Genomic DNA, 135,511 nt, shown 5'->3' on the forward strand with positions numbered 1-135,511 from the left:
CCTCGGGGCATAGTCATGGTTTTGAGATCTGCTGACTCTGTACACAATTCACCATAATGTATTATCAAACACTGCTAAATTATTTGTTGCTTTAATTTGCATTTTTATAACTTAAGATGGGTTCTTTGTATGTTTTTATGTTTTTGTGTATAATTAATGTTTTGATTATTTAATGTACAATTATAATTATATGTTACTAGATTTCGCGGTTCTCGGGTTGGGTGGTTCTCATTATCATTCTCTAATTACCAAACACCCGTTACCCATATACCCGCCCTGACCTTTTAAACTACTATGATATAGGCCTGCGTCTCTTAGTGATCAATATTATACAAATATTGACTGCTATGAGGGCATTGTTAAAATTATATGCCCAAGGTGATCTCAAAACCATGACTATGCCCCGAGGCGTAGCCGAGGGGCATAGTCATGGTTTTGAGATCTCCGCGGGCCTATAATTTTAACCATGCCCTGAATAAAAAGCAGTCAATATTTGTTTTATATACCAAATCTTAAGATTCTTGTCATCTGTTTGGTTAAAAGCATCGATTTGGGGAAATTAAATTAATAGTTTCAATGCGAACGGTTACGCTGGGAAAAACGCGCAGTTTGATCGTGACGCACGTGACCGGTCCATAATTCATTTCCATGGACCGGTCCATAACTCATTTTGCGTGCATAGTTAATTCAATGACTGCACTTTCAACCAATCAGATGACAGGAATCTATATATGAGGTATATAAAATGGGCTATAGGCCTTACCTGGTTCTGGTCCGATGAGATGCACCTGTAAATTAGTCACATGCACACTGTAATGCTTTGCGATACCCGCACTGCGCCCGTCGGTACTCCGCGCACACGCCCGTTGATACTCCGCGTACGCGCTCTGCGGGCACGCGATAGCTCCGCGCGCACGCGATAGCGCGCGGACAGACGGACAAACTCTCTATAATTAGTATTAAGATAAGGTGGTACATCGTTTTCAGGTCTCTTGGCCTTGTGATGTACCTGCCTTCATAATTTGCAATAATTTAATTTACCTCTGTTGTTACATTGTATGCTTTATGAGATTGATGAAAAAATTGATTGATTGAAGATTGATTGATTATCATGACTTTACTTTCAAAATGAGACTTTTTCGTCCTGAAGATTGGGCGCGTTGCATGAACTTCGACATGAGGTAAAATCAGCATATTTCAATCTCTGCGTATGGACATCGCGTATAAATTTAGTCAATTTTCAACACATCGCTGCACCTTTATTATAATGATTTGTTACAAACAAAAAGGATCATGATAATAATTAGACTTTCCTTCGTATGTTCTTTATCCTTGACTGTCTTTAACATATTGTGAAATGGACAAATTTTGTGCATTTTCAAAGATGTATCTACGTTGATTTCGCATGTGGAAAATTTTCGAAAGTGGCTAAATACGTGACCTCGCTTCGATACAGGAGAGTGGTTTTGAATAGATCAACGTACGTCCGATACCTACGTTTGGAAATCGCAATCTCTCTAATAACTTGATGTTAACGTATCCTGCCCGGTGTATATTTACTGCAAAATCTGGGGAATATTGTATTTTACCGGTGGTCTGCTATGTCAAAATAGCTGGTACAACATACAGGCGTAACGTACGGGCAGCCACTGCACCTCATTTGAAGCAAACATTAATAAAAGAAAATGAGTTTGATTTTTTAAATAAAATATACTTTCAGATGCACATCGTACACTACGATCGAGAAAAATTTGATAATTTCGACGACGCAGTAAAGGTAAAAAATGGTGTAACTGTGCTGGGGATATTTTTACAGGTGAGTAATAAATAAAAGAAAGTAAAATAAATAAATAAATAAAGTAAAATAAATGAACTAGTTAAAGCCATAATGTGTGATTTGCTTTACAGCGACGCCCTCAATTTTACTCGGATTTCTACTTTTTGCATAATTATAATGCCCAGTGGTGTACTAAAATACCACGTAAAAGACTAAGCCTGAAGTGCTTTAATATGAGTAAAATTTAACTTTTTATATTAAAACCGGGTCGACCCGGTTTTATTCAGAGTTCATCGATCGATTGCATGCTAACATCTCCCGTGGATGTCAGCTTATGTGTACACACGTCGAGCGCGATGCTCCGTCCAGTATTACATGTTACGATCGGCGAGCGTAGTACACGCATAGTAGGCGCTGGAATGAAATCGCAATTTTCTTCGTTATAGTTTCTTCTTATACCTCATTTGTTTGGCTCGAAATTAAAAGGGGATAATGTGATCAGTGAAAACAAACATTTAAATAGGAATCTATTCTTTATGCAAATCACACATTATTGCTTTAATTCACTAATCATTGACAGCTACTAATCAATTAATAATAATGAATTAATTAAATAATTAACAATAATTAATTCAAGGCTTAACCCGCTTATGGTCCCATCAATAGGCACATTTCTTCCATCGAGATTGAGATTTTGGTATTAGTGGGAAGCTCTCATGTTTTCTCATTGAAATTTATGGTTGAAATTAATTAATAATTAATGAATTAATAATTATTAATTAAATGGTGTACAGCTATTTATTCATTTTGAGTTGAAATACCGTAGAACCCCGTCTACAAGCATATATGGTGTTTTTATGAAAGCTAAATTAATTCGAAGCAAGCGTAAATATACCAAAACAATAGATTGGTCTTAAAATAATACTTGTTTGTATATGCTTGAATCCGTAATTTATTTGCTCAAACTCCATAATGGCGCCTGGATTAATGTAGCTTTCATCAGAAGCACTCTATATGCTTGTAGACGGGGTTTTACGGTACATGTCCTTCATTAACATACAGGTAGCTGCTGAAGACAATCCCGGGTTTGAAGCACTCCTACAAGGTGTAGCGGCTGTGCCATATCGAGGTATGAATTCATCAATCAAGGGTATATAATAGAGCCACCCTCTAATATAAGGTTATTTTACGACTAAAATGTAATATAATATTCCCGGATAATATCATGAAAATGGTAGCAAAACTGATTTCGGGCACTTTTTGGCTGAATTATTCATCCCTTGAAAGCTTTCATGTTTTTGAACTAAATCTATTTCCTGTCTGTGTATTTATGGCACTTCACACGTGGTGTAACTTACGTGAGCATAGGAAAGTGGTTCTTGAAGCCCCCCCCCCTCCTTTGGCTTCTAACGGTAATGCATTTTGGCCTTGGTTATAGCCAGTGGTGACAGAGTGCCCCCTGACCAAAATAAACGAGAAAAGTGCCCCTCTGACAAAATATGAAAGAGAAAATTGGAAGGGAAAAAAGAAAATGGAAAATAATAGGAAAAGAAAATGGGAAAGGAGCCCGTTTTCCAATAACATTCACCCCGATAGTATATACCAAAATAGTGCAAAATACCTAATTGTTGCGTGCTACGCCCAATACAGCCCTTTTTGGTACAGTGTCTTACTGAAAAAAAAATTGTGCAAGTTAAAAGCGCACTCTCTGGCAATTAGAAAATACCGTTGTGACATGATGCTTACATCAACGTCAAGGGCATAGTCTTAGCTCTCAAATACCGTTTGTTCTGTTCAATTTGCTTGTTTTAATCTCGAGATATGTTTAGTTAAAGACGAAAGGGTAAAATCACAATTGTGCCACTTTTTACTAGGGAAGAGGGCTTTACATGTAACAGTAATAGCATCAAGTTTGTCCAGAGTTCCTTCGTGAAATAAAAAGAATGCATCAATTACACAATACAAATTTTTTTGACTGTTTTATCATGATACAGGAATGATGGTTCTCTTTTCCTATAACAGTTTAAAAGATAAATAAATATTTCACATTCTGCTGTAAAAATTGAATACATGTGCATGTCAATGATTTTCATGGTAAATACTGTTCGTTTAGTCACTTTAAGACATGATAAAAGACAAACAAATATTGCACACTTATAGGGTAATGAACGTGTATTACTCATTGGGAGAGAAATATTAGACAAAATAGTAGCACGCGCAAAGCTTGATGTTGATGCGTCTAATACATGAGCCCCGAAGGGGTAGTGCATTAGACGCATCAACATCAGCTATCATTGATTTACATGTTCAGCTCTCTTCCCTAGTAAAAGTGGCACAATTGTGATTTGACCCTTTCGTTGTTAAATAAACATATCTCGAAATTGGAACAAGCAAATTGAACGGAACAAACGGCATTTGAGAGCTAAGAGTGCGCCCGTGACGTTGATGTTAGCATCATGTCACAACGGTATAGAGGGTATTCATTACTACGTCATTGATGTGATTGCTCATGCATAAAATTCTTCCACATAGGTTGTTTAGCTTAATCGGGAGAGTGACCTCTTGAAATGATCATCACAGTTATCTTTGAGTTATTACAGTGAGGCAAAGTGAACAATGCTATAACTTGGAGGACAAACAAACCAACACCGCCAAATTCGACTGACATGTGTACAACGTGGGAAGCTATGGGGAAATTGAACACTTGTTGTCTGATCATGCATGTGTTTATGGTTCGGGTAGCGGTTACTTAGCAACTCTCGTTCCGCTTGGGTTTATTGCATACACTCTATTTTCTAATTGCCAAAGAGGGCGCTTTTCACTTGCACAATTTTTTTGAGACAGGCTGTATATCGCACCGATAATACCGGGTCAAAATGATGCAACTGGGAAATGTTTTTCGTAGATTTTTGCCTCGAAATTCATATTGTGCCCCCTCTGAACAATAAAGCTGCCTACCCCTTGGTATAATTCGGCCCTAATAAGTAACTTCATATATATGTTATCATGGTTATAGAACCATGTTTTTGATTGATATCGGGTTTATTTAAGGGAACACGCATGACTTCGAGGAGGTATTTCCCATCTCCGGTATGCTTCCAACCGACGAAGAACGCACACAATTCTTCTTCTATGAAGGCTCACTAACAACTCCTGTATGTAATGAAGGGATCCAGTGGATTGTTTACAAAATGCCAGTACCAATATCGGAAAAACAGGTAAGTAAACCTGTTTTGAATACGTTATCTTCATATTACATGCAAAGAAAAAAAAATTAAAATTAAAAAAACTGACACCGGTACCTGATGTAATTTCAACCAAGTATTTCACTGTTTCGTAGTGAATGTAGATGACGGTGTGCTGCCATTCATACTACAGTTGATTCATAAAAATAAGGCATAATTCTAGCCAAATTTGGACACCATCCGGCTATTGTCCCTATATTAATGAGTCGCTATTAGCGACGGTCATACTGTTATGGTTGAGCGAGCAACGTATGACCACTACACAGGTCAATGTTCACAAATATTGGTCATAATGCCCATATTTGGCATTTGGGAAATACACAAATATTATACACAGAAATATATACGCTAGAAATGACCATAGACAGAAAACAGCCAGCTCCTCTTTTGATGTTTACTGAGGTATGACGAGTGTTGCCTTCAGCACGTAAGATTGGGAAAGCTATTTAGCATAACAAAGGGTTAGTTTCCATTATACTGTGGAGCAAGGAAAGTGGTTATTTGCATTATAAATACACTATTAAATCACGGCGAGATGCAAATTGGGTGATGATGTGATAGCTCATTAAAGTTTGTCACTCGGTTGTAATGTTGATAATTGCCTCAAAAAAGGCGAGAAATGAGCAATTAAAATTTAGGGTCTTTAAGAGCTAAAATTAATGTTCAAAATCAAGGGTCTTTTAGTGCTCTGTTTTGGTAAAATTCAAGGACCTTTCGGAGCTACGCGGTCCAAAAACGGGTCTTGCGGGGAGCATACCCGTATGTTATTTATATTGAGTGTCCCCGAGAAGCAAACAAACAAACAAACAAACAAACAAACATGTATTGTGATGGTTGCTCTGTTTCTCACTCCATTAATGACACCCTATTATGCCAACGAACACAAATGTGCATTTAAAATATTTTCCAATGTCAAAAGAAACAGCAAAGAAAGCAAGCAGGCTGACAATTGCTATGAAACAGCATCTTTACTTTTTAATACCGATTTTTTATCATGTATCATGTGTTGTTGAAACCTGCCCCGGGAATGAGTCTCACAACATGCTAAAGTGAGATAGATATCACGGTGTTTTATTGTCCATCTTTCGCGGGGTTTCCCCTGATTTCCGATTGTCTCCATGTACACTGCCATGAATCACAATGTCTAATATTCTAGATACTAAATTAAGACAAACGCTGATGCGGCATTAACGGGGGCAGTTCAAATGTGCCCGGGTATATATATTGTTCTAGATGGGTGGATAAAACTTTAGTTATTAGACGTTCCTATTTTTACACGTGTTTTTGCCATGAGTTCGTAGCATTAAAGTATGCAAACTAAGTCTTTACCTGAAAAGGGAAGTACCAAGCTTACACCTATAGCGGGAAAGCCCTGGATAGCAATTACGCCAAGCTCCAGGTTACCTGTTTGATTTAATTCATCTGTTGTGTTGAGCTTGGTCTCCGATCTCGGCTTCGCTCCTCATCTGCTCTTACCATGCTCATCATCACTCGCCTTTGGGTTCCTCGCTCTTAGAGACTGAGGTCAGTGAGGTGGAGTCGGTGACTGGGTTTAAGCGCATCCCCAAAGACTCATCTTTATCCAGCTAAATATTGCTGTTTTTGTATAATATGTTTTGTTTTATTTGCTGCTTTTTATATTTGCTTGATTGATTTTGTATGTTTCCTTGTAACGTGCGCTCTGTGCTTTATAATAACAGTGCCAATCGGCATCAGAGTGCACTGAGCATCAAAACCAAAGAACAAGTCGCCATGTAATGCCCCACCAAAATGCCGAATTTGAGTTAACATACATGGTGAAGCCGTTCCAGACACATACCAACCTTTTTGTTTCTATGTCGGATACATCCTTTTAGCACGTTATAGACATACTACTAAAGAACAACAAGGAACCACTGAAGAAAATGAAGAAAAATTGTGTGGCGTAATGGCATCACAATCCTATCAGCTAACATAATACTTAACGGCAGTTGTCATGGTTGTTGTAAAATGCAAACTACAAAGTGTATCAACTGATAATGATAATACATCCGTCACTGTCTGTGGTTATAGAGGATTCTATATGACTTCGGATTCAGTGTCGTTAAGAAGTCAGGTTCATTTTCTATTTACATAAATGCGTGTGGCATACTTTTAAAAATCTACTAGTGTATATGGACAATGAAAGTTTCAATCTTGCTCACTTTTTTTTAAAGTTTGCTATCACTCAGAAAGCTATTGTTAGGCTCACTCGACCGAATTCGGTGTCAAAATGAGCTAAAATTAGCAAAACTGTGAATTGTACGTTTTCAACCGTAGATAAGTTGATCTCAATTAAATGACCCTTGACCTCACGATGTAATCGTTAATACACTACGGTATGTCATAAGGTATTTCCCATATCACATCTACATGTATATATCCCCTAAAGTAAACCGGCTGTTAATGAGATTGAAATGTTCACATAAAAACATTCATTTATTCAATTTCAAACCTGCATCAAAATGTTTCTTCCACAGATCGACGTATTTCGCTCCGTATACGAATATGCAGAGGGGGAAAGAAATCGCAACTTGGTGGATAATTTTCGTCCAACCCAGCCACTAAATGATAGAATTGTCTATTCAGCTAAGGCTTCGCTATTGACACACCCGTCAATGCTATCTCTTGCAACTTTTGCTGTAATGATATATCTATTTGTTCAGAGGAACCACTGAAGTAAACAGCTACACGGGTAGCCAAAGGATGATCTAACATCCACTAGGGTAAACTATGGGGTTAAACAATAATGTTAGACAGCTCGATAATAACATGACAAGGACTGGGCCGCATGGCCGGCAGGACCGAGGCCGGCTACTCCCATACGGCGACTAAACACTAGAAGAGCATGGGATCCCGATATAAGGGCCCACAAGGCAAGAAAGCAAGAGTAACCTTAATGTAATATTAACCGACAGTAACCTTAATGTAAAGTTGACCAACAGTAACCTTAATGTAATTTGACACCACCGAATATATATTTTTAATAATTTTCCATTGTATTATGTCACGAATTAAAAAAGAAAATCAAATTTATTTATATCATCAAGACATTCTTCGTATTCAGAATGCAATTTGCATGGTGTGTCTGATGTGCTCTCTTGACCCACAAAAATACTGCGCAAACGTTGGTATCCGATACCTTAAAAATAAAAATAAAAAGATGTAATTCTATCAGAGCTCTGTAATTCTATAAACATTCCAAATTTACAAATAATGTCGGTTGTGGATGACTATTTAACCATCTTCTGTTTTAGATTATAAAACAAAGCCCGATCCACTCAAAAAAGTAACCAATTGTATTTGAAACACGTCAGACCTAATTCTCTGACGACAAATATAAAATTAGCAAAACAATAATAATGAAATGTCACGCAAAGAAAAATGCAAAAGCAACTGGAAATGCACTTACTTATAAACTGCAATATATTTATTTTAACTCTTTTTTTTAAAGACTTCATCATTATACAGCTCATAATTTTGGTTACATGTCGATAGTCCGAAAGGTCATTAGTCCGAAACCCCAATACAAATATTGTTAATAATAATCCTTGCCCTAACCTTCACTTAAGTCCGAATCCTAACCCTAATCCTGACCATAGTATACAAATATTGACTGCTATGAGGGGCATGGTTAAAATTATAGGCCCAAGGTGATCTCAAAACCATGACTATGCCCCGAGGCGTAACCATGCCCCGAATAAAAAGCAGTCAATATTTGTTTTATATACCAAATCTTAAGATTCTTGTCATCTGTTTGGTTAAAAGCATCGATTTTGGGAAGAAATATTAATAGTTTCAATGCGAACGGCACACAGATTACAATCTGCGCTTTTTGCGTAATTATAGCGCGTGAAAACATTAACGCGTGCGTAATATCATTTACGCCGGGAAAAACGCGCAGTTTGATCGTGACGCACGTGACCGGTCCATAGTTCATTTCCATGGACGGGTCCATAGTTCATTTTGCGGGCATAGTTAATTCAATGACTGCACTTTCAACCAATCAGATGACAGGAATCTTTATATGAGGTATATAATCTTAACTATGACTCTAACCCTTGCCTTACCCCATACCTAGTAACGCTAATCCTAACCCAAAATACCGTAAACCATGACTTGAACCACTTTAGGACTAATGGCCATTTGGACTAGTGGGCGGTTTTTATATATAATCTTAACTTGGCTCACATACAATATTTCAGGTTTAATTTGCTCTTCAGATTGCTGTACAATACTGTTCCCTTCTCTTCGACCAACCATTGTTTTTTATTGAAGGTGAGGGCAATTAAATACACCCAAACTGAACGTGAGGTTTTATGAACAAATTAACCTGTGTCATTAACCCTGGATAGTGTATGCTGCAGACACAGACATGGGATTCAATCCGGGGACAAGGGACGTGCCCCCCCCGCCTTTTGGAAAAAGTACCCGTTTTATTAACATTTCAGCCACTTTTTGACAAGTATATGTGAGTATTGATAAACTACCTGATATCAGCAATAGATGTAAGCATTGATAAACTACCTGATATCAGTAGTAGATACAAGCATTGATAAACTACCTGATATCAGCAGTAGGTGTGAACGTTGATAAACTACATCAGCAGTAGATGTGAGCATTGATAAACTACCTGATATCAGCAGTAGATGTGACCATTGATAAACTACCTAATATCAGTCGTATATACGTGCATTGATAAACTACCTGATATCAGCAGTAGATGTGACCATTGATAAACTACCTAATATCAGTAGTATATACGTGCATTGATAAACTATCTGATATCTGCAGTAGATGTGAGCATTGATAAACTACCTAGTATAAGCAGTAGATGTGAGCATTGATAAACTACCTGATAACAGTAGTAGATACAAGCAAACTACCTGATATTTGCAGTAGATGTGAGCATTGATAAACTACTGATATCAGCAGATGTGAGCATTTACAAACTACCTGTTGCAGTGGATGTGAGCATTGAAAAAACTACCTGATATCAGCAGTAGGTGTGAACATTGATAAACTACTGATATCAGCAGTAGATGCGACCATTGTATAACTACCTAATATCAGTAGTATATACGAGCATTGATAAACTATCTAATCTGATATCAGCAGTAGATACGAGCATTGATAAACTACCTGATATTAGCAGTAGATATGAGCATTGATAAACTACCTGATATCAGCAGATGTGAATATTGATAAACCACCGGATGAAAACAGTAGATGTGAGTATTTATAAACTACCTGATGTTACAGTAGATGTGAGCATCGATAAACTACCTGATATCAGCAGTAGGTGTAAACATTGATAAACTACTGATATCAACAGTATGTGTGAGCATTAATAAACTACCTGATACCAGCAGTAGATGTGAGCATTGATAAACAACCTAATATCAGTAGTAGATACAAGCATTGATAAACTACCTGATATCAGCAGTAGATGTGAGCACAGATAAACTACCTGATATCAGTAGTAGATACGCCGACTGATAAAATACCTGATTTCAGCAGTAGATGTGAGCACTGATAAACTACCGTACCTGTTATCATTAGTAGATGTGAGCATTGATAAGCTACCTGATATCAGCAGTAGATGTGGGTATTGATAAACTATCTGATATCAGCAGTAGATGCGAGCATTAATAAACTACCTGATATTGCAGTAGATGTGAGCATTGAAAAAACTACCTGATATCAGCGGTAGGTGTAAACATTCAAAACTACTGATATCAACAGTAGATGTGAGCATTGATAAACTACCTGATACCAGCAGTAGATGTGAGCATTGATAAACTACCTAATATCAGTAGTAGATACGAGCATTGATAAACTACCTGATATCAGCAGTAGATGTGAGCATTGATAAACTATCTGATATCAGTAGTAGTAGATACGAGCATTGATAAACTACCTGATATCAGCAGTAGATGTAAGCATTGATAAACTACTCATAATAGTCATATCAGCAGATGTGAGCATTTATAAACTACCTGTTGCAGTAGATGTGAGCATTAATAAACTACCTGATATTAGCAGTAGATGTAAGCATTGATAAACTACCTGATATCAGTAGATGTGCGCATTGATATCAGTAGCACACACAGCATTGATAAACTAACTGATATCAGTAGTAGATATGAGCATTGATAAACTAACTGATATCAGTAGTAGATATGAGCATTGATAAACTACCTGATATTAGCAGTAGATATGAGCATTGATAAACTACCTGATATCAGTAGTAGATATGAGCATTGATAAACTACCTGATATTAGCAGTAGATATGAGCATTGATAAACTAACTGATATCAGTAGTAGATATGAGCATTGATAAACTACCTGATATTAGCAGTAGATATGAGCATTGATAAACTAACTGATATCAGTAGTAGATATGAGCATTGATAAACTACCTGATATTAGCAGTAGATACGAGCATTGATAAACTACCTGATATTAGCAGTAGATATGAGCATTGATAAACTACCTGATATCAGCAGATGTGAATATTGATAAACCACCGGATGCAAACAGTAGATGTAAGTATTTATAAACAGCAGTAGATGTGAGCATCGATAAACTACCTACCTGATATAAGCAGTAGATGTGAGCACTGATGAACTACCTGATATCAGAAATAAACACTGATAAAATTCCTGATATCAGCAGATGTGGCCATTGATAAACTACTGATATCAGCCGATGTGACCATTTACGAACTACCTGTCGCAGTAGATGCGAGCATTAATAAACTACCCGATATTAGCAGTAGATGTAAGTATTGATAAACTACCTGATATCAGTAGATGTGTGCATTGATATCAGTAGTACGCACGGCATTGATAAACTAACTGATATCAATAGTAGATATGAGCATTGATAAACTACCTGATATCAGCAGTAGATGTAAGCATTGATAAACTACCTGATATCAGTAGATGTGTGCATTGATATCAGTAGTACACACGGCATTGATAAACTAACTGATATCAATAGTAGATATGAGGATTGATAAACTACCTGATATCAGCAGTAGATGTAAGCATTGATAAACTACCTGATATCAGTAGATGTGTGCATTGATATCAGTAGTACACACGGCATTGATAAACTAACTGATATCAATAGTAGATATGAGCATTGATAAACTACCTGATATCAGCAGTAGATGTAAGCATTGATAAACTACCTGATTTTTTTAGAAAAGTTGGGGGATGAGGCTGTGGATCACGAAATGCCTTTTTAATCAGACGAGGCGCTAAATCAACATGCCATACAAATACTCGAAAAACAAAGTTGGATATGCCAACCAAACAAGTTTCAACAGGATGCATTTAGGGATAATAATATTAAAACAAATCCATCGCCCAAGTTTATAAAATCGCTCATAATTGACAATTTATAATTCATCATTGATGCAGTCCAACTCGATCTGCAAGGCAACTACCATTTGGAGGGTGGTCCCCTATCGTCCATCTTTCAAGCAACTCAGTTACATTTTCACTGGGGGAGCCTAGATGACCAAGGATCTGAGCATAGAGTAGATGAGAAGCAATACTCGGCCGAGGTTAGTACATTAATCGACTATACTGCGCACGAAAAGTTTCCGAACACTTAAAACGAAAGCTATGTCTTAAAGACACTAACACTAAGTTAGTCGATAGATGGAGAATTTTGCCCTGCGTACTTTGACACCTTATTCGACACGATGCCATTTTATCCACAAAGCTATACTCATTTGAATGACAAAAGGTCGAGTTTTAAAAGTGACACATTTAGATATTTCCTTCTTCAAGGCGATTTCTGCTTCCTTTTGTTACGGGTTCAATCATGCAGATGAACACTCACTCCGCTGTGCTCAATCTGCTGCGAGGGAAAAGTCAATGCAAATTTGTGTCACTTTTGAAAAGCTCCCTGTTTTATTCAAATTACTGTAAGGAAAATAAAGTTGTATCGTACCAAATGAGATATCAAAATACGCAGAATGAATTTCTTCATCAATATCGACTACTTGAATATGTAATTTAGTTTGAGTGTCCTTACCATGCCTTAAGGGATCTGGAATGATCGTTTTGAGCGTTTGACAGTATTTTTTGTGGGACATGAGAGCACATCAGACATATCGAATTGCATTCTGAATACGAAGAATGTCTTTCTGATATCAAATAATTTTCATTTTTGAAATTCACGATATAATACAAATTTTACCACAAATATTATTATTAAAATTTGATTTTTTTCACATTTTTGATATATAACAGTCCTCGAAGTAAATTTGATAAATCTAATGATTCTTAAAGTGTATGTAGCTGGGAGGAAAAGCCGACGATCAATTGAAAATTTTGACCTTTCATATTGAAGATATGGATTTTTTTCCAAAAAGACCTAATCTTCAATACAAAAAGGTTACAATTTTCAATTGACCGTCGGCTTTTCATCCCACCTACATACACTTTAAGTATAAATCATCAGATTTATAAAGTTGCCATAAAATGTGTATTACATTGCGAATTTCAAAAAATCTAAATTATTTGATATCAGAAGGACATTCTTCGTATTCAGAATGCAATTCGATATGTCTGATGTGCTCCAATGCCCCACAATAAATACTGTCCAAACGTTCATACCCCATTCCTTGACAAAATGACAAAAATACTGTTCAACATGTTCAAACGTCGCTATCCGATCCCTTTTAAGGACATCTCGAAAACATTTCACTTTCGTCATCAGTTACTATGATAATGATATCATATTTTAACATTAAAAACTCTTTACTATTCACATGTAAATATTAATGCTGATCATACCATATTGATGACTTCCCTATATTGCACAATGTTTACAAAAAGAACAGCGTCGTTTGCATCACATACTGTCGTATCTCAAACGGCTGCCTTTGGTGATTTTTATTATCATTGTTGTATTTTTTATTGTTATCTTATATTTCAGCATGCTTCTTTCTTTTACGAATAGACATGAGGTGTATAAATTTATGATAACACCTCAAAATTAATATATGAAGTTAATTTACAGTGTATCTCATCACAATTTGATGACAATAAGAAAAATCACACAAGGCAGCCTTCAGCCAATGTAGCGTTTCTATGGTAATATTGTCTTCAATTTCCGTTCGTTCTTAAGGGATAGTGTAATATTTGAGGAAAATTTGATATATGGCCTATGTTGCCAATATATATATACTATACCCTTATAAGAGCATCGGCACAGCTATTTTGTGTTCCTTTGATTTAGAGAGGTGGTGAGCACATGGCACTGTATATAGTGCAAGTTCTAATCGCTATTGCTGTTCCAGCTCGAATGGGGCACGATTTAATAGAGAGATTGCGATGTTCCATACGCAGCACGTGGACCGTACGTTTTAACGTACGTTAATACGGTGTTAAATATTGCTAGTCTCGGTTCGAAACTGGATTGTGCTCATTCGTCACCAAGGAGAACTTGACGCCTGGAACAAAGACTATAAGCTACTATGTTACCTGATATAGGTCACTAGAGGGCATAGTGATTGAAAAAATAACGGTGAGCTCAGGTTACCGAGTCTCTGCCTAATTCAAATAGCACGCTTTTGATTTTGACTAAAAACCAAGGTTAACATGCTTGTATTTTTGTGCTCCCCAAATATTATAGTTGTCTAAAAACATATATTTTGGTAGATTAAGGATCACTTGGTCCTAGGTTATAGAATAGTTTGCCAAGTGTAATTAAAGAAGCTAAACGGGTAAATGAATTCAAAAATAGCATTATAAGGTATTTAAAATCTAATTAATACCTCTCATAATCTCATAATTTCTTGTTTTTGCCGACTCTGTACACAATTCACCATAATGTATTATCAAACACTGCTAAATTATTTGTTGCTTTAATTTGCATTTTTATAACTTAAGATGGGTTCTTTGTATGTTTTTATGTTTTTGTGTATAATTAATGTTTTGATTATTTAATGTACAGTTATAATTATATGTTACTAGATTTCGCGGTTCTCGGGTTGGGTGGTTCTCATTATCATTCTCTAATTACCAAACACCCGTTACCCATATACCCGCCCTGACCTTTTAAACTACTATGATATAGGCCTGCGTCTCTTTGTGATCAATATTATACAAATATTGACTGCTATGAGGGGCATTGTTAAAATTACATGCCCAAGGTGATCTCAAAACCATGACTATGCCCCGAGGCGTAGCCGAGGGGCATAGTCATGGTTTTGAGATCACCGCGGGCCTATAATTTTAACCATGCCCCGAATAAAAAGCAGTCAATATGTGTTTTATATACCAAATCTTCAGATTCTTGTCATCTGTTTGGTTAAAAGCATCGACTTGGGGAAATTAAATTAATAGTTTCAATGCGAACGGCACACAGATTACAATCTGCGATTTCTGCGTAATTATAGCGCGTGAAAACATTAAAGCGTGCGTAATATCATGTTACGCTGGGAAAAACGCGCAGTTTGATCGTGACGCACGTGACCGGTCCATAATCCATTTCCATGGACCGGTCCATAGTTCATTTTGCGTGCATAGTTAATTCAATGACTGCACTTTCAACCAATCAGATGACAGGAATCTATATATGAGGTATATAAAATGGGCTATAGGCCTTACCTGGTTCTGGTCCGATGAGATGCACCTGTAAATTAGTCACATGCACACTGTAATGCTTTGCGATACCCGCACTGCGCCCGTCGGTACTCCTCGCACACGCCCGTTGATACTCCGCGTACGCGCTCTGCGGGCACGCGATAGCTCCGCGCGCACGCGATAGCTCGCGGACAGACGGACAAACTCTCTATAATTAGTATTAAGATAAGGTGGTACATCGTTTTCAGGTCTCTTGGCCTTGTGATGTACCTGCCTTCATCAATACTTGTTAATTTGCAATAATTTAATTTACCTCTGTTGTTACATTGTATGCTTTATGAGATTGATGAAAAAATGAAAGATTGATTGATTGAAGATTGATTGATTATCATGACTTTGCTTTCAAAATGAGACTTTTTCGTCCTGAAGATTGGGCGCGTTGCATGAACTTCGACATGAGGTAAAATCAGCATATTTCAATATCTGCGTATGGACATCGCGTATAAATTTAGTCAATTTTTAACACATCGCTGCACCTTTATTATAATGATTTGTTACAAACAAAAGGATCATGATAATAATTAGACTTTCCTTCGTATGTTCGTTATCCTTGACTGTCTTTAACATATTGTGAAATGGACAAATTTTGTGCATTTTCAAAGATGTATCTACGTTGATTTCGCATGTGGAAAATTTTCGAAAGTGGCTAAATACGTGACCTCGCTTCGATACAGGAGAGTGGTTTTGAATAGATTAACGTACGTCCGATACCTACGTTTGGAAATCGCAATCTCTCTATATAATATCTTGATGTTAACGTATCCTGCCCGGTGTATATTTACTGCAAAATCTGGGGAATATTGTATTTTTACCGGTGGTCTGCTATGTCAAAATAGCTGGTACAACATACGGGCGTAACGTACGGGCAGCCACTGCACCCTCATTTGAAGCAAACATTAATAAAAGAAAAATGAGTTTGATTTTTTTAAATAAAATATACTTTCAGATGCACATCGTACACTACGATCGAGAAAAATTTGATAATTTCGACGACGCAGTAAAGGTAAAAAATGGTGTAACTGTGCTGGGGATATTTTTACAGGTGAGTAATAAATAAAAGAAAGTAAAATAAATAAATAAATAAAGTAAAATAAATGAACTAGTTAAAGCCATAATGTGTGATTTGCTTTACAGCGACGCCCTCAATTTTACTCGGATTTCTACTTTTTGCATAATTATAATGCCCAGTGGTGTACTAAAATACCACGTAAAAGACTAAGCCTGAAGTGCTTTAATATGAGTAAAATTTAACTTTTTATATTAAAACCGGGTCGACCCGGTTTTATTCAGAGTTCATCGATCGATTGCATGCTAACATCTCCCGTGGATGTCAGCTTATGTGTACACACGTCGAGCGCGATGCTCCGTCCAGTATTACATGTTACGATCGGCGAGCGTAGTACACGCATTGTAGGCGCTGGAATAAAATCGCAATTTTCTTCGTTATAGTTTCTTCTTATATATACCTCATTTGTTTGGCTCGAAATTAAAAGGGTATAATGTGATCAGTGAAAACAAACATTTAAATAGGAATCTATTCTTTATGCAAATCGCACATTATTGCTTTAATTCACTAATCATTGACAGCTACTAATCAATTAATAATAATGAATTAATTAAATAATTAACAATAATTAATTCAAGGCTTAACCCGCTTATGGTCCCATCAATAGGCACATTTCTTCCATCGAGATTGAGATTTTGGTATTAGTGGGAAGCTCTCATTTTTTCTCATTGAAATTTATGGTTGAAATCAATTAATAATTAATGAATTAATAATTATTAATTAAATGGTGTACAGCTATTTATTCATTTTGAGTTGAGATACCGTAGAACCGCGTCTACAAGCATATGGTCGAATCCAACGAAAAGTGTACATGGCATGTTCAGGGCCATAACTTGAAAGTATCAATCAATTGGCATTCGTTTTTTGTATTGTGTTTATTCGCCTTGATCATACGCTTCGCGCCATATATAATAAGACCCCCCTTCTGTGAAAAACTTAGACACATAGACCCCAAAACATGCTATTTTTACCAATTTTTTGAAAATATTTCTTAAAGTATTTTTAAAAACATCTAAACCAGTTATGAAAAGAAGTCATTGGATTGAATCTAAATCGATTTCCTGAAAGGTGTGTATTCAAAGATTGCCTGTTCAATTTTTCACATATTTGTACATAATTATGAATTTTTGTGATAATTTTTTTGAGTGGTATTTTTTACATTACCTACGAATACAATTTTTCATAGCACTAGATATATCTTTAAAATATGGAAATCACTAATAAATGCGCAATTGATACAAGCTTTGATATGTCCAATACTGAAATGCATTGCATTCGGACATCTTTATTATTGTGTTTAGCTGCCAGAAATTCTAAATGGCACAAAGGTAGGTTTGGTAAAAATATGCATTACCTCCGAATACATGTTAAAAGCTGTGCCATTTCCACAAAGTGAGAGAATAGGAAACAATAGTTCAGCAATAGGTGCTGGGTAATACACTCTTTATTTCTACCAAGTTTCAATAACCTGCGTTTAAATATTTCTGAGATGTCAACAATAAAAGCAAGTATTCGTAGGTAAATTTCGGTAACCGAATGTTACCTACGAATACACTTTGACATCATGACAGTATTGTGAAACACCGCCATTCATGCCAATGCCCATATTGGTACATAACGAAGGCCTGTATGTTTGCTATCAAATCATATGTCAATGAAAGTTGCGAATTCACATACATGCCCACCATGCAAAACTGAATACGGCTTAATTGGTGAAAAATATGTACTGAAATAGACGACGGTCTGCTCATTTGAAAGAAAAATCAGATTCAAAGAAGATTAGAAGGGGATAAATACTTGGATTTGTCAACTGTCATGTGTGCTTCATTTTAAATGTTTACCGACCTTCTGGTTTCTGAGTAATTTGTGTCCAAATTGATTTATTCGAAGGTAACTTTTGACGTTTTCGCTAAGGTTACCTACGAATACCATGGAAAAACGACTGTTCTCATTGTCTCATGATCTAGACAACACATTGATGGACCCTGGTATAAAGCTAATTGTAGTTGCCCTCAAACGAAAGGCCACAAGACGTAACTGACTCCAAGATGGACTTCACAAGTCTGCAATAACGGTTTTAAGCGATTTGTGTGCAATTAAGCAAATTAAAGTCACTTTAGTGCCTTTGTTTCTTACTTCAATCCTCTTTCAACCGCTGTGAACCGACATTATTAATACAATGATAGGGTCTAAAGTAACAATAACCGCACATAAAGAAAATAATACATTCAAAGTGCTTTATAAAATGAAGTTTTGATTGCGATATCCACCAAAAGTCTAATTCTTACCTACAAATACTGAAATGTTACTTACGAATACAGCATAATACATGACATGTGTAATGAAGTGTCCCTACCAATGGAAATTAATTGTCAAAACTTTAAGCGGTACCCCAGGACACTATTATTACCCATATACGGATTCATTCAACAATTATTTATTAAGTAAAATTGCTGATTAACTACTTGTATATCAAAATGAAGTGGTCAAAATCTTGCTAAAAGCATTTAAAAAAATTGATCTAAGGTAATAGCATTTATTCATTTGGACGTACCATCTGAAAGAGATCCAAAAACTACAATTTTATTAATTCATTACCATAATAGCAAAATTTAAACCTATAAACTCAATATAGATATTGTTAAATCGCTCATGTTACCTACGAATACCCGGGTTTCTTCACCTTTTCATTGTATAAAGCGTTAGGTGTATGCGTATAATTCCTAATATTCTTGAAAACATATATCATACTCGTTCTTATACAATGTGTAAATTGATTTATACTCATTTGATAAATAAAATACAGAAACTGACCTAAACTTAATTTTCAAAAATAAACTAGCATAATTGACTAAGATCATATTGATGGCGTTATAAAAATAAAAACAAATATTTTCTGGTTGGGTTAGCATTTTCCTGACACCCTGTGGTCTACATTACACGAAAAAAGCGTTAATGGGAATATTCCATTCGTTTTAGGTTGATTAGTATTGCGATAGTGAAAGCATCCTAGTGGTATTCGTAGGTAACATTGGGTTTTGATATCACATTTACTATCACACGTCCTGGATTTATTTTTCAAGATTAGTAATAGCACTTTTGGTTCCTATAAGGCCAATATGTCATCAATCAATGGGCAAAAGGAAAAAATTGTGGAGACATCTTTATTTCGGATTTTTATTTTTGGCCCGTGGACACTTTTGGTTGGATTCGACCATATATGGTGTTTTTTATGAAAGCTAAATTAATTCGAAGCAAGCGTAAATATACCAAAACAATAGATTGGTCTTAAAATAATACTTGTTTGTATATGCTTGAATCCGTAATTTATTTGCTCAAACTCTATAATGGCGCCTGGATTAATGTAGCTTTCATCAGAACCACTCTATATGCTTGTAGACGGGGTTTACGGTACATGTCCTTCATTAACATACAGGTAGCTGCTGAAGACAATCCCGGGTTTGAAGCACTCCTACAAGGTGTAGCGGCTGTGCCATATCGAGGTATGAATTCATCAATCAAGGGTATATAATAGAGCCACCCTCTAATATAAGGTTATTTTACGACTAAAATGTAATATAATATTCCCGGATAATATCATGAAAATGGTAGCAAAACTGATTTCGGGCACTTTTTGGCTGAATTATTCATCCCTTGAAAGCTTTCATGTTTTTGAACTAAATCTATTTCCTGTCTGTGTATTTATGGCACTTCACACGTGGTGTAACTTACGTGAGCATAGGAAAGTGGTTCTTGAAGCCCCCCCCCCCCTCCTTTGGCTTCTAACGGTAATGCATTTTGGCCTTGGTTATAGCCAGTGGTGACAGAGTGCCCCCTGACCAAAATAAACGAGAAAAGTGCCCCTCTGACAAAATATGAAAGAGAAAATTGGGAGGGAAAAAAGAAAATGGAAAATAATAGGAAAAGAAAATGGGAAAGGAGCCCGTTTTCCAATAACATTCACCCCGATAGTATATACCAAAATAGTGCAAAATACCTAATTGTTGCGTGCTACGCCCAATACAGCCCTTTTTGGTACAGTGTCTTACTGAAAAAAAATTGTGCAAGTTAAAAGCGCACTCTCTGGCAATTAGAAAATACCGTTGTGACATGATGCTTACATCAACGTCAAGGGCATAGTCTTAGCTCTCAAATACCGTTTGTTCTGTTCAATTTGCTTGTTTTAATCTCGAGATATGTTTAGTTAAAGACGAAAGGGTAAAATCACAATTGTGCCACTTTTACTAGGGAAGAGGGCTTTACATGTAACAGTAATAGCATCAAGTTTGTCCAGAGTTCCTTCGTGAAATAAAAAGAATGCATCAATTACACAATACAAATTTTTTGACTGTTTTATCATGATACAGGAATGATGGTTCTCTTTTCCTACAACAGTTTAAAAGATAAATAAATATTTCACATTCTGCTGTAAAAATTGAATACATGTGCATGTCAATGATTTTCATGGTAAATACTGTTCTTTTAGTCACTTTAAGACATGATAAAAGACAAACAAATATTGCACACTTATAGGGTAATGAACGTGTATTACTCATTGGGAGAGAAATATTAGACAAAATAGTGCACGCGCGCTGATGTTGATGCGTCTAATACATGAGCCCCGAAGGGGGTAGTGCATTAGACGCATCAACATCAGCTATCATTGATTTACATGTTCAGCTCTCTTCCCTAGTAAAAGTGGCACAATTGTGATTTGACCCTTTCGTTGTTAAATAAACATATCTCGAAATTGGAACAAGCAAATTGAACGGAACAAACGGCATTTGAGAGCTAAGAGTGCGCCCGTGACGTTGATGTTAGCATCATGTCACAACGGTATTTTCTAATTGCCAAAGAGGGCGCTTTTCACTTGCACAATTTTTTTTGAGACAGGCTGTATATCGCACCGATAATACCGGGTCAAAATGATGCAACTGGGAAATGTTTTTCGTAGATTTTTGCCTCGAAATTCATATTGTGCCCCCTCTGAACAATAAAGCTGCCTACCCCTTGGTATAATTCGGCCCTAATAAGTCACTTCATATATATGTTATCATGGTTATAGAACCATGTTTTTGATTGATATCGGGTTTTTTTAAGGGAACACGCATGACTTCGAGGAGGTATTTCCCATCTCCGGTATGCTTCCAACCGACGAAGAACGCACACAATTCTTCTTCTATGAAGGCTCACTAACAACTCCTGTATGTAATGAAGGGATCCAGTGGATTGTTTACAAAATGCCAGTACCAATATCGGAAAAACAGGTAAGTAAACCTGTTTTGAATACGTTATCGTCATATTACATGCAAAGAAAAAAAATTAAAATTAAAAAAACTGACACCGGTACCTGATGTAATTTCAACCAAGTATTTCACTGTTTCGTAGTGAATGTAGATGACGGCGTGCTGCCATTCATACTACAGTTGATTCATAAAAATAAGGGATAATTCTAGCCAAATTTGGACACCATCCGGCTATTTTCCCTATATTAATGAGTCGCTATTAGCGACGGTCATACTGTTATGGTTGAGCGAGCAACGTATGACCACTACACAGGTCAATGTTCACAAATATTGGTCATAATGCCCATATTTTGGCATTTGGGAAATACACAAATATTATACACAGAAATATATACGCTAGAAATGACCATAGACAGAAAACAGCCAGCTCCTCTTTTGATGTTTACTGAGGTATGACGAGTGTTGCCTTCAGCACGTAAGATTGGGAAAGCTATTTAGCATAACAAAGGGTTAGTTTCCATTATACTGTGGAGCAAGGAAAGTGGTTATTTGCATTATAAATACACTATTAAATCACGGCGAGATGCAAATTGGGTGATGATGTGATAGCTCATTAAAGCATGGAAGAAAGAGATAAGAAGGAACCACAACGAACGCATTCACTTTGTCCACTCCCTTTACCGACATTTAATTGACATTGTTATTCATGAGGATTTACTTTGATCAATACCCCGCGTTAAATAGGTGATTGGTATTGTATTCCATGTATTTGCATGTCTTCTGAAGCGTGTGTGAAGGATGATTTGAACTAATGACCTTCCGTGCAAGCACCCTATAGGATTTTCTCTGGTGACGTGATCATCGGTCATTGATGGCCTACATCTTTTCTTCCATTTTGCCCAATTTTTCCGAACTTTGATGACTTTTTTCTCAGAGTTGGCAGTCTTTGGCACTGAAACGAGTTAGCTAGTTACGATTATACACATATAAACTATTAAATTAAACAGGTTTTATGTACCGGACTCAACCGGAACATTGTGCATTATTTAAGAACATTTTACATCTATTTTTCATCGAAAAAGTCACCAAAATCTTACCTTATTTGCTAAAGATGAAACTCAGCAAAAAAACGGCCGATTTTGTTTACCTTTTCGATGTTTTATAGGACATTTTCTACACAACACGATCAAGAAAACAGTTTGACTGTAGATCCCAAAACAAAGCTACTATGCATGTTCAGAGCATCAGTGAAATTCCATAATCTTACTTCTGGTTAGCGTTTGTTTGTTCGTGGATGGGTTTGTTATAAATTTTTTCCAGTAATGATTTTGCCAAGCATCGATCGCGGTAAATGGATCATACATGAAAGTAAGTACCATTGATAGCTTTTCTTTTCATGCGTCAATAGATAAGCTGATTAAAACTTGGCCGATCGAAGTCGTTGTGGTTCCTTCTCATCTCTTTCTTCCATGATTAAAGTTTGTCACTCGGTTGTAATGTTGATAATTGCCTCAAAAAAGGCGAGAAATGAGCAATTAAAATTTAGGGGTCTTTAAGAGCTAAAAATTAATGTTCAAAATCAAGGGTCTTTTAGTGCTCTGTTTTGGTAAAATTCAAGGACCTTTCGGAGCTATGCGGTCCAAAAACGGGTCTTGCGGGGAGCATACCAGTATGTTATTTATATTGAGTGTCCCCGAGAAGCAAACAAACAAACAAACAAACAAACAAACAAACATGTATTGTGATGGTTACTCTGTTTCTCACTCCATTAATGACACCCTATTATGCCAACGAACACAAATGTGCATTTAAAATATTTTCCAATGTCAAAAGAAACAGCAAAGAAAGCAAGCAGGCTGACAATTGCTATGAAACAGCATCTTTACTTTTTAATACCGATTTTTTATCATGTATCATGTGTTGTTGAAACCTTATAGCAGATGCCCCGGGAATGAGTCTCACAACATGCTAAACTGAGATAGATATCACGGTGTTTTATTGTCCATCTTTCGCGGGGTTTCCCCTGATTTCCGATTGTCTCCATGTACACTGCCATGAATCACAATGTCTAATATTCTAGATACTAAATTAAGACAAACGCTGATGCGGCATTAACGGGGGCAGTTCAAATGTGCCCGGGTATATATTGTTCTAGATGGGTGGATAAAACTTTAGTTATTCGACGTTCCTATTTTTATACGTTCTTTTGCCATGAGTCCGTAGCATTAAAGTATGCCAACTAAGTCTTTACCTGAAAAGGGGAAGTACCAAGCTTACACCTATAGCGGGAAAGCCCCTGGATAGCAATTACGCCAAGCTCCAGGTTACCTGTTTGATTTAATTCATCTGTTGTGTTGAGCTTGGTCTCCGATCTCGGCTTCGCTCCTCATCTGCTATACCATGCTCATCATCACTCGCCTTTGGGTTCCTCGCTCTTAGAGGGCAGAGAGGTGGAGTCAGTAGCTGGGTTTAAGCGCATCCCCAAGACTCATCTTTATCCAGCTTAATATTGCTGTTTTTGTATAATATGTTTTGTTTTATTTGCTGCTTTTTATATTTGCTTGATTGATTTTGTATGTTTCCTTGTAACGTGCGCTCTGTGCTTTATAATAACAGTGCCAATCGGCATCAGAGTGCACTGAGCATCAAAACCAAAGAACAAGTCGCCATGTAATGCCCCACCAAAATGCCGAATTTGAGTTAACATACATAGTGAAGCCGTTCCAGATAAGACACATACCAACCTTTTTGTTTCTATGTCGGATACATCCTTTTAGTACGTTATAGACATAATACTAAAGAACAACAAGGAACCACTTGAAAATGAAGAAAAATTGTGTGGCGTAATGGCATCACAATCCTATCAGCTAACATAATACTTAACGGCAGTTGTCATGGTTGTTGTAAAATGCAAACTACAAAGTGTATCAACTGATAATGATAATACATCCGTCACTGTCTGTGGTTATAGAGGATTCTATAATGACTTCGGATTCAGTGTCGTTAAGAAGTCAGGTTCATTTTCTATTTACAGAAATGCGTGTGGCATACTTTTAAAAATCTACTTGTATATGGACAATGGAAGTTTCAATCTTGCTCACTTTTTTTTAAAGTTTGCTATCACTCAGAAAGCTATTGTTAGGCTCACTCGACCGAATTCGGTGTCAAAATGAGCTAAAATTAGCAAAACTGTGAATTGTACGTTTTCAGCCGTAGATAAGTTGATCTCAATTAAATGACCCTTGACCTCACGATGTAATCGTTAATACACTACGGTATGTCATAAGGTATTTCCCATATCACATATACATGTATATATCCCCTAAAGTAAACCGGCTGTTAATGAGATTGAAATGTTCACATAAAAACATTCATTTATTCAATTTCAAACCTGCATCAAAATGTCACACACGTATACACAACCCGTATCCAATCCAATGAACTTTAACCTAAAATGCTGCACACCCTCTATAGTACAATTTCTAAGTGTTTCCCAATTGATTGTTTCTTCCACAGATCGACGTATTTCGCTCCGTATACGAATATGCAGAGGGGGACAGAAATCGCAACTTGGTGGATAATTTTCGTCCAACCCAGCCACTAAATGATAGAATTGTCTATTCAGCTAAGGCTTCGCTATTGACACACCCGTCAATGCTATCTCTTGCAACTTTTGCTGTAATGATATATCTATTTGTTCAGAGGAACCACTGAAGTAAACAGCTACACGTCACGGGTAGCCAAAATATCATCTAACATCCACTGGGCTGGGGTAAACTATGGGGCAAGATTAATTTTAATGTAACATTAACCGACAGTAACCTTAATGTAAAGTTGACCAATAGTAACCTTAATGTAATTTGACACCACCGAATATACCCATAAATATATATTTTTAATAATTTTCCATAAAATTTGTATTATGTCACCAATTTAAAAAAACAAATCAAAATTATTTGATATCATTACGACATTCCTGAATATGAGGAATGTCGTAATGATATCAAATAATTTTGATTTGTTTTTTTAAATTGGTGACATTTTGGTTACTTTTGAGTAGATCAGTCTTTGTTTATAATCTAAAACAGATGGATATTGAGTATACTCATCCAGGTAAACAAACGATTTCCCCTTAATTTTCTGAAATGTTGGGCCCTACATTATTTGGAAACTTGGAACAATGGAACGTTAGAAAATTGCATCTTTTTAATTTCTTTTATTATTAAGGAATCAGATAGCAACTAAATTCTGGTAAAATGATTGGTGTTTCGTTTATAGACTTGCGCAAAGCATTCGACACCGTCAATCACGACATATTGCTCAGTAAACTTAAAAATTTGGGTGCTTCTGCCACTGCACATGAGTGGTTCAGTTCATATTTATCGTGCCGCACCCAGAGAGTGTGTTTTAAAGATACTATGTCAAACTCACGCCCTGTTTCAACAGGTGTCCCCCAGGGCAGTATACTAGGTCCATTGTTTTTCCTTATATTTATCAACAGTATGAACAAAGTGATTTCCCATGGTCAAATATCTATGTATGCTGACGACACAACACTCTCCGTCAGTGGTAAAGACCCCCAAGATATATCTGCTAAATTGTCTTCTGATCTTGATTCAATAATGAATTGGTTGAATGTTAATAAATTGTTTTTGAACTCTGATAAGACAAATGTTATGTTGATTGGAACTGCGAGTAAGTTAAGGAATGTTAATGAGAAAGATTTTTCTGTATTTGTTAATGGTAAACAGCTTGAAAGAGTAAGAAAGGCAAAATGCCTAGGTGTTGTTATTGATGATCAGTTAAAATGGCATGATCAAGTTAATAGTATTATTCAAAAGGTTTTCTGTAAGATTGGGCTATTAAGACGCCTGAAACCTTTCCTTGAAATTGATACATTAAATGTTATTTTTAAATCGTTTGTTCAGCCTATATTTGATTATTGCAATATCTCGTGGTATGGTCGTTTTAAAGATTTACAGTTCCAAACTTAATGTTCTTCATAAACGCTGTGCAAGAGTGATTTTGAGCGTGAGCAACTTAACTTCATCTGATTTCATGTTTAGAATTCTTGGTTGGGAACGACTTCACATTCGTAATGATTATTTTAAAGCACTAATGGTTTATAAATCTCTTAATGGCCTGGCGCCACATTATCTTGCAAAAATGTTTAACCATGTATGTACAACTCACAATGTTAACACACGACAGGCTGCTGCTGGTCAGTTGGCTTTGCCACCTTCAATACATGGATATGACTTACAATGTTTTAAATCATCGTTCAGTTACAGTGGTGTAAAATTATGGAACAAAATTGAAAATGATATTAGAAACTCAATCAATGTGCAAACTTTTAAACGGTACTACAAAAAAATATATTTTCACCAGTTTTAATTAAATAGTGTATAATGTAAATAACATCTTGAAATATATATGTTACTGAGTTATTATGGGTTTTATATGATGTTTTTTTTTATGGATCAATGTTCATTTAATAATGGCATGTGAGTTTTAATAATTATTGCAAACTGTACAAATGTATTTTCTTCAGATTTATATTCTTTTAATGTATCTTTTAATAACGGCTTGAGTTGTAAATTGTATAATTATATTCTTTGTAATTCTTTATAATTATATTCCTTTTATGTATTTTGCAGGGCCCCGTGCTAGACCAGCTTCGGCTGAATCGGGCTACCCTGGGTAAACATGTTGTAAATAAGTAAATAAATAAATAAATAAATCAGATAGCAACGTTTGCGCAGTATTTTTGTGGGAAAAGAAAGCACAGCAGACATCAAATTGCATGGATGAGTATACTCAATATCCATCTGTTTTAGATTATAAACAAAGACTGATCTACTCAAAAGTAATCAAATTGTATTTGAAGTATGCAAGTTCTAATTCTCTGACGACAAAGATAAAATTATAACAATAATATGTAATTTCATGCAAGGCAAAATACAAAAGCATCTGGAAATGTATTTACTTACAAACTATAATTTATTTATTTTAACTATACAGCTTATATACTGCGCCAAGAAAGTATCCTTACACTTGGAAAAATAATCATAATTTCAAACCTGAACCATATTGGAATAAATTTGTTTTTGTAATAGATGCACTAACTAATCTTGCACATTATGACACCACATTGACTCCAATGTGACCTCCAGAAGTAAAGTTACAAGCAATTGAATAGACGAAGGTCCCGTCTTAACTGTGACAAATTGGCCTATACAAGGCGCAAAAAGATTCCAACAAGCGCAATAAAGAGATTATACACAGTTTCTTCAATGAAACTTTATTTAAAGCAGTATTTATTTCAGTTTTTTACTTCTTTGTACTTTTCATAACTTGCATGCCCGCAATGTTATTTGTCAGCTCTTTTGTTTCAGTTTTCTTTTGTTCCTTTTGTTTTAAACCGGGGTTTTAAATTAAAGGCGCACACAAATTAGCCAATTACCACTCTCAAACCAAATGTCTAGTCCGTGGAGTTTTGAATAGGCCGGTGTGTCACTTTTAAAACTGGACCTTCGTCTAATCAAATGCTTGTAACTTTGCTTCTGGAAAATTTACCCCAATATGGTATAGTTTTGAAATTGTGATTAATTTTTCAAGTGTAAGGATACTTTCTTGGCGCAGTATATTATACATGTCGATAGTCCGACGTGTTATTAGTCTGGAAACCAAATACAAATATTGTGAATCCTAATCCTTACCCCAACCTTCACCTAAGCCCAAATCCTAACCCTAATAAAACTTCGGACTCTAACCCTTGCATAACCCTATGATCCCTAATCCTAATCCAAAATACCGTAAACCATAACTTGAACCACTTTTAGTTTGATGGGGATTTTTCATAATTAATCTTAATACTTCCTTGCATTAATTTGGTTCACACAGAATTTTTCAGGTTCAATTTGCACTTCAGATTGCTGTACCAATACTACTGTTTATTTCTCTTCGACCAACCTTGGTTTTAGATAGGGGGTGGGGGATACACCCAAACTGAAATATTTGAACCCATTAATCTGGACCATTAATCCTGGATAGTGTATGCATGCGCGTATTTCGGGGGGCTTTGGGGCGCCAGCCCCCCGGGGGCAATGTAGGGGGCGACAAAACCGAAGGGGCGGCAAAGAAGGCACGGGCAAAAACGAAGGGGGCGGCAAAAAGGAATTAGTAAATAAAAAAGGGCGGAAAAATTTGATAAAGCATAAAAATTTTAGAAAAAATGGTACTATACAGCCTGTCTCAAAAAAAATTGTGCAAGTGAAAAGCGCCCTCTGTGGCAATTAGAAAATACCTTTGTGACATAATGCTTATATCGACGTCAAGGACATAGTCTTAGCTCTCAAATGCCGTTTAGTCTGTTAAATTTGCTTGTTTTAATCTCGAGATATGCTTACTTAACAACGAAAGGGTAAAATCACAATTGTGCCACTTTTACTAGGGAAGGGGCTGTACAAAGTCATGTAAATCAATGATAGCAATCATAGCATCAAGTTTATCAAGAGAAATCAAAAGAATGCATCAATTACACAAGAATACAAAATTGTTTTTAATGTTTTATCATGATAAAGGTGTAATGATTCTCTTTTTCCATCTACGACAAATTAAACGATAAATAAATATTTCACATTCTGCTGTAAAATTAAATACATGTGCATGTCAATGATTTTACCATGGTAAATACTGTTCTTTATGTCATTCAATACATGTTAAAAGACAAACAAATATTACACACTTATGGGTTAATGAACTTTGACAAGGTCATGAAATTTGAGACAAAATAATGCACGCGCGCTGGTGTTTTTGCGTCTAATGCACGAGCCCCGAAGGGGGGAGTGCATTAGACGCATCAACACATCAGCTATCATTGATTTACATGTATATGTCAGCCCTATTCTCTAGTAAAAGTGGCACAATTGTGATTTCACCCTTTCGTTCTTAACTAAACATATCTCGAGATTAAAAAGAGCAAATTGAACAGAACAAACGGTATTTGAGAGCTAAGACTGTGCCCCTGACGTTGATGTAAGCATCATGTCACAACGGTATATTCTAATCGCCAAAGAGGGCGCTTTTCACTTGCACAATTTTTTTTGAGACAGGCTGTACATGAAAATGTGCTGCTTTTAGGGCGCTAGCGCCTGAAACCCCCTTTTTTTTTTTTTTTTTGGCTCTTCACTTTTTCAAACGACAGAGAAAAAAATTGGGTCAACCTTTTCGTGCTGTTGAGGAAGGTGCGGCAAAATTGAATTTTCTTCAGCCCCCCGGGGTTGGGGCGGCCACGGTACGCCACTGGTATGCTGCACACTCCCTGGCAGGCACAAAACGTGTTCGTAATAAGTCAGAATTGGGGAGTGTACAGCATTCACTATCCAGGAATAATGGTCCAGATAAATGGGTTCATAAAACATCAAGCAGCAATAAGTATGAACATTGATAAACTACCTGATATCAGTAGTAGATGAGCACATTGATACACTACCTGATATCAGTAGTAGATGTGCACATTGATAAACTACCTGATATCAGTTGTAGATGTGCACATTGATAAACTACCTGATATCAGCAGTATAGATACGAGCATTGTTAAACTACCTTAAATCAACAGAAGATGTGAACTTTGATAAACTACCATATATCAATAGTAGATGTGAGCATTTATAAACTCCCTGATGTTGCAGTAGATGTGCACATTGATAAACTACCTGATATCAGTAGTAGATGTGAACATTGATAAACTACCTGATATCAGTAGTAGATGTGCATACTGATAAACTACCTGACATCAATAGTAGATGTGCACATTGATAAACTACCTGATATCAGTAGTAGATGTGAACATTGATAAACTACCTGATATCAGTAGTAGATGTGCACATTGATAAACTACCTGACATCAATAGTAGATGTGCACATTGATAAACTACCTGATATCAGTAGATGTGCACATTGATAAACTACCTGACATCAATAGTAGATGTGAACATTGATAAACTACCTGACATCAATAGTAGATGTGCACATTGATAAACTACCTGACATCAATAGTAGATGTGCACATTGATAAACTACCTGATATCAGTAGTAGATGTGCACATTGATAAACTACCTGATATCAGTAGTAGATGTGCACATTGATAAACTACTTGACATCAATAGTAGATGTGCACATTGATAAACTACCTGATATCAGTAGTAGATGTGCACATTGATAAACTACCTGATAACAGTAGTAGATGTGAACATTGATAAACTACCTGATATCAGTAGTAGATGTGAACATTGATAAACTACCTGATATCAGTAGTAGATGTGCACATTGATAAACTACCTGACATCAATAGTAGATGTGCACATTGATAAACTACCTGATATCAGTAGTAGATGTGCACATTGATAAACTACCTGATATCAGTAGTAGATGTGAACATTGATAAACTACCTGACATCAATAGTAGATGTGCACATTGATAAACTACCTGATATCAGTAGTAGATGTGAACATTGATAAACTACCTGATATCAGTAGATGTGCATATTGATAAACTACCTGATATCAGTAGTAGATGTGAACATTGATAAACTACCTGATATCAGTAGTAGATGTGCACATTGATAAACTACCTGACATCAATAGTAGATGTGCACATTGATAAACTACCTGATATCAGTAGATGTGCACATTGATAAACTACCTGACATCAATAGATGTGAACATTGATAAACTACCTGACATCAATAGTAGATGTGCACATTGATAAACTACATGACATCAATAGTAGATGTGCACATTGATAAACTACCTGATAACAGTAGTAGATGTGAACATTGATAAACTACCTGATATCAGTAGTAGATGTGAACATTGATAAACTACCTGATATTAGTAGTAGATGTGCACATTGATAAACTACCTGACATCAATAGTAGATGTGCACATTGATAAACTACCTGATATCAGTAGTAGATGTGCACATTGATAAACTACCTGATATCAGTAGTAGATGTGAACATTGATAAACTACCTGACATCAATAGTAGATGTGCACATTGATAAACTACCTGATATCAGTAGTAGATGTGAACATTGATAAACTACCTGACATCAATAGTAGATGTGCACATTGATAAACTACCTGATATCAGTAGTAGATGTGAACATTGATAAACTACCTGATATCAGTAGTAGATGTGCACATTGATAAACTACCCGACATCAATAGTAGATGTGCACATTGATAAACTACCTGATATCAGTAGTAGATGTGCACATTGATAAACTACCTGATAACAGTAGTAGATGTGCACATTGATAAACTACCTGATATCAGTAGATGTGCACATTGATAAACTACCTGATATCAGTAGATGTGAACACTGATAAACTACCTGATATCAATAGTAGATGTGCACATTGATAAACTACCTGATATCAGTAGATGTGCACATTGATAAACTACCTGATATCAGTAGCTGTGAACATTGATAAACTACCTTATATCAGTAGATGTGCACATTGATAAACTACCTGATATCAGTAGATATGAACATTGATAAACCACCTTGATATCAGTAGATGTGCACATTGATAAACTACCTGATATCAGTAGATGTGAACATTGATAAACTACCTTGATATCAGTAGATGTGCACATTGATAAACTACCTGATATCAGTAGATGTGCACATTGATAAACTACCTTATATCAGTAGATGTGCACATTGATAAACTACCTGATATCACTAGTAGATGTGAACATTGATAAACTACCTGATATCAATAGTAGATGTGAACATTGATAAACTACCTGATAACAGTAGATGTGAACATTGATAAACTACCTGATATCAGTAGTAGATGTGCACATTGATAAACTACCTGATATCAGTAGATGTGCACATTGATAAACTACCTGATATCAGTAGTAGATGTGAACATTGATAAACTACCTGATATCAGTAGTAGATGTGAACATTGATAAACTACCTGACATCAGTAGTAGATGTGCACATTGATAAACTACCCGATATCAGTAGATGTGCACATTGAAAAACTACCTGATATCAGTAGTAGATGTGCACACTACCTGATATCAGTAGTAGATGTGCACATTGATAAACTACCTGATATCAGTAGATGTGAACATTGATCAACTACCTGATATCAGTAGTAGATGTGCACATTGATACACTACCTGATATCAGTAGTAGATGTGCACATTGATAAACTACCTGATATCAGTAGTAGATGTGAACATTGATAAACTACCCGATATCAGTAGATGTGCACATTGAAAAACTACCTGATATCAGTAGTAGATGTGCACACTACCTGATATCAGTAGTAGATGTGCATACTGATAAACTACCTGACATCAATAGTAGATGTGCACATTGATAAACTACCTGATATCAGTAGTAGATGTGAACATTGATAAACTACCTGATATCAGTAGTAGATGTGCACATTGATAAACTACCTGACATCAATAGTAGATGTGCACATTGATAAACTACCTGATATCAGTAGATGTGCACATTGATAAACTACCTGACATCAATAGTAGATGTGAACATTGATAAACTACCTGACATCAATAGTAGATGTGCACATTGATAAACTACCTGACATCAATAGTAGATGTGCACATTGATAAACTACCTGATATCAGTAGTAGATGTGCACATTGATAAACTACCTGATATCAGTAGTAGATGTGCACATTGATAAACTACCTGACATCAATAGTAGATGTGCACATTGATAAACTACCTGATATCAGTAGTAGATGTGCACATTGATAAACTACCTGATAACAGTAGTAGATGTGAACATTGATAAACTACCTGATATCAGTAGTAGATGTGAACATTGATAAACTACCTGATATCAGTAGTAGATGTGCACATTGATAAACTACCTGACATCAATAGTAGATGTGCACATTGATAAACTACCTGATATCAGTAGTAGATGTGCACATTGATAAACTACCTGATATCAGTAGTAGATGTGAACATTGATAAACTACCTGACATCAATAGTAGATGTGCACATTGATAAACTACCTGATATCAGTAGTAGATGTGAACATTGATAAACTACCTGATATCAGTAGATGTGCATATTGATAAACTACCTGATATCAGTAGTAGATGTGAACATTGATAAACTACCTGATATCAGTAGTAGATGTGCACATTGATAAACTACCTGACATCAATAGTAGATGTGCACATTGATAAACTACCTGATATCAGTAGATGTGCACATTGATAAACTACCTGACATCAATAGATGTGAACATTGATAAACTACCTGATATCAGTAGATGTGCACATTGATAAACTACCTGACATCAATAGTAGATGTGCACATTGATAAACTACCTGACATCAATAGTAGATGTGCACATTGATAAACTACCTGATAACAGTAGTAGATGTGAACATTGATAAACTACCTGATATCAGTAGTAGATGTGAACATTGATAAACTACCTGATATTAGTAGTAGATGTGCACATTGATAAACTACCTGACATCAATAGTAGATGTGCACATTGATAAACTACCTGATATCAGTAGTAGATGTGCACATTGATAAACTACCTGATATCAGTAGTAGATGTGAACATTGATAAACTACCTGACATCAATAGTAGATGTGCACATTGATAAACTACCTGATATCAGTAGTAGATGTGAACATTGATAAACTACCTGACATCAATAGTAGATGTGCACATTGATAAACTACCTGATATCAGTAGTAGATGTGAACATTGATAAACTACCTGATATCAGTAGTAGATGTGCACATTGATAAACTACCCGACATCAATAGTAGATGTGCACATTGATAAACTACCTGATATCAGTAGTAGATGTGCACATTGATAAACTACCTGATAACAGTAGTAGATGTGCACATTGATAAACTACCTGATATCAGTAGATGTGCACATTGATAAACTACCTGATATCAGTAGATGTGAACACTGATAAACTACCTGATATCAATAGTAGATGTGCACATTGATAAACTACCTGATATCAGTAGATGTGCACATTGATAAACTACCTGATATCAGTAGCTGTGAACATTGATAAACTACCTTATATCAGTAGATGTGCACATTGATAAACTACCTGACATCAATAGATGTGAACATTGATAAACTACCTGACATCAATAGTAGATGTGCACATTGATAAACTACATGACATCAATAGTAGATGTGCACATTGATAAACTACCTGATAACAGTAGTAGATGTGAACATTGATAAACTACCTGATATCAGTAGTAGATGTGAACATTGATAAACTACCTGATATTAGTAGTAGATGTGCACATTGATAAACTACCTGACATCAATAGTAGATGTGCACATTGATAAACTACCTGATATCAGTAGTAGATGTGCACATTGATAAACTACCTGATATCAGTAGTAGATGTGAACATTGATAAACTACCTGACATCAATAGTAGATGTGCACATTGATAAACTACCTGATATCAGTAGTAGATGTGAACATTGATAAACTACCTGACATCAATAGTAGATGTGCACATTGATAAACTACCTGATATCAGTAGTAGATGTGAACATTGATAAACTACCTGATATCAGTAGTAGATGTGCACATTGATAAACTACCCGACATCAATAGTAGATGTGCACATTGATAAACTACCTGATATCAGTAGTAGATGTGCACATTGATAAACTACCTGATAACAGTAGTAGATGTGCACATTGATAAACTACCTGATATCAGTAGATGTGCACATTGATAAACTACCTGATATCAGTAGATGTGAACACTGATAAACTACCTGATATCAATAGTAGATGTGCACATTGATAAACTACCTGATATCAGTAGATGTGCACATTGATAAACTACCTGATATCAGTAGCTGTGAACATTGATAAACTACCTTATATCAGTAGATGTGCACATTGATAAACTACCTGATATCAGTAGATATGAACATTGATAAACCACCTTGATATCAGTAGATGTGCACATTGATAAACTACCTGATATCAGTAGATGTGAACATTGATAAACTACCTTGATATCAGTAGATGTGCACATTGATAAACTACCTGATATCAGTAGATGTGCACATTGATAAACTACCTTATATCAGTAGATGTGCACATTGATAAACTACCTGATATCACTAGTAGATGTGAACATTGATAAACTACCTGATATCAATAGTAGATGTGAACATTGATAAACTACCTGATAACAGTAGATGTGAACATTGATAAACTACCTGATATCAGTAGTAGATGTGCACATTGATAAACTACCTGATATCAGTAGATGTGCACATTGATAAACTACCTGATATCAGTAGTAGATGTGAACATTGATAAACTACCTGATATCAGTAGTAGATGTGAACATTGATAAACTACCTGACATCAGTAGTAGATGTGCACATTGATAAACTACCCGATATCAGTAGATGTGCACATTGAAAAACTACCTGATATCAGTAGTAGATGTGCACACTACCTGATATCAGTAGTAGATGTGCACATTGATAAACTACCTGATATCAGTAGATGTGAACATTGATCAACTACCTGATATCAGTAGTAGATGTGCACATTGATACACTACCTGATATCAGTAGTAGATGTGCACATTGATAAACTACCTGATATCAGTAGTAGATGTGAACATTGATAAACTACCCGATATCAGTAGATGTGCACATTGAAAAACTACCTGATATCAGTAGTAGATGTGCACACTACCTGATATCAGTAGTAGATGTGCATACTGATAAACTACCTGACATCAATAGTAGATGTGCACATTGATAAACTACCTGATATCAGTAGTAGATGTGAACATTGATAAACTACCTGATATCAGTAGTAGATGTGCACATTGATAAACTACCTGACATCAATAGTAGATGTGCACATTGATAAACTACCTGATATCAGTAGATGTGCACATTGATAAACTACCTGACATCAATAGTAGATGTGAACATTGATAAACTACCTGACATCAATAGTAGATGTGCACATTGATAAACTACCTGACATCAATAGTAGATGTGCACATTGATAAACTACCTGATATCAGTAGTAGATGTGCACATTGATAAACTACCTGATATCAGTAGTAGATGTGCACATTGATAAACTACCTGACATCAATAGTAGATGTGCACATTGATAAACTACCTGATATCAGTAGTAGATGTGCACATTGATAAACTACCTGATAACAGTAGTAGATGTGAACATTGATAAACTACCTGATATCAGTAGTAGATGTGAACATTGATAAACTACCTGATATCAGTAGTAGATGTGCACATTGATAAACTACCTGACATCAATAGTAGATGTGCACATTGATAAACTACCTGATATCAGTAGTAGATGTGCACATTGATAAACTACCTGATATCAGTAGTAGATGTGAACATTGATAAACTACCTGACATCAATAGTAGATGTGCACATTGATAAACTACCTGATATCAGTAGTAGATGTGAACATTGATAAACTACCTGATATCAGTAGATGTGCATATTGATAAACTACCTGATATCAGTAGTAGATGTGAACATTGATAAACTACCTGATATCAGTAGTAGATGTGCACATTGATAAACTACCTGACATCAATAGTAGATGTGCACATTGATAAACTACCTGATATCAGTAGATGTGCACATTGATAAACTACCTGACATCAATAGATGTGAACATTGATAAACTACCTGATATCAGTAGATGTGCACATTGATAAACTACCTGACATCAATAGTAGATGTGCACATTGATAAACTACCTGACATCAATAGTAGATGTGCACATTGATAAACTACCTGATAACAGTAGTAGATGTGAACATTGATAAACTACCTGATATCAGTAGTAGATGTGAACATTGATAAACTACCTGATATTAGTAGTAGATGTGCACATTGATAAACTACCTGACATCAATAGTAGATGTGCACATTGATAAACTACCTGATATCAGTAGTAGATGTGCACATTGATAAACTACCTGATATCAGTAGTAGATGTGAACATTGATAAACTACCTGACATCAATAGTAGATGTGCACATTGATAAACTACCTGATATCAGTAGTAGATGTGAACATTGATAAACTACCTGACATCAATAGTAGATGTGCACATTGATAAACTACCTGATATCAGTAGTAGATGTGAACATTGATAAACTACCTGATATCAGTAGTAGATGTGCACATTGATAAACTACCCGACATCAATAGTAGATGTGCACATTGATAAACTACCTGATATCAGTAGTAGATGTGCACATTGATAAACTACCTGATAACAGTAGTAGATGTGCACATTGATAAACTACCTGATATCAGTAGATGTGCACATTGATAAACTACCTGATATCAGTAGATGTGAACACTGATAAACTACCTGATATCAATAGTAGATGTGCACATTGATAAACTACCTGATATCAGTAGATGTGCACATTGATAAACTACCTGATATCAGTAGCTGTGAACATTGATAAACTACCTTATATCAGTAGATGTGCACATTGATAAACTACCTGATATGAGTAGATATGAACATTGATAAACCACCTTGATATCAGTAGATGTGCACATTGATAAACTACCTGATATCAGTAGTAGATGTGAACATTGATAAACTACCTTGATATCAGTAGATGTGCACATTGATAAACTACCTGATATCAGTAGATGTGCACATTGATAAACTACCTTATATCAGTAGATGTGCACATTGATAAACTACCTGATATCACTAGTAGATGTGAACATTGATAAACTACCTGATATCAATAGTAGATGTGAACATTGATAAACTACCTGATAACAGTAGATGTGAACATTGATAAACTACCTGATATCAGTAGTAGATGTGCACATTGATAAACTACCTGATATCAGTAGATGTGCACATTGATAAACTACCTGATATCAGTAGTAGATGTGAACATTGATAAACTACCTGATATCAGTAGTAGATGTGAACATTGATAAACTACCTGACATCAGTAGTAGATGTGCACATTGATAAACTACCCGATATCAGTAGATGTGCACATTGAAAAACTACCTGATATCAGTAGTAGATGTGCACACTACCTGATATCAGTAGTAGATGTGCACATTGATAAACTACCTGATATCAGTAGATGTGAACATTGATCAACTACCTGATATCAGTAGTAGATGTGCACATTGATACACTACCTGATATCAGTAGTAGATGTGCACATTGATAAACTACCTGATATCAGTAGTAGATGTGAACATTGATAAACTACCCGATATCAGTAGATGTGCACATTGAAAAACTACCTGATATCAGTAGTAGATGTGCACACTACCTGATATCAGTAGTAGATATGCACATTGATAAACTACCTGATATCAGTAGATGTGAACATTGATCAACTACCTGATAGTAGTAGATGTGCACATTGATAAACTACCTGATATCAGTAGATGTGAACATTGATAAACTACCTGATATCAGTAGTAGATGTGAACATTGATAAACTACATGACATCAGTAGATGTGAAAAATTGATAAACTACCTGATATCAGTAATAAATGTGAACATTGATAAACTACCTGATATCAGTAGTAGATGTGAACATTGATAAATACCTGATATCAGTAGATGTGCACATTGATAAACTACCTGATATCAGTAGATGTGAACATTGATAAACTACCTGATATCAGTAGATATGCACATTGATAAACTATCTGATGTCAGTAGTAGATGTAAACATTGATAAACTACCTGACATCAGTAGATGTGAAAAATTGATAAACTACCTGATAAACTATCTGATATCAGTAATAGATGTGAACATTGATAAACTACCTGATATCAGTAGTAATGTGAACATTGATAAACTACCTGATATCAGTAGAAGATTGCACATTGATAAACTACCTGATATCAGTAGCAGATGTGCACATTAATAAACTACCTGATATCAGTAGTAGATGTGAATATTGATTAACTACCTGATATCAGTAGTAGATGTGCACATTGAAAAACTACCTGATATCAGTGGTAGATATGAGTATTGATAAACAATCTGATATCAGCAGTATAGATACGAGCATTGTTAAACTACCTGATATCAGCAAAGATGTAAACTTTGATAAACTACCTGATATCAGTAGATGTGAACATTGATAAACTACCTGATGTTGCAGTAGATGTGAACATTGATAAACTACCTGACATGAACAGTAGATGTAAGTATTGATAAACTACCTGATAGCAGCAGTAGATGTGAGCATTAATAAACTACCTGATGTTGCAGTAGATGTGAGCATTGATAAACTACCCGATATCATCAACAGATATGATCATTGATAAAATACCTGTCAGTAGTAGATACAAGTATTGATACCTGATACCAGCAGTAGGTGTGAACATTGATCAACTACCGATATCAGCAGTAAATGTGAGCATTGGCAAACTACCTGATTTCAGTAGTAGATACGAGCATTGATAAACTACCCGATATCTGTAGTAGATACGAGCATTGATAAACTACATGATATCAGCAGTAGATATGAGCAGAGGAGCTTTGAGATACAACATTCAAATTAATGGGGCCTAGTATGAACAGCCCTTTAATACAGAGTCCACAACTTAGTTCCCCCATATACTTTTTAATATAAATAAAAAATATTTGACGGAATGCAAACATGTAAAAAGATATGGGTACTAGTAGCTTTATTTGGTTTACATAGGGATCAAATTATAGCATCGCACATCATTGCATTCAATCACAATAGTTCATTATGTAAAATTGTTAAAAAAAAGAGTCCAGTGGAGTCAAATCTCAAACAATACAGTTGACCAAGTCTATTGATCTAATTGTTAAAGAAAACCAGACTGCTATGGACTCGGTGCAACTTTTAAAATGGCCTCTTTACTTACACAATTAACCATTGCGACGGAACGCAACGATGTGTGACGCTATAAATTGGTTCACATGTAATAGGGCTATACATTCCTTTTTATATTTCAACATTTCGTAAAATATTTTTAGACTTATTTTAAAAAATATTAGGGGGAAACTTATAAGCTGTGGACCCTATATATACAATACAGCACAAACAGAAATACCTCATTCGATACAAGTTACTACTACTTTTATATCAAAGATATTGTTTTATTTTCCCTAAATGAGAAAAATTGATGATGTATGTACTCCACACTACTTAGTATACATAAATAAATTCATTTAATTTTCCAGAAATCTTTATTACCAATTAGCAAGTTGCATTGCACATACATGAAATTAAGGGAGGGGTCAGGACCGTAATGCATAAAATTTAATATTTTGAGGCAATATTTGTACTTTTAGCAAATTGTCAGCTATTTTTGTCAAAGTTCCCCCCTAAAAAAAGTCCTGGTTAAGCCACCGAGCTGAAACATATTAACAATTTCGAAATCTAGTTGGATTTTACACATTTTTGTCTAAATTTTTGACTCAATTTGTTTGGAATTTCAAAACCTTTCACCACTTTTCCACTGCATTCTGATAAAAAAAAACTGATGAAATTGGTTGGAATTACAAAATCTTCCACAAGTGGGGGTGATTTTCAAACGGAACAGCCTATTTCTAACACTGATAACTTCATTTTTCAAATTACTGATATCAGCCTAAGTAGATCAATCATGTGACAAATTATAGAAATTTGATAATTATGATTATTCCTATTAATTATTATCCAAAGTGAAAGCCACTGTCACCTGAAGTCTTCAAATCCAGGTGGCGCTTTAACTTTAAGAGGTTTTACATCACTAGCCACTGGTATCCTGACTTCCTTGCTAGAAGCCTGTTCATCTGATCTTACTGCATCACCCTTCTGAGAACGATCTTCACCAGAGTCTAATTTGGAAGACTTCTCATCCCTTTGATTTTCTTGACCATGTTTTTCTGACAAATTCTTATTGGTAGTCCTTTCATCTTTTTGATTTTCACTGCCATGATCACGATCATAACTTTGTCTATCCCTTCTTGCATCAGTTCTATTTCTCGGCTGATAGTTCCTGCGATTTCCCGACCTATGCTGCTCACCCTTTCTATCGATACCCTCTGAATTTAAACTTGATTTTTCCGGTTTGGATTTTTCATTTTCCGATACCACGCCTGATCTTTTCTCCTTATTATCATCATAATTTCTCCTTCTATCACTACGAGGTCCATCTCTACGACTACCCATCTCTTTTCTTGGATAATCATCATTCCTACGATCACTTCTCGGTCTGTAATCTCTCGAGTTATTACCACCACCGCCCCTTCTTGGCTCATTTTGTCCTCTTTTATCCTGCCTTGAGGTATTTCTCGGTCTTTCCCTTTGATCACGATGATCCCTCTTTTCCGGACGACTATCCTTTTCCAAAATTTCAGCCTTTTCGTGAGTTTTACTTGCACCTGTTTTTTCATCTTTGGACGTAGGAGAGCTTTCATCTCTATCAGCCGATTTTGTGATAGGTCTACTGTGATCGGACTCTCTCCTCCTCTCTGGATCACTTTTAGTATTTCCTTTCTCAATCCGTCTACCATCTGAAGCATTTGAGAACCTCTGCCTGTCATTCCTATCATAATACCTCTCCCTTCTATTGTCCCTTCCATACTGTCTACCACTCCCTCTGTCCTTTGTGCCAGATTTCTTTTCATCCTTAAAATTACTGTTACACGTTTTGCTCCCATCTTCGTCAGCTTTACCTTCCTTTGTGCCGTTTACCGCCACTTTCTCATCCTTGCCATCACCATCATGTCCTATCTGTTCCTCTGACATTGAAACCTTCTTTGAAGACATGTCTTCATTTTTAGCCTCATTGGAAGTCTTAGAAGACATGTCTCCATCTTTAGCCTCACTAGAAGTCTTAGTCTCTCTTGATCCATCCTCATCCCTGGACCTCCTTACTCTCCTTTCATCGTCTCTCCAATTACTCCTATCACTTCTATAATACTGCCTGTCCCCGTATCTCCCAGAGGAGGCTGGACGTGAACTCCCACATCCTCTACCTCCTCTTCTGTCCCCGTATGATTTATTATAAGAATTGCTTGTCCTTTTCTCTCCATCAGCGGCTCGTCTTTCAGAATTATTATACCTTGGCTGAGATCTTCTGTCTTTAGATTTATCAGGTTTTGTGTCTTCTTCTTTGATGGATTTTTGATCTGTTGCTGTTCTTCTTACTTTTTCGTCTGAGGTGGCTGAACTAATCACAGAGCTCATTGGTAATGTGGGTGTCTGTACAGGGCAAAAAAAAATATTTCAAAATTTAATAATTGAAGAAAATTGTGACTTTTGTTGTCCTGACCTTGCTATTACTGAATACTACACCTAAGGTGGTCCTACACCCCTTGATAAATTTGTGACTATTTTTATCAAAAAATAATAACACACTGGTAACAAAAGTAATGTATATTAAAGGGGCAAGGAATCCAGTTACTACACTGGAATTTCAGCGACTCAAGACAAGCGGTACGTTATTTATGATAAAAAAAGAGGTACCACTAGAATGTACCTAATTTCTTAACATATATAATGAACCACTTGTCTTGAATCACTACAATTTCAGTGAAGTAATTCAGTGCCGCAGACAAGGGGGGTTAAGGAGGTGCGTTACCCCCGGGCCCAAGATCCTTGGGGCCCGTAAAAAACAAACATTAATGGGTCCATAAAAGCAAAGCAAAGACACCTCCGGGGGCCTATAAAAAGGGGGCCTGTACGTTCATTTTACCCTGGGGTTGGGAACAGGGGTTGACATCCTAATCTTTTTGAAACTGGCTGCAAGATACATGTACAGCTATGTACATCGGGAAATACGCCACGGCCCCTGCCTATCTAAACTTGGTTAGCGGTACCATTTTAAACTCTTTTACAGTATACTGTCCATGTGACAAATCCAACCAATTAGCTACAAATCTGTAGCATGTCCTAGCCACCCATCTACCCATCATTTTTGTTGGAGAGTTTGCTCCTGGGACGGGCAATTAATCATAGACTGACCATGAATGCTAGTCCTTAAGGTTTACTAGTCTGAAAATAAGGGTTTGCTGGCAAGAAAAGAGGTAGTCTGAAAGTTAGGGTTAGGTTTAGGTTTAGAGGGTTAGGGTATTAGCAAATTTTCAGACTAGAACCCTTATGATTAGTTAGTTTAACTTTAATCTTTCTTTTTTGAGGGTTACACAACTTTAGTGAACACCACTGCTTTCCAAGCAGGCCCTCAGTCAATACAACACATAATATTATAATATAATACAGCATAATACAGAATTGACAGAATATAAAATATATAAAAACATGCAATGCCAGTTAGGGATTCATAAACTATAATTAACGACTAGCAGAAGTAGACAACTCTGAGCTACTTTTTTTATCAATAACACAAAATCGATACAAGTGACATTTTAGACACATTCCCCTTGATCGCTTCACAAATATTTAAATTTACTGAACAAAATAAACCTAATGGGCTATGCCATTTAAAATTCACACTCCCCATGTGGAAGATTTTGGAAATATCTTCCACAGGGAGAGTATGAATTTCAAATGGAATTAGCACATTAGGCAGGTCCATTTGAATTCCATACACCTTCCGAGAAAGATTCAACCTGCATCTTTCACAGAAGGAGGTCGAGTCTCCAATAGAGTTGCTCAATGTGCTCATTCCAATTGAAATTCATACTCCCTATGTGGCAGACATTTCCAAAATTTTCCACAGGGGGAGTGTTGATTTTAAATGCAATAGGCCAATAATCATGCTTGAACTCACCACTGATATATCAATAAGAAATCTATTGCTTTCAGCCTCTACGTCAATGATACCTCCTTTCTCTTTTTGTTTTTGATATAAGGCAGCCATTTTCTTTTGTAGTTTCACCATATCAAGGTCTGGTTTGTACTGTACATCAGGTGCTTTTCTTCTTGGAGTACTGCATAGCTGCTCTAAGTCATATGTAATTACTTCCCTGCACACAGCACAAACAACCTGAAAGAATGTTGAATACAGAATTTAGTTTAAATTTTTGTTATCTGCTCCAGTATATTATTGTCCTTTATAATAAAATCAGGATAGTATAGTGCTGCAGAATGGTGAATCATAGCATAAAATTGGCACAGATGTACAAATGTAGCTCTTGATATGCTTAACAAATCTAGGGGGAGGGCCAAAAATATTTTGTCCATTTCACTGTGATATTTGCCCAAAATGATTTTTCTGACTCGTCTCATGCTAAGTCTTATGAGTTATATAAACCATGCCAACATGTTCCCCTGGTCACAAGGATCCAGAAAAAGTATAGTTTGACCTATCTGTGATGTACGGTTCTCAAGTTATAAGCAAAAAGGTCAAAGGTCACCAGACTGAATACTACATCTCAGCCAAATTTCACATTTTTCACAATACTTTAACAATGGTTTCACCATTCTGCAGCACTAGTAGAATACATCTCAAGTAACATAAATTTATACTACAGGCCAAACATGACACATAACTATGCAGCATATCAGGCCACCATAATACTATATCACCAGACCAAGTTTGATATCCAAGTTTGGATAGATTAAGCCCAAATTTATTGGTTGAGCTATGAGTCTTAAAATATTGGACGAGACGTAGTCAAGTGACTCAAGTCGAATATTTAAAAACTCATAGCGAGACCAATAAATATTGTGCGTAAAGCATTTAATTTTATCATTATTATGTGTTGGATCCAATATTTTCACACTCGTGGATTCATCAATACATAATAATTAACTTTAACGGTCATTTCGTTGAAGCTGCAGAGTGGATTGATGAAAATGTACATAAAATATGCAAATAACATGATACAAACTATACAGCATATCAGGCCACCGTATACTATCACCATCCCAAGTTTGAAGTTGATCGATTATTGTGTTGGGGCTACAGAGTGGCTTAATGAATTTGTTTGAATTTACTTGAATGGGTGACTCCATTTGAAATTCACACCCCTTGTGTGGAAGATTAAGATCATATCTTCCGTTAGGGGTTCATAAATTTCAACTGGAATGCCCCAATATACAACAAACCATTACCTCTTGTTTATCATTTCCTTTTGCTTTGTCATTCTGATCTAGCTTCCCATCTTTCTCTTCTGGATTCTCTAGAGCATGTTGTATATATCTTCCCAAGCAATCACAGTGGAAATGATGATAACAGGCGGTCTTGGTGAAAGCTTCTCCTTCCTACAAACACCAAAAACAGATTATGAGATTAATGGAACAATAACACTCAAGGACGGCTGGTGTTGTTTTGGCACATATATAAAAAGACATCCTTTGTGAAGCTATGACATAAGGAGGTGTTGTACAATCAATGTGTGTTACCCACCATGACTTACAACTAAAGATCTGGAATAAAAACTCAACACGACATAGAGCCATGTAGATGTATGCTAAACATACCGTTATGAGATAGATTCAGGAACAGTGACGTACATAAGAAGCAAGACAGGGGTCAAAGACATCATGGAAAGGATTGGTGAAGTGAAATGGAGATGGGCAGGACATCAGTAGCAAGAAAAATTGACAATAGATGGACACTAGAGTCACCGAGTGGCAACCACAAACGGGAAAGCGGGAAAGGGAAGGCAAAGTCGAAGATGGCGACATGACTTAACAACAGATATAGAGGCGCGAAGCAAGGGATGCACAAGACAGACAGATATGGAAGATTCTTTAAGAGGGCTTCATATAATTAAAATATAACAGAGGATAAAACAGCCTAGGTGAGATGGCAGAGGATGTTTAAAGACATTCCCATAACCCAATGGGGTTTCTGACCTTAGTATGTCTGGCTTTTTTACACATGTGGCAAGTTGACCATACCTTGCATTGGGATTGTGTGCAAATATCTGGTGTTTTCATCCTATTATTTAACATTCAAACCATTGAGACTTATGAATAAAATTAATGCAGTGGGACAATATGAATGTTTCCTGTAAGAAAATCAAATATCAGTCATAATCTCAACTATTAGCTCGTTGGCTGCAGTTTTAAAATTACCATTTTGTGTGTGTGGCAATGGGGACTTTGCCTTTAAAATTAGGTTATATTGATCAAATTTCCCAATCATAGTGCATTGTAGGAATGCCTTTAAGCCTCCTCTGGTGAGGTGGGGTGAGGCAAGGTAACAATTTGGTAACAGAATACACAAAGGTTGCACAGAGCTACTCAGAAGAGTATCAGAAGACTTACTATTCAGCCAACCCATAGAATTGTCTTGAGTAGCGGGCCTTCTGAATAATGGCCTTTCTGAATAGCGACAGAGGAGGCTTAAAGGCATTCCTACAATGCACTATGATTGGGAAATTTGATCAATATAACCTAATTTTAAAGGCAAAGTCCCCATTGCCACACACACAAAATGGTCATTTTAAAACTGCAGCCAACGAGCTAATAGTTGAGACTTAGGACTGATATTTGATTTTCTTACAGGAAACATTCATATTGTCCCACTGCATTAATTTTATTCCTAAGTCTCGATGTTATGAATGTTAAATAATAGGATGAAAACACCAGATATTTGCACACAATTCCAATGCAAGGCATGATCAACTGTACCATATGTGTACAAAAGCCAGACATACAAGGTCAGAAACCCCATTGGGTTGTAGGAATGTCTTTAAACATCCTCTGGAATAGCGAGTTCTTTTGTTTTATTCTACCCTGTGTAATCACAGAATATATATAGTCTGTTCCTAACCCTAATTTGGGGGCCACTAGATTCTACAATGACACCTTCTATACAAAATGTTCACTGGACAAAATTTTATGACTGACAGGCTTTCTGACTGACAGGGTTTCTGACTAGCAGGCCCTCTGAGTTATAGGTCATTTTGAAACTAAAACTACCAATTAGGCAGAATTCTAATAAGCAGACCTTCTAACTGGTGGGTTTTCTGAAAAATGGGTCTTCTTAATTATAACTGACAGGTTCCCTGTTGCATTCTTATTCCTGGTGTGCTTGTCATCATACAATATCTTACATACCAGGAAAGAAGTACTTAATTCCAACAAGTTTGTGCACCATTACCTATGGACCGTTGATGTCTGGATTTTTAAAAAATCAATAAATTGGTCACTCAATATCGATAAAAATCGATAAATCAATTTCCTTCCAATTTTACTCATATCTTCTACATAAATTTGTGTTGACATAACCCATACATATGTAACAGGATGCATCATGCCATTTGGACTCACAAATGCACCAGCCACCATCCAGGGACTTATGGAGCGTTTGCCATTTGGATTCACAGATGCCCCAGCCACCTTCCAGCGACTTATGGAGCTCAATTTCAGTCCTTTTTTCCAGGTTTTTTTTGTGTCAGTTCCTGCAGAACTGACACCTTTAGTACAGGTTTGACGATCACGTGACAATTCGAATCATCATATCGAAATATCACGTGGGTAAAAATATCAATATCGATATCAATACTATTCGTCAATTCAGCCCCAAACCAATTCGCCCACATGCTAATTCGAACCCTGTATATTGATGTACAAAAAAAGTTGGCCAAATTTAACAATTTCGTGATTTTCTCCATAACTGTTGTTTTTACACCAAATCTGTATATTTAGATGCCTTGATGTCTTGCATTCGGTCACAAACCAATTCGTTGTACTTTGTTCACTTAACCCTCTATCTTTTAAACCAAATATCCTAAAGAGTCGTGTGATATGTCGAACTTTTCCTCAGGTCATAAAGAACAAAAAAGTCAGCGTCACAGATCTGTACGTGAGCGGGTACGTAGTCAAGCAGTTATTGTGGCCCACACAACACGGGCTTCCGGTGAGCTGCCGGTCCTAGGAAATGGAATATTACTGATAAATATATAAAGATGGCAAAATCAGTAAACCAGTTTAAGTTACAAATAAAGAAAAGTCTAATAAAAATTACATCTAATATTTAGGCATTATTTAATGACCCATCTCCACCCCAACTATCAATTTCTTCTGTGAACTGTGGAATGTCTATATGAAATGTTATAAATATTTATATTGCTTCTTTCTTTGCATGTTCTTCTCCTCTTTCTTTTATTTGTTAGCTTTGTGTAATTGTATGTTGTAACTTAAGGCAGTGTAAGGGGTGCTCGCTTCAGGCCTTTTGAGCATCTCCTCATTCAAATGTTGTGTCTTTTATATATATTTTGTATGTCGATTTGTATGAAAATAAAATGATGATGTATGATGATGATGATGTACATCATTTCCTACAGAGTCGTGTGATATGTCAAACTTTTCCCTTAGTCATAAGGAACAAAAAAAAAAAGTCAGTGGTCGCATATCTGTAGGATCATTGGTTAATAAGATATAGTCACTTTTTAAATTTTTAACCAAATATCTTAGAGAGTCGTGCCATATGTCAAAAAGGAACAGAAAAGTCAGTGGTCGCATATCTGTAGGATCATCGGTTAATGAGATATAGTCACTTTTTTGTATCGCTTGTGCACTTAACCCCTTGTTTTTTACTTCTGGATATCGTTTGAGTCAAATGATTTTTCATTTTTTTAAAGCTTATGATATATTTTCTAAACACGAAATAAAACAAAATTGACCGCCAGCCGACTTTACAGCTGTTTCGGATGGACGGTCACATATATCCATTAACATATTAAATCGTTTATCCCTTTTGGTCAATTTCGAATTGGTTTGTGGCTGACTTAGCTTGGGGCCAATGCATGAATTGGCATATGGCCAAGTCAACTGTGGACTAATTGGTTTGGGCGAATCGACCTGCTTCCATGCTGATACCCGAAATGCCGAAAAATTACGTGCTTTTACAAGGCAAAAAGCAACTTTTCTAGGCATTGTTGACATGGTGCCCCGCTAAAGAAAGTTTCCTACTATAAAGACCTAACTTTTGAGATGGTTTGTACGGTTTGAAGGTGCAAAATTACTATAAGCTTATAATAAGGCGCCGTTACCGCCGGGTCACCATCAACGACTTTGACAGATGACGTCATCAGACGCAATCTCTGTCTTGATAATATCGACATGGAGCACGTAGTGTGATGGACTGGAAACTTCACGCATCGATCTGAGGACAGCTTTCAAACATAAGTCTTGATAGTAATACGCTGTTTTTATAGCCTATATCTGGTGGCAGCAGCATTTTTCTACAGTCACATGATAATGGCACCGGCGGATAATACACGGGGGAAGCCGACCAGCCGACAGTGTCCACATTTTTTTTTTTTTTTCCTTTTTCAGCTTTTTGTATTTTATCTGTACTTGGAGCTGGTGGGGGAGAGAAAGCATAAAATACATTCAGGAAAAAATACAACTCGAACCAAAGATCAAGGCTCCATTTCAAATTTAACCCTAAAAATCACTCATTTTTGAAACCGACGTTGTTCAAATTTATGCCAACACTTCACCTCTGAAATAAAATATTGGGATTTTTTCTCAGATTCCTTCATGTAGACACTTGCCAGAAGCAAATGAGCTGAAAACGGGCGAATTTTGACAATTATCTTGAAAATAAAGCCGCAACAAGCTCAAATAAGCGGTGGACTATTTTAACCGAATTTCACTGGTAGGCCTACATAAATCGTGGAGTGATTTGGTGGTGCGCCCTCTGAAAAGATTTGAAGAATAGAAGGCTGACGTTGCGCCAAAACATGTGGGCCTATTTAATGATATATGAACTGCCACTCATGTTCTTGTCAGCGCTACAGTGCAAAACTTCTCTTTAACATTACATTCAAATAATAATTACATTGTAAATTGGAACTGACACCAATTTTTTTCAGGAATACTTGTTTCTATTAGCAACTAGGATACATTGATTTTCTTCTGAAAGTAATATCGGCAATGTTGATATTATTGGATAGTTGACTTATTGATTATTATCGATGTATCGATTAAGAGTGTATGAAATCTCTTTTTCTCTGCATTACCTTAAAGTCTTCTAGGCATATCACACACTGTCCATGTGGAGTATTGTTATGAGTTAAGGCTTCCTTTGCAACCTAAAAAGACATAAATGATCTATTTATAAAAACTGACAATTCATCATCCGCTGCTTCATACTGTAATAAACACATCAAAAGAAATAAGTCCCCCTCTCAAAATTACGTCATATCATCGTGGAATAAAACTTTGTACCAATAAAACTAACTGAGAAATAATTATATGACTCTTTGCTATGTGTTGTGTGAAAATGAAAGATGTCAATGACTTCATGGACAAAACCTGCCCATTCCAGAAGTCACAAAGTAGGCCTATGCTTGTTAACTACAAGGCGTATTGGGCCAAGGAATGGGACTGGCCATCTTAGAACTCACTGTACTGAGCCCTGCATCAAGATGGGGATTTGCATGGCTGAATGATCAAGAATGTTCACTTGGTGAGGATTTTAAACTGCACTCAACCACAGTCCACATGGGTTTTGCATTAGTGACAAGCCATGAATCAACTTTTGTGACAAGCATAGGCCTACTTTGTGACTTTAGAAAAGGGCAGTTTTGTCTTCAATATGGGCTCATTCAGCCCTGAAGTCATGGACATCTTTCATTTTCACACAACATTTAGTAAATAGTCAAATAATTATTTAACCTTAAAAGAAGCTTAATCCCATGAGAACTACCTCAGACTGCCTATTGGTCAAAAAAGAAGTTGTCATTATCAATTGGACCAATCAGCAACATTGTTAGAATAATTTCACCATGCAAAAAAAATAGGGCAAATTATTTGCAAAGCTCCATTCTGATTGGTGTTTAAAGTAAAGATATTTTGTAATTGACCAATCAGAGGCAATGTTAGATCAGCAGGTTGTACTCATGTCTACTTACCTCAATTAATTCATAAAGCATAGCAGATCCTTTCTGTTCTGAGGCAAGCTCTTGTAATTGACTCTTAATGCTGAAAACAATCAAAGATAAAATAATAAATTCATACCGACCAAAAAGCATGGTTGCCACATAAATGAGCTATTTTTCTCTTCCAATTTTGGTATATGGATGTGTAAGTTTTTAAACTTTTCCTGAAAAAATAGCCCAATTTTGGCTAACTGTAGCAATTTGCATTAAATTTGGCTAAAAAAATTGACTTTTTCAAAAGTTCTTGAAAATTTTGTATATGGATGGGACCACTTTCAAATTCTCAGCAGCACAATTAGCATCCCCATCCCAGGATTTTGTTACCCAGTAAGGCAGGTGACCGGTTGCGATTTAGGCTAGCTACATCTGATAGATAGATATACATGTATGTGACCATCCAGCACAACTGAGCCCTGAAGTCACCAATCATCATTTATGAGATATTCAACCAAAATATTCTGCTTGAAATTAGTTTTAAAATGATGTATATCATGTCTATAGTACTTGACATTTAAGAAGTGAAAAATCAATAAAACAGTCAATAAATCCTTTGTTTCCTATTGTTTATTGTTAAGTTCAATGGAGCATATCTCAATAGTGGCACTGGCGACATCCGGGCTCAGTTGTGGTGGATGGTCACATATTGGCAATTTTTTGTGATGCCACAAAACAACATTACGCTCCTTGTGATTGCTCATTATGATCAGAGGCAGCACCAGGATTTTTTCTCCGGGGTGGGGTGGCAATGAGGGGCCAAAGAAAAATTGCAGGGATTGCAAATGCCCCCTTGACATGCCCCCCCTCCCTTGGTGCTGTCACTGAGTATAAGCAATAGACCTGGAGCAGCTGTTTAGTAATTGTCGAGAGTCTCAATCTGTTCTCATTATAGTAGTACATTCTTAACAGACATAGTCCGACGAGTAGAACATTTTTTTTCCTCATTTACCAGACTGTGTTCAGCTCAGACTTTGATCACTATCTCATATGGCACAAGAAAGATAAATTGCGAAAGTCCAGTTATCGCGTTAGTGGACTTTCGTGGTAAATCTTTCTTGATGATCAGAGTCCGCATGAGTAAAGTTGGTAACTAAGAAAAAACAGGTCCTATTCATCAGAATAAACAGACACAGAATACGACCTCTCAAGGTAGTCCTATTCATCAGAATAAACAGACACAGAATACGACCTCTCAAGGTAGTCCTATTCATCAGAATGAACAGACACAGAATACGACCTCTCAAGGTAGTCCTATTCATCAGAATAAACAGACACAGAATACGACCTCTCAAGGTAGTCCTATTCATCAGAATAAACAGACACAGAATACGACCTCTCAAGGTAGTCCTATTCATCAGAATAAACAGACACAGAATACGACCTCTCAAGGTAGTTCATTTTTTTGGTTCAAAATCATAAACTATGCCAGGTACTTACTTTGTCAACTGTTCATCTGATATGCCTCTTGGGTTTTTAATAGCTATGTCAGGTAGCTCATCTGGGTACTGAAAAAGAACATGGGTTGAAAGATATTTATATACTAATAGGTAAAGGGGATGAACCTGGGTTCACAAGTAGGAGTGCCCATCTCTCTTTCAAAGCGATTGGGCCAGACTCCTCCGTGAAATGTTGCTGCAGGGGGATTGTTACACCTCCACAGCAAGTCTGTTACATGCCCAGCATTGAATAACGTCAGTACAGCTTTGTACACCTGGGTGGGGAGAAGCAATATGTGTGAAAAGCATTGCGTTAGAAGTGGTCAACACCTTGGCACTACAGGGATTTGAACCACTACCTTATTATGAATCAAAGTCTTAGACCGCTGCGCCACAGTGCCTCACTAGTATACTGCGCCAATAAAGTATCCTTACACTTGGAAAAATAATCACAATTTCCAAACTGAACAATATTGGAGTAATTTTGTTTCTTTAATAGATGCACTATATAATCCTGCACATTATGACACCACATTGAATCCAATGTGACTTCAAGAAGTAAAGTTACAAGCATTTGATTAGACGAAGGTCCAGTTTTAAAAGTGACAATCTGGCCTATTCAAAACTCCACAGACCACAAATCTGGTTTGAGAGTGGTGAATGGCTCATCTATGCGTTTGGCTTTAATTTAAAACAAAAGAAAACTGAAACAAAAGAACTGACAAATAAAATGAAAGTTATGAAAAGTACAGAGAAATAAAAACTGAAATAAAAAATGCTTTAAATAACACTTCATTGAAGAAACTGTGTTGTCTCTTTGTTGCGCTTGTTGGAATCTTTTTGCGCCTTGTATAGGCCAGTTTGTCACTTTTAAAACTGGACCTTCGTCTAATCAAATGCAATTGTAACTTTGCTTCTTGAAGTCACATTGGATTCAATGTGGTGTCATAATGTGCAGGATTAGATAGAGCGTCTATTAAAAAAACAAATTTATCCCAATATTGTTCAGTTTGGAACTTGTGATTATTTTTTCCAAGTGTATGGATACTTTATTGGTGCAGTATAGAATATCCCAAAACAATTACCTGTGTACTGAGGGTTAAGATGAGTGTAAGGCACACATACTGCAAGTCTGCATTGTCAGCTGTTGATGGATGAAGGGTCACACTTAGTATCATTGGTTGACCACTGAAAGAAAAATGAAAATATGGTATTATTGAGAATTCGCCCTATGACAACCCTTCTGCAAATCTAATTCAAGGTGTGAATTTTGTTCATTTTGAACAATTGCAAGTAAAAACGAGGTGATTTACTCACATTTTTAGTGACGTTTCACCACTACACTAGTGGCTTCATCAGACTGGCAACTCATCACATCTGACTGCTTGCTTTTATAGGCAACAGGATGCACCGTGGAGGGCGTGATGAGTTGGTCAAAGATGTTGTTGAGCGCGTAGGCCCCCTCAAAAACGTCACTAAAAACGTGAGTAAATCACCTCGTTTTTACTTGGAATTATTCAAAATGAACAAAATTCACAGTTGATATCAACATTCCTAATGAACTTGTTACTTGATATGCATTTGTCTTTTCATGAATATTGAATGTGTATCAGAGCTTGAATTTCAGGGAGGCCAACAAGGCCATAGCCTGCCCTTTTCAGTTTTAGCCGGAGTGCCCCAGATCTTGATCAACTTCAAGGTATTCCTTATCACTCGATGGCCTTGGTGCCCTTCTTTCTTGGCCCAGTGAAAATGGGTGCCCCACAAAATTAATAAAATTCGAGGCCAGATGTGTTACGGCCTTGGACTCATAATCCGAGAGCTTGCTCGACGTGCGTGGGTTCAATTCCCCGTCCCACCACTGTGTTGCGCCCTAGGGCAAGGCGCTTTGCCTCGCTTGCCTCACCCCACCCAGGTGCAATGGGAAGCTGTTAGGGTAGTCACAGTCGTTGTACTGATGGACCCTGCGCCACTTGTAGGCTGCAAACATGGTTCCGACATATTCTAATGATGGCAGAATAAATGTAAAGCGCTTTGAGGCTGTTTACGGCATAAAGCGCTATATAAATATCTACATTTATTTTTTTTTTAATCAAAACTTACCTTTCATCATGTTGTACTTCCAACTCATTGACATATATTGCTTGCAGAAGTCCTAGTTCTTGCTCTATGGCACTGAAGGTGTAAGCAAAGTGAGACAATATGTGAGTGGACACTACGAATGAGCCGTAATCTCAGCAAATTGTATTCTGAGATACAGTGCAAAATGTGCGTGCAGGTCGTATTCAGGTGTCTCAATTAGGCGCGACATGTTTCTCATTTGATAGCGATTAAACCAATCAAAATCCTATTGCTGAAGCGGATAATTATCTAATCATTAAATAGCTCTAGTCTTTGTTTGCATTGGCTAAATCCTGTTCAAGTGCTGGGTTACAATTGCATTGTATTTTGTCTAGGTATGTATAACCAACAATAACAATGAGAGGACATTCCTGAACCTCGTTGACTTGGGGATGATTTGAAATGACCGCCAATTATGACTTTATTACCAGCAATGTGGAAAAAGAGACACACGTACACGTAGAACCGAAAAAAGTTACCATTTTGTTGAAGGAGCAGAGTTCAACAAACCATAACCCCGCTTCTGGATATCGTTTGAACTTTGAAGTCAAATGATATACTATTTTAAAGCTTATGATATATTTTTTCTAAACATGAAATAAAACAAAATTGACCGGAGCCGACTTTACGGCCGATTCGTAGTGTCCAGTCACATACATGTATATATAACTTTGTTGCTTTTAAACCTGAAAATTTTTCTAAAATTCTTTGCCCCCCCCTTTACACATGCGAGATTTTGGGGAACCCGAATTTAAAACCTTTAATTGTCTTATCATAATGCGAGTGCAGCGAGCAGGAAATTTTGCATATTTGAATGTGTTCCTAGCGTTTTCCTACACCTTTTTACGGTGTAATAAAGAAATGGTGCCCAAAATATCTGTGCCAAAAATCACTTGCCCTCCCCTTTTGACCTGCCAAAAATCGCTTTGCAAGACCCCCCCTTTCGACCTGCCTAAAAATGCTTGCCCCCCCCCCCTTTTGGCCTGCCAAAAAATCTTTGCCCTCCCCTATAATTCACCCGACCGGGGGTACACATAATTATTGCACCACCGCTTAGGCCTATATAGCTAGGAATAAATACCAGAAATACTTTAACCTTCAACATGCTATGATGAATAAAATTATCATCAAGTGGCAATCTTTTTAAATCATATAAGCTCTTGCAGGGGTGTAGCAAGAGCATCAGGGGCCTATGGACAAGGATCTGTACGGGCCCTTTTAACCAGGGGATTCATGGGGGCCCTGGAGACCCAACTCACATGCCGTGGAAGGCACATGCACTCAAGTCAGCGGCCAAGTTTGGGTTTACATATAATATAGAGGGGGACTAACATATTTTGTTCGGATGTTACTAGGTACATTTGTGCGCAAAACACGCAAAAAACCTCAATTTCAGACTATTTTAACGAATACTGGACACTGGACCCTCAGTACATCTGGTTGTGCTAGTTCCAGTATAAAACTGTAACCATCATAGACTCAGGTCCGTAGATATAGGGTTGTAAAATTCCCGGAAATTTTCGGAGAGGAAAGTTTTCCCCAGAAATTTTGGGAATAAACGGGAATTTTCAGGAATTTTGGGAATTTTGGGAATTTTCAGGAATTTTCGGGAATTTTCATTCAAATCTAAAAATCAAAGTTTAAACAGGGGAATCACTGTGTAGATTAGGGTATTGGAGTAATTTATAAGAGCATACAATCATAATAAAGAACTTCAAGAATGATCAATAACCATTTTTATCAAAGAAAACAACAAGCATGACTACGTTATGTTTTTGTTCTGTAAAACATCTTACACTAGCTAGTACAATGAGTTTTGAAACAATAATCACAAACTCTGATTATCTTAAATCTTATTACGGTACATGAAGACTTCTATTATTTTAGTAATAGAACACTTTAGCACTATCAACATTTTTGTTACCAGCTTAAAGTGATCTTGAATATTAAATTTAAACTCTCATTCAGTGCTACATGTGGCTCTTAAGATGTGCACTATAAAGATCTTGCATGAGTTCATGCATGGGAGTTAACGTCGTCTGTTCAGTACCAAAATACACATGTACCATGATGTAGGCCTATAGGCACATTTTTTTTGCGTTTGGTTGGACTTTTGAAAATTAAAATACAAATGATCACCAATTATTTTTCATAATCACCAATTATGCCAAAACATAAATTTTACAGCATTCATATTCAACAGGGTTGGCGCGATTCAAATCTTAAATCACAATTTAAATCAAATGATTTTTAAATCAAGTATTTCATATTTTACCATTTTTGATAAATGTAAGCTAATTTCTTTCTGACTGTTTTACTTCATTCCTAATGCTTCTTCAACTTTTGGATGCAATTAAATACCTCTACGATGTCAGCATATCTACATGTATTGCTAAAAATTCATCTTCAAGGTGCAGAATTCAACAGGTTTTTCCCCATGATTTTACCAATTTTTTTCTTTGAAATTTTCAAAAGTTAAAACATGTTTTGATTTTTTGTAAATACCTGATAGGATTGTACAATATGTCTATCATTCCACTGAACTCTCTAGGCTTTATCATGGGGTATAGCAGTTCTTGAAATTAAAAAAGATATAAAAAAATCGATTTAAATAAAATAAAACCCATTTAAATCAAATAAATTGATTTTTTTTTTAAATCAAAAAAAATACAAAAAAATCGGCAACCCTGATTATTCAAGATTTAAGAAGTATAGTATCACTTGTGCTGTTAAAGTATTTAACGAATGATTTCTGAAAATGATAAGAAAATTTTCCATTTTCATAGCAATTTGAACCTCGATTGAGGAAGTCAATTATATGACATGGCAAGTTACGGTACATGTACATCGTCAATCAAAATGACTCCCATATTCTAAAGGCAAAATAAAGAGGAATGTTTAAAGTCTCAGTGACTCAAAGCTATTGAAAAATCCCAACTGCATACATTTTTGGTTAAGAAATAGCAATTAGCTATTTATAAAACTAATTGGGAATTCCCAAAATATGCAACATTTTATGATGAAAATATACAAGATGCTGGACTTGGAAAATCCCACATGAAAAAATCTTTGTCATTTATTTAATACTGAAAATCTGTGGTAAAAGAACATACAAGGGGGTATCCAAAAGTTTTTGACATCACCCAGAAGCGAAGGAGCTATATCGATGAAATTTTGTCAGTGTAATTACTGGTCCTTCTCTACATGGTCCAAAAATGGTCTCATAAGTATGTTTACTTTTTTTACAGGTGGCGCGAGATGGGCAGTACATGTAGGCGCATAACCTGTAAAATGGTGAAAATTGAGGCACGCAGCATGATTAAGTTCCTGCATTTGAAGGGTTAGGCCTACAATGCTCAGAAAATCTATGATGAAATTAAAGCTATCCGCTACGGTGATGATTGCTCATCATATGGCACTGTTGCTTTTTGTAAAAGGAATTTCCAAACTGGCCACATGTCCCTCACAGATGAGCCAAGAAGTGGATGTTGACAATTGAAAGAACATTTTAAGACCGATATTCAACTTCTAGTACGGTAACCAAAATTAATTAGTGGTAGGCCTTATTTGTCCAAAATTTCGCGAGCTCCACACGCAATTCTTTAAAGAATTAAAGCCATATGGCCGTGTGTCTTGAAGTGGGGTTCCTTTGCGTTTCGTTAGTAAATTTCTAGGTTCGCGCATCATTTTGCATTGAAACATTCATAACTTCCAAATTATAGATCCTATCATAGCAAAAGTAAACATTTTCTGAATGGAAAAAGTCCAATCTTTCCAAAAATGGCATCTAAATTACAGTAGGGGTAAGTCTAAATCAGGTAAAAATCCAAATATGTATGAAAAAGTTGTCAAAAAGTAGCACCTCCTCAAAATGATGTAACATCCAAACCATAGCACCTATCAAAAAAACAACCTTATTGGTGCAAAGTAGAGGCAATAACCCACCCACAAATGTATACTTTGATAGAGTTACCCCTACTTGATGTACTTTTTTGATACACGGAATGACACGTTACAAAATTTTCCATCAAAATTTGAGGAAAATACAAAAATAATACTTGAACTGCTACAAGGGCCTCTTTATACTAAAATCTTAGTGTATTCTTAAAAACATTAATACATTTGCAAAGTGCAAGCAACAACCATCCTAAAAATGTTTACTTTGATAAGGTTACGCCTAAATAGGGTACTTTCTGTGGTGTGATGTCACTTACGGTACACCAAAACATGCCGACATAAGATGTACATTTTGTTCAGTTTTAAAAAATTAAAAGAACCAATCTCTTGTGTTGACTTCAAAATGTAAAATGTACAGGTAATAACTACAAGTTTAACTTACTTTCAGATTCTTCCCTGCAATAGCAGTCTTGCTTGCCAGTATTCAGTTTTTTAACAGAGCAAATTATGTCTTCATGATCAGCTGAGTTTAGGACATACAAATCGGGTTTCTTGATACTTTTGTTGAGATCAAGTCCAACATAAATTATATTATAATTAATTAATTCATTCATTAATTAATTAATTAATTGATTAATATTAATTAATTAATTAATTAATTAATATATCACAAAACAAATAGATCTTAATAGTATAAAAGTAGAGATTTAAAGACTTCATTCACTGCTGTAATGTAGAAAATCATGATTAACTGATGAGTGCTCGTTTCTCCCATAGACTTTACATGGTGCCGTATTTTGCACCACCCAGCGTCTTCCGTTTACTTAATTGATTAATTAATTCTTAATTATTTAATTAATATTAATTAATATATCACAAAACAAATAGATCTTAATAGTATAAAAGTAGAGATTTAAAGACTTCATTCACTGTTGTAATGCAGAAAACCATGATTAACTGATGAGTGCTCGTTTCTCCCGTAGACTTTACATGGTGCCGTATCCCAATTTTGCACCACCCAGCGTCTTCGTTTACTTAATTAATTAAATCTTTTTTATTTCAAATCTCAGAACATCAAATTTGGTATCAAATTAAAGAGTACATTCTAGGGCGTTAGGCAGTATCTTATTTAAAGACTTTATTCATTGTTGTAATATTGAAAAACCTTGATGAGCCGAGTGCTCATTTCTCCCATAGACTTAACATGGTCCCGTATGCCAATTCCGTATCCCAATTGCACCACCCTGCGTCTTCGTACTTAATTACTTACAACTTTTTAATTAAAAACCTCAGAATATTAAGTTTGGTATCAAATTAAGGAGTACACTATAGGCTTTAAAATGAATGCAAATTTGATGGCATTGGATATGATTAAAGGTGCTTACTTATTACAAATAGGTCATTTTTTACTAAAATATGAAACAACACCACCCTATTGAGAACACCACTTCACGACACACGGCCATATTATAACATTTTCAAACAAAATAGATCAGCATTTATTTGCCATAAAATGTTAGCTTTTACTGTCAGATATATCCCTTTATTTTTGAGCCGAACAACTACGGCAAAGCAAAGAAAATTGGAATTTACTACCAGCGCACATGTCGCCAATTGATACGCACTACTCCTTCGGTCATGTTGTGGTACGACCCTTTGTTGTGTATATCACCGTCCCATACGCCGTGTACATACCGTACTGTGTGTAAGTGTGTTATGAACATCGTGTATGCGTTCGATTAAATAATTCCATCGTAATAATAAAGCGCCAAATCCGTGTTTTATTCAAAATCTCGGATTTTGACAAAACTACAGCACATAGAGTCTTGATTTTTTGCAGGGTATATTGGTTTAATAAAGTACAATTTAATCGTGTAAAAAAAGGAATTTTAAAAATTCAGTGAGGGTGTCTTCCTCAGCAAATGTTATATTAATATGGCTTTTTACTGAAATTCTCGGGGGGGTAGGGGTGCCAATTTTGTTTCTTGCCCCGGGCGCTACCGACCCTAGTTACGCCACTGGTTCAGACCCAGAACACGATCATATCAGAAATTAATATTTTGTTCTGGTCTGATTATTCGGACTACTGTAACTGGTTGTGCAACTTCCGATTCCGTGACGTGACGTGGAATATTAAATAAATAAGCTTAACTTAAAATGATAACACGAAACGAATATTCACTTGTATGATCTAGACTTGAAACTATCACTATTACTTCAAACGCTTAAGAAAATCCGTAAAATTTCATGAAATTTACCTTTCTTCTGGTTCGATTTCTTCCACGTAAGATGCCATTTTCGTGAAAAAAGACACTTTGTTACTGACAGCTTGTAGCCACCTAATCACAGCATAGTTACTCTTTAGAAAGGAGTGAAATATCCAAGTTGCTATAATTTTAATTAATTAATCCATGATATTTTACCTTTCAAATGATAATCAAGGAATCAAATACATATTTCCAATGCAAATTTTGTAAAATAACAATTATTATACAAAGGTTTCAAATATTTTATTTTCTAGGAAATTTTCCTTTTGCTAGATCAAAGTTTTTCCTCCCATTCAATCACGCATGCGTAGACCAGGGTTGCCAAACCCGCGATTTGGTAGCCCAATTGGGCGACTTTTGAAGATTTTTCCCGCGACTTTTGACAATTTCCTGTCCCATAGAAACCAATGGTTAAGAAAAAAATTGGGCGACTTTTCAACATTGGCTCCCGCGACTTCCGCTAGTTTCCTGCCCCATAGAAACCAATGGTAAAGTGAAAAATTGGGCGACTTTTCGATTATTTGACCCGCGATTCGGTCTGAAATCTTTTGGCAACCCTGGCGTAGACAAAATCAATTACATTGTTTTTGCATTAGTTTCCGGGATTAGTTTTGCCCCGAAAAAAGACTGAAAGAAGCTGTAAAACATCATCATGCCAACTCTACAAATTTTCACGAATGTTCCGAAAGCGTCGCTGCCAGACGGGTTTGTTGCAAAATGCTCAGACATATGGATGGAGCTGATTGGTAAACCGAAAAAAGTGAGTGATATATCATTCACTGTGTGTCACATCACATGCATGACATGCATGCGATATGCATGGATCATGCATGGGACTAGACTGCGGAACTCAGTCCTCAATGATAGTCGGTCACTTATCTTTTGCTCGTTATATGACCGGTTCTTACATTATGCAGACTGGCAGACTGTGGCAGACTGGCAGACTGGATTGTTGCATGTTCATGAAATACTTTCCATCATTATAAAACTGTTATTTTTTTACAACAGGTACATCCCAATGTCATACTATATAATTATTTAACAAAATACCCCTATTGTATTGATCAATATAATGTGGGTTGACCCTCATGCTAGGAATTCATCCTCTTGTGATCCTAGTATTATAATGGATAATGGTGTCACTAGGATCCACAACATGCTCATCTATCAGGGGCACAGTTCTTAAACCCCAATACATTTGTACATTCATTGAATGACCTTTCAAAATATTACACCCATCGAATGTGTGTCATCGGTCCGGTCATCGGCCCTCAGACACACACACACAGGCATAGAGTTCTGCAGCAGCATGTTTTGTTGACATTAAATACTGTTTACTTCATTTGACAGTAACTAATCCATAAATTTGACAACTCAAATACACATGTACATGTACAAAGGATTATAAGTTGGCAATCTTAATGTTATGCAATCAAGTTTACAACACTGTCAGCTACTGTCAGTCTTACAATGAGCAGAAGTCACTGACCAACCAACCAACCATGCCATTCAAGTGCCAATATTGACTATCTCAAGTGGCATGCTGCAATTGACCAGAAATGAACTGTATGATTTTCCTGTTATTTTGCAATAACAAAACCATGTTTTCCTTGATTTTGGTATGAAAATGAGCAAATAGAATTTAATGTCTTGTCAATTTGGAGTTATTAAGGGCAACTAAAACTGATATTAGGTAAGTTTTATCTGTCTGGAATCTGTATTGCCTGTTCTGAGGGAATTAATGCAATGTAAACAAAACCAACCATGGCTGATGTGGACATTGTGTAGTGTTTTTCAGTACACTGTTTTCCATGGGTGACTGTATAGGAACCCATGGATTCGATCCATGTATCAAAATATGGGGATAAAAACTCATACTCTGCAACTTCAGGTCCAATTTTGCACTATGATTGTTTAATTCAGGTTATTGGGCTAAACCTATGCCATTGGGATGCGGTCATTGTGGTCCATAGTGTGTGGTGGCCTAGATTTATGATAAATAGGATGGAAAGTGGTTGCAATGCACAGACCCTAGGGTCTGTGGTGGTTGTCAAATCTTTAATAGTGTTAATGACCCTAACAGACTTTTTATTCCATGCAAAATATTTGATGTATTCATATCTATGGTATTTAATCATCTATTCCCATTCTATTAATATCTGGCAGTTTGTCAAGGCTCCGGAGGCCGGGTGCGTCATTAATAAAGCCAATGAAAAAAGTCTCATGGAATCAGCGGCTGGGTAAGTCCCCAGTGACGTAATCGGTGTAAACAAACCATGAAACAAATAAAACCGAGTCGAGCGTGTTGCTGAATATTTAGGCCGGGATATTAGGAAGGCAAAAAAGTTTCACAAAAGTAAAACCGGGGAGTAAATTGAGCGAGAAATGGTAAGATTTATTATGACATTATGATGATGATGATTCACAGAAATATGTACGGTACCCTATTTTTTAATTTCGAGTACACCGTCGTCAAAAACAACCCTATTTTTTAAATATCGCGAACATAGTTTAAAAATAACCCCTTTTTTCGCGAAATTGGGAACGATCATGCGTACACATAGTCAATGTTAAGTGACAACACCGGGCAGTCTGCATAATGTAAGAACCGTTATATGACTATCATTTGAGGACTGCATAGGGATAGCACATTTGAAGATTGAAGACTGAGTTCTTACCATACATCTTCCGAGGTGCAGTTTCAGACAATAGCTTGGGATTATTGGGGCAGAGGTTAGGCCAATGAAAGTCAATTCCTTGTTTCCCATTACACAATTTTTCATGACTGTGTAGGTGACCATTTCATTATTCATTATTTTATACCATTTCATTATTGCATCTGTTACAGGTTTAAACCAACCCATGTATACATGTGATAAATCACAGTTTGTAGTTTACATATATGGAAAAGTAGTCTCTTTTGCTAAAAAAAAAAGGGGGTCCCACAGTTAAGCAATGGGAGAAAATTGTCTTTTTTCTCTTTCAACTTCAATTATTATGAAGGCAAAGTCTTTAATTTTTTTGGCTCACTCTTAATTGTCTCAAGTGTATATTAAACTTTACTTTCCCCGATTTTCAAGGAAATCTGATGAAAGACCTCGTCGTACAGGAGCACTAAACACAGCAAGGTATTCCCAAAATCTCACTCGATTTACAGCGAAATACACTGACATGCACCCCGTGTCATTAAAGTAGCGTGCTATAGACGACCCTCACTTGATAAGGGCTATTTCACGTTAAGCGTAGGCCTACACTTACAGTCCCACAGAGGGTCAAAATTAGAAGTCCTTAAATTCATAAAAATTCTATTATTTTTAGAACTTCATGATGTACCAAATTCAATTCCAAAATATCAGAGCGTGGGATCATCAATAACATTGTTAAATTCATCACTAAAGTTTCAATGGGAAAATGCATGGCATCTGGAGAGGACATTTTGTTTAACAAAACAACATTAACCACTTCAGTGCTATGTAGTTCAAATAATGTATGGGTCAAAATTATTTGCATTTGTTTACATTTTTCATGAGATGATAATACACCTTTTTTAATCATTCCACATGACATTTTTTGTTTAAAAATTAAAGTGCAGGCTTCTGCAAATCCAGAAGCAAGTTAAACGATTGTTGAAAAAACATGAAACTCTTACTTTATTATAACAGTATATCCTCTTGTGTATCATTTTTCTTATCATAAATGTTAGTTCTGATGTGTTTTAATTAAATATTGTCAAGTTCCCATATTTTTCAGTAGAACTTGTGTTTTCTGAGCTTTCCAACGTATGGGTGTCTGGAGGGGACATTTTGTTTAACAATCAGTTTTGCACTTTTTTTCACTGATATTCAAGCAGCATACTTAACTTCATCAGTCTAAAAGTTTTCATCAGATGTTATTACACACAAATAGGCCTACTGCTAGAAAAGCATACCATCTCTTGTATTTTACTTTTAATGAAGGCTCCTGTAAATCCAGACACAGGTCACAGCTATTTGGTGAGGCATGAAATCCACACTTTCACCATCAAAACATAAGTTGAAAATAGATGTTTCTGACTAAAAATGTTCACTTTAGATGTGTTGTCAATATCTAGACGAAACATTCACTTAAAATAAAAGTACATGCTTTTTGTGAGCTGTTACGGACCACAGTTTTTGGTTGTTCTGGAGAGGACATTCTGTTTAAAACAACATGATGTCATCAGATATTGGCTACTTTGAGTATTGTGATTAAAAACTAATGCCTTGTCTTGTTAGAGGGAAGGAGAAGGTTAATTTTGTTGAAATAAAGTGAAACATTTACCCTTGATTTTGTGTCAATTGCCGATTTACCCCTGTTCTGGAGAGGACACACTTTTAACGCGGAATCAAGACACCAAAACTGGCAGGTTGTGATATTTTGTACAAATATCCTCAGAACTAATTGTCCTGTTTTATGATTGCGGAACACCCTGAAGATTCTACAGATGCAAGTTTTGGCAGGAACTACCAATTTAGTTTCAATTTTGATAGTACTTGTTTTGGAGAGGACATCGCTTTTTTTGTTTAACGCAGAATCTACATAATTACAAAAATGGTCATAATTTTGGCAATACTGGACCAATTTATGCCAAATAACTTACTTTGCATTGTGTATGCTTCATACTTTGTTACCAAAGCAATAGCTACAAAGGAGGCTTGTTTATATTCCTAAGAAATCATTCACAAGACATTCAAAATATGAAGTGGGACTCCAGAAATGTGTTGAAAATGCATGTAAATGCAAAAATCTGATATAAAAAGTTGTCAGAATTTAATGAAAATGCTCCTGTAGCTTCTCCTCCATAACGCACATCTAATAAAATCACCCACATTATATAATGTTCCAAATTCAGGTAACCAGAAATGCTGAAGCACCATTTTGAAAAGTGCACACTTAACGTGAAATAGCCCATAATAGAAAGTCCGATTGACTTGGCTTAAACGGTATTTCCTAGAAATACTTTGCCAGATTCTACTCTCTAAAAAGGAATCTGATTGGTTACAAAGTGCCGTCGTACTGTAGGAAAAACCATACCTTCTTCCGTACAGCCCTGCTTAGTGTGTTGTGTGGTAATGTATGCATTGTGCATTGACCTCGAACGCCTCTGTACACACAGCATGCACACACTGGAGTCAAGTATAATTTATTTAAAGAGACTTTCATAGGAAAACTTTTCCATATGAGATGTAGTTTACAACCACATGCATAAGGTGATGGTACAACTATTATCAAAAGCTTCACAATATTTTTACGGGATGAGATCGGAGCAGATCAAAAAGTGCGGTACAGAGAAGTGAGTACGGTACATTGTAGGTATTCATTATTAATTCATTTATATTATACCATATGACATGCTCCTACTGCAAAGAAAATCCCTGAAAATCAACAGAAAGAGATTTATGATATATTTAAAACCACAATTTTTATTGGTATGTTAAAGTTTGTTAAAAATCAGTGTTTTATTCAAAATAATGAAATATTTGGCCAGCAATTGGTTTTGAGCGGAGTAGGGTAACGGGAAACAAGGAATCGACTTTCATTAGCCTTATCTTTTGAATTCTTTCATGACCACTGAAGCATAGACATAGTCAAGCCTGTCAAGGACACTCGGCGTGAATTGAAAGACCATGTCACTCGCCACAAAAGAATGTCAAAGGTCACCCGACACCAATTTGGTGTACTTCCGCGCCTCGGAAAATGATGTTTAAGGTTTTAGGACTAGCATGGGACATCATCAGTGTGCAGTGATCATACTTCTACTGCAATACTTAACATAGTCCATCAGCTTGGATTTCCTGCCAATTATGATATTTATGATACTGTGATGTGATATAATTGAAGACCAAATTAAAAAGACTAGTTTGCGTATGACGTCCTGACAAATAAAAATGCCGTACTGTCCACAGTAGGCATGTTCATAAAATTTTGAAATTTAATAAATTCATCTAAAATTGCTTGAATCATTAAAAAGAGAATCATTGATTTGCTCATCCGGACGATCGTAAAAATCATCAAAATTCAGATTTTGGTACCTTTGTCATTGTCATAGATGTGCTAACATAGCCTGCGAGTGGTTCAGCCAAAAGCTGTGTATTTAAGACAAAATAAGACATTTTACACGAATCTGTAATTTTATATCTAAATTAACTACATGTATTTGAATGGGGCTTCAACTTCGTCAGTACTGCTGTTTTCTTCGTTTTTTGCCAAATTTTTCATTTCAAAATACCAAATGACAATTTAAATAACTTGTCCTTCACTTTTAAGCAATAATATAAACAATTTTATTTGTTTTACGCTTGCGCTGGGATCACTGAATGGGTCTTTAACTTTCGTGTGGAGTGGAGAAGGCTAGAGAAACTCAGCTAGGACAGTGGTACTGATATAATCAAGTTCTCTCGCCTTGAAGTTTGCTCAGTGCCTGGGGGAGGGTGGATTCTGGTTTATACCCCTGGGTCAGTCCATGTCAAATGAACCAATTTTCTTAAAAGTTCCCAGGTGACCCTCTCAGATTTTGATGAAATTCTATCAGAATAATCTTTTGAGGCCACAATGAACCCATACAAAAATTTGAAGTTTGGTCCGGACCCCCCCCCCTTTTTTTGGCATATTTTGTTACCATGGCTGTCGAATTCAACACCCTTGGACAAGAAATAACAGGTTTTCCTCCCTATTTTCAAGAGCCATCTAACTATGATGGAGTTGAGTACCAAGGCTGAATTTTTGTTTCTAGGTACATTGTAGGTCTGTTTCATGGCTGTAAATTTCAATTCATGTTTTAACTGTCCACAAGGTCAACCATTGGTCAGAAAGATGGGGGGTCTCCGGCAAATTTTCACCCGGACCCAACTTTGGAATCCGCCTATTCCTCCATCAATGGTTTGATTTGCTCAAACTTGCTTGTGGGCTCAGATATGTACCCATAGACAATGTATCTATGACATTTGAGTCATATGATCACATATTTTTGGCACCAGGGGACCCCCAAAATGACAAAATCACACTTGCGGTTGAATAAATGACCAACTTTGGGTGCTCATAACTTCCCTGGTTAAAAACAAGTACAAAAAAAGTACTGTACTTTTTATGTACTTTAAAAAAATGTACTTTTTGGAATTTAAAGTATAAGAAAAGAAAAGTACAGTAAAAGTATAAACAGACCAAAAGTACATAAAAAGTACAGTGTACTTTATTTAGCCATAGGAAAAGTATACTTTATTTGGCTGTGTGAAAAGTATACTTTTTTAATACTTTAAATGTACGGTACTTATTTTGTGTTCCGAAAAAGTACATTTTTAAAAGTACATAAAAAGTACAGTATACTTTATTTAGCAATAGGAAAAGTATACTTTTTTTTTGGCCATGTGAAAAGTATACTTTTTTGGTCTTGTGAAAAGTATACTTTTCACATAGCCAAATAAAGTATACTTTTCAAATGGTCAAATTAAGTATACTTTTCACATGGCCAAATAAAGTATACTTTTCACATGGCCCAATAAAGTATACTTTTCAAATGGCCAAATAAAGTATACCATGCTCTACATATGGTTTAATAATTATACTTAACATACGATTAAATTTGAAAATTTGTCTTGTAAGAAATTAGAAAAAATTAGAACATATTTTTTAACTATCCTGGTTGCTTTCTTGTCCAGGTAACGCAACACATGTCAAGGTCAAATTCCTTTTCCCTCCCTTCGGGGCACATTGTTGTAAGCCCCCCCCCTTAATTAATAATAATAATGTACACTTAATAGAGCGCCGGTATCCGTCAAAAGACACTCACGGCGCTTTTCAGAAACAACAAATTATGTACAATAATGCAAACAATATTATAATAATTAATACAAAATCAGATCAATGTTGAATAGTTCATGCATCAAGCCCGGGCATAGGCATTTTGGAACAAATGTGTTTACAAGTTAATTTGCTTTGAAATTACACAATTATATGTTCTTGGTAGAGCGAACTGAAAATGGCAGGTTGTTCCAAATTTGTGCAGCTGAAACATGAAATGATCTTCTGCTGCCCCACCGGGTTTCTGCATCTAGCTGTTTCTTGAAGAAGTCCTTGTCTAGCAGAACAGATACTACGAGCTGGTGAATATACTAGTTCTACAAAGTTATCTGGAGCTGATATACATAAGTCTTGTAGACAACAAAATTCTTTTTTCAATATATAGCCAATGCAGGTCATGTAAAAACAGGTGTAATGTCGTTTCATGTAGGCCTATAAGTTCATCATGCATGCAAGTCTGTTCAGTTGAGATGCCATGCAACAGAGAGTTGCCAATGTCTATCGTTGAGGTTATTACCCAAACATAGCACATTATACCATTGTCCATATTGGCAGAATTCAGCAGTGTTGTATGTTGGCTGCATGGGCACTCATGAATGAAGCTGAATGAGCGTGTAAGCTTACCCAATTATCAGCATTATATGGCATTTCTTGGTGTTCAAAATATTTTAAACAATAACAAATTATACATAGTAGTTACCTTCTTTTGTGTCCAATTGAATCATCAGAAATCCAAGTCATATCATAATTATATCCATGTAAAATCCACAAAATGAAAGCTCCCATCTTAATATGTCATGTAAAAACAGCTCCAAACAGAATGACAGTTATTTTTCAAATCCACAACAATATTGCCATGTGACCAATTTGCATAACAGGTCAAATGACTAATCCAAGAAAAGTACAAATTAAGTACACTAAAAAGTATATTAAAAAGTACAGTTGGTGACCTTCTAAACGTTTAAGTCCCAGAAAAGTACAAATTAAGTACAACGGTGCTGTTGAAAAAATGTCTAAGTACATTTCTTGAGGTCCAAAAAAGGTTAAGTCCAAGAAAAGTACAAATTAAGTACAGAAAAGTACAAATAAAGTACTTGATGATGGGCAAAATCTTTGGAGTCAAAGAAAAGTACAAATAAAGTATAGAAAAAGTATATTAAAAGTACAAATAATTTTAACAAAGGCGAAAAAAAGTACATTCAAAGTATACTTTAATTGTACTTTTCACTCGAAAAGTACAATAAAAAGTACAAAAAAGTACACATAAAGTATACTTTATTTGTACTTATTTTTAACCAGGGTTAGAGCCATATTCTGAAAATATGACATATATATGGTTAGCTAGATTGCAACTTTGCAGCTTTATATCTGTTCAGAACAGGAAGTTATGAGCTACGAAAGTTCGTAAAAATCACCAATGACACTCGCAAGTTCCAAAAAGGGGGGGGGTCCGGACCAAATTTCAAGGGGTCATTTCTCAAAAACGACATGGCCTATGAGGCCAAATTTTTGTATGGGTTCATTGTGGCCACAAAAGATTATTCTGATGGAATTTCATCAAAATCTGAGAGGGTCACCTGCAGGGGACCCCTGGTTGATTTGACATGGACTGACCCCCCTGTGAAGAGGGGCATGTATGTGATGCGATTAAGCAAAATCAGCCAATCTCGGAAATATTGATTTTGAGATACAGCCAAACAAAGGTAATATTTCCTTTTGTTTCCTGTTGTTTTGAAAACTCATTAATTGCTCATATCTTTCACACCAAATCTGCAAATTATTTGCTTGCATTTTGAACAATTTTTACATTTTTGTAGCAAATTTAGCTTCAATATATGGCAAATTTTGACACATTTTTTGCCCAGAAAGTTATTTTTCAGGGTCAATGACACCCAATTTTTAGCATTTCCACACATCTTTTGAAAATGCACCAACTGATAATCATTGTCTCAGTTTTGATTGTTTGGAAGCAAATTTGAAATCAACAGAGCAAGATTTTGTAGACGACCTTATCAATCAAAATAATTGTCATAGTCATAACAAGGTCAGGTTTTGGTGTAGGATGGGATCACTGTGGACTTTCTTAAATCTGTATTTACTAAGGTATAGAGATTTATGGATAAATCTGCAACTCTTTGGCATATATATGAGATATACCCACTACAGTCAGAGTTATATTAGCCAGCACAATTTTAGTGCCGGCTAATTTTAGTAGCTGAGTGTGTGCAAGGAGAAAGATTAAGAGATGAATTTGTCCGTGCATGTAGGAGATTAAGGGGGTACTACACCCCTGCCCAATTTTGTGCCTATTTTTGCATTTTTCTCAAAAATTATAGTGCATTGGGGACAAGTAAGATATGTATATTATAGGGGCAAGAACTACAACTATACTGCACTGTAAATTTTATTTCAGCACAGACAACAGTTGTGGGGTTACAGTCAAAAATGAGGGAAAACCAATATTTGATCAATAAATCAATAACTAGTTTGCTTTGAGTTGCTGAATTTTCAGTACAGTAGTTGTAGTACATATCTTACTTGCCACCAATGTGCTATAATTTTTGAGAAAAATGCAAAAATAGGCATAAAATTGGCCAGAGGTATAGTACCCCCTTAAAAGATGAATTGTCCGTGGTGTAGCTGTTCTCCCTCAATACACACAGCATGCTATTTCCATGCACACAGCTACACCACGGACAAATTCATCTCTTAATCTCACCACACGGATGAATCCATCTCTTACTGTTCTCTCAGGTAAGAAACAGCAACATCTTGGTTGTAACTGAAGCGAATTTTCTGTGATTTCAAAGATTTTTGGTGCCGGTCGGTGACCAATATATACATGTATATTAAGCTTAGTGCGGGTTGGGAAGACTCTGTGCCGGATATCCTCAACCGGCGTGGATAAAACGCTAACTACAGTACATTGATATTTTTCTTCCTCTGCAGTTTATTTTGGTTCATGTCCTGCCAGATCAGATGATGTCATTTGCCGGAACACAGGAGCCGTGCGCCTTTGTCAATTGTATCAGCATTGGGAAAATTGGCAAGGAAGAAAACAAATGCTACACTGAGAAAATAACAGAATTATTAGGCTCTATTGGAGTGGCTAAAGATAGGTACAGTAAGATAATGAACCTCATGACAGCTACATGTAGGGCTCATGATCAGGGGAGTTGTACAGTACAAATGACTATTAGGCGATGGAAAACACCCTGTTCTATACGGGCGGACGGACCTTTAGGTTTGATAAGGGGGGCAGCTTTTTTTTCTTTCTATTTTCTAGAGACTAAAATTACCCTAAAATTTCACCAAAATCTGACAAAATTGAATGATTTTTTGCAAGCATATTGTCTAAAATTGTTCAGCCAAAATTAATAAATTTTGGCAAAAACAGCTGATTTTAGCCAAATTAAAAGAAAAAAGAAACAACTCCAAAATGCACATTCTGGGATGGTATGACCCGTAGAACAAGGTTTTATTTGTCGGCTTACAGGGACGTGCTGCAAACATTGGCCACATTTTCGACCATGGTATATTTTCTAGGCCATGCAATAAATTATTTTGGTAGTATATGGATGGGTCCAAATTTGAAAAAAAAAATTTGAAATGCTCAGCGGCAAACCCCTACTGGGACCCCTAACCAAACCAAACTTGAACCTGTTTTTATCCGGGGGGGGGGCACTCCAACTTTGGAGGTGACGCATATGTAGGGCTGTTAAGACCCCCTTTTTCAGCGTTGCTGTCACCCAAAGACCCCATATATTTTTACGAACACATGTTCTGTCACCCGAAGACCCCCTATTTTTTCATTTGATCTGTCACCCAAAGACCCTTATTTGTTCAATTTTAACAGCAACTTTCATTTATCACTAATTTTGTTATTTTGAAAAAACACAGAAATTTGAAGCCATTTAGAACTAGAAATTCGATTTTCGAGGTTTCTGTTGTGCTGTTTCGGCTCTCACCCAAAGATTCCGTTTAAAAAAGGTCATGTTCTCACCCAATGACCCCATATTTTTACATTTTGTTCTCACCGAATGCCAAAAATCATGCTCTCACCCAATGACCCCATATTTTTTACATTTTGCTCTCACCGAATGCCCCTTAGTGCGAAAGTGCCAGCCCTACACCTATATCCATTTCAAATTGAAGTGCCCCGGTTTTTATTGGGCTAGTACAGGGACTTGAGATTTGGCAAGAGCCCAGGCTGTCATTTTCACAAAAACTAAATAGGCCTATATAATTTTAAACCATGAAAATATGAAATGACTGCCTGCTCAATACATTTCTACATGTACTTAGCAAATTGAATGTATCTGTCGCCCAAAGTCCCAAAGTTGCTGCTACATAACGCAAAATAATCTGGTCATTCAAGAAATGTGATGATGAGCATGCAGTCATTTTTGGTGAGTTGGCAAGTTGCTAAGTGCCCGGGGGGTACTCAGTACAAATGACCATACGGGACGTGCCGCAAATATGGGTAGCATTTTCAGCCTCTTGGTATATCAATGACCCCTTTTTCAAAGCCTATTTTGGTATATGAATGGGTCCTTTTTTCAAAATTTTCTCAATTTTTTCGAAAAACAGCCCAATTTTTCCTTAATCTAGCAAAAAATTTTAAAACTTTCCCAACATTTTGGGAAAATTTGCAAAAACTAAGACAATTTGGGTTAAATTCGGCCGAAAATTTTGACTTTTGGTATATCAATGTGTCCAAATTTCTTGAAGAATTGGTATATTTATGGGTCCGCTTTCAAATTCTCAGTGGCACGTCCCTACCAAAACCAAACTTGAGTACTTTCCGGCTAAGTGCATGTTTGATAATTTGTAAAGGGTTGTGAATACTCTTTAAACCTTAAATTTGTAAAGGGGTTCAAAAATATGAAACTAAATAGGTCGGGGTGTTATAATTAAAAGATTAAAAGTAGTGGATATCCCCCAAAAAATTTCTTTGCCAACCCCCCCCCTTAGTCTGGATAAAAATTACAGAAAAGCCATCCACAACAGTTAGGAGTATCCTTTTTTACTTTTGTAGCTAGGTATTGTTATTTGACAGGTTCACTGGTATGGCTCCACATACTATGCAGTGAGGAGAGATCAATTGATAATACTTTTAAGTTGAAATTAAATTTGAATTAAATTAATTTAACTCATAATAATTGAACTTTAATTAAAATTCCATCACCTGTTTCGGACAATGGTCGGGGTCCAATGCTCTTTATTCTTTAACCTTTTCCCAACGCTCCAATGTATTATGGAATCTATTATAGTATGGGCCAAATTTTAGGAAAATTTCTGATTTTACCCCAGGGGTGCCACTCACATTACGTGATGGACACCATGCTCAGGTATGGACTCTAGAAACACACCCTAAACGGGTATTACTCAGTGCGTGCAAAACATACCCTAAACAAGCATTTTGCCATTTTTTTAACACTAAGAAAGTAAAAATGCATGTTCAGGTTATATAAGTAAACACCTCAAAAGAAATAAGTCCCCCTCTGAACATGTCATCATAACATCGTAAGGTTTCGTTTTGTACCAACAAAACTAACTTTGAAATAAGTATATGACTGTTTACTAAGTGCTGTGTGAAAATGAGAGATTTCCATGACTTCAGGGCTGAATGAGCCTAAATTGAAGACAAAAAGTGCCCTTTCCAAAAGTCACAAAGTAGGCCTATGCTTGTTAACTGCAAGGCGTATTGGGACAAGGAATGGAACTGACCATCTTACAACTCACTGTGCTGAACTCTGCACCAAGGGGATTTGCATGCCTGAATGATCAAGAATCGATACACATTACAGTTAAATGTTCACTTGGTGAGGATGCACTCAAACACATGGGGTTTTCCATTAGTAACAAGCCATGAATCAACTTTTGTGACAAGCATAGGCCTACTTTGTGATTTTTGAAAAGGGCAGTTTTTGCCTCCAATTTAGGCTCATTCAGCCCTGAAGTCATGGAAATCTCTCATTTTCACACAGCACTTAGTAAACAGTCATATAATTATTTCAAAGTTAGTTTTGTTGGTACAAAATGAAACCTTACGATGTTATGACGACATGGTCAGAGGGGGACTTATTTCTTTTGAGGTGTTTAGTTTGATGTTTCTTAATGTTTTACCCTATGATGTGTTCTGATAGAAACCAAACATAGCCTATTTCACCTTTTTTTATTTTGCCATTAAACTTTGGTACTTAAAGTATTTTGCTTGGAAAAGTATACCCTGATTTTTGGCATTTTTGACACCCTAAACAGGTACAGCGCTGTACTTGCCCAATGCTGAAAAAACAACCCTTTTTACTTGTTTTTGTACCCAAGCATGGTGTCCATCTTGAAATATGCCCCCCACCCAGATTTTACCCCAAATTCCACTCCCCCACCCTCAAAAAACAAATCCTTGTGTCACCACTCCATGTACATAGATTACTAGTACCCCCTGCTATGAATAATAGTTCTCATTTCATTTCTCCTCCTTTTCAGAATGTATGTCAGTTTCTCGGATGTCGCCAGGCAAGATGTTGGATACGACGGAACAACATTCGCATTTTGGTCTCCTTCAAAATGAACTGTGTGCAGCTAGGCAAATTGCCACAACTTTCAGCCCATATTGGGCTATTACAGTTGAAATCAATACACATGCATGGAAGACATGCCTGGCCTTAATATTCCCAATAGGGATCGAGAGTTCAATTTGGTTACCTGAATATGACACTACCTGTGTGGGAGATTATAAAGGTCATGTCTTCCACAGGGACTGTCTTTTGGAATTTACAGGAGAGCATTAAATAGCTCTTCTGGAGCCTTCAAGGAGAGCTGTTTAGAGCAAGGAGAGAATGGTTAAATAAGGGGAGCTAAAATCACTCTCCTATATATCAGATTTAAGGAGAGCAGTAGAGAGTGATTGCGCTCACTCTCCTCAAAAGGTAGTCCCTGCTTCCAAATGGGGTGTGTATTGATTTCAACCATTATCAACTGAAATAGCCCATCGCAGGCACATCACTTGAAATATTACACAAATTTATTTTAAAATTTTATAAAATTTTATTCAGAAATTGATATCAGAGGGCATTTTGAGACAAAATTGGGGTCTTTGATGATGCTGACTTTCTATATGTGACACGATCTGGTTTGTGGGGGCCAAAGGCGGCAAATTTGAAACTGAGATAAAGGTATAAATATGGAGTGAAAAAAACAATAAAATACATAAGAAAATAGACATAAAAAAAAACTTCATAACTTAATAGAACCAAGTATGCTAGACCTTTGGTGACCTTCAGGAAATGATAGCCTATTGTATGTATACAGTACGACAGCAACTTCGTGACCTCTTTTGTTCGACAGAAAATTTATACGGGTTGGTGAACACGGGTTACGTAACACAATGTTGAAATTTTAGCCGCAAACGCTTTTTATCAAAAATAGCTCCAGAAATGGAAGACACGGGTCATATATTGCTCCATTTATGTACCCTGACCACAGATAAGATATCAAACATTTGTGTAAAGCAACAAATAACGTGTAAAAGTTGAATTAAATGGAAAAAAAGAAGCTTGAACATGTCCAAAGTAGCTCGGAAAATGAGAAAAATTGCATGTCACGAACACAAAAATGTTCATATCATCAAGCAAGAAAAAGCAAAGAAATAAAAAATGGGTGTCATGTTATAGAATAACTAAAGTTAGCTTGCCTGAAAATTTCATGATTTTTGGTTGGGGTATATTTCTAGTCGCATATTGAACATGTTGAAATGTTTATCTTTGTGCGTGACTACTGTCACGCCATATATTGTACGGCCGATGTTTTTCCTGCAAAGAAACTTTCATTGTCAATTGTCCATTGTTGGTTATTTAACTTGAAAATAATACTCCCAACGCTCAAACAATTTTAAAAGTCAGCATAACCCTTACCCAATGGAAAGGTTAAGATAGCAGTTTCGTAATCTTTCATTGACATTTAAAGGTTAATGTTAGGATTTTCTTAACCTTCTTACCAGTTTAAGGTTAACAACTGTGAATGCTTAACCTTAGTCTTTACAATTTAACCTTTCAGGACATACTCTTAGCATTTTTCAGTTATCATTAAACCTTTTGTCCAAGTCTTTAACCTTTGGCTGAAAATTGTCTAAGTCCTTAATCTTTATAGTGAAAAAAATCTAAGTGTTAAGCCTTTGGCCAAAAGTATTCTAAGTCCTTAGCCTTCGGCTGAAAATTTTTTAAGTCCTTAGCCTTTGGCTGATGGCTGAAATTTTCTAAGTTCTTAACCTTTAGTGGAAAAAATCTAAGTGCTAAACCTTTGGCCGTCCTGGTTGTGAAAAAAAAAAATCTAAGTGCTAAGCCTTTGTCCAAAAATTTTCCAAGTCCTTAGTCCTCAGTGAAAATAAAAATGTTCTTAAGTCCTAAAACCTTTTGGAGGATCCGTAATATTTGGCTGGTGTTTTTTTATAGTCATTGTCTTTTCATTCCCTGGTTATGAACTTAACATTTTGGAGTGAAAAGAGTTTCAAACCTTTTCTGACACCTGAAGGTGTATGTGAATTGTGTAGCATCTAGATGACCAGTGACTGTGAAAATCGCATTTTTTTTTCAGTTGTGATATATTGAAGCTTGACTGCTTGCACACTAGACAACAAAAGGGTACCGGTAATCTAATCATTCAATTAATTTGTAAAACGTTTATTGAAAATACATACATTGTATTATAATCACAAGCCTAAAATACATTATTTCTTTTTTTATCAGTATGCAGGATACATGTACATGTATGATGTATTCAACCATGCAGTTTAACAACGTACAATCACAGAGAACCTATTCTTGAGAGGGCACTCTATTCACGTGGTTTCTTTTCCAACGCTAAAAGATCACGAATTTTGGTGGTTTGCAAATGAAAAGTGTCCGCACTATCGATTGATTACGTAACTGTTATGAATAATTTATTAGGTTTTTCAATGCAATCGCCTCGACCCATTAATACATATTATCTGTATTATCAAAGTACTTGGAATAGCAATCCGATGAGTTCACTGAACTACGCCCTAATACTGATGGAGTTTTAATGGCGTTAATCCTCTCCATACACAGATGAACAAATACAATAGATGAAGGTCAACACGTATGACCTCCTATGTGACATGTTATATGTGATGTACAAAAACCTGAATATCATAAAGATCAGTATTCGCTTGTGCATATGAACTGCACGCTTACGTTGCTAAATATTACTCATTATATATTATGACAAATATTGGTATTATGACAATACGATATATACATTGTATATAAAACGACTAATAGATCCTGCTATCATGGCGTCAGGTCAATGTTCATCATATCCCGTATGTTTCTTGAAATTCACTCATATTTGAGACAAATTGCTGTGCCCATTTTATAGGTGCACAAGTAGATCCGTGTTGTTTTTAATTTTCATTTCTTTTTTAATGAAAGAATTAAGGTTTTCCACTGCACGGGCCACAAGGGTGATACTAATTTTAATGCTATATTTTCAAAACAAATACGTGTTCCCGGTTGGCTCTATAGCGATTTCACAGAAAAGGTATTTCAAGTACAATGCAGCGTCGGACTCTAGCTGAGAGCGTAGCCTAAGTCATTATAGACTCCAATAATGGCTCTCCATACACAAATGAACAAACACAAAGGAGGGTAGTCTCCTCCGTGGCCAGCTTGATTTCGATGGAGCAAAACCATATTGGCTGCGGAGGAGACGGGTAATTTTGCCATGCAAATGAGCTGAGTGTCGTAGCCCTGGTACAATGTAGTATTAGTTAGTATATAGTATAGTATACAAATATTTACTGCTCATGAGGGATCTGGTGGAATCTATTAGTCCCCGAGGTGAACTGGAGACCGTGAGATCGCCAGGTCGAGGGAAAATAGTAGGCTCGATCACCCACGCAGAAATTTTTATGTCAAATATATATCAAAAGTATATCAAAAATATGTCAAATGGCATTTTGATACAAATTTGATATATCAAAACTATGTCAAATAGTTTTTGGCATATATTTGATTGTATCAAATATGTATCAAATTTAACTTAGATTTTATACTGTGTGTCAAATCTAAACGCATCCCAAAAAGAAAGTATCCAGTTTGATTTTGGTCCATAAATCAAAGATGGGGTCTTAAATCAAGACATACCAAACGTATGTTACAGATGAATTTATTCCGCACAGTTTGATATCTTATTTGTCCAAATCGATGCAGAATTGATGACACAGTGATCTTTTAAATGCAATCATCCTGATTTTAAAAGTTGCAATAATCCCTATTGATGTGGTTTTCCTGCTTCTCAAGATTCTTCATAAATGTACACAGTAACAGAGACGGTCTAAGACTGTTTGACTTCACTTCATGTGTTTTATTATACTCTTTTACTCCTTCAATGTTTTACCCTTCACACTTCACAGTCAATATCTGGTTTGTCCTCCTGCTGCATCAATGGCTGCCAGACATCTGCGGCGCATGCTCTTGATCTATCGCTACCCATATTGAGTAGCAGGACCAAATCAATAGGAATTTACTGCAACTTTTAAAATTGAGGTGATTGCATTCAAAAAGTCATTGTGTCATCAATTCTGCATCGATTTGGACAAATGACACACTGTGCGGAATAAATTCATCTGTAACATACTTATGGTATGTGGGAGGGCGAGTTAGCGCAGCGGTAGTTCCCTCGCTTTGCACCACTGAGGTCCCGGGTTCAAGCCCCGGCGTTGCCCAAGGACTCATGTGCACTTGGTTTATCCCGATTCCATGCTCGGCTCTCAGGTTTTCTCCGGGATCTCCGGTTTCCTCCTGCTTTCAAAAAAAATCGGTGATTAGTTGTTTGGTTATCAAAACTTCCTTCACCCAATGGAATTTGGGGAGCTGCACAGATAATTGGTGGATGTTACAATCTAAGTGCGGATAGGTCTGCGCCTGAGGTTCGGCTGCAACTGGCCTAGATGATGCGATCTGATTGTGATGATTCACCATGGCAGCGAAATTACAGCGCTTTGAATCCTTCAAGATCTAGCTGGAAAAAGGCGCTATATAAATCCGAAATTTATTTATTTTTATTATTTATGGTAGGTCTTGATTTAAGACCCCATCTTTGATTTATGGACCAAAATCAAACTGGATACTTTCTTTTTGGGATGCGTTTATGTCAAATGTACCAAATGAAAAATATGAGTGTCAAAATTGTGTCAAAATTGTGTTAAAATTGTGTCAAATTTTACTTAGCAATTTTTCTGACAATTTTATTGTGTCAAAATTGTGTCAAATCTAACTTAAAAAAATTTTCAGAAAAAATAACTTGGCCCTATGTCAAATTTGTGTCAAATGTTACTTAGTCATTTTCCTGACAATTTTATTGTGTCAAATCCAACTTAGTTGTTTTTCTGAAAATTTTTATGTCAAATTTGTGTCAAATTTTACTTAGCCATTTTCTTGATTATCCATTTTGTTATCCATTTTGAATCATCATTGAATTAAAAAAAAAAGTATAACCAAACATGATCAATAGAGATATGCGTTTGATGATTGACAATGAACAAAAGCAAATTATTCACTGTTTATTGATACCACATCAAAGATAGGCTGATGATTTTTTAAAAAAAGAAAGAATATCTGTGTACCAAAATAATACGGCTTTGAAAGTCCCATTTTCCAGGGGGGATGCAAGACTTCTCACAGGGTGGGAGGAAGCTGCCCCTACATTTCTTTGGCAGATGACAGCTGCCCCCACCCCCACTTTTAAAAAAATAAATAAATACAGAAAAAGATCAACTTGATTTAAAAAATGCTAACATTTATTATTTTTATTATTTCATTTCATTTCATTTCATTTTATTTGATTTTATGATTTATTTATTTATTTTTTGTTTGTTTGCACTCTTGTTTTTTTGTTTTTTATTCTTTTATTACTTTTTATACCAAAAGAATGTCTTCTGTATTTTTTAATGCAAGATTGTTTTTCTTCTGATTTTTTTCAACCTTCCAAAATCCCCCCCCCCTTTTTTTAAATAAAAAAACAAAAAGAAAAAGTTTAAATTATATAAAAAAGTGCAAAAGATTATTATTATTATTTTTTTTTTTTTTCATTTTTAATCATTTATTTATTTATTTATTTGGTTTAATGCTCTCTTTTTTTTTTGTTCGAATTCTGTTTTATGCAAAAACAATTTCTTGATTTATTTTTAATGCAAATTTGTTTTTATTCTGATTTTTTTCGACCTGCTAGAATTGTTTCCCCCACTTTTTTTTCTAAATACACCCTTACCAAACATGAATGCCTATTTGGCATTCTGTAGGCATTCGCCAAGCCCTCGAGTGCCAAGGATAGCGGTACTAGGTGGTCACTAGCACTCAGCAGCTAATGAATGCCTATAGAGCTGGTTCACAGGCATTCCGAATGCCTCACAAGAATGCTACCGAATGCCTATTTACTCATTAAGTCCTCGTTAAAGCTCAATACTATTAACTTAGGCATTCCTATAGGCACTCAGTGGCATTCGGATAAGTCATAGGCATTCGGTTAAAAAAATTCTTAAGTAATAGGCATTCCACTGAAAAATTTCTAAGTATTAGGCATTCGGTTAAAAAAATTCTTAAGTAATAGGCATTCCACTGAAAAATTTCTAAGTATTAGGCATTCGGTTAAAAAATGTATAAGTAATAGGCATTCCATTCAATTAGGCATTCTGCTAATAGCCTTGACTAGCATTCCTTAGTGGTTGACCCAAGGGTCAAACAGGTGCATGATGGGAATATATTTCTAACTGCCATTTTGAACTGGTGTGAATGCAGAGATGATTGAATCTTAATCCTTTCATGTTTCCAGCTTTATTATAGGCCTTATTTTTCACTCTTTACATTTGGGATGTTACATGACAATGCATATTATGTGGACAACATCATACATGTATGGGATCCATGTATAGTTATCTTTGTGTGCAATAATATGCCACAATATGGATGGTGTAAGGTAAGCTTAAATATGACTAGATGTAACTTTGAATATAGGTTTTTATGTAGGCAGTTTCTTGAAATATGGAATGGTCTAGTGTTAGGAAGGAGGAGCTACTTAGCATATTGGGGCATTATTAAAACATTAATAATAATAGTGTACATTTATACCACACACAAATCCACTAAAAAAAGCACTCATATGGCGCAAAATTAGGGGAAATTGTCTTTTTTTCACTTCATTTATTATGAAGGGAATAGTTTGGACCTCCACAGTTGTTGATTGTTATTTAATTTTTTTTCCAGGAGTCAATTTGGAGAATTACGTTACATCAAAGAATAAAAAAAGATAAACAATACTGAATTCTAAGCTGATTTGACAATTATATCGTTCAACCAGAAGAACTTGGAGTCACATCTCCGGTAGTGACTCGACAAAGACAGACGCTGAACTAAAATGCCTCTGCGTCTGTCACAATGGATAAAAAATGGAGTACATATATTCTGGGCTTACCATGTGCGATTTTCTGCAGTGCATTATATTCCTATTCGTCACTCTGGTATAATTGCTTAGCCAGCATAGCTATATATAATAATACAGTGGTTCAAGTGCTTCACCTGTAAGTGGTTGGAATACCTATAAGCGGGTGGAATGCCTATAGGCAGTTGGAATGCTTCTGAGGCGATTGGAAATTTCATTGGCGGTTGGAGTGCTTCATAGGCGGTTGGAATGCCACCAAGTGGTTCGAGGGCCTAGCTCATTTACATATTTCGCCTCTGAGGAGGGCTTATGAACCACTTACGAACCACTTGTAGCGGTTGAGGGCTAAATAAGTGGTTCGAAAGTGCTAACCTGTAGGCGGTTGGAATGCTTCCGAGGCGGTTGGTATGCTTCCTAGCGGTTGAATGCTTCCTAGCGGTTGGAATGCTTCCTAGGCGGTTGGAATGCTTCCCAAGCGGTTCGAATGCTTCCTAGGTGGTTTAAATGCTAGGCGGTTTGAATGCCTCCTTGGTGGTTCGAATGCCTCCTTAGTGGTTCGAGTGCTTAGCTCATTTACATATTTCGCCTCTGAGGAGGGCTTATGAACCACTTACGAACCGCTATAAGCGGTTGAGGGCTAGCAAACAGGCGGTTGAGTCCTAACAACCGCCTATTAACTCAATGTTATAGTATTGGAGGCATTCACCATTTAGGCATTCATTACCGGTTCTTTACCATTCAATGGAATGCCTAGTGAGTGCTAGGGGAATGCTAGTTTTTTAGGTAAGGGCAAACAATAATGATAATAATAAAAAAAATTAATCAGAAAAATGCCACTATTTTATTTTTTTTTTTGGTGGGGGAGGTGTTCATATTATTTTTTATTTCTTTTCATGCCAAAGTTTTCTTTTCTTTTCTGATGCCATTTTTCTGAACTTTCCCTCTTCCCCCCAGGTTGGCCTAATTGCCCTAACCAGAATTATCCACTCTTGCTGGGGCATAATTATCGCACAACCCCTAGAAATCTTTTTCTGGCTAAATAAGTTTGAAAATTTTAGCAACAACAAAATAATACAAAACTCTGAGGTAGCTAACCATCCCCTTTTAAAGGAAGTTTTGTTTAGTTTTTCAAATTTTGTGTGTGCTTAGTCTTGGACCCAGACTGCTTTAGTTGCAAGATTTTCACTAGGCCAGAAACAGACTGTGAATAAGACTACTAGACTAGTAAACCAATACGGCAGCCCACAGACACGAGTTATTTTAACGGCTGGAAGTATTTTTTTTAATTATGCATTATGGAGGTCATTTCCTCAGCAAGAAGTACTGTACATGTTTTGGTTGACCAACCTTAAGACTTTGAACATTCTGACAATCCAACAATATAAATTCCACCTCAGGGTCAGATGACCTTTAACAATTATAATCAAAAAGACTGATTACTCAATCCCAGGGGTTCCCTGGCTCAATTCAATCTTTATTTTCTGAATGTGTTGATTATAATTGTTACTACTAACTGCCCAGTTGCTCTACCAAAATGTATAAAACCAAAGCAACTATCTACCCCCAATTACTGGTATTTAACCCCCCCCCCCCTCCCTAGTGTCACTCCCAACATCAATTAGTGATGGTAACTATAAACCCTAGTTAACAGTACAGGTGCCTGGGCACCTTATACCCAGCTTGGTTCCTGTCTGGTCAGATAATTGCTCATTATAATTGTTGAATTAGTGGTCACTTGTTGACAGCTTATCAGCCCAGCAAACAAAACGTTTTCGACATCATTCGCAAAAGGTTATAAAAGGTTGTCAGAAAACATTTAAATGTCGGGTTATATAAAGGGTATATTAAGAGTATAAAACGTTTTCATAACCTTAAAAAAAAATTTGATAATCTACTGCTTAGCAAACAAAAATGATTTACAGAAAACGTTTAAATGTCGGATTATATAAAGGGTATAAAGACGTTTTAATAACATTCCAAAAACATTCCTGAAAACTTGATACAAAACATTCTAAACAGAATGTTATTTTGGGGTTGAAAAAATATTTTGCGAAAAATGTTTGCCCAAAATATTTGCAATAACGTTTTCATAACCTTTATATAACCCGACATTTAAATGTTATTAAAAGGTTTTGAAAAAAACATTTAAAGAACATTTCTGTGTTTGCTGGGTTCAAATATTTTAACATGTTATTTAAGTATTGACACAATATTTGGCAAAAATGTTTGCAAAAATAGTTTACAATAACATTTTTTGAAAACATTTGAAAATATTGTTGTAGTGTGTTTTCATACAAAACGTTTTAAAACGTTATCATGACCTTTATATAACCCGACATTTTAATGTTATTAAAACGTTTTTACCTAAACCAAAAGCCAAAATATAACTTATTTAAAACGTTTTTGTGTTTGCTGGGAGTAGCCTGGATCAGCAGGGGTGCATTTATATCATTTTTCATAGAGCAATTGTTCAAAATATTTAATGTCAAATGGTTCCTAAAAGCCTGAGTTGGGAATGGATTTGGATCGGTGACAAAACAAAACAAAATGTATGTTTAATATATCAATTATTCCATTAACATCAATTTCCTAAGTTTCCATGCATAAATAATCACAGAGTACCATCTGTTTACAAAATAAGTGTTTATTTTCAGATTTCCAATTAACCATTATCAGTATATCTGGTAGGGTGCCAAATCCAGACCCTGCTAATAGTTATAGTCAGAAACAGGTATTTTGTCCTGTAGTCCCTGGCAACCCAGTCTGCTTGTGGCTCACTCGCAAACATACACGACAGAAACCGGCTGTGAAGGAGCCTATATGCACGTAAACAACTTCCTTATAGCATGTATAATAAAATCCGATTTTGAGTATAATAAAGAAAGTCATGCATATGCAAAATGAAGCAATTACCTATTGCTAACTTGGTAAAATGCATACTCGTAGCCCAATCTTGTACATCATAGCACCCAGTTTTGGTTTGTGGTTTCGAAATGTTGCAATCATATGTTTAGAAAGATATAGCAAACTTTCCACGATAGAGATTGGACCCAAGACAAAGTACACCCAAATTAAGTGTCAATTCAGAATTATCCCACCATGGTGGAAAACATGAGTTCCCCACGATACAGTTGGGGACGAGTACTTCAAGTAATAAACCTGGTAATAAAACGAAAACCTCGCATTATTTACTGTATCAGAAATTGTTCTGCTGAGAAGTTTTAAAGCCGTGTAAACATCATACAACCTCCCGCTTCCTTTTTTGAAGATTCTTAAGTTTTTATTTTTATTTTCTAAAATTTCAGTTATAACTTTTTAAGGAAGATGTTTGAGAAGTTCTAGAGCCTTCTATAGCCTTACAAAATAGTTTTGTGTCAAGAAGAGTGGCCTAATCAACCAGAAAAACAAAATTAAAAAGGCCTCTTCCTTTTTCCCCAGGTATCGTAAGGGCTGTGCAATAATTATGAGCCCTGGGGAGGGGGCAAGAAATTTTGGCGAGCCGAAAGGGGGGGGCAAGCAATTTTTGGCAAGCCGAGGGGGGGGGGGGGCAAGCGATATTTGGCACACATTTATGGGGCGCTTTTAAATAAAACGCGCTAAAAGGCTTAGGAAATTAAAACACTACAGAAACGCTTAAATATGCAAATTTTCCTGCTCGCTGCGCTCGCAGCAGGTATATAGACCACTTAAGATTTGGAAATTGGGATCCCAAAATTTGGCATGTGCAAGGGGGGGGCAAAGAATTTTGGCAGGCCGAGAGGGGTGGCAAGCGATTTTTGGCGAGCCATTTGGAAATTGTACCCCCGGGGGGGGGCTCATAATTATTGCACAGCCCCTAATGTATGCAAAAACGGTCCAAATAAGGGTTTTCACCATTTTTACAATAAAAAACCCTCCTTCCTTATTTGTCAAAAATAGCTACAGCAACATTGGCAACTGGAATTCCACTCGCTTTCAGGAAGCCAACCAGGAAATCCAGACATTTCTTTTATGGAAATTTTACTCCTCTATAGGGGGTGTGCACTTATTTTCTGGAATAGCCCATTGCGCGCGAAATAAATCACAGAAGTTGATAATTATGTATTGTCCTCCTAGTTGACAAAAGTAAAAACATAGAAAGTAATAAACTCAGATTGCGCGCGAAAAAATCATGGAAGTTGATATGTATTTTCCTCCTACATGTCCTAGTTGATAAAAGTAAAAACAAGCTATTCGTCTTTTCGTGTTTTTTTATATATTCTTGCTTGTTGTTTGTTTAATTTTATTTTTAAAGATTCAGATTGAGGCCACAGTTGTTTGTTGTGATCATTTATTAATTTTTCTAATATTAACAAAATATTATATATATCTTCTGGTTTAAACGCAATCTCTGGTTGAGCTTACAGGAACTGAGACGTGAAACGTTCTACAGCCCAATCTATTTATTAAATGTGTATCGAATACGACTATCCGTTATTAAATTCTAATAAAACACACATTTTATGTATTATATTTAGATGTTTATTCCATCATGAACATGGTGAAGAGTTATTGGTTGTGTCGGCAAATACTCAATTGCCTCCTGATACTTTCATGACCTTAGGCTAATTATATTTTTTCCTCACCCACAATGGGCTATTCCACTTGAAATTCACACTACCCCTGTGGAAGATTTTAGAAATATCTTCCACAGGGGGAGTATGTTTTTGAAATGTAACTGGTCAGGGTTAATCATTTTGAAACCCATACTCCCCTGTATTCTGGTTTTACCTTTATCTTCCACAACTGGACTGAGTATTTCAAGTTGAAGTCTAGTTGTGTATTCTATTCAAAACTCATACTCCCTCTGTAGAAGACTTTAGCTAAATCTTCTACAGGGGTAGTGTGGATTTTAAATGGAATCATGTGCTGCACGATATAGGGACAGGAAAATTTGCTCCGTTTACAAACAAAGCACTCAAACACAGCAAATGTCGCCCTCATCGGTTCGAGCGTCTGACGACCATCACTTCGAACAGGACCGCGACACTCCGGAGGACAGCAGAGGACAGAAAAATGTGACTCTCCTGCTAGTCTCCTACACAACCAGTTAATTATGTTTTTGTTCATACCGCATACAGTCTGGCCCGCGCCCGAGACTAGCAGGAGAGTCACATTTTCTGTCCTCACATCGGTATAGGCCGTCTGCACGTTAATTGTACGGAGTCACCGGAGTGTCGCTTCTCTACCTTTATTTTCTCTGCTTCGAACCATTACATCCGCGTAAACGTTGTACGATGCCTGGACTCGACTGTGCCTCCACCATTCCAAATATTTTCACCTGCTACGATACGTTTCAGAACTTCATATTTTGGATTACAATACGTTTCAGATTTACAAAATTTGGATAGTGCTCTACTTATTAGGCCTACATTGTAATGATGTAGTACTATGAACTAGAAGAAGTAGGCCTACATTGATCTAATTTACAAGTATAGCGAGGTATGTGCATGTATCACAGTTGCTACTCTGTGATATAAAGATGATAACTTTTAACTAGCAAGTGTTACCATGGTTACCAAGCATTGGTTGCCAACAATGTTTATAGGAGAAGGTTCAGAGATCACATCTTTTTCACCTACACCAAGTATACCAGTACTACCACTATCAGGACAATATATTATTTGTATTTTTGCTCATGTCATGTTCTCTGCCCGGGGTTCTCTGTCATCTTTTACTAAACTATCAGGACAATATTTGTGTATGTGCTCATGTTCTGCGTCATCTTTTAAATGACACAACTTCGTATTATAAAGACATAATTTTACTGGTAGTCTGTTTGTGAGTCTGTCTGTCCGCTCTTATTCTCGAAACGGGCAGGTCGCATGTCCCTCGAACGTAGGTGCGTCTTGATCAATGCTAGGTAAGACATAATTTAATAATAATAATTTCGAAACACTGCTTTTGCAGTGTAACCGCTACCGTTTACTCATCAAGAATAACCGCTAGTAGGCCTACTAGGCCTAAAGCTTTATTTCTACTCCCCGTGCTAGTACATGGTAGTCATGCTAGAACACGGGGAGCATGGTACATTCACATGATCATGATGAGGGTGTTCTGACAAGTTTTTTAATGTCATTGTTTACTTTTCATGGAGGCAGTTCTCATGTACTACAACAGTCTGAGCAACCTCGGACTACTAGAAAGCATGCAACTGCAAGTACGATGTATTACCAGTAGGCCTGTAAAACCCTACCAAAACGACCCAACATAAGAGGCGAAATAAATAAAAAGCAAGACCTTATCTTGTCAAGCATAATACGAGGAACATGAAAAAAATATTAGGGAGCTTGCCTCCAAAAATAAAAAAAAATAAAAACATAAGGTGCGAAATAAATAAAAAGCAAGACCGTATCTTATCAAGCATGATACGGGGAACATGAAAACAAATATAAGGGAGCATGTCTCCCACTACAAAATTGATTAATTAGGCCTATTTAATTAAAATAAAATAAAGAAAAACATAAGGGCGAAATAAATAAAAGCTAGACCATATCTTGTCAAGCATGATACGAGGAATATGGAAAAAAATATAAGGGAGCATGTCCCCCACTACAAAATTAATTATTTATTTGTTTAATTAAAAATAAAATAAAGAACAACATAAGGGCCGAAATAAATGAAAAGGCAAGACCTTATCTTGTCAAGCATGATACGAGGAACATGAAAAACAAATATAACTTAGGGAGCATGTCCCCCACTACAACATTAATTAATTATTGAACTACGAATAAAATAAAGAAAAACATAAGGGCCAAAATAAATGTCTTGTCAAGCATGATACGAGGAACATGAAAAAACATAATGGAGCATAACTCCACTACAAAATTAATTAATAAATCATTTAAAATTTATTAATTAATCATTTAATTAAAAAATGAAATAAAGAAAAACACAAGGGCCGAAATAAATAAAAAGCAAGACCTTATCTTGACAAGCATGATACGAGGAACATGAACAAAAATATAACATGAGGGCCGAAATATTTTTTAAAGCAAAACTTGATCTTGTCAAGCATGATACGATTACGAGGAACATGAAAACAAATATAAGGGAGCATGTCCCCACCACAAAATCAACTAATAATTTAATTTAAAAAAAAATAAAAAAATAAGGGGCGCAATAAATAAAAAGCAAGACCATATCTTGTCAAGCATGATACGAGGAATATGGAAAAAATATAAGGGAGCATGTCCCCCACTACAAAATTAATTATTTATTTGTTTAATTAAAAATAAAATAAAGAACAACATAAGGGCCGAAATAAATGAAAAGGCAAGACCTTATCTTGTCAAGCATGATACGAGGAACATGATAAAAATATAATAGAGCATACCCCACTACAAAATTAATTAATTAATCATTTAATTAAAAAAAAATAAAGAAAAACACAAGGGGCGAAATAAATAAAAAGCAAGACGGCCGTGTGTCCTGAACTCACCACCCTTAGCGTTACATGACAAATATTATGAATTTTTACACCAAACGGGTTTCTAATTAGATTATCTCGATAATCATCCACCCTAAACTAGCAAAAGTATACATTTTTGGAAAGCTGAAGGCATAAGCAATTCAAATATATACATTTCAACTCATTATACAGGGTGACCTGCAAGTTATACAGGGTGGAATAAAAATATTTTGATAAAAAATGGGTCACTCAATGCATTGCTTATTACCAACTTACAGTAATAAACTGGAAGTAAACAACATTCATTTGGTTAGAGGATATGGAGAGCCAACTGACTTTGGAAGAAACCAAAATCACAGCTGTTTGGTAATCAAATTTCTCTAGGGAAAGAGTTTAAACCCTACACACATTTACCCACCTAGAGTAACAAGTCATTTCAAATTGTAATCTATTCTAACATAATTTACAAGAAATTCAGGCATCCTGTTAAGCAGACCCACAATGCATACAATGTGTGGCAAATGCATAAAATATTTGTGTCCAGTAAAAAACTCAGGCATCCAACATAGTGGTGAAAATATTAGCAACTCTTCATACTTCCCCATGAATTGTTAGAAATTAATGTATTATTCATCCAAAACATGTGCTAATAATAATAGCTGCCATAATACACAAAAACAAAAAGTCTTTATTTTGATTTTGTTTATTAAACTTGCTTCCACTTATAGTAATAATAATAATTATGGAATTGTACTATTTTTGTAGAAAATTAGAGGCAAAACAAGCATAGTAACTTTTAGCTTGTAAGAACAATTAGTCAAAACTTACATGAACTGTATGCCACATGGTTAGCCTCTTCATCCCAATGACACATTAGGAATCTGACTGAAACAAGAATATCAGGCCTTGCCGTTTGAGGCGAGCGATCGCTCTCACTCGCCACCGCTCACCCAAACTCGATAACGTGCACCAAGCAATATTGTATTATCACCTTATGCAAATTTTGTGGAAGAAGCATTGTGAAATGTAAATTACATTTTTGTTTATGAAGAGTTTATAATATGCAACAAAATGTTTAGCTGTGATTATAATTGAATTTTATTTTTATCATTAAAATATTTCCCTTCCTTCCACAGAGATTTAAAGGGAAAGTTAAGAAAAACCAAGCTCATGCTAGAAATGTCGTAGCTGTGAGAGGGCAGCATATTCACAGAAGAGGACTTCAAAGTTAATATTCCTCTGGCAAAGGTGAAGAAGCACAGTGAGACCAGGGTAAGTAACTGCAGTAACAAGATCGATAGATCATTCTTCTAATTGGCAGAGATGTTCTGATCTTGGGTCATGATGGTAATAAATGCTGTGTCTTGATCAGATGGCACATTGGTATGTTTTTAAGATTCACAAATCTCTTTTAAAGAGATAAATATTTTGTTCCTATTTGAGCTCCCTGACATGCATTGGGACATGTTTTATAATGAGAAGAAAACATCAAAGGGTTCAACAGGCAAATGTAAGTGAAGTTTGCCAGATTTCGACTTGACTACGTTTAAGGATAATACGTAATTATGTCCTAATTATTTTAAACGATGGATGCATCTTGACGAGGAAATAAGATGAACAGTTCTTAAAGCTATACTTACAAAATACAAAAGCTGTCCATACGACTTTTGAACCAACAGGGCTAGTGCTGACCCGATCGAAGTCAACAACCTATGGAAAAGGGACATTATGAAGGCTATTCTGAACATAGGTTTTGGTTTTGTATAGGTTTTGTTGTGCAAAAGACATGATACACAGTAAAACTACACAGTAAAACTGTACTATCTGCAAACATTGATATTGATTTAATTATTTGAACAAAAAAAAAAGAAATTAAATCATTTTCAGAAATCTGTAATGATTTCCACATAGATGTGAGCAACCTTTTTTATTTAAATTAGCCTTTCTTTTCAGACCGTTTCCGATGTACCAAATAATTCGCTTTTATCAACATGCTTAAGGGGTACTACACCCCTGCCCAATTTTGTGCCTATTTTTCCATTTTTCTCAAAAATTATATCGCATTGGTGACAAGTAAGATATGTATATTATAGGGGCAAGGACTACAACTACTGCATTGGAAATTTTATTTCAGCACAAACAACAGTTGTGGAGTTACAGTCAAAAATGAGGGAAAACCAATATTTGATCAATAAATCAATAACAGCTTGCCTTGAGTTGCTGAATTTTCAGTGCAGTAGTTGTAGCCCTTGCCCCTATAATATACATATCTGTGTACACATTAATATCAAATTGTGTTTTAAAATGGCTGGGAAAAGACGGAGCGAAAAGCAAATACTAGTTTGCTTCTGACAATAAAACTTGACATGGCCTGTGATTCTTTTTTGTATTGCTCGGGTGGTGCCTTCGTTAGTTACTTGATATATAAACCTATTTCTGACTTCTGCATGTTATGTTGTTTTTTGATGCCAATGGGTTTATATTTTTACAAAAGGGCTGATTTAATTTCCAAACTTAATTTAATTTCCAAGCTTAATTTTCAAAAGAGTTTTAACCATGAATTGACATGCTTTACAATGGGTAAAAGGGCTTTTTCGACCCAATGTTGTCACTGCCTATTCAAAGGCGTAACGCATGATCATTCCTAAAGTTTAAAAAAAAAGAAATTTTGCTCAGTTTCAAGAACATTGTCAGCATTTCTTACCCCTATTTTACACAAAAACTGGCAGAAATTAGCCTTAAAAATTACCTCTATTTTTTGCATCACATTATTTGCATAGTTATGAATATTAATGAGCTCATTTGCATCGTTTGCCTACATTTCCGTTTATCCACTCTGCAGCTCAAACGCAATCATCGATCAACTTCAAACTTGGTGCGGTCATAGTATATGGTGGCCTCATTTGAAATTAACAATATATGAATCGCACCTTGACCTTGTATCTACACTTGGGATAGTTGAGGGGCTTATTTTCATTTTGATGGGGCACCATCAGTGTGTGTGTGTGGGAGGGGCACTGACATAAAGGTGGTACTGGTATGTGATAGTGGTCAAGACTCCCATGCATTTTAAGGCTCTCAACAGAACGGTCTACTGCAGATCTGTCAGTACACGCTTTTTCAATGGGAAATAAACTTTGCTGCTTGGTGATGTCACAATGAGGTTAGCATTTATTCCGCATTGAAAAGCGTGTACTGACGGATCTGCACTTGACTGGCCTCCAAGGAGTTCCAAAGATCCCCATGGAAGTGAAGATCAATCCCTGCGGAAGAGAAGAATGCCAGTTTGGGATATTACCTCCAGTTCATCAATTCACCTTGAGTAAAACTCCAAAAGCTGTGGCTCTTCTACCAAAATTGAGGAAAATTTGAATTTTCATAGCCCTATAATTATGCCCAATTTTATTTGACTAGACCCAAACACTTTGAAATCATGCTGTTCATTTAAACCTTTATTGTTTCTACCCGTCTTTTTTTTTTTTCAGACTCGGATGACACACCAGCAATAGCACCTGATGCAGATGCAGGAGTAATAACAGATGCACCAGCAACATCAACAACACAACAAGATGCACCTGCAGCAATATTACCATGCAGTGTTTACCTTATTTTACATTCACTTTCGTGCATCCACAGACTGTGGATGGTGGCCATACTGACCATTGATTTGTGATCGTACAGAGCTAAATGGCTTTTTCGGAGGCTTCACATGTATGTTAAGTTGTTAACACCATACTTTATAAATGGATGAAAAAAATAGTAGTGTGACAAATCTACAATATTTGCCACATAGAAGTATATGTATTGATTCAATAAATATAAGAAAATATCATCTTGAATGATACCAACAGTGTTTCATAAAACTAGTTCTACAATGTTAACAGCCAGTGACTGAAGTCTCCGAAACAAAAGAGCCTTATTTAATTACTTGCTGTGGTAATTTCTTTTTGTCACAACTGAAATTCAATACTTGTACAGTCATGTAGTAGCATAACACAGTAAGCAAAAGAATTAGTACCAGTTATGTTCACCCCCTGTATATCCTAAACAGAGACAGATATGTCACAATTAGAACTAGCAGTCAATAGCTGCATCTTTTAGCTCAACTTTTAAGATGTCATTCTTTGAAATCGTTCAAGAAATACTGACACAACAATGTAAAAACCCAAGGAAGATGCAAATTAAAAAGTTGCAGTTTGCTCCATTCCATGCCCTATTGATTTGTATACAAATCGTTCTCGAACAAGAGAACTAGCGCCGAGCTTCCATTGATTAGCACGTTAAAACTAGCGTCATGTATTCCTTGATTATATTAGAGCATAGATGTGGAACTTTCGATTTTGTTTCTTTCGTAGATTTTAGATCACTGTTTCTTTAATCCTCCACCAATTTCAACAAATAGGTCTTAAATAAGAGCTAAAGGGTACAGGTATTGGCTGCTTGTTTTAATTTGACATATTTGTCTTTAGCTTTGTTCAGGTTTAGGATATACAGGGGTGAACATAACTGATATTTAGTTCTTTGGCTTTATACTGTAATGATATTTGTAACCTATTTTTTCATGTCAACGTGTAGTCGTTGGCCAAATATTGTACTTTAATGAGCACATGTGGTGTTAATTGAAGCTTCCGAAACACAAAATGCTAGAATTGCCAATTCTAACAATTTCTGTGGAACTTGGATTGGAAGGTTCATTTTACCAAGAAGTATTTGTACATGAAGTTAGATATTCAAATTAGTGTAGGAATTTCAACTTAAAAACCATCTTTAAGGTTGGGTTGTTTTGGTTGTCATGTGGTTTGGCTGGGGGGAGCAAATTCATTAATCCACTCTGCAACACCATAACCGATCAACTTCATTAGTATGTTTTCAGGGTTATTAGGAGTTAAGAAAGCCTAATAATGATAATATTGGATGGCTTATTTCGCATGATACCATAACATATCGGATTTGTCATACAAATATTGAACTCGCCGTTGGCTCGTCCGATATTTTTATGACTCATCCGATATGTTATGGTATCATGCTCAGCCATCCAATATTATATCAAACTTGGTGTGGGGATTGGATATGGTGGCCTGATGTGCTGTATAGTTTAGTTTTGTGTCATGTTATTTACGTATTTGTGATTATTTATTTGCTTATTTCCATTATCCACTCTGCAGCTTAAACCCAATAACCAATCAACTTCAAACTTGGTATTGTAAACTATAAACCTTTCTTTTTTTAGGTTCTTATTATTACTAATATGATTATTATGGACACATTTGAATTGTATGGCTTAAAATATTATGTAGACCTCGATTTTTATTTATTGGAATTAATGTAGTTTATACTTATATTTAAATGTATTTATATCTCAGTTCATCACATGGTATGATAAACCCATCACAAAAAGAAGGTATCCAGTTTAATTTTGGTCCATAAGTCAAAGAAGGGGTGTTAAATCAAGACCTACCAAAAGTATGTTATAGATGAATTTATTCAGTACAGTTTGATACCTCAATCGTCCAAATCGATTCATTATTGATGACAAAAATGGCAATTTGAATGCAATCACATCAATGTTAAAAGTTGCAATAATTGCTATTGATTTGATCTTGCTGCTCAATATTCACTTTGTTTCACTAAGGGTGTGCGCCGCAGATCATCATTGATGCAGCAGGAGGACATACCAGATATTGACTTGAAGGGTAAAACATTGAGCAAGGAGTACAAGAGTATCTGTATTCAATAAAACACACGATGTGAAGTCAAACAGTCTTATAGTCCATCTTTGTTATGGTGAACATGTACCTTTATGAAGAATCTTGAGAAGCAGGAAAACCACATAGGAATTACTGTAACTTTAAAATAATTAGGGGTAGGTGCATTCAAAAGGTCATTGTGTCATCAATTCTGCATCAATTTGGACAAATTAGGTATCAAACTGTATGGAATAAATTTATCTGTAACATACTTTTAGTAGGTCTTGATTTAAGACCCCATCTTTGACTTAAGGACCAAACTCAAACTGGATACTTTCTTTCAATCTATGATGATTGATACACGTGTGGCTGATCGGGTGATTGGATTGACTGAATGATGATTACTTGATTTATTGAATGAATTATTAATTGCTTTGTCGATTAAAACTGTTTGATTGATTGGCTAACTGATGTTGATTTGTTGTGTGAATATTGATTGATTTGAGTTATCATTTTACCCCTTGTGATTTTTGGTTAGTGATGTACATTATACATGCAGCCGAAGCAGGGTCTGTAGGTTTTTGCCACTGGTGATTTATCTTTGCCAAAGGAACAATTTGAGACCAGTTGGATTAAAATTGGAGCACATTTCCATTGTAAACGATTGTGGACCTTTGACCTTTTTGCCTATGGTCAAACTATACTTTTTCTGAATCCTGGTGATGAGAGCAATACACTGGTATGGTTTTAAACAAGATTTGACCAATTTTGGATTTTCACCCCTGCATAACATGATAAGCGGCCATTTTGGATTATTCAAATTAGGCACTGTTCCCGCACTCCTTGACTTTTGGGGACTTTTGATATGTTCCGTAATATACTTTTGTGAAAGGAATAGTAATTATATGGTGTCTGTTGCAATAAGTGGTGGGTTAAGCCATGATTGTCCTTAAATTGACTACCCCTGTCCCGACCCCTGTCCCCTGGGGTGGTGAATTATGGGGGGGGGGGGGGATGCAAGGAAGGAAGAATTTTAGTTCCAGAAAAAGTAATCTTTTACCCATCTTTAACATACCCTTAATGTTAAGGGGTGGTGCAATAATTATGTGTACCCGGGTGGTGAATTCTCAAAATGGTCTGCCAAAATCGCTCCCCCCCTTTGGCTGTGCCAAAATCTTTGCCCCCTTTTTTTGATGTGCCAAAAACCTTTGACTCCCCCCTTTTGATGTGCCAAAAATCTTAATTTATAATGCAAGCGCAGCGAGCCGGAAATTTTGCATAATTATTTGAACGTGTTCCTAACGTTTTCCTACACCTTTGTAGGGCGTAATATAGAAAACGGTGCCAAAAATCGCTTTCCCCCACCCTTTCAAAGTTTCAACCTGCCAAAAAATGCTTGACCCCCCCCCCCCTTTTCGACCTGCCAAAAATGCTTGCCCCCCCCTTTTTGGCCTGCCAAAAAATCTTTGCCCCCCCCCCCTATAATTCATCAACCCGGGGTAAGCATACGCATAATTATTGCATCACCGCTAATGAGTTAATGAGCAATTGTTCAATGCTGACCGAGGTCCATAGAAAACATTTTTTGAACTTCGTGGTATTGAGACAAAACAAAACTACAGGCCTACATCAATAACATGCAAGCTTCTGTGGAAAAATTGCATTTAGCAGCTGAACATGGGATGGATTGAGGTCAAAAGGTCTGCTCAAGGCCCTTTGGTGGGGTCCAGGGGCAAAGCCGTATGATAGGGGGTCTATGGGGGGGGGCAGTGGAAGCCCATCATGTATTTAAGACACACGCGGCTCATTCTTTTTTTTATATCTGTACATTTTTTGGACCTGCCAATGGGGGGGGGGGGGGGTACCAGTATAAGTCGGGGGGGGGGGGCTAATATTTCCAAAGGGCCCGCCAAAAATTGATTGCCTCCCCTCACAATCCGCCAAAAAATTGCTTGCCCACCCCTCTTGGCCTGTCAACACCCCCCCCTAATTTTGTGAGAGAGCAGCGAATAGGTAAATTTGCATAATTTAAGCGTTTCTGTACTAAGCCTTTTTCAGTAGAGCTAGCTTTTTATTTAATACCGAAGCGTAAGCGTCCCATGAATGTGTGCCAAAAATCCCCCTCGGTTTGCCAAAAATTGCTCCCCTCAGGCCCCCCGATTGGCAAAATATCCCCCCCCCCCCGGGCTCAAATTATTGCACAGCCCGGCCCCTCAGCATGCTCAGTTGAAAGATTGAAGAGCCAGTTGTACCAGCCTTTCTCATCCGCTCCAATTCCAGCCCATAGCTGTGTGTAGGAGGCTTAATTAGGCCTCCTCCTCCAGCATTCCGGTAGCTCTATGGTAAGTCTCGAACGACCCCCCACCCGCCCAGCCCACCCCACCCGTAGGATCTTGACCGCCTTGATATTTTGGATTTTCAAACCCTTTTTTGTACATTTTCGGTCATTTTAACCATTTTGGTCAACCCCCCCTCTGAGTTGCTTTGTCTAACCCCTCTTGCCATGCCCCTCCCCTTTCGAAAACATCCTGGCTATGCCACTGCATCCAGCACATATCATGATATTACCTCACCATTTAATGTTTGGGCGTACTGTAGGCCTAATTGCCATTTTTAGACCAAAAACAGTAGTTTGATGTCTCATATTTGCAGAAAAAACCATACAAAATATATTTAACCCTTGTTTGAAAAGGCTGTTTGGGTAGAATAGAAGTGCAAAACAAAAATAGGCTATTTTTCATCAAGGAAATCAAAGAAATTACTCTCTTTTATTTTCTGGGCGCTAGTATCTCAAAAAAATGAAGCTGTTCATTACAATGCACTATTACTTCATTTTTTTGTTACATGTATTTTACTTCCCAGAAATGCTTCAAATGAAAAAATATACCGCTTTTCTCGATTTTTTTGACACAGGTAGTTAGATAATAGTGTTTTGCTGTCATTTAAACTAAATTTAATCAATTGGATGTCTGAATTTTTTTATTAAAAAAAAAATCTGCACAACCAGAAAATCACATTCTGATCAAGTCGGGCATGAAAAGGTGCAAAATGGTTGCACAGTCTAATTGTGTGTCAAAAATGTATTTTGTGTTTATCAATTTGCGTATATTTCTTTGTAGGTTACGCTTGCTTGCCTTTTAAACATTTTACAGTGTGGATGAGGAGAAAACTTCCCTGTAGGAAAAGTATAAAGTCATGATAGATTTGGAAAAAAATCTGAAGTTGTAAGTTCTACGAATGATTTTTGTTTATATTATAGTAGCCAGGGAGCAGGGAGTAGCTTCTTGCAAAAACGCCCTCATCAAATCTCTGTTACAGGCTTACAGCTATCACATGATTCGATATTTCGTTCATGAATAGCGAGGCATATTATGGAGGATAGCAATTTACGTAAGAGTATAGGTCCAATTAAGGGGTCGTCTCACAAAATTGGCTTATAAGCCACATCGATCAGCATTCAGTTCCTGTACTGGTCACCGTACATGTACCTGTGTGCAGTGCATTGAGAAGTATTCTTTGACCTTGTCGACTGTGTAACAGGGGGATGACACTCACCTCATTTGCATGGCAAAATTACCCGTCTCCTCTGCAGCCAATTTGTTTTCGCTCCATCGAAATCAAGCTGGTCACGGAGGAGACTACCTTCCTTTGTGTTTGTTCATTTGTGTATGGAGAGCCTTTCTTGGAGTCCATGACTTAGGCTACTACGCTCTCAGCTAGAGTCCGACGCTGCATTGTACTAGAAATACCTTTTCTGTGAAATCGCTATAGAGCCAATCGGGAACACGTATTCAATTTATAAATATAGCATTAAATTAGTATCACATAGTGGCCTCCGTGCAGTGGAAAACCTTAATTCTTTCATCAAAAAGAAATGAAAATGACCAAAAAAACAGGATCCACCTGTACGCCTATAAAATGGGCACAGAAATTTGTCACAAATATGAATGAATTTTAAGAAACATACGGGATATGATGAACCAATGACCTGACGCCATGATAGCAGGATCTATTAGTTGTTTTATATACAATGCATATACCGTGTTGTCATAATACCAATATTTGGCATAATATATAACGACTAATATTTAGTATTGTAAATATGCAGTTCATATGCACAAACGAACACTGATCTTTATGATATTCAGGTTGTTGTACATCTCATATAACATGTCATATAGGAGGTCATATGTGTTGACCTTCTCCTATTGTATTTGTTCATCTGTGTATGGAGAGGATTAGCGCCATTAAATGCCATTAAAACTCCATCAGTATTAGGGCGTAGTTCAGTGAACTCACCAGATTGCTATTCCAAGTACTTTGATAAATACAGATAATATGTATTGATGGGTCGAGGCGATTGCATTGAAAACCTAATACATTATTCATAACAGTTACGTAATCAATCGATAGTGCGGACACTTTTCATTTGCAAACCACCAAAATTCGTGATCTTTTAGCGTTGGAAAAGAAACCACGTGAATAGAGTGCCCTCTCAAGAATATCAACTCTCTGGTGTAAGTGTGTCTCTTTTACGTCCATGGGCATGGTAGAACGTAGTGCAGAACATCATGCCTGGGAATGCTACATATATTACCGTAGTAATCGAGGTAGCAAATTCCGTCAACCGACATGAGTGTGTCTACTCTAAGGTAAGCTGGTATGTAAATCTCTATTGTTCATATATTATTATTATTATCATATTATATTAAAAATCATGATTGTTTTACTTTCAGACTTTTAAGCTTACTTCTCCTATACTGTTACGTTACCCGGGTACTGTACTGTACGTCAGTGGCGTATATAGCCAGGATTTTGGAACCGAGGGGGCACAAAAAGAACTTGTAAATGTACATTGTAGGCCTACCGACGGAAATATTTTTGCCGACGGAAGTTATGATTTGTTGACCCAATTTTTTTTGCATGGTTTGAAAAAGTGAAGAGCAAAAAAAAAAAGAAAAGGTGAATATAAGCTGTACCTACATAAAAACACAATTTTTTTATGTATAATTCAATTTAATTCACAATTTTTCATGCTTTTTTAAATTTCGCCTTTTTCTGTCACCGTGGATAAAAATAGTCTATTGTTAGCCGGCCCCCTGCCCCTCCCCGACTGGCTACGCCACTGCTGTACGCGTGCTGATCATCATGATCATGTGATGCTGTACCTCAATTAGAGGCAGTGGCGGCGCCATGGGGGGCATGGTGGAAAATGCCCACCCCAGTCAGAACCCTTCCCACCTTGTTTCCCCAGTAAAATACGGTACGAAAATTCCCACTTATTACCACATTTTTGGGCAATTTTTTTAATTTTGCCCCCCTGAAATTCACTTTGCCCCTCAATGCCCCGAAAATAATTCCTGGCACCGCCACTTAATAGAGGTTAATGACTCGCATCAGTTGTTTGGGTATTGTGATATATCTATACATTGTGCTTTGGAACCGAGGAATATCCCGAGGGGCGCCCCGGCACAGTTTTACCCCTGGTCCTGGAGTTTTACAGAAGATATATAGTTCTTTTTTTTTATCTTTCAATATTTATTGGTTTGATGACAATTAACATCAAATCATACATAAAAAGGGACAAAAAGGTAGCAACAATGGTTACACAAATTATGCAGTCGACACTTCTACCCAGATACACTACATGTTAATCCCTGGGGGGGGGTCACTCACTATTTGACTTGCTACGCACCCGCGTCCAAGAAAAACGTCTAAAAGGGTATGTTTTTCACCACACAGCGTTGTCGACGTCTTTTTGAAAAAGGGGTACATTTCAGAAGGCATCGCCATTTTAAATTTAGGGGTCCTTTTTCAGCCAGATCCTTATAAGGGTTAGTAATATTATTGTTTGAGTGAAAAACAGGCCATTAAGGGTGCATTTCAGAGGTGGTCGGACGCGGGTGGGTAGCACTTTTGTGTGAGAGTGACCCCCCCTCCCCCGGATGTAATTATGCTATTAAATAACCTGTTCATATGCACAAGGTCACAATATAATCCAGTCACACAGTCTACAAAGTTTTATAAATAATACAAAAAAAAAAAAAAAATCTAGATACTATGTCAAATCTCCATTTACTGAAAGTGGCATGCGAGTTTGTTTTTCTTTTTAGCAATGAAATACTCTGTATCTCTGTTTATTTTAATAAAAGCCTTAAGACCAATTGTATTGGGAGTTTTGTTTGAAATAAATTTACACACATAGATATAGTATTTGACACTCAAAAACAAGTATGTCAAAAACATATCATTGAGCAGTGAGCACCCCAAAATTGTTTTCAAAGGTTGAGATATCAAAATCAATATCATCTTTATTTTTAATAATTTTAATTATATCTTCCCAAAGGGGTTTGATTTTCTCACATTCACAAAAAACATGGGTAATTGTTTCAAGCATCTTATTGCAAAATGCACAATTTGGAGAAATCCTTCTTTTGAACAAGAAATCATAAAAGCAATGGCTTTATGGAAGATTTTGAAATAAAATGAGCGAAATCGAGAATCAATTGAACATTTACTATTACGAAGATTAATTTGGTCCCAATCCAAGTCCTCAGGGTCAACTCATTCCAAAAACTAATACGTTTTTCAGGAACACATTTCTCAATCATAATAGAATTTAGCATGGAGCTTGGATAAGGTTATCAACCAGTAAACCAGCCTATCAAAAATCTCCACACTAGAAATTTCAATGTTTGGATTATCAGGAACAGGAACATTTTTCATTCAAAAATTAAATTTCTTTCTGTCATGATTCGAAATATCAGAATCAAGAATCAATTCTTCAAATAATTTACTACCTGGGGGAGGGTTAAGGTTAGCCGAGAGTTTTTCATGCGCTTGATTTCAGAGGGGCGTAAGTTCATAACAGAAACAGCCATGCAGAAAATGAACAAGCGTGCTGGGACGTGAGGCCTACTTTACAATAGAATATTGATCCACGGTCAAGACATGAAACTTGGCTTAGCTCGTGCCCGGAGCTCGTGAGTCGGGGCGGGCGGGGGTGTCATGAGGGGCGGCATGCCGGGTCGGATGCGAGGGAGGGCACAAGCCGTTTTCGGCAATTTTCATAAGGATTTTATAAATTTTAAATAAATTATAAAATCAACAACAGTATCAAAAAGCAATTATTTGCAAATCGAATTTGGGAAGAATATTCAAAAAGACAGACTTAGCAGGCCTACACATTTTTGAATTATTTAAAGTGAAAAACAATCAATCACGATTCACTGCAGTCAGCGAATCAATCAAATAAAACTAAAAAGAAAGGAGCAAGAAAGAATAAAGAAATAGTGAAAAAGAAAGAAAGAGAGAGAGAGAAAGAAAAAGAACGACAAAGAAAGGAAGAAAGAGAGAAAGAAATAAAAAAAAATGAAAAAAGAAAAAGAGAAAGAAAAGAGGAAAGAAAGAAAGTAAAAATGAGAAAAGAAAAAGAGAAAGAAAAGAGGAAAGAAAGAAAGTAAAAATGAGAAAAGAGAAAAAAAAGGAAAGAAAATTCAGCCACACGGGGACTCGAACCCACAAAAATTGTTCATAACAGATTCCCAGTCCAACGCCCTATCCACTCGACCATACATCAGCTTACGAAATTTCTTGTTCTCGAAGCGGATATGTAACTATTGATGCAATTACTTAATGATTACAATCGCGTCCGCACAATGGCTCTTAGAATAAACACGCATGTCGGCGCTGAAATTTTGAACGAAGTGATGGAGGAAAAACCTCGTTTTTGCAATACTAGCTTCAATTTGGAGTGAAAATCAAATGGGATAGCAATTGGCAGAATGTTGAGAAATAATGTAGGTATTCAGATGTCTAAATTAACGCCCGTTATCAAGATATCGATAATTTCACAAAACAGTTTTTCTCAGACAAGATTCTCGAAAATGTTCCCCAAAACGGGCTTTTTAAATTTAATTGGTACTGTATTTGGTTCTTCCCCATGGCAACATTATTTCTTTAATCGATTTGTAGTACAATACAAAAAAGGAGAAAACAATCACTCGGCGTGGTTTTATACGGAGCGAACATTTGAAAAAAACTGCATGGAACGTGTTTTTGATCTTGTGAACATGGTGCGTAAAAATGATTTAAACGAAGGATTTTCAAACGGATTCTAAATTTTTTATAAACACACAAAAATAATGTAAAGATACATCCATGCACCAACATTTGACTCACTGCGATATTTGATTGCTGAGAAAACGCGGTTTTAGAGAACAACTTTATACGTCTTTTATCGTTTTTTATAATGTTTCTTCGTGTAACCTTAAGGAAATCATCAACATACACATTACCTTTATCACACCAGTCTTCATAGTAAAAGTACTGTTTAGATTTTGAATGAATATTTCTAAAAAACCATAAAGTTTGGCAGGCACCAAGATTAGGTAAACATACCAAGTTCTGAGGGAATCAGCTAATTGGGTACAATTAAGCTTATTTAAAATACTTTCAGGAGCATATGATTTCCGTAAAATATCATCATCAAGCAGGGCCGTAGCAAGCGGGGCGGCCGGGGATGCCATGGCCACCCCACTTTTTGAGAAATTTGTTATGTTTTTCTTTATATCTTTATTTCAATTTGGGCATATATTTGTAATTTGGCGCCCCACATTTGTGATGACCGCCCACATTTTCAACCTTGCAACGGCCCTGTCATCAAGCAGTAAATTAAACCAATACATTTTTTTGAGCCAAGGCAAAAGTGTAAGGGCGAGTTTCTCCTTTCAACAAGCGACTTAATTGTATAGGCTGTTGGAGGTAGCTGTACATAAGCTGTGGTCCTCACGGTTTACCGTACTAACAAGCAGGGCCGTAGCAAGCGGGGCGGCCGGGGATGCCATGGCCGCCCCACTTTTTGAGAAATTTGTTATGTTTTTCTTTATGTCTTTATTTCAATTTGGCCATAAATTTGTGATTTGGCCGCCCCACATTTGTGATGGCCGCCCCACATTTTTCAACCTTGCTACGGCCCTGCTAACAAGGTTGCTGTTTCATTATCGCAATGTTCCCGGCGCAAAGACTAGCCTGGACCCGCGGTCTTGTGCTTGGGCTTATCGTGCTTATACCGTACACAACTTGATGCAAGAATATTGTGCCTGTTTTTGTGTCTTTTATGTATTATTTTACTTCCGCTTGACTTTTTATGAGTCCAACTTGTATGAATGATACGTCTATGCTTTATACGTGTGCTTTTTTCTTTGCATCCCAAAAAGGGTAAAACTGTAAGCCTAATGGAAAGGAATCCGTGATTCCCCTAAAAAGGAAAGCAACCAACGTGCTATCTAGGCCTACTGCTGATATCAGTAGTCTATTCAGATCTCACATGAAGTTATCTGTTGGAACAATATTTACAATTATTTAAGTAGAAGATATAGCAATATTATATGCATCTTATCCGTAAATTCAGTTTTAATACGGCATGCACTATTGTTTCGTGTCAAATATTTACTATATCTTTACCAATTTTGTCCTTCCTTCTATTGTATTAAATTGATGTCCAACCTGGTATAATATAGGCACTCCCAAATAATATTGTAACAGGCATACTTATGAAAAGTACGAGTATCAAACTATTAAGGCTTGGATAGGGACAGATGGTATCATATACATGTAGGTCTTCATGATGATGATGATGATGATGATGATCATTCAACTAACTCAAATGAACACTAAAATAAAATGCTGAAATGTTCAACTAAATCAAACAATTACTTACCCACAGTGGCGTAACTAGACATTTTCATTTGGGGGTGGGGTGGGGGAAAGCGGGGACAAACATAATAAATGAGGAGCAGGTATCGTTCATGCTGTTTGGGTTTGTAAGGGGTGGAGTGGGTCTGAGGAGTTATGGGATCTGCTTGGAATGTGTCCCGGAACATTTTTTTTGACATGGGGGGGGGGGGGGGAGGTGGGATTGAAAAAACAATTATGGTACAAATACCATATTTAAGCTATTAAAGCTGGTGACATATAGGCCAATGGTACAAAAGTGGGATAAATGCAATTTATTTAACCTTAAAAATTGAGTTTTAAGGTTAAAATGACCAAATATGAGATTAATTAATAACTCTCAGAAGTAGGCCTAATTTACCTTTTTCATGGGGGGGGGGGCAAGAGCTCCCCTGCTCCCCCACCTAGTTACGTGACTGCTTACTCATGTTAATTGAAAGACCGTCAAAAATATGAAAGATAAACTTTGCGTTACAATTTAAATAATTTGTAAATTGAAATAGACCAAGGCTTACGACCTAAGACCTGCTCTGAGGCAGGGCCAAGAAAAGCCACTGTAAGCCTTGGCTAACAGGCTTATGAGACTACGGCTACAGAAGACTGATTTCGAGAAATGCAAATTTTACTGAAGCCTGGGGCTAATCCTACAAGCCTGGCCCACGGGCCAACGAAGCCTCGAGGCTATGGTAGCCGTGCTTGGAAATACGTTTTCAGTTAAGCCTGGTCTTACGACCTCTTAAGCCTTGAGGCTAGACAAGCCAATTGCTAAGCCACCCGTCGAGAAATTCGCCCTAAGGGTCTATCATACGAAGGCCACACAGAAAAAAATCATTGCACACACATTTTCTTCTGACTCTATCATTACCAGCATTCCAAATGAATTTGAAAAACTGTTTGTTAAGGTCTTTAAATAAAGAATTGGGAATTTTAATACTCAAAACTGAAAAAAGATAGAGCAGCTGAGGCAAAAGAAGTGTTTTAATAACACAAGTTTTTCCTATCAAAGAAAGGTTTCTAGCGCGCCAGCAATTTAAGGTTCCCTCTATCTGTTTAAGCTTAACCTTCTAGTTGAGATCAAACATTAACTTAAAATTCAATGAAAAATTAATACCCACAGTTTTAAAATCTCTAGTTTTCCAAAGAAGACCCAGCCCAGAAAAGGGACGATTTAAACCTTTGATTGAGCCAATCCAAATAGCTTCGGATTTGATGAGATTGATCTTGCAGCCAGAACAAGTTGCGAATCTTTGTAAAGTTTCAAAAAGATTGTTTTCAAAGGAATCAGGCAAGCCATCCAGGAAACAGGTTGAGTCATTTGCTAACAAAGGTATGGTTCCCTTTCTTTTCAAATAGCTCTTTTCTGGTTAATTGTTTTTAAAAAAATGGTCATGTGATGAACGTCAGTCTGTGAGCACGTTTGTTGGCGGATGCTCCCGAATTTTTCATCATTTTAACCGTTCAGCTTTCATTTTTACTACTCTTATCCCAAGATGCCAAACAATAAAAACTCAGGGACAAATAAGAGAGCGGGTTCGCCCATGAAAAGTCAGCTGGAAAACAGCAAAAAGGCTGCAAAATCGGTAAGCTTCTGTGATGAAAGTATGGACACAATGGGTAGCAGTGATCCGGCTACTTTCGGTGTAACAAGCTCAAAGATGGCAGCGCCCATGGATCGGGAGCCGCCTACTCTTTTCGCCAAACGCCAAGAGTTTCTTGAATGCTGTTAAAATAAGAAAAGTTTTAATGCTAATTTATTGCACATTCTAGGGAAGCGTGGATAACCGAGTGAGAGGGTTTTCAATCAAATATTTTTCCTGTCAAAACTGAAGCATCCTCTGTATAAAAGAAAATATGAATATTAACTGCACATCATAATGATTCATGATACCCAATTGTGGCACATTTGATGTCGTTTATGAGGCAGAGAATTTTATTTCAATGCTATATACGCCAAAATATTTTTTTAATTGAGCGAGAATGGCGATAGAAAAAATGTTGAAAATTCCATGTAAAAATTACATTAGACCCGCCAAAGATTACTGTTTCGTTTTTATGGTAATCTAATCTTTTATTTCCTGAAATAAAATTAAGGGTCTAATGTGGATTTCTTTGTATAAATTATAAAAACATTGACGTGTATTATACAAGAAGCTACAAGAAAAATGGTCGGCTGCATATACTGACTGACATATCATGCATATTGAAGATATGGACTTTTCTCCCAAAAAGACCTATTGTTTTGTGGAAAATAATCCATATCTTCAATACTGAAAGGTCTAATGGGACATTAGAGCACATCAGACATATTGAATTGCATTCTGAATACGAAGAATGTCCTTCTGATATCAAATAATTTTGATTTTTTTTGAAATTCGCAATGTAATACACATTTTATGGCAAATGATTGAAAATTTATATTTTTGACATTTTTAACAGTACTCGATGTAAACTTTATAAATCTGATGATTTATACTTAACTTGTATGTAGGTGGGATGAAAAGTCGACGATCAATTGAAAATTTTGACATTTTGTATTGAAGATATGGATTTTTTTCCCAAAACACCAAAAAAAAATTTGGTCTTTTGGGAAAAAAATCCATATCTTCAATATGAAAGGTCAAAATTTTCAATTGATCGTCAGCTTTTCCTCCCAGCTACATCATTAGATTGATAAAATTTACTTCAAGGACTGTTATAAAGGGTTCAAAAGAAATAACTCCCCCTAAAATTACAAAACATTTCTTTGCATAACTTGACATACATTTGGTTGATTTGAAAAATTTAAAAACCTGTGAATAGAGGAATCTTTTTTTTGCTACCCTGCCAATTTTCTTTTTTTTTTTTGAAAATCATTTTTTGTTGCTCAAAAATTATCACATTTTCCAAAAATGATGCTTTCAGAAAAAGTTGCACTTTTCAACATCCTATACATGTAATGTACAAAAACGTTCTCGATATCAACGTGATCAATGTTTTGAATGATTTAATTGTTAGTTTATTTTCTTAAATTTTATGTATCCAATTACTCAGTCACCCATGCAATCATCTTTCAGTATAAAACAATGATTCATTGACATGAATTTGACATGAATGGGATTTTCAGTTGGTGTTTCAAAATTGGTAAAATCACTATAGGAGTAGAAACAAGTTTTGTAGTGTGATGCTTATTTCTTTCGTTGGCTAGAAGAGATGAAAAATTTATTTGCAAAGTAGACTGAAACAGTTGCAAAGTTCTATAGCAACGGCTCTCTTGAATAAAGGCGTATGAAAAGGAGAAATAGCCAACAGAGATTGGAGGTTGTAAGTCAGCATGCAGCCAATTAACTGCATGCAGCCAATCTCTTGTGGCCACATCATGAGTGTTACACATTTATCCAAGAAAGTCATCATTTAAAATCAAAATGCAAGATGCTTCAACCGACCCAATACAGGTAAATGTTCACCCTTTTGGTCAAATGTATGCGTGGAGAGCTCATTTCTCTTTCCTAGTGATTTTACCATTTTTTAAACAACTGCTGTTTAAAAAGTTGATAGAAAATCTCATTTTACGTCAAAATTAACTCCAACAAATCTTTGTTTTGCACTGAATTATGGTTGCATGGGTGCCTGAAGGATCAGAGACAGAAAGGTGAAGGAAAAACCAAGAAATAAATCAACCTTAACATTAATATCGAGAACGTTTTGCACAAAATGTCGTAAAGTGCAACTTTTTCTGGAAGCATCATTTTTGGAAAATGTGATTATTTTTGACCAAAAATAATGTTGTTGCAAATGAAACAACTTTGGGAGGGTTGCAAAACGATTCCTCTATTCACAGCTTTTTGAATTTTTCAAATCAACAAAATGTATGTCAAGTTATGCAAAGAAATGTTTTGTAATTTTAGGGGGGGGGAGTTATTTCTTTTGAACCCTGTATATCAAAAATGTGAAAAATGTCAAATTTTAATAATTTGTCATAAAATTTGTATTATATTGTGAATTTCAAAAAATGAAAATTATTTGATATTCATTCATTCATTCATTCATATTTTATATCAGAAAGACATTCTTCAGATTCAGAATGCAATTCGATATGTCTGATGTGCTCTCATGTCCCACAAAAATACTGTCTAAACGCTCAAAATGCTCATTCCAGATCCCTATAAAAGCTAGAACACAATTCAAAATCACTGAGTACTTTCAAAACTTGTTTAACTGAATCAATATCCTTAACAAACAAGCACATATCATCTGCATAGCAGGACAATTTCAAATGTGTGGTTGCATGATTGTATCGATTTGAATCCCAATTATGTCCTCTTTGTTATTTAATTGAATACACAGAATTTCGATGGCCAGATTAAAAAGTTGATGAGGGGATCTCCCTGTCTAAGACCACACATGACATCAAAATATCCTGTAGACATACCATTGTTCATGACACAGCTGCATGGTTAATATGTTTTTATAGAAAGTACCAATCCATTTTTGAATTGAACTTCCAAAATTAAAAATCTTCATGACTTTAATACATAAAGTTTGGTCTATAGAATGGTATGCTTTTTCAAAATCAATAGTAAAATCCCAGGAATATTTCTATATTTGGTATGAAAAAGAATATCGGACACCCTTAACTGCGTCCCCTATGTATCTTCAAAAGCATTGATGGTGAAATAAACACAAAATGATAAATAACCCTGTAAATATAAACATCAATAATATGCTTTCCAGCAATGAATATAGGCCTACTTTTAAGCCTGTGTAATTGGTACATAAAATGGTATCCAGGAATTTTATTATACCATTCATCTTAAAATTGATGTTTTCAGCTATGAAAAAAATAGGGTCAAAACTTTAATCTACAAGTTGTAGCACAATTATACTGCTGCATGCAATTTTAGGTAATGTTTACCCATCTCATCTGCCTGTAGACTATATTGTACATTATAAACATACATGTACCTGTACAGTTCAACCATGTGATATAAATAGCCATGCATGAGTTCACAAGGTCACAACTCTACACAAACTGTATGACAAACATCTTGACATTTTATAGTGAGGGGACTTCTCAAAAATGTACAATGTTCTGATTGTTTATTTAAGGCACTAGCTAAGGCCCTTCACAATTGATTCCGAGTTTACTGTTCAAGATTTTTAAAATAGGACGAGGTGACTTTTAATTATTAATCTATTATTTTCTTTATTTAGTATTAGTTATCACAACCAATTATCAACCCGTTTTGACAGGAGTCGGCATTTAATTATTTTATTACTATGCTTACTTTTACACATACTATAAGAATAAGGCCTGTTACAATTAATTCTTAGTTTCAGGTTTCCCGCCCGTGTCCAAATTAGAGAATTGCAAAATATTTAATTATTTTATTTTAATTTTGGATTTTCTCTTTTAAAATAACTTTTAATTACTTCCATTTGCTACTTTCTGCTGACTTTGCTTGTATAAATGATGACTAAACTGTACCATTACTTAAGTATAAAATCAAACATAGTTGTAAAATAATTAAATGCATGTTCTGATCAAAACAGAATGATGTAGGATGCGACCACTTGTTTAAAAATAAAGAAATGATAGATAAATTAATAATTAATAATTAAAAGTCGCCTCATCCCTTGTTTTCAACCATGAAACAGGAAACTAAGGGCCTAAGGTGCAGTTATGCTGTTTGTTTATTCATCATTATTGTTGATATGATTCATGTTATAAAGTAGCAAGTAAAATTCATTAAAAGTTATTTCTAAGGAAAATAAAATAAAATAATTAAATATTTTTGCGATTTTCTATTTTGGATGCGATGGTTAACAGTAAACTAAAAATTTAATGTGAAGGGCCTAAGCTGGATTTAAGAAATGATATGGTCTATGGTTATACATGCAGGAGTGCTCAGAAATACCTGGGGGGGGGGTAAAATATATAATGTAGGGGGGACATAACACTTTTGGAGTCCTGAATAGGAGGGGGGTGGGGGTAAATGTTTTGGGTGTATGAACAGGGGTGTCAAAAAGTTTTTGGGCATGGTAGAGAGGAGGTGTAATAAAATTCCTTTAAAAAAGGAAATGGGCGTACTCAAAGAAAACTGTCAATGATTTAGGGTATTGTAAATGTTTAACATAAGTATTGGGAATAATGGTATGAATGACTGAACTGGGACACACATACACACACAAAGAACTTAAGGGTTGGGGTATGAGCGCTTGGATATTATTTTTGGTGGGACATGATATGAGAGCATATCACACATTTAAGGTAGCATTTGAGTTGCATTCTGAATACTAAGAATGTCGTTATTATATCAAATAATTTTGATATTCGCAATATAATTTACATTGTATGGCAAATGATTAAATATTGATATTGTTTATAGGACTACTTAATAGTTGTCGAAGAAAACCCAAAAAAGAAGCAAGTCTGTTTTGGGGAAAAAATATATGAAAGGTCAAAATTTTCAAATGATTGCTTAAAAACTGAAAGTTTACTTCGAGGATTGTTGAAAACATAGGGTTGTAATAATAAGACTGACATAGGGTTGTTATGCAAAACAGACCAAGAAAAATCGGACAATACTTGTGTTAAGTGAGAGCTGAGAGGTCTATTCGTAATATGCATTTTGCGTGTGAAAAGAGCGTTTTATATTTGGATAATGTGGATATGCTGCAGAGTAACGCATCATGTTGATATCTGCATGAAGTCTACAAATGTGTGAAACTCCAGATCATGGGCCAACTATCACACCATTGGACTATTATGTGCAACTGTGATAACGACTTGAATCATTGTACTAATACGTGAAGATGTTAAACCATGACGCCGTATTGAATACTTTTTTCTGTAACTATTGTGTAAACTGAATAAATTATTCGCTATGCATGAAGTTTTACAAATTGACTCGGTAATCCACGATATATATTCATATTGTGTGCAGAAACACCTCAAAATAGAATGGCGTTGCACACAGTGTCATCGCCCCGATATCTTCATGGCAGAAATCGCCATGGTAGGTTGAATCCACCGCCAGGCATGGCCATTTTGTATCGATCTGTTTAATAGTTTTGAATTGCATAATGGGCCGAAGGACATATGACTAAGGCTACTGACAATAGCCCCGATTAGCTTGACTGACCTCGCTGTGTGTCGAGTCGAGCATGGTACACCATAGGTCATATGCTTTTAGATTACCTACACGATTAGCCTATACACTGAGCTATATAATTCGGCACATATAAATCCAAATTATTGTCAGTTTTTGACTCAAGACGCAAGCCAGTCTCTCAAGACGCAAGCTAACGACTATCATATCTGTTCAAAATATACATTCAAGTGTAAAAGGAACCACATCTGGTTTCTTTATACGAAATCATTTACGGGAGATATTCATCATTTTCTACCCCTGTATCCAAAGATTTTCTTCTCATATCAAACTCGTGCATAGCAAATTCACGTGTATCGATCCTGGGTATTTTATAGTATCACTGCTGACAAAGTATAATTGGTCGCATGTCATAGGTTGGGTATACTAAAAGGGTGGAGGGATTACACTTTTCTGAAAATTGCGATACAAATTTGATTGGCTTTCCGTAACCCCATATCCTACAGCAGTGGTTGATACCTCATTTTAAGCCTAATATTATACTCTTTCAGTCTACTGAAGCATATAATTATACATTATTCAGTAAAAAATCACATCAGTTGAAATGAAAAATGCCAGGGGTGGAGGAGCAGGCGGATGTGGAGCAGGCGGATGTGGAGCAGGCGGATGCGGGAGTGTACAATAGGGCCTATCTGAAAATTCACATGTCAGCATGTTAAAACTACTGGTTATTTTTTCAAATCTAGGGCGGGTATGATGTATTGACAGCTTTGACTGTTGAATTTGTACAATTAAAACAATTACTGACTACTTAAGGTGGTACTACACCCCCTGATAAATTTTTTGACTAATTTTGCATTTTTCTCAAAAAGTAACTACACACTGGTAACAAAAGTTATATGTATATTACAGGGGCAAGGAATCCAATTACTTCAATGAAATTTCAGTGATTCAAGACAAGGGGTCATTATATATGTTAAGAAATGAGGTACGTTCTAGCGGTACCTCTTTTCTTATCATAAATAACATACCGCTTGTCTTAAGTCACTGAAATTCCAGTGTAGTAACTGGATTCCTTACCCCTCTAATATACATGACTTTTGTTACCAGTGTGATATTATTTTTTGAGAAAAATGCAAAAATAGTCACAAATTTATCAAGGTGTGTATAGTACCACCTTAAAGGGTTATATGTTCCATTTTTTTTTCATTTTTAATGAAATCCTAGTTGAATTTCAGTATTTTTAGCAATATGCTAATGTACATTTCTCTTCTTGATATTCATTTCTTCATTAATAGAATAACCATCTTGCTAATTACTCGTAAAAAGGTCATTGACCTTCACAATGTAATTAACTTACGTACAATTATTTTAAAAAGTTCATTTGAAGCATTAATGTATTGGGAACATATCCTCCAAATTTGATGACATTCTTGCATAAAATAAAAATTTTACAGTCATTTTTGTAATTGAGGTCCAATTTGAGAAAAACGCATTTGAAAATTGAGATTTACAGAGACACCTGTGTATTAATTAATTACCAATTAAGCATTATCTCAAAAATTGAGCATGTGCTAAGGTTAAAAATGGTGTTAATTATTAGAGATTGTCAATATATATACAACATATATCCAAAAACAAATTTTTTGTCATTTTTGACCATGTAATGGAAATTGTACCCAACTTATGACATATGCGACCAATTACTAGCCAGGTGATGTCAGTGTGTTGTGCAGTAACTGACGATATTCCTTGATAATCCACCAAAAAAAACTTGTCATATAATGGATTACCATGCAGTTTCCATTGAATTCCATAGCGTTTGTTTTGGTATACCGTTTGCTTGAATGACCCTGCAACTTTATGATGACAACCATTATGGCTTAAAATGAAAGACCAATTTCACGTCCATCCGTGTAGCTTAATGGTAGCAGATGTCGCTTCACAATCGGGAGGTACACGGTTCAAAAACTCAACTGGGCTCAATTTTTGTTTGTTTCCCACTCAAAAGGTCACTTGTATTGGAATTGTTAATTTTAATTTGGCCAAACTTATCTGAATGACAATGTTGTTATTTTTTTTTTGATTGTCTTTTTAAATGAATTAATATTTCTGGTGTTTCCTTATTGATAACTTAAATTACCCGTTCAGTCATGTTTGAAGTGGATGGAAACTATACCTTTTATTCTTTCATCAATACAGTTATAATATATATTTTAAGATAAAATGGTGAATGTTATTAACAATAGTGATAGGCTGTACAGCCCCAAAAAAGGGGTGATGTTTCAAAAAGCTTAGGGTACCAGCTGAATTGAAGCAGCTAATCCTCCTGAGCATTTTGACACCTTTTAAAAAAAAATCGGTTGAAAAATGAGACAGTGCCGACCAAAAAACTACGCACAAAGGGGATTTCTTGGGACCCCCATATTTTCACTATTTTGACAATTATAGGCGTTTTCTTTGCCTATTTGTTGGATTCTAATGATTATTTACATGATTTTGGGCCCCTGGATATATTTGTGCAATTTTTACACAAATCGTATGTTTTGATGCAAGTTTAAGAGCCAATTTAGGATGTGAGGGCGCTGTTCAGCCTAATAGCTGTAACATATCCCCCTACTAAAATTGTATAATTTCTTATTATCAAATCAAAGTTACAGATAAATAACAGCATTTGTCCAAATTTGACCTTATTTCACTTGTGCGTGGTATCCATTTGAAAATGTATAGAGACGCTTCCATTGACTTACATGTGATACAAAGGTCGTTGACCCCTGTATATTGCTATGGGCAGGTTACCCCTGTATTAAAAATTAGCGCCAACGTATAATGTGCACAGTTCAACTGTTTAACAGTTCAAGTTCTTATCAAGCGGTTACGTGTACGCATTGAACCATGCTGTCTGCTGAAGATAACTAATACATAATTATGTAATGAATGATTTATGACAAATTCCTATTACTTTGTTATATTATTTGTTTTCAACAATAATTATAGGCGTTGAATTAGAACAACCTAATATTCGTTAGAAAACATGTTTATTTGGCCTATAAAAACTCAGCATTATGGATGTTTTCAATAACTATTCCCTAAATAAACAAATTTCTTTGCCATAAAATTTTTTGTAACATATTTCAAAAGGAGAATAACTACCTGAAACTTGTGAGTAACAACAATTTGATATGATTTCCTGTTTTTGAGATGTAGCACAAAAACTTACTTTGCACGCTGACAGCTTAGACCAACTAATCATAAAATTTGTGTAGGTTAGGTTATGTTTCACTGACCACTCCCTAAAAAAAGCCAATTCCTTTATCAACAATTTCCAAAGCATATGGTATATTCCCATATTGTGTGCAATATGAAGTTCATATGACATTCCGTTGTTGAAAATTTTGTGAGTTCAAAACAAAATTTAGATAAATATTTTGCAGGTTTGGAGCCTAAATACGAAATATGACGTAATTTAGCATAGGAGATGAAACTGCATGCTGTATCAAACTGAGTATGCAGGTGTGGAATGGGGAATATGGAGAGAAAAAAATAATGATGATCGTAAGATGATATATTTTATTGTAGCTGGTGAAAATGTTCTTACTATGTCTTCAGTCTAATCTGGGACACATCATACAGCACAGATCGCAGTGAATATTTTACTGAGCGTAGCAATTGCAGTGAAATCGCTAAGTGCATCAATGTGCGCATCTTGGGCGTAGAGGCGCTTGTTGTCAGGTGACGGACAGCTGTACATGTACACAGAAAGTGCACATACAGTATGAAATTGGTGCGTTCCAGACATGACTGCACACTGAATTGCAAATTTGTGTAATTTTTGTCTTTTCAAAATTCTTTTCACAGGATGTTGGGAGTATTTTGAACACCTCAACAGAAGGCCGAAAAATATAACTACTCAAAAATGGCAACATAAAGAAGCATCTCTTCACCATCAATGAAACTATAACACTGTAAACAACATTCTGGTACAGCATATAATTTCACGGTATGGGTATAGGTAAGCAACATTTCTTTATATGAATGGTATATTATATATATTCAGAAAATTATAGCATACAAATTAATAAAAAGATATATCAGGCCTTATGTGCAAAGAAATATGACCCTGCAAAGAAGCTATTTATTGTAGAGGTGGGCTATATTATGGGTCATATTAGGTTATACATGTAGTTTTAGATCATTTCAAAAACAATTGATGGGTACTAATCATTTTGGGGAGAAATCTGAAAAAGTGCTAAATTTTGGTGGCAAGTTCTAAGTTTCATAAAATGCTCTCATGCATACAAGGGTCAGCAAGGACCTTATTATAATAGTTGTGTGTGTTTCATTGAAAACTTTTAAGCATGCATGTAGTATTAAAGCGGCACATCGTTATAATATTACAGTCTGATTTTTAGGAAATATTTGAAATGCAACCTTTTTGGAAAGCACCACACAGCTCAATTTTGCCAAAAATGGCAGTAAAATGAGGGGTCATGGTGAGATGAAATTTGCAGAAAATGATACCTAAATACTTATAAAACTTGTTTTTGAGAGGATATGGCAGAAATAATACTCGACACTTTCTGTGGAAACAAAATACATCCACTATATATAATTACATATTGTAATTCTTTTGCAGTCCAGGCTCATTTATCAAGGATGCAATGGCTCAAGCTGTTGTAAGGGCCTTTCCTTTCTTAAGGATCTGGCGGATGTACAGCTCATACAGGCTATGTAAGTATATATTATTAGGTGTCAAACAAGAGACATTTTTGTGTGACAAAACCAAGTGAATTTTTACTCACTACAATATTTCTGACTACAATAGGTATGACTGATATGGTCATCTGATCCACTTTCCCGGAGATGGGTTTCCAGTGATGCTTAGACTCTTTCGGAGTCTTTAAAAGCGGATCATATACGTGGCTAAGGAAATATGTGCCCTACTCTCTGTTTAAGGTCTTGCTCCCCCTTCTTCTTATCTCCATGGCTTCTCGAACTTCTCTAGACGTCTTGTTGTGCTCCCACGCAAGGATCTTTGAATCATCCCAATTAATAACATGGTTGGCCGGGCAACATGATCAGAAATTGCTGATTTGGTCCGTTCTTTTTCTGATAACTTGCGTTCAGAGCGAGTGTACTTTTTGTTAGTGGCCTTAGCCACGTATATGGCCACACATATGATCCGCTTTTAAAGACTCCAAAAGAGTCTAAGCATCACCGGAAACCCATCTCCCGGGAAAGTGGATCAGATGACCACATCAGTCATACCTATGAAGCTCCTCCGATGTAAAGGACGAAATATTGTAGTGAGTAAAAATTCACTTGGTTTTGTCACACAAAAATGTCTCTTGTTTATTTAATCAACAAACCTGATGAACTTATTCAACGATATTAGGTGTCAAACGAAAAAGAAAGCCCTGCTCTATGTGCAAGCAGTCTTTTGAAGTAAGGTCGGTCGGTCAGTTGGCATACTTTTTTTCTTTACTCTTTGTGGGTCGCCAGCATGTTGACACTTAGCTTTTGCTTGGATGTATGTACAGATGTCCCCCATCAACCATTTCACACCAAAAAGGTGAACCAAGAAAGCAAAGTCTGATTTTGATGCCGCTTGGCATGTGGGTAGTGACAGATACAAGTGTTACCCATGCAAACTGATGACAGAAAATATGCATATTAATGAGCTCATTTGCATATTTCTTCTGATTGAGACAGTTGTGCTTGTACATTGCAATGTACACCCTTGCTGTTCCTGTATCTTTGCAACTGCTTGAGGGATCTGGTCCAAGGCGGCATTTGGACCTCCGCTCACGCCACAGGTGCACATGTGTGCTCTTCAGCATCCTCCGGATCCTCAGAGATAGTGACAGGAAGCCCTGTCACAGTCTAGATCAAGGAGGGACCACTGTATTTTTTAATTTTAGCTTCCACTATGCCGCTCAATTCATTGTATAGACAGTCTGTTTGTACATGTAGATTCAGTTGGCCTAAATTATATTTTTTTGTTTACTTCATAGTAATATAACAATTGGTTTCTGGATAGAAGTGGGAAATGTGAAGTGGCCCACAGGTTTATATTCTCTGAATATAGCAAACGCTAAAGCTGAGAACCGCAAAATTCTTTTTTTAAGCACCCATGGCGGATTTTACATTAAAAAGTTTCCCAAATGCCAAATCTGGGTCGGTTGGGCCTCGTAGAACATGGTTTTCTTTTTTCGTCACCTAATATTTTCATAATACTGATCTCTCATAGCTCTGATGAGCTGTTTACATTGCACAAATGAAGTTCTGGGATCCGCACATGTCCATTATAAACTTAAAGCCATATTATAACATTTGCTGAAGAGAACGCCCTAAAAAATGTTAAATTCTGGTTTTTACATGGTTGTAATGTACTTAAGTAAACAGAGATACCCTTTACCACAAATGAAGGCCTTCAAATAGCTGTTTGAAAGCCTTCACTGAACAGGTAATTTAGCCTTCAGATATTAGCTGTTCAAACAGCCTTCAAAATGACGAATTAGTGCAGATTAGGTACAGCTAGCTATAAGCTAAGCTACTGGCTGTTCAAACTTCTGCTAAGTAACAGCTTAGTGAAGGCTTAATTAGCTGTTCACTTTGGGAAGGGACTCTGCAAAAATCAAGACTGTAGGTACTGGAGTTTTGTCAAAATCCGAAATTTTGAATAAAACGAAGGAACCGAAAAGTTGAAAGGTATTTCAGTGTCTATGGGCACACAGATTAGCTGTTTTCTAGAACTACAAATGGGTTTGTCTTCATGATTTTCATTGCATCCCTACATGGGATTTTAATCTTCCTCTTAAAACGGCTGGTCTTACAATGCTACATGCATAACTGTGTACAGTATTTTGCAAGAATGCCTTTTGCTGTTTTGCAGGGTTTAGGCATGCTGTGCGTAAACCACGCATTATGCAATCACTATGCTACAGCAAACTATTTTTCTACTCGAGTACAGCAAAAGTCAATCTTGCAAAATACTTATACTCATATAAGTATAAGTGTTATACTCATATTAAGTAATGCTAGTATAAATAATTTCTATTCATTTTAGGAAGCATGGTTTTGTCAAGGTTCAAGTGGCGGCCAGGAGAGGAAGAATTGAAGCACATACAGTTGAAATATGCCAGGACTTGCAAGAATGGTAAAAAAAGTAAGCCTTGCAATTAGCTAAACACCACTCCAATGAAGCCTCATTTAGAGAATAAGCGATAGGAATTTTTGTTTTACTACTGTATCCTCTACCGTGTGATAGATGACAGGCAGGTCCAATATTTTGAGTAATGGATGCGGGTGCAGCCGGTACCCACTGCGAAAAAAATATTGGACCTGCCTGTCGTCTATCATAGGTAGAGGATAGTAAAAACAAAAATTCCTATCGTTTATTCTCTTAGTCAGTTAAATATTATTAATAAGTGTAAATTGTTTTTTTAAGCAAAAACAAAGTTACCGTAATTAAAACTCCCCTATAAAATGAACCAAACTTGTTCACACATACAACGTGATACTATGTGGACCTCTACAAGCGGGTTACTGCGTTATCAACGCTCACGATGACGCTCACGGCCTGATAGACGACACCAAATCATGCGATTGTCTAATCAGATTATGTGTCTACTTAACTAGACCACTCCCACGACTAAGACTCAGCTTTAAAGCCCATTACACTGTATATAAACATGGGAAATTTCAAGATGGGGAGAACAAAGAGCATAATGAACCTTACATAGACCCTATACTCCCCTTAATTATGAATGTGTTTGCCTAGGGATATTCTCCTGTGTAATAGTTTTATCAATAATATATGGATAGACTATTCGCATTGTCTAGTCAAGCATCTGCAGGTCAGACTTTTCTGCATTAAAAAAAATAACATTAACATTTTGTTGTTGTTGTTGTTCTTTTGGAGGACAGGGGCCGCTGGTTATTTCTTAACCTATTTATTTAATTAAAAGTGTATGACCTGATGGACAGCATCATCCCCAACTTTTCACCATCAAAAGGACGAATTTGGTATCAGAAGAAAGCCCATATCTTCTTATTACCCTAGTCAAATATTTCCTTCAGATATTATAAACAAAAATGTTTGAAACAATGTGGTCAACCACATTTGCGTACTTTAGTAAAATACCCCTTTATAAAGAATTTCATGGAGCGTGCTGACAGTTGACAGCAATATTGGAAACAATCACGGGTACCTATTGTCACAGACCAGGGGTTTGGGAAAATTGATTAAAAGTCGGACTTGCGACGAAGTCCGACAATTCCCTGGCCGTGGGTAGCGTGGCCGACAAAAAGGGAATGAATGAAATAAAATGGATAAGTCCCTCAAAAATTGAAGAGGGGAGGGAATTTTGTGGCCTAATTAACAACAAATAAAAATCAATATGAAACAAGAAATATTGGCAAAAATCATTTTTAATTTATATTTCTATGCTTTCCTTTCATTTACAAGCATCAAAATCTCATTTTAAAATATTGCACATTTTATTTTAATGGAAAACAGTTAATTTATTAATGTCTGTATACTGCACTGAAGACATTTTTTTTTTTTTTATGCAGCGAAATTTTATAAAATGAATTGCACTATTTTTAGATAAAGATATTTAGTTGAAATCTCATGCAAGTAAGAAAATGATGAACTTATAAAACCCCCATTTAAATTTATATCTAAATCCCCTGCAAAATCGCGCCTGCAGATCAGTACCAAATCTGGCCAAGTAAATCGCTCCAAATCCGATGAATTGCACCCCAATCCTATCCTGGGCCCCAACTAAAATCCAAAATGGCGTCTTTCCCTAACATTAAATAATAAAATAAACACCGCAAGGCGTTACTACCGCTACTGGCCTCGAGAAGTTTTCCAGCCCCAAGAGAATTGGAAATCATTAAAACTGGGGCTTAACGCTACCCCAAAAACGTAATTAAAACGTACAGCCAAATGAAATCACAAACACTAACGCCCTAACTAAATACCGGTGGGAGTCCTGCCACAGCTCCCGAGCGCTGCCACCACCCATATTGTGTAACTAATCTGTGGTCTATCTCCGAGCAGAGGAGTTAACAATATTAAAACAAAATGGGACCCAGAATAAAATGAAGTGCAACATCGGACCAAAAACGACTCAGTTATCGCCAGATCAAGTACGTACTGCAGACCCAAACCTGCACGGAACCTAAACCACCCTAAAAACCCAAGACTTTCATTCCTGACTTCCAATTGAGTACTTTTCGTTATTCTGTCCAGAAAATTGCCAGCTCTCAAGGAAACCAGCAAGACAAAAATTTAGAAAACATCTCAAGTAGGGTAGTCATAAATGAAAGCCATACTCAGCTCCCAGGCTGAAATTTTGATACCCTAAATTTTAACATCCCCAAAAATTTAACTAAGGCCTAAACATGAGATTTCAATAAATATTTGTATTTTTGATGAAACGCGACAATAAAAACAAAATAATAAATTATGTACCTAATTTCAAAACCGATTGCATTTCATAGTTTTCATTTACATGCTCTCAACAATAAACACTGAAGGTTTTAAGCCCGCTCCCAGGACCCAAATCCCAACCAGCCAGCCCGGTTTGACAACCCAAGTCTTAGTCAGATTAGGTGCAAAACCACGGCCTCGGAAAGAAATTTCCATGCGCCAGATTTGAGGAATTTGCATACACAGGAACTAAAAAAATGCAAGTTGCGCTTTAGCCTAAAAAAAATTGTGAGACTGCGTAAACGCATCATTCACTAAGGACACGGCAACCGCCCCCGGCTGTAACCTTCAATGTGTGCATGAATGAAAACCCAAAAACACAAACAAATTTTGAAATGCATAGGGAAGATTTAACTGATGGAAATCAAAAACATGAAATTTAATTAGACTTGACACGCCCAGATTTCACTAGGCAAATAAATTTTGCAAGCTTAGACCTGCCACGCCCAGTTAATTTTGCCAGGCAAAAATTTGTTTTCAAGTCTATATAAATTTCCCCCACAAATTTGCCAACTCAACACCCTGAGTAATTTTAGTCTCTAGAGAAATGAATGAAAACCAATTTGAAAACTGAGAATACAATTTTCTCATTACCAGATACAACGAACAGCTGTTGTTCGAAACTGCTGACGTGGCGCTATCAGCAATCTCCAGAACAACAACAGCCCAAGAAAAACAAAATTTAAAACCGAGAATACAATTTCCTTATTCTCAGCAACAAAGAACAACCATTGCTCGAAACTGCTGCCAATTATCAGCTATCTCAAGAACAACGACGGCTCTAGAAAAATAAAATTTAAAACTGAGAATTCAATTTTCTCATTCTCAGCTACAAAGAACAACCCTTGTTCGAAACTGCTGCCAATTATCAGCTATCTCAAGAACAACGACGGCTCAAAAACAATTTGAAACTGAGAATTCAATTTCCTTACTCTCAGCAACAAAGAACAACCATTGCTCGAAACTGCTGTGGCGTCATCAGCAATCTCCAGAACAACGACAGCTCAAGAAAAATAACAAACTCATCACAAAAATCTTGTCCATCAAGAAAAACAAAATTCAGGCAACAAGTCATGTTAACACAACCTGTGTGAAACATTCAACAGCCAAAGCTTCACCCATATCAAAAATAATTCATTTCTCCAAATACCCAAAAATCACTCAAGTAATAATGCACCACTCTTTACCTTTAGATCTGCATGCATAGCTGGCAAAACTCAGACTGATGAGAAAAATCAAATTGTCTAAGAACTCCCATCAAGCATACAAAGGAAAAAAACAGGTGCAAAATATTGATTCCAAAAATTGATTGCCAAATCCCAACTAAATTTTGTCGCCTCTCTTGACAACCCATTTTAAATCTCCCTCCAACTTAAAATGAGGGCAGTATTCCTGAAAATAATTGGTGCTGAACCAGAGGGTGAAAAACTTGTACAAAATGCCAAACCCAATTCGTAACAAATGTCCCCCCTTACCAGAGTCGTGTCCACACGACTCCAGACATAGACATAAAAAAAAAAAAAATTTAAGCAACCAAACATTTTTAAAGAAAAAGGTTAAGTTCTTGACATCTTCAGGATGAAGTCTGCATCGGTTGGTCGGTGGTAGAGTCATCAGCACCAGAGCAGTCATCGACGAAAGAGAATGGAAAGGGCATAGAGGTCAGGCGAAATTGACTTCAGCTGGTTGCGCAGGCCATCCGAAGACAACGCCATCTGCCTGGTATCCGATGTTGAAGAATAGTTTGGTTTGGTAAGTTTGGTCGAAGTTCACTGGACGAACTTGTTAACTTGTTAAACCTGACACAAACTACATCTCAGATTGGTGTTCGAGCGATGAAAAGATGATCGAAGTAAAGACTTGGTTATCAAAGAATGACTAAAAGCGAAGATTTGGATTAAATTAGAAGTTCCATTTCTGAAGATAACAGCCCAGCAAATGATATCGATGACGATGTCAGCATTGATAAAAGTCTTAAATTTCAGCCACCAGACTGCACACCGAAGAATTGATAACAAAGTTCTTCAAATTCCTTGTTGTGTGTAAACCAACCATGTACGTATGTATGGCCATCACGATTGGTAACAGCTTCAAAAACAAAGTTTATTTCAGGAAGAACTGAAGATGAGAACAATGTGACAAAGTTCAAGTTTGGTTTGAATTTGACGTTGTTGAAGAAACGCCGGACTCCCAATATCAAAGTTATAACAAAGTTTATTATATGTTGAACTGCTCATCTCGGAAACTGGTCACAACTTGAACTGTTCCGTGCCATGTACATCTGAAGTTGAACCAAGGTTGTTGACACTTTCGACGAATACGTCATTATCGCTAACCTCCTTGCCCTCCTTTCTCATCAGCACTCTCAGTCCCTCAGCTCCACTTCCCATTGGTAGATCTTGATGTTCAAAGTTCAATCAGCTACCGTTCATTTTTAATCACCAAGTTGCATACAATTCTGTGTGTATGCACAATTATTTGTTTAGCATGCACAATAATTTTATGCACTAATAATTTAGCATGCACATTAATTTGATTATCATGCACAATAATTTGTTTATCATGCACAATAATTTAGCATGCACAATAAATTTTTGTTTATATACACAATATTTTTTTTTTTATTTGAAAATAGTTGGCACCAATAATTTTAATGAATAAAAAAAATATCCATCATTAATATTTCCTATTTCCAATATCTTCCGCTAGTCGCAAAAAAAAAATTCATTAAGTTTTTAAACATCAAAAATTGTTATTATAAATCAATCTTTAAAAAATAATCAGTACCACCCGTATTCCATTTCGAATCCATTTAAAGTCCCCCCATGAAAAAGTAGTGACTATCATCTGATAACATAATAGTCATCATTATGGCACAATTTTTAGCTTGATTAATTCACAAAGGAGGTATATGCCCAAAAAAATCAATGACAAGCATTACCAGGGACAATGAATGGAACACAGGTGGTACAGGAGTCCAAGGAGAACCAGCCATGCATGCCCTGAAAAAGAAGTTGCACCATATGCAATTGAGTTGGCAAAATAAAGGCATAACTACACAATACCCACCACACCATGGGCACAGCCCTGAGCTGCTTCAAAGGGAATAGCCCCCCTCAATTTGATATTTTCTTGTATTTTGACAAATAATCCCCTATAGTCACATCATAATTTCTTTTACATTTTGGTTCTTGGACAAATGTCTTCAACGAGCGCCATCTATCTAGTAGTTGGACAAATAATCCCCCTACAGTCACGACATGGCTTTTGGGATTTTGGTATTTGGACAAATAATTTCAGACAGAGAGGGTGTGTTGGTTGAAAACAGCCCGACGGTGTTGGTCGGCGTGGACGCAGTGTCTTCAACGAAGCGCCATCTATCTAGTAGTTGGACAAATAATCCCCTACAGTCACGACATGGCTTTTTGGATTCTGGTATTTGGACAAATAATTTCAGACAGAGAGGGCGTGTTGGTTGAAAACAGCCCGACGGTGTTGGTCGGCGTAGACTCAGTTGAAAACTCATTATTTGAGTACGTCCAAGGTTCCACACCACTATGGGCCATTAACCAAGTGCGTCCATGTCCAAATAGGATATGCACGCAATTCTTGGTTTTATGTTGGCGCAGTCGGCGCAGACGTAGTTCTGAATTCGATAGAGGGCTTATAGGTCTTGGTTTTATGTTGGCGCAGACGGCGTAGACGTAGTTCTGAATTCGATATGGGGCTTTGAAAACAACATGCTTCTTAACAGGACATAGACACACTTGCGTGTAGGTCTTGGTTTTATGTTGGCGCAGTCGGCGAGACGTAGTTCTCAATTCGATAGAGGGCTTATAGGTCTTGCTTTTATGTTGGCGCGGTCGGCGTAGACGAAGTTCTGAATTCAATATGGGGCTTTGAAAACAGCATGCTTCTTAACAGGACATAGACACACTTGCGTAAACACAATGCACGACTAAACATAATGTATGAGGGAATGCCTCGTTCTAACAAGAAAGCCCGACTGCGCTTTGGGACGAGAGACCTTATTTTTGTAGTATATTTAGAATCAATCGTATCAAATTTTTACTTGAGTTGTAAAAACCATAAAAAGAGTCTCAATCAGTCTCATTAATTTTTATGTATTTTGCTGTTTGTTGATATAAGAAAATATGTAATAGTAAGTGCAATGCATCGCAACAAGACCAAAGTCATATAATTTGGATTCTATTATTTTTTAGAATGTAGTTCAGCCATCAATTCGCGGGAGAATTTTCCCAATTTTAACGTGATAAAATGGACTTTACAATCCATACCCGATGACCCCCCCCCTTTTTTTTTTTTTAGTTGCGGCTACCCAATGAACCCCTTTCTTTGGTTGCGGCTACCCATAACCCCCTTTTTTCTATAATAGCATCATCTAAATGCAACTAAACAATGCAGAAACCTGTCCAATTTTGATTCATTTTTTCACAATAATGCCGAAAGTTTCAAAATTTTGCTACATTTTGTCACAATTTTCTACCCGATGACCCTTTCTTTAAATCTTATACTCGATGACCCCCTTTTTATTTTGTTTGTACCCAATGACCCCTTAGTTTTAAAAATAACGCTTTGTACCCGATATGCCCCTACTTCATGACTCGGTAGGCACATACCCGTCACTTCCAAAATTGAGTGCCCCCCTCCCCCGAGGTTCAAGTTGTATATGGTATACAAATGTGACTCAAAGACAGAGATATACCATATACACAATTATTGTTTAATTCTTGATGGTTTATTGATAGTAATAACAAAATATACTTACAAAATTGGATGCAAATATAAGTGAGATGATTGTAGTCATACAGTTATAACAAGATTAGAATGTACACGAATTTGTTTGCCTTATTAAGAAATACAGAAAGGTGTACAATAGAGTTGATAATGGTAATCATGGCTATGTGTCATTCTTTTGAAAATATGCACGCTTCATAAGCATGTAATTGAAGATTCCGCATGTTTTGAAGGTGATAATGATACTTTTTTGATAATTTTGGCTATGGAGCACGGGCCCAAAACGGGGAGGCTGTATATTGCACGTCCCACGGCTGGTACCAGAGGATGATTTAAGCACTTCCCAGCAAGTCTTGCGGTTAGCATAGCTGTGTGAGTGAACATGACACCACTGCCCGCCCACTGCATACACACGTGTGCATGGTTAAATTTGAATTTGGACCGCAGATATATTTACAATAAAAACACCTTCAAAAAGTTGGCCGATTTCACATTTTATGTTATCTTATCTACAGAAGGTGTGATTTATCCTTCGTGCATACATCACTTTACATCTGAAATCGACCAAGTAATAATGACACACGGACAATTCTTAAACAACATCTTTTGCACAGAGTTCAATGGGATTTGAAAAATATAGTGGCAGTTGAAACTCAGAGGATGATTTTTAAAAGCACTTCCCAGCAAGTCTTGCGGTTAGCACAGCTGTGTGAGTGAACATGACACCACTGCCCGCCCACTGCATACACATGTGCCATACTGCAGTTACTGTCCGTTTTCCTATACACAATACACAGTGCTCTTTCCCATTGACGCGTGACCTTTACAAATAGCCCTACGTTAACAGTATGGGGATATGACTAGTTAACGCGCTGTGTGAAAAATAACCGCCAATATTAAAAGTACTCTTCTAAAGTTCTAGAAAATATAGTTTTTAACATGTCCTAAATTTTTAGCTAATTTAGATGTTTGGAAATATTCGTACTTTGGTGTTTTAGTTAATGTTATAGGTAATAGTACATTGCCTAGTTAACGTCGCTGTGTGAAAAATAACCGGCCAATATTAAAAGTACTCTTCTAAAATTCTAGACAATATAGTTTTGTAACATGTCCTAAATTTTTAGCAAATTTAGATGTTTGGAAATACTGTACTTTGGTGTTTTAGGAAGGATATGTAAACGACAGATAACACCAAAAATATGAAGAAATTATTTCTAAACCGTGTTAAGTCAAAAATCATTATGTTGCTCATTTTCAAGAATGCTGGTTTACAAAAAGCACGACATTGTCTGATTTCGTGAACAAAGCCACACATAACATTGTTTCCTTTCGTTTCCTTTATAATCGGTTACCCAACTGAAGCTATGAATATCAGCTTTATGCGATATCGCACATGAAAACAGTCACTTGTGCACAACCAGAGAAGATCCGATTTAATCAGTTGAGCTGTTTCAATGAGTGTTATCTTCGTTTAATAGCTTTTAATCGGGTTAAGTCCTGCAAAGGTCGAGATGAATTCTACTGTAGACATGACTGCATCATGCATGGTTAAATTTGAATTTGGACAGATATATTTACAATAAAAACACCTTCAAAAAGTTGGTCGATTTCACATTTTATGTTATCTACAGAAGGTGTGAATTATCCTTCATGCATACATCACTTTAGATCTGAAATCGACCAAGTAATAATGACACACGGGCAATTCTAAAACAACATCTTTTGCACAGAGTTCAATGGGATTTGAAAAGTAAAGTGGCAGTTGAAACTCTAGTGATAACACTTTTACAATGCATCATGGGGCTTCCTTAAATCATCCTCTGGTTGAAACTCTAGTGATAACACTTTTACAGTGCATGATGGGGCTTCCTTAAATCATCCTCTGGGCTGGTATGTTCAATCTCAGCCCATTGTCATTTTGACAATTCAACAGGAAGGCCTGTTTCCATTGCTACATTCTTGATGTCTTATATTAAACGAAAGTACGATTGCCGGATTCCAAATGATATTGTTGATTGTAACACATAATAAGTTCTATGTTAAAGCTTTGTTTTACATTACCTAATTACAATTGGGTGAACAATGTGTTCGTATGTTTACTGCGCTCTGTACAAAATAGAAGAATAACATTACATAAAACCCTCCACCACTAAATACTTACAAATTAATACATGAAGAAAATAATATTTAAACTGGACTACTTACTGCCTAACATTTTGTGTCTTGAGCTGTTTAAAGTGGTTATGCAGGCATTATAAAAGTGCTCTAAACAGATTAATTGAGTAGACCAAAGTAGGCCTACACTGATCAATATGCCTTTTCTTTGGAATCAATCGGACATAGGCCTACGGTTTTCAAAATACATCAATTTATATTTTCTTTGTATCGTATTGTCTTTATCAATAATCAATCAAGTCAATAAGCTAAAATGACTGGAGAAGCTCATTAACATATAATTTTTGCCAATATTTTGCTCAAAATCCATGCATAAATGTTCGGGGTACTTTTATTTTGCATAAATTTGCCCTGAAACTTGGTCAAAGTGTTTCTAATATGTTTTAATGTATTATATAGTGAAGGCCAAGTTCAATAATAAACAACCTGTTTTACATCCGACTTATTCAAAACAAGGTGGAGGAAAGGGCATTTTATTTTTAGAGCAGAATCGTGAATACCCATAATTATAGTTATTCTAGCATACACTATGTCTGCACAAAAGAGGAGAAATCTTTTTATTTGTTATACTGACATATAGGACCCCCTTATTTATCTCAAAACATTCCTAAAGTGTTTCTAGTTTATTAGCAAGGCATATATTGTTTTGTTAAAATAACTGACTTTCACAAAATACAAATTTAATTGAAGAAACCTCAACAAAGGAAACAAAGAAGACGTGAAACATGTTAATTTTGTTTATTTGGCCTAACGTACTTAAGGGCTATATGTTTTACATCCTACAGCATTATCGTTGCTCAACAATGTAAAAACGTTTTTGTAACATTCCTAAAACATTTTTGAAAACTTGGTACAAATCATTCTAAACAGAATGTTATTTTGGAGTTGCAAAAATATTTTGAAAAACATGTTTGTCCAAGTATTTCGTTTTTATAAATATTTACAAATGAAGGTAAAATGTTTCTAGTAAATGGTTGAAATTTTAAACAGGGTCCGTCCATATCAAATCAACCAATTTCTGAAAAAAGTTCCCAGGTGACCCTCTCAGATTTTGATGAAATTCCATCAGAATATTCTTTTGTGGCCACAATGAACCCATACAAAAATTTGGCTTCATAGGCCATGTCGCTTTTGAGAAATGGCCCTTTGAATTTTGGCCCGACCACCCCCCTTTTTGGCACTCTCATGAAAGTCATTGGTGATTTTACCAACTTTGGTGGCTCATAACTTCTTGTTCTGAACAGATATAAAGCCGCAATCTTGGATTCTAGCTAACCTTATGTCATATGTTCAGAATCTGGCTCTAAATTTCAGATATCTGCTTTCCTTTTAAAGTTATGAGCACCCAAAGTTGGTCATTTATTCAACCGCAAGTGTGATTTTGTCATTTTGGGAGTCCACTGGTGTCAAAAATATGTGGTCATATGACTCAAATGTCATAGATACATTGTCTATAGGTACATATCTAAGCCCACAAGCAAGTTTGAGCAAATCAACCCATTAATGGAGGAATGGGCGGTATACTGAAGTTGGGTTCGGGTGAAAATTTGCTGGAGACCCCCCTCTTTCAGACCAATGGTTGACCATGTTGACAGTTGAAACATGAATTGAAATTTACAGCCCTGAAACATACTTATGAGACCTACCTAGAAACAAAAAATCAGCTTTGGTACTCAACTCCATCATAGTTAGATGGCAGCTTGAAAATAGGGTGGAAAACCTACTATTTCTTGTCTAAGGGTGTTGAATTCAGCAACCATGACAACAAAATTAGCAAAATTTGACCAAGTTTTTTCACAAGTGTCATATGAAATTTGTTCTGGGTGTGTTTTAGAGGCTAATAAACACATCTAGAGTGGTCTGTAATGTACGACCCAAAAATATGCACATATACTAAGTAAAATTTTGCATATTTTGTTGCCATGGTTGCCGAATTCAACACCCTTAAACAAGAAATAACAGGTTTTTTTCCCTTTTTTCAAGAGCCATCTAACTATGATGGAGTTGAGTACCAAAGCTGAATTTTTGTTTCTAGGTAGGTCTCATAAGTATGTTTCAGATCTGTAAATTTCTATTCATGTTTGCTCCAAATATTTCGCTTTTATAAATATTTACAAATGAAGGTAAAATGTTTCTAGTAAATGGTTGAAATATTAAATGTTTTTGCTTCCTAAGACTATGTATTTATTATCAATATCATGCCTTATACTCTGTTTGACCAAACTTCCTATTCAATCATGAGATGGAAATTTGTTTTTAAGATGTATCCGGAGTTGTATAACACTTTCAATTTTCATTTCATCACGCTCTAAAACAAACGATTTCTTATGTATTACTTTGTTTCGTGATGAAAATCGTGATGTTTTATTTCATCACTCACGAAAAATTGATTTCTTATGTATTACTTTGTTTCGTGATGAAAACCGTGATGTTTTATTTCATCATCACGCTCTAAAACAAACGATTTCTTATGCATTATATTAGTTTTGTGATGAAAATCGTGATGTTTTATTTCATCACGCTCTAAACAATAATTATAGTTACATGCATTTTAAGAAAAAAATCTTATTAAAACAGTATGTTGTTTAGAAAAAATGTAGAAAGTGATGATGATGATGATGATGATGATGATGATGATGATGATGATGATGATGATGATAATGTCTCCAAAAGTCTCCCGGTTTTTTCTTGCCCTAAATCGTATGCGATATCTATAAAATAAGGCACTTCAATAATCAATAATCAGTCCCGCGACGGTCTCCGCTAACTAGCTACTAACTTGGGTTATGGGCGCTGATTTTCATTAAAAAAAAAATTAAAAAAATTTTTCGGTCAAATCTCCATTCAATTAACACGGGAGTTGACTAGCTATGCCTTGCCCTCACTCACTATTTTACCAAAGTACCAAATTTCTGAACATCTAACCTATAGCTGTAATTTTAGGTCATGTACTTTTAATATTGGCCGGTTAACCCTAACCCTAACCCTACCACAATATACTGCCTGCCATTTTGAAAAAGTCCACTGAACCAATGTAGATACATTTTATGCAAAAAAAACCGGCAAAAAAGCTTTCCGGATTCGGTTTCAGCACCCAAAATGGCTATAGAATCCACTCGCCTAATAAATGATTTGCAAAAATGCTATCATTTGCCCAGGTACGGTATTGTGCAAAATTTTACTAAACAGCAGAGTAAAATCTTTCCCTTACTCAACACCGGGTAATTTTACTCAATTCATGTGATGTTTGGTTTATAATGTGATTTTTGGTTTACATTGTGATATTTTGGTTTAAAATGTGATTTTTGATCAAAAAATTAGTTTTTGGTCTAAAATGTGCTTTTTGATCAATAATTTGATTTTTTTTGTTGGTCAAAAATCAAAAATGTGACTTTTGGTCAAAATTAATGTGATTTTTGGGTTGGAAGGTGTTTTTGGTCAAAAATGTGATTTTTTTTTGTATGTATGATTTGTTTTCCTTTTCTAAAACATCTTGTTTTAAAATTGGGAAACAAATGATAATGACGTAGATATTCATTTGTTTTTTTATACACATTACCCACCTAAAAAAATGCGGACAGTCCTATATTGCATAATATGTATTTCGATTGAACATCTGCATTTTGTACCATTCAAAGAACAGTAGTTTTAGCTAGTAGTAACTATACAGTTAATATTGATGAGAATTTCAATAATATGATATTGGAATTAAATTCATAGTCCCTCTTTAAAAATAAAATGTTATCAATTTCAGACAATTGAGGCCCGATTTAAGTATTACTACACCCCTGGCCAATTTTGTGCCTATTTTTGCATTTTTCTCAAAAATTATAGCGTGATTGGTGAAAAGTAAGACATGTATATTATAGGGGCAAGGATTACAACTACTGCACTGAAAATTCAGCAACTCAAGCCAAGTAGTTATTGATTTATTGATCAAATATTGGGTTTCCCTCATTTTTGACTGTAACTCCACAACTGTTGTCTGTGCTGAAATAAAATTTCCAGTGCAGTAGTTGTAGTCCTTGCCCTGTAATATACATATCTTACTTGTCACCAATGCGCTATAATTTTGGAGAAAATGCAAAAATAGGCAATAAATTGGCCAGGTGTAGTACCCCTTAAGGAAAGTTAAAATGAGAAAGAATCCTCACTTTGCAGTTTTTTATGTTTCTTATTATTTTGTGATGATAAAAGTAAGGCTATTTTAACACTTTAGAAATTTCTCGTTTGTTATGTTTCTTATTACTTTGTGAGGAAAAGTAAGGAATTTTTGTATTACTTTGGAAATTTTTCACTTGTTATCATCATGTTTTGTGATGACAACAGTGAGAATTATTTTCATCATTTCGCCAACTTCTCATTTGTTATGTTTAACGTTTCTTATTATTTTGTGAGGAAAAAGTGAGGATTTTTTTATCACCTTGGAATGTTTTCATTTGTTATATTTCTTATTATTTTGTGATGAAAAAGTTGTTCATTATGACGCCTAATTTTCATTCATTTTTAAAATTATTTTGTGATGAGATACGTGAGGATTTCTATCACATTCAAATATAATTAGATATGGCACGCGATTTGGGGAGAAATTTTGGCACCTATTTTTGGACATCATAATAATTCATCACTTTTTTCATCACTTTGAAAACAATATTACAAAATGCAATCAAACAATATCAAGGCATGGAATAATAATATTAAATTTCTCAATCCATGGGCTTAAAGCAACATTGTACATTATACAGAAAATTTAAAAAAAATCCAAGTAATTTCAAAATCTTTTTTCCATACAAAATAATGTGAAACGTAACAAATGAAAAATTTGCGAAGAAATAAAAAAATCCTCACTTTTGTCATCACAAAATGATAGAAAACATTAAAAATCAAAAATATAAAAGTAGTAAAAAATCCTCACTTTTTTTCACCAGAAAAATATAAGAAACATAGTAAATAAAAAATTTGCAAAGTTATGACAAAATTCTCACTTTTTTCCTCACAAAATATTAAAAGACATAAAAAATTCAAAATGTGCAAAGTGATGAAAAACTATCACTTTTCCTCACAAACTATAAATAAGAAACATAACAAATGAAAAAATTACAAAGTGATAAAAAATCCTCACTTTTTTCCTCAAAAAATATTAATAAGAAACATACCAAATGAAAATATTACAAAGTGATAAAAATTTCGGGTTGGTACAATTTGTGACCCTAACTTCTCACACCCGACTTTTCAACCTAAAAATTTCAGCCAATATGGTACATATTTTCTAATGATTTAAGCAAAATATTTTTTTTTAATTCTCAAAAACACAACTTAACTAAATAACAAAAACTGATGATAAACTTAAAATGTGTATCCATTATTTAAATTCAATCAATCCCGGAAATTAAGCATGTTATTAAAACCCTAAGCCACGATGGGTAGATTTGTTTTTGATTACCCAGATCAGCTATAATGCGTAGCCTATAATAAAGGCTACTGCATGGAGGTGAGGTTTATGACCAAGAAATGTAAATATTGACTTTCCCTCTGTGTGTGTCATCACATGAACAATTACGTAATCGTATTGACTTTTGTTGAACCATGGTTGAACTTGTTAAAAGGTCAGTGAACTCATCATCACTCCTGCCAGAGACCATTTTCTCGGGGTGCCCTGTGCAAGGCAACATGATTCAGCTTTGGCCCTTCAGATCTGTAACCTAACTTTCCAAGCTGTCCCAAAAAATCTCTTTTCCCGTGAAAATTTGCTATCAATGCTAAAATGCGAAGGGGGATACCGGAGCCAGGGGCCAAAATTACTAAAAAACATTAATTACCAGGACAAATGCTTGCGAAAAAATTGCAATGAACAAAATAATCATGTGCCATAAAATCGTGCCAAAGCCCACCCCTATAGCCAAAGTCATCCTTAAAGAACTAATATCACTTTCAAAACATACTGAATCTTCAATTATTAGGGGGGCTGAAAAATATGTAGGGGGGTTATAAAATTTTGGAGTTCTGAATATAGGGGATTCAAAAGTTTTGGGTGTATGAAGAGGGAGGTTAAAAAGTTTTTGTGCACTTAGAGGGGGGGGGGGGCTGTAAAAACTTTAGCAACATTAGTCCGAAGCAAAAAAATAAAGAATAGCCTGCAATATTTTCGTAAATGTTCCAGTATTAAAAACCAAAACAAAAG

The 135,511-nt window shown here is 36.0% G+C and overlaps 2 protein-coding genes and 1 long non-coding RNA gene across 3 annotated transcripts; 2 read left to right on the forward strand and 1 right to left on the reverse strand.

The window, feature by feature from the left end:
* Positions 1–12,509: 12,509 nt before the first annotated feature.
* On the forward strand, positions 12,510–20,281 carry LOC140137535 (uncharacterized). The gene is made up of 3 exons (XR_011856861.1): positions 12,510–12,617; positions 16,658–16,753; positions 20,214–20,281. It is a non-coding gene; the product is annotated as an uncharacterized lncRNA (long non-coding RNA).
* Positions 20,282–41,195: 20,914 nt separating this feature from the next.
* On the reverse strand, positions 41,196–61,779 carry LOC140146789 (uncharacterized). The gene is made up of 9 exons (XM_072168674.1): positions 61,675–61,779; positions 55,502–55,573; positions 54,484–54,586; positions 53,400–53,467; positions 51,939–52,008; positions 51,045–51,116; positions 46,177–46,326; positions 44,891–45,106; positions 41,196–43,362 (listed from the first exon to the last, which is right to left on the reverse strand). The coding sequence occupies exons 1-9, from the start codon at positions 61,710–61,712 to the stop codon at positions 41,851–41,853; spliced, it is 2,301 nt and encodes a 766-aa protein (XP_072024775.1). The 5' UTR covers positions 61,713–61,779; the 3' UTR covers positions 41,196–41,850.
* A 470-nt stretch (positions 61,780–62,249) lies between these two features.
* LOC140146790 (macrophage migration inhibitory factor-like) lies at positions 62,250–78,208 on the forward strand. The gene is made up of 3 exons (XM_072168675.1): positions 62,250–62,443; positions 72,448–72,617; positions 75,988–78,208. Exons 1-3 carry the CDS (start codon positions 62,336–62,338, stop codon positions 76,070–76,072), a joined length of 363 nt encoding a protein of 120 aa, XP_072024776.1. The 5' UTR covers positions 62,250–62,335; the 3' UTR covers positions 76,073–78,208.
* Positions 78,209–135,511: the final 57,303 nt, after the last annotated feature.

This window comes from Amphiura filiformis, chromosome 2, assembly GCF_039555335.1.
Source record: "Amphiura filiformis chromosome 2, Afil_fr2py, whole genome shotgun sequence".
NCBI classification, from domain to species: Eukaryota; Metazoa; Echinodermata; class Ophiuroidea; order Amphilepidida; family Amphiuridae; genus Amphiura; species Amphiura filiformis.

Bases quoted from the DNA above. Each gene is read 5' to 3' on its own strand.
- LOC140146789 (XM_072168674.1), bottom strand. From the start codon at position 61,712: ATGGCATCTTACGTGGAAGAAATCGAACCAGAAGAAAG. The intron at 53,468-54,483 runs GTAATTGTTTTG...GTTCTTTTTCAG, and splicing joins TCTTAACCCTCAGTACACAG to TACCCAGATGAGCTACCTGA. The intron at 46,327-51,044 runs GTAATGCAGAGA...TGGTGTTTGTAG, and splicing joins TATGCCTAGAAGACTTTAAG to GAAGGAGAAGCTTTCACCAA.
- LOC140146790 (XM_072168675.1), top strand. From the start codon at position 62,336: ATGCCAACTCTACAAATTTTCACGAATGTTCCGAAAGCGTCGCTGCCA. The intron at 62,444-72,447 runs GTGAGTGATATA...CTTCCTCTGCAG, and splicing joins TGATTGGTAAACCGAAAAAA to TTTATTTTGGTTCATGTCCT. The intron at 72,618-75,987 runs GTACAGTAAGAT...CCTCCTTTTCAG, and splicing joins ATTGGAGTGGCTAAAGATAG to AATGTATGTCAGTTTCTCGG.